Source organism: Athene noctua, chromosome Z (genome assembly GCF_965140245.1).
Source record: "Athene noctua chromosome Z, bAthNoc1.hap1.1, whole genome shotgun sequence".
Taxonomy (NCBI): Eukaryota; Metazoa; Chordata; class Aves; order Strigiformes; family Strigidae; genus Athene; species Athene noctua.
In genome coordinates this window covers 244854-363906 of record NC_134077.1, presented here as the reverse complement: position 1 = coordinate 363906, position 119053 = coordinate 244854, and the positions used below count along the sequence as shown (strand labels likewise).

Genomic DNA, 119053 nt, shown 5'->3' with positions numbered 1-119053 from the left:
TGTAAAGTAGCAACATGCTGTGGCAACACAGAATTTACATAACAACAAAGTGAAATACAACAAAAAGCCTTCCATTATCTGAATCCAAAGAAATATGGAACCATCTCTCTCTCCTTGTAAAAAAGAAACTGTTCCCTAAGCATTCCCAAATCTTAGGATGCTAGACACCTGAGATGTTTTTGTATACTACTAGAGGCACTCTGGTTCACTCTTCACCACAGGGTACCCACGCTGACCACAGCAGGACTCGCCCGCCAACCCGTCATCAGGGAAAGCAGTGTAACAGAACTGGGTATCAGGTAAATTTTATCTTGTGGAAGATGCCAGACTAAAAGCTCTGAAAAATAGTGACCTATTCTTATTCACAGAAGTGGTACGACATGAAGAACAGCAAGAAAAACTCCCTTGCAATCCTGCTACCATGATGAGGCAATTTAAAGACACCTCTATTCATTCGTCGTCATCTTCTCTCTGCTTCTCCCATCGTGACCTTTTTAGCCAATGTCTCTCTCCTGGCTGCAAGGACACCCACCAGCCCTAGCACCCCAGCACAGCAGCCCTTCCCAACGCCCTGTCACGCATTTTACAGCACTCCATCTGCTCTCTGCAGGGCCTCCAGCAGAGCAGCCACCGGACCTGTCAGCACCCAGCTTCCTGTCACAGTCCTCCACAGGCACTGATCAAAATCAGTGAGTAAGAAAATATGTGGGAGCTAGATTAGCGCTTACTGGCTAAATAGCAAGGGGCTTGTGTAGCTTGCTTAGAATCTGCCTCCCACATAAGAAGCACAAAGCAGCTAGGTGTATTTTCATTTCCTTCCGGCCAACCCTGCCCCAGGCACATTTGCCACAGAGCTACCTGGGAGACAACAAGCAGGAAGAGAAGATGGTTAACAGGAAGGACACTAGCAGAGACGTTAGGCGGCGCGACAAGCAGTTGGACTCCACGCACACAAGGGAGCGCGGATGAAGGACAGCAGATGGGGCAGCCAGACCAGCACCCACTCCCAGCATACAACACATATGTGTGCTGTGTACATGCGTGTACGTGCCTACTGAGCACACGTGCTCAGCCACACTGGTTGGACGTGTGGGCATGGAGCTGCAGCAGCCTTGCCATGAGGCTGCTGGCTCTGACACCTTCCCACAGGCAACCTGGGCAACACGGGTCGGCACTGGGCTGGGAGAGGAGAGGGGAGGCGGGACACAGAAGATGACAAAACAAGTAGTGCAAGCCAGCCTGCTTGCAGTGGCTTGGCTAGAGATGCTCTGCAGCATGAAGCGAAGCGGGGGAAGCATGCACTGCTGCATACAGTGTTGCTGACATACAGAAGCTTTCAAACTAGAAGAGGGTAGATTTAGACTGATATAAGGAAGACACTTTTTTACGATGTGGGTGGTGAAACACTGGCACAGGTTGCCCAGAGAGGTGGTAGATGCCCCCTCCCTGGAAACATTCAAGGTTGGGTTGGACAGGGCTCTGAGCAACCTGGTCTAGTTGAAAGTGTCCCTGCTCAAGGCAGGGGCTGGACTAGATGGCCTTTAAAGGTCCCTTCCCACCCAAACCATCCTGTGATTATCCATACCGGAGGTACAGGGCAGGAGGCTGCTGTGCAGGCTTCCTCAGACTACCACCTCTGAGCCCGAGAAGCAGTCTAGTTCAAAACCCATCACAATATAGGCTTCCCTGCTGAAGAGGACAAGAGAAGGACAATTACTGCCTATTATAGTGGTTTTAAATAATGCAGACACCTGTCGACTGGCCCTGGGCCAATACTCCACACTTGCTTCGTGCAGGACTTTGAACTACAATCCAGACCCTGCGTGCAGCAAGAGCCTGGAGAAAAAAGGCACTGGATCCCATTATCTTCAGCCTTTCAGATCTCTAATCACGTTTTGCTTTCCATTTCAACTCTAAGAAACATAAATATTTAACAGGAAAAAAAAAAACTAACAGTAGAGATTAATCTTTTCCTCATCCATTTTATTACAGTGCCATGGAATTACCCCCAGCATTCACCCATCTCCTCTTAAATATGTATTTGCCTAATGTTCCCTGTTGCATTCTTTCAAATCTGCTTTAATCTTTGCTTTTCAGAAGACCAGATGCCTCTTTCCTCTTTTTTGGAGGGTATAAGTTATTTTAAAAGCACGGTAATTTTCCCTGCTGAAAAGAGCCTTGGCAACATTTTTTTAATGCAGATTGAAATCATGAATACTCTTTACTAGAGCAATTGTACTACACAGTTATCATTATCTTAGTTCAGCTGCATTTTGACATCGAGGGGAAAAGAACTGTCAGATTTTTCAATATGAAAATTAGATTAGATTGCTGTGCATTCTGTCAGATCCAACAATGGAAATTAAAGCAAAATAATGTCCCATGAGGCAAACTGCAATAAATGCTGGTTTTCACCCCAGATAAAGAGACATTATTATTTTAAAATCTGGGGAGAAAATAGATGATATTAGATAAAACCATAATTTAACTTATTGAATTTAGATAGAAATTAAAAAGAAAACTGTTAGTATAACACCCTCTCAGCTCCTCAAGAAAACTTGTGACAGAAGATGCATAATGAAATTCACTGAGGAAAGATGAATGGGATCATGACAATTTACCATCAGTTGTTGACTAGTAACCTGAAAACAAGCTCAATTCGTAATAAACTGGGTTTTGAACATTTGCTGAAAAGACAACAAGAGAACATTTAAATGTATAAGGGTGTTCTGGCTGCTTGTCTCAAGTCTTGCTCTGGAAACCAACAATGTTCCTGGCTGAATCAGGTTCTAGCTAATAACAGGAGGACAGTGGAGCAGAGCCATGGAGGAGAAGTTAACATCAACAGGCTTTGGCAGGGAATGATAAGAAAGATGCCTAGTTTGGTTCTCTAAGGATCTGGAAAGGTTTTCCATCTCTTACTGATCAGAACCATAGCGATTATTGGGGAATTTTTATGGTAACCCTTCCTTGAGGCAAATTAAACACGTTTGTGCTTAAATAAAAAAAATTTAAAATGAATGAGCAATGCATTAGGCAGAGTCCTACTGCCACAAGCGGCTCTGCGAGAAGCCTGCAGAGATCGGGGCGAGCCCATTGCTGATGTACCCTGCACCCGCAGGGATCCCCCCAGCAGCTGTCTGGGCGCCTTCGCCTGGCCCTGGGTGCAGCCCCAGCCCCGCTCTGCTGCCCAGAGGTGGCCGTGGGCACGCACCGCGGGAGGGCTACAGGACAACCCTGCGGCTGTTGGTTATCTCAGCCCCCAGGGAAACTCCAACCCTTCCAGGGAGCAGCCTGGGCTCTGCCATGCCTGCTTCCACCCAGCTTCACCCCCTCGGCAGTAGGGCCTTCTTGCCCTCCACGCCAGGTCACTCCTCCATCACAAACGCCCACCGCTGAGCAGCTACAATTTGGATTCCCCCTTCGCTATCCCTGGACACACTGGCTCCCCCCTTCCCCTTCATCCACCTGCCTCCCAGGTCTGCCTCCACTCCCAGGAAGAAAACCACACCACACCCCAGGGTTGGATGCTGCCAACGCTCAGCGCCTCATGAACTAAGGATAAAGGAAACAAAGCTGGCAGCAGCACAGAGACAGCAACCTGAGAACTGTGGTTGGATGTGATTTAGGAGAAATATAGAATGTATGAAAACCTGGAGCAGTCAGATTAATAAGGCAGCAATAGCAGGAAAGACATTTTTAGATGCCTCACCAAAATCCTTTTATGGCAGGAAATAATCAAACTGTTCATGAAAAACAATGTTTCAAATAATATTATGCAAAAGAATGGCTGGAAAAAGCATCAAAATAGCTAAAACAATCACTCAACATTCCTCTAAGGAAAATATATAATGAATTCAAGTAAATTTTCAGGAGAAAAAAGCTTTTTTATTTAAAACTCATACTTTGTCATTCCATACTGGTTTTGAAAAGCTTATTCATAGTGAAAAACTTGGCTGAAATTCCAATTCTAAATAAAAATTTTGATTGTTCAAACTTACTTTTCATTAAAATGCCAACATAATGCCAACATCTTTCCCAATCTGAACCTTGTTTTTTAATATCAAAAATGTTCAATATTTGATCATTTATTCCAACTGAGATCAAGATACTTTTAAAAAATTACGCTTTCATGGAAGGAACAATGTTCAAGTGATGTTTAATTTTTAGTAATAGCCATTTTGCACGTCGTTTTGGACCCAAAGCCACTTCTAATGATTTCAGAAGGAACTGTAGACTTAATCCTAATGTCAGTAAAAAAAATTTTTAAACAAATTTAATTAAGCTTACAAAGCGACCTTTTGCTCTCTTGCCTCACATTTTTTTTCTACTTTATTTAGCTATAAACAAAATGGAAATCATCTTTTGTAAGCAATTTTACATTCACAGAAGTTATTTCTACAGAAAGATTATGCATTTTACAAGTCCAGGAGGGAATTTGTGTCTTTATGTGGGGTTCATTTCCTGTAGAGTCGGCAGAAAAAATTCCATTTCCTACCTCTCTGAAGCTTTTTTCTCTACTTACTACCCGTTTGTCACGTAATCTTGGTTCTCTGTACAGTCCTGCTCAGCCCACGCCCTTACTCACAGGATTTACTCCTATCTTTCGGGGGCACTTGCTCCTCCTGCCTCTCACGGGACCTGCCAGTCTATGCCCAGGCATTGTCTCTCCTTATCAGCACCACACAAGGCTTTGCGTCGGGGACCACCCTGCGTATTCACACGCTGCCTGGCACAATGGGCACCACATCTACTCCTAAACCTGGTGCAGTACTGCAGCACAATTAATGTATGGAAAAGGCTTTGACAACCAAAGCATTGTCTAGGTACATTGTTAAAAGCTCCACGCCAGCACAAAAACACCCCTGTATGGCTGTACACCTTCTGCAAACCACCCGCTTTACACCCACAGCCGTGCAGAGGAGTGGGAGAGAAGAACCTGCCTCAGCCCACAGAAAGGGTTATCTTAGCTGCACACACAGGAGGAATGAAACTGATAATCCCCGCGTTTCATATTAAGAAATACCCTTCCATCAACTGATATTCTGTCTCTTTAGACCAAGCTGACACTGGGTTTGGGATACCTGGAAACGCAAGAAAAATGGGTAGCTACATAACGTGTTTGTAATAGCCTTCAGACACACAGACCACGTCTTCAGTGACTTATCTGCCACTGTCCACACTTCGGGGGCTACACAAAACAGATCCCTTTTGCTTACCTGGTCAAGGATTAACTTTCATGGAACTTCTGTGCACAAATCTACATGGAAAAAGCACAATCCTTCTCCTTTGTACGTGTGTGTATGAGGAGGATGCGGCTGCATGCATAATGCAGTTTGCTCATCTATCCTTTTAACACTTCTCCATCAGACTGATCTCGTTCAGAAAGTCAGTGGAGTATTCGCTTCTGTGCTTCGCTGTTTATTTGGAGATACTTGGTCTGAGACAACAAAGTCCCCAAATGCCAGCAGAGTTTCCTACTATCGCTTCCACTCCATAGGCCAAACACTGGGATCTGGATTTCCCCTTTTGAAAAGCAATTCTTAACCCCTAGACTATCCTACTAAACTTTAGATTTATCAAGAGCTCCTTCTCCTCTCCACTTGCCTGTGCATACTGTATACATTTTCATCCATCCCTTTATAGAGATGCTATACTGACAGGTAGCTTAACCACAAAGAAAGCTGGTGGATATAATCAGACTTCATTTAAGACGAAAAATCTCCAAAACACTACTAACCACAAAACCTTTCTTTATGATGAACAGAAATGGTCATACACTGTGCAGATCCAACCAGAAAGCTGGCTGGTATGGACAGCAGGATGTTATAAATATTGTACTGACTGAAGGGAGAGAAAGCAGCAAAAGCAGAACAGAACCAACAAAAAAAAGCAGACACGAATCTGCACTAACCACATGATGCCAAGAAAAATCTAAAAGGGGCGGTGACAAAAGGTGGGACCAGGCAGAACTCGCCACGGCCTGGTGCGTGTCCATGCCCCAGCCTCACGGTGCCACCACGCTGGACTGACCACACTGCTCCTCCCTCGCTGCGTTGGGCACAGAGAGGAAACCCAGGGATGGGGGAGATCCCGCAGTCCTGCTGCAGCCTCGCTCTGCACCGTCAGATACCGAGGCTGTGCTGAGGAACACAAAGGTGATTTGGTCCAGACACAAAGGGAAAAGCTTGGGGTGAAGTGCTGGCCACAAGAAAGCCTGTGTAGGTGATTACTGACTTCTGCAGTGCTCAGGGAAACAGGCCTTTATATGCATTTCTGTCAATAAATATGACTGTACTGCTTACGATTAGGCATGAAAAGCCACATACCACAGACAGAAAGCCCCAGCAATTCCCAGCACACGTCTATGGAACTGAAAGAGTAACATTTACTGCAATGGCTTGCATAGCAAATAACTTGCAGCACCAAATGTAGCTTAAAATGAAATACTCCTGCTAAAAAAGCTTGTGTTTTTACGACTCTGACTTTGGGTTGGCAGAGATGCAAGGGCGTCATAGGCCTAATCACCCAAATAACCTCACAGATCCTTTCCAGAATGACCAGCTATGGCACCGTACATATAACGCGTGTCCTGCCACGCAGCCATGCCTGAAACCTCACGGTCCGGCTTAAATGCAGTTACATTCCAAGGTTAATGCTAATTCCCCTTCCATTCTCTCCAGAAACGTTTCTCAAATGTGTCTTCTCTTTCTTACAGAGTCTGCATACAGTCTGTATAGCTGCACTGCTCCTCTAAGAAATCAACACCCGCTCCCCTTCCCAGCCTGACACCTGGTTTGTGTTCGGGAATACACACATTTTTTCATTCACATGTACAGGCCATTTCTCAACAGAAATTTTTTCTTTTGTAGAAAATTCTGTAAGTTTAGCATTTTTCTTCTTTCAAAACAAAAAAAACCATAGGCTCTTCCTGTTATGCAATGACAGACATTACACAACAATTGATTTCTTAAATTGGGTATTATATCACTTGTATGGAAATACACACAATTTATATTTACGAATAGAAACACACAACAACTTTTCCAAAAAGGTTGCCATGTGTGTTTTGTCATATTTAAATGCTTATTTTTAAGTTCTTTTCTTACACTTTAACAGAAATCAAAGCTTTTAATAAAAATTTTCTTTTAAAAATTGTGTCAATATTGGAATGTTTCTGTGAATCTTTTTTCTTTCATGCAGTACTGACAGAATCAAACTCCACATGAAATTTCTGATCCACTTTCCTCTACTCTAGTCCATACAAGCTTTCCAAAATGATAGTGCCAGACAGCCATAAAAAATTTTGCAAAAGTGTTGTGATCATGCCTACATTCTCAAATGTTGTTTCCTTATAAAAGTTAAAATCTCCAAGACAACAGAAACTGGAATTCTAGGATTCAGTTATAACTTTGCAACTCTATTCACAACAGGGCTAGAGTATTTATACAGCCGTTTGCTCCCTACAGAGGCTCACATTTGATGGAGTAAGAGCAGTGAGAACCCATGCATGCAAGGATTTACAATGACTGAATTTCCCATTTGTTGCTGTATTTCTCAGCAGTTCTGCCTCAGTTCTGTAAGAAATCCCTAATGCTGGAACACACTATAACTGTACTATTCTTCTATAAACCCTTCAAGACACTGCAATCAAATCAAACATTTAAAGCAGCATTCTTGTCAAAGAGCGTGTAATGTCAGAAATCAAACTAGCAAGGTACTGTATTACCTAAACCAATTACCATATACCTATTGTATTAACAAGGTTTGGATAAGGAAAACATCAGTGAAGTTTTAGCTGTTCAAAAAGCAGCGGTCTGAAAAATATGTCCTTGCCAAATACACTGTGATATATTGTGTTTCTTCAGCTTCCAACACCCAAGGCTTTTTAACGACTTTTATATTAGCATACTACCCGTTGTAAACAGCACTGCAATCTAGAGAAAACACCACAGCTATAACTCACTGGCTAAATGCAAGAAGAATAAATGACTGGTTCTGTGTATCTCTAACAAAGACCTTAATATAGACTAATTAAAATAAGCAATCACAGGACAACTCTTCACACTGATACGTCTTAGTCTATTTTTAACATTTGTCAAGCATCTGACACAGCAATTCATGCAGCCTTGTAATCATCTGCATGCCACCAAGTGACCAGATTTTTTCTCAGGAACGGAGGAAATTTTTACCAAATGAGTATTAGGCCATGCAATATATATTTAGACGGACTAAAATGCGTATTTCGGGATACCTAGTATTACTTACATATTCTTTAGAGAAGGAAGCTTGCTTTCATACGATTTCTGCAGTTTTGGTTGTCTTGCTAAAACTCAGTGGAAATAGTACCAGAGTGTAACTTCAGAAACATTTAGCAGAGTTCTAAATTCAACATGTTTTAAAAAAAAAAAACAAAAAACTATGAAGATAAGCAAAAATTACTAACAGAAGCAAATAACAAATCATATCTCCTATTCAGTAACAGTATAAACCACTATATTCATGTAGTGCATTAAGAATAAAATAACTTGGCTCTTCTTTGTTTATTTAACTTTTATGATATGCATTCTATTTCCACATAGAAGTAGATAAGTAATTTTAAAAGTATAAACAATTTGACTTTCAAACCATAAATGCGCACTTACCTTGTGTGCTCTTTCTTCAAGTTCTAGAAGGGGGTCAGGCCTGTGCTTTGGCTCTGTGTTGCAAAACAAAGGACATTTAATTTGTGCATGTTGTTTCAAAGCTGAGAAGCTAGCTGAAAGCTTCAGTGTTGTTTTGCTAGTGTGACCTTAGTATAGCAAGTCTGATCACAGAACAGTTTGACTTTTAAGAGAGACTATTTCATTACATGCAGCAGATGGCTCTTCCTGGGAAAACCTCAGCCAGAGAGAGGCAGTTGGCAGTGGTGAGAGGGTACATCCTACTTCCATACAAGTCCACGGGAATTTCCTCAGGCCCTGAGAGAGAGGAAGCATTGGCCTTAGCTTTTCATAATAAAGCACTGGGTTATATTTTTAAGCACATGCTTAAGGCTGCTTAACTGCTTCACTAGGCACATTGGCAATTTCTTACTTGCTTAAAAGTCAAGCACAGAAAGTTCTGCTCCTCATAAGAAAATCTGCAATCCCTAACAAGTAGGCTGAGGAAACTAGCAGCGGACAGTGAGCTTTTAACAATCACTACATAAAAATTCACCTAAGGGTTCACATTCCTCAAAGGCAAACAAGTGAGTCCTCAAGTAAGAAAGTATTTCCGCTCCTGTTACCTAAGAAGCCAAGTCTTATGCTGGATAAACTTAAATAAATTGCACAAACTGCTACAGGCTCAAGGGATCTAGAAAAAGCTGAAAAGCAAGCTCTGGGCCAGGTTTTTTCTTAAGCATTCTGTAGAAAGCACAGCTAAAACTGGTTATGAGATACTACCATACTAAGTACTTCTTGCTGGCAGTTTTAACTAGGCTGAGATAGGAAACAGGTGTGTTCCACATAAATATAGCACCTACCTCCACCCACACTCAGGCACAGCGGCAGGGGGATACGTGTTTTATATAATAGCCAATAGTCAATCCCCAAAAAATGAGAGCCCAGGATTTAAAACCACATTCAACACAAGGTAATTTAACTGTTCAGCATTGTAGGCAGACAGCCAGCAAGCACAGGCCATAAAAGGCACCTGCCTGATTTTCCAGCAGCTCAGTCATACACAGCTGTGGATAACTAAGTCATCAGGAATTCAAATTCACTGCCTTACCTGTATCCATTTAGCCATGCAGATTGGTTTAGCACCTAAATTAGGAGAAATTAACTATTGGTTAATGACACAAGAAAAAGCCACTCCATGCAATTTCTTCAAGTCTAACTAAATGGCTTGTTTATCAGAGAGTCAGGACCTCGCAGAAGTCAGGAGAGATGCTACGCTGCCATCTGCTCTGCAGCAGGGTGTGAGGCCTGTTCTGACTCGTGCAGCTCAGCCCACAGACAGCAGATGCTACTGAACAGCAATGCTCGATGGTGTGGTCTCGGTGCTGTGTACTGCCATCGCCTGACTATCCAGCTTGCTCGCTGGGAAGGTAAGGCAAGCTTGCAGTCAAAAAGAGCTCAGAAATACAGGCATCCACATTTGAATGCTTGAACTCTGATTTAGGAAGTTAGCAAAGCTACTTTCTAAGGGAATTTCAGTCCGCTTTGAGCAAGCTGTACTTCTAGAGAGATGAGACTTTCTACGCTCACCTGTCCCTCAGCAGCAGTGGTGGAGGCGTCTCTCCTCGGGAGCCTCACCGAGCTTACCACCTCTCCCTCGCTAAGACATGTAAGGCATCTCGCCCTTAAGCTGGGCACGCACTTGTCTGGGAACCGGCAGCACACTGCGGGGTAAGTCTGCGTCAGAGGTGTCCTCGGCTATGGTTAGACAAAGCTGTTTCTCCTCAAAGCAAGAGCACTGCCTGCAGAGTCGCTCCGGGCTCCCTGGCCGTGTCGGGCTCGGCCGCGCCAGCTGCCCGCCCTGGCAGCAGCTCTCGCCCTCAGAGCCCGGCACCGAACTTCCCCGCGTCCGAGCGGGAGGAACAAACCCCTGAGCGGCTCCCTTGGGCCGTCAGCGGCGCTTGCTCCGGGCCGAGGGGGAAGGAGCAGCCTCCCCTCCTGAGGGCCACGGGCTCCGGGGCGCGGACAGGGCGAGAGGCGCCTCAGGGGAAGCGAAGGGCGGGAAGCGGCGCGAGGGTCCCCTCGGCGAAGGGCGGGAAGCGGCGCGAGGGTCCCCTCGGCGAAGGGCGGGAAGCGGCGCGAGGGTCCCCTCGGCGAAGGGCGGGAAGCGGCGCGAGGGTCCCCTCGGCGAAGGGCGGGAAGCGGCGCGAGGGTCCCCTCGGCGAAGGGCGGGAAGCGGCGCGAGGGTCCCCTCGGCGAAGGGCGGGAAGCGGCGCGAGGGTCCCCTCGGCGAAGGGCGGGAAGCGGCGCGAGGGTCCCCTCGGCGAAGGGCGGGAAGCGGCGCGAGGGTCCCCTCGGCGAAGGGCGGGAAGCGGCGCGAGGGTCCCCTCGGCGAAGGGCGGGAAGCGGCGCGAGGGTCCCCTCGGCGAAGGGCGGGAAGCGGCGCGAGGGTCCCCTCGGCGAAGGGCGGGAAGCGGCGCGAGGGTCCCCTCGGCGAAGGGCGGGAAGCGGCGCGAGGGTCCCCTCGGCGAAGGGCGGGAAGCGGCGCGAGGGTCCCCTCGGCGAAGGGCGGGAAGCGGCCCCGCCGCCCGGGCCCCGCCACACCGTGCGGCTGCGCCCGGCGCGTCCTTCCGGGCGGGAGCACCGCCCCGGTCGGGCCGCGGCTGGCAGCCGCCGGGCGGGCAGCGGAGGGGCGATGTCGGAGCCGGTGCGGAGCGCGGCGGGGGGGCTGCCCCTCAGCCGGCTGACCGAGCCGCTGCTCCGCAGGCTCAGCGAGCTGCTGGACCGGGCGGCGCCCGGCAAGGGCTGGCGGGACCTGGCGCAGCGGGCGGGGAGCCGCGGCAGGGTCCGGCTGAGGTGAGTGAGGGCGGCCGCGGGGCGAGCAATGGCCAAGGCCGCGGCGCCGCCGCGGGGTGGAGGGAGGGGGAACGGACGCGCCGGCCCCGGGGTCGCACCCGCTGCTGGAAGCCCCCGGCACGGTGAGGGACGCGCCGGCGAGGGGTGTCGGTCCCGCGGTCGGCGGCGGGGATGGAGCCGGCGCGGGTTCGCCTTGGGTGAGCAGCCCCTTCACGAGTTCGGGCGCAGGGCAGCGGCCGAGCGCTGCCGCTGTTCTGCTGCCGCTTCCGCCGGGCACCGGAGCTCTCCGCCGGCGCGGCCGGGCCGTCCCTCCCCGCGCACCCCCACCGCCTTGGTGCGGAGGGGGGAGCATCCCCCGGCCGCAGCCCCGCGCTGGGGTCACGCAGCCCGTCCCTCGGGGATCTTGGCTTAGCCCCACCGAGGGCTCCCAGCAGAAGCAGCAGGGTGCGGGTAGCGTGGGTGTTGCGGGCTGAGAGGGTGGGAGGCGGCCCCTTGCACCTCGGCGGGAGCGCAGCCCGCTGCTCGCCCGAGGCCGGGACCGCGGGCAGTGTTCGCTCGCCCTTCCCTGTAGCTCCTCTTGTCTATATTAGGGCGAACACATTCATTTTCTTCAACTCTTTCTGCCTAGGTCATGCTCTGTAGATCGCTTCCTGATCATTTTACTTCCTGTGGCTTTTCAAGATTTTGGTTGGAGGGTGGTATCTCAAAAAAATGAGGCCTTCCAGGTGCAGCACTTGCAATACCTTATGAAGCTGTGTCCTTCCTCTATTATGACTGTATTTATTAATACAGGGAAATAGAGCCTGAGGACTAGAACGTCGCATCTCCGTAGGGCCTGTTGCTAGGTTTGTTTCTCTGTATTATCCAGTAAAACACTATGAAAGTCTGTGTGACAAGTGAAAATACCTCACCTCCAGGTTGTATGGTAGTGTGATGAACAGTGATGAATCTTTTCAGTGGGAATACATGAACTTACATTCCCTTTCTGTAGCTATATTGATTTCCTTAAAATAACACAGATAATAATCTGTTGTGATTGAAAGTGCTTGAAGGCTTCACATCAGAACTTAAAACTCCACATGGTTATTCCTGGAGATGAATTTACTGGAGCAGTTAACTGCACTGTGGCAGTAGATGTGTGAATTGGTTAAGCTGCAGCAGTCACTTGTTTCAACAACTTCTCTGAAAATCAAAGTCTTCCTGGACTTTCAAGTTAGTCTGACTCACTGTTTACTGCTGCTGAGTTGGGCACATGAAATGAAAGGTGCTGGGCTTGTTTTTCTGATGAGACTTTAAAAAGTGAAAATGAGAAGATTTATTGATACATTTGGCCAGAATTGTTAGGTACAAGCATTTCTTGTTTCGTAGCGTGCGACTTGCTAATACCACTTTCTGCATGTGGAGGTGTTGCTGTGTAACCTCTGAAACCTGAAAGAAATACTGCAGATACGCCCAAATCCGATCTCCCTTTTTTTTTTTTAATCTGTTTGTCTACAAGTGATTTTTAACTCTGCTCCTTTCTGAGTACCCTCAAGCACTAAGAAGGTCTGTGCCATGTCTTTGTCATTATTTTGTAGCCCTCTGGACTTAGAACAGTGTTCCCTCAAAGTGCTGGAGCCAGAAGGAAGTCCCAGCTGGAGTCTCCTGAAGCTGCTGGGGGATCGTGGCTGCACTGTGGTGGAGCTCGTGGAGTTCTTGCAGGCCCTGGAGCACACAGAGGCTCTCCAGTGTCTCAGCCATTCAGGTCAGTTCTGGTTTGTGCCTTCACTGCAACTGTGTGTTTTACACTGGAAACACTGAAGTATTTGTGTTCTACAGTAAGTAAAAAACATCTTTAGTGTTTGCATTCTAGTAACTGGTATTCCTGTATTCTGAGATTAAATAAGGCAAGTAAACTGGCTGAACACAGCGTTGTTGTAACTTGGCTGCATGGATGTGGCAGGTGCTGTCACTCCTCTGCTGACTTGGGTTCTGTGTCAGCCTGTGCCTTTGGGAGATGCTTATAGAACTGAAATGGTTGAGTTAGAATGACAAGTAGTGTTGCCAGCCATCTGTTCGGGCTGCAGGTTTCATTAACTGCATTTCACAGTTTACCCTAATGGAAGGGGAAGGGTCCAATTAGTGCTGGTTCTGGTGCATATGGGATGCAGTCCAGCTTACTAATTGGACAGAAAAAAAGACTACCTTAAGATATAACTGGATTATTTTCTACTAACCCATTCAGCTTGCTTCTTCACAAAAAGCCTAGGAAGTAGAGCAACAAAAGGGAATGCACAGGTAAAACTATGTAGACCAAGTGCTTCTTGCTACAGTACAAAACCAGGGCTCTTTTTCATGTCCTTCTCCTGAAGGATGTGAAGTTCAGCCTACTAGGAAGTTACAAAAGCTTCTCCCACTTGCTACTCTTGGGCAATGAGGCTAGTGAGCCCCTTGCCATACTGACAGCTGTCCTGTTCTTTGGACAGTGTGAGGAAAGAAGCTGTGGGCTGAGAACAATTGTTAAGACAACCTTGGAATTTTTCAAGTAAATTATAGTAATGCTTTGCAGCTGTTTCACCTAGTTAAGGCTGCTGCTTCTTACTGTACTAGGAGGACTGCAGCGTGCTGAATGAGGTGTGATTGAGGTACATGATAGTTTAGTCTGGCTGAAGTATGGCACTGTAGGCTTGGTGGGGAGAGGGGTGTTGGTGTCACCTCAGTGTGAGTGTCTTGCACTCATGGGGCAAGAGTTGGGGTGGGGGCACAGGCAGTACTAGGCTTTCCTGCACTATTATTCCTTTTTATTATTCTCCGTATGGTGGTTGCTGAGGGAGTACTGAAAACAAGAGTGGTTCATGTTGGGTCTGCACTGAGCCAGAATGTTGCACTTGCTTGGTCTGTGATCATCTCGAGTATTACAACTGCTGGACTGAGGATTTTTATGTGGCTGTCAGTCAAGTTACATTCTGAAAATGTAACAAAGACTAAATCCTGGGTAAAACAGGCACTTGCTACATAGCAGAATTGTGAGATAGTGGTGTCCATTAGGGAACTGGATAGAGAGCTAAGATATCCTTGTGTTGAGAGGAGCAAGCCAATAAGGAGACTTTTGTCAAGACCCTTTGGAACTGCAGAGATGGTCTTGTTGTGAATGACTCTCTTGCAGAACACTATGACCTGTGATAGAATGGATTCAGCCTCCTCTAAGGAGGACTGGGTACCCTTGCAGAGACTGAGAAACCAAAACAAAGGGTATTTGAAGAACTTTTAGGTCAATAAGAATTTTAAACCATTTAGAAAAAAAGCAGTAGGCTTTGATATTTGCGGTGAGTTTATTTAAATGTTCAGACGTGGCTGATGTTTGAAGTTAGAAGTACAAACTTGTAACTGCCTGTTTTTTCTAATACACCAGAAAAGTCTTAAGTGTTGCACAAGTTCCTTTAGGAATGGGACTGTTTAATGTAGGACCTCTGTAGCTGTCTCACTGGTTTCTCCCAGCTTAGCTGATGCAGTTAAAAAGACACGAACCTTTGTGAGCCTGTGAGTGTACTGGTTAGCGAGCGTACAGTTTCCATGATGCTTCGTGGTCTGTTTTGACAGTGATACCACCTCAGTACCTTTACGGCAGAGATGTATTGTTACGAGGTGGGACATCGCTTTGTTTGCAGCGATACAAAGGATCCCTCTGAGAATTATAGACTTATCTGTTTCTAAGCTTAGAGACTTGCCTGTCATGTTGGATTAACTCCATAGATCTTCCTCCTACAAAGACACAAGTGGTAGTAATAACCACTTTAAAACATCTCCTTTTTGGTAGAGAGAAAGCCTAGGCATCTTGTTCCTTGGGTCACCTCTCTGTCTCTTCCCTTTTTTATCTTGTCATGTTGTGAACTTGCTGGATGTGAATGAAACACTAAGAGCTTTCTCCCAGGCTAAGAAGGAAACCAGGCTTAAGATGCAATCTGTGGTCTTACAGTCTAGTACTCACTGTGCAACCTCACTGAGTTGTGGTGATTGAAATGGGAGCAAAGAGGTGGTTTTCCTTGCAAGCAGGTCTTTTACTGCAGCAGTTTAGGCACTTCAGTCTGTGAGTAATTGAGGCCGAGTTTCCAGAAATTACTGAAAATGTTTGCCGGTGTGTAAGCTAAGAATGTAACAGTTGGATTATAGTTAATTTGCACTGCATGTTTCAAAGTCTGGTAACCCTAAGTGTTGGTTTGCCATCCTCAGTGGTAAAACTCAAGCTTTGTGTTTTCCAATGAAATTCAAAGAAGCATTTGTATATCTTTGTAATCATTCAGAAAACTGAGCCAGAAGATTTTCTTTTTGAACCATTAAATTCTGTGATGCTTGCAGGAAGTAGCTGTATAGTGCTGAATGAATTTCAGGGAAAAAAAATGAAACTGAAGAAATTATGAATCAGATTTCGTGTTTGTAATGCTTCCAAGGAGTGTAAAATAGTTATTTTTCAGAGAATTTGTTTTTCTCAACTACTTTCTTAAGAGATGTTAGTGATATGAATCAGGAGAGATTTAAAAAAAAAAAAGTGGAAGTCTTTGGAAAGAGCAAATCTTAATTTTTTTTGTTCTTTAAACTGAAATAATACAATTCCTGTTTGTCTTGGTTAATGTTAGGTGATTGTGATGCTTGAAAACTGTACTTAATACACTTCCTTTAACTACGAAAAACGGTGGAGGAAGTGTTAAATGAGGAACTGAGGTAGCTGATCTTCAGGGCTAGGGAACAGAGGGAAGTTATTTTAGAGGAAGGAAGGCAGGGAATTTTCAAGTCCTGTAGCTACTCTGGAGTAGTTGCCTGTGTGATCAACTATTTCAGAGTAAGACTGTGTGTGGAGGAAGTCAATATAGCCCACATCCCTGCTGGACAGATTAACGTGATTTCCAAATGTCATATAATCTCTGTTTCAGTCTGACCATGTGGGTTTCTGCTGAGGTTTCAGCCTGTTGATCAAATTGTTCTGGTTTCTTTCCTCGAACATTCTCTCTTGGGAAAATGTTCTGATGTGTGGCTAAACTTGTTAAACATGAGGGGAAAGAGACAAAAAGAAAACTCCTGGCAGAGTGTAATAAGAAGTCTTGGAGCAAATGATAATCTTGAGTCTTATACCAGGATATTTGCAATCTCTTTGCAGCTATTTTTTTACACAGCTTCTCATTTACTCTATACTATTCTGTAAGATTATTCCCCCAGCAATCTGGAATAGTGCTTCTGTACCAGACTGCACTTTCAGCTCCTGCAACATGTTTTCATTAAACTATAAAGGAGGAACTACTTTCTCCCGTAACAGTATGTATACTTATTTTGTATCTGATTGTTCATTTCTGAGAGTAACGAAATGGTGATGAAGTGCCTCTATACCTTTCACTATTTCTGTGCTTTTTCTGTAGTTAGTTGTACTGGGCCTAGCTAGGCTAGAATTAATTTCTTCATAGCAGCTCATATCATGCTGTCCTTTAGCTTTTGGGCCGAATCAGTGCTGGTAACACAGCAGTGTTCTAACTTTGCTGAGCAGTGTTTGCACAGCATCAAACCTTTCTCTGTTTCTTGCTCTGCCCCCACCCAGTGAATATTTTGGGGGTGTGCAGTAGGCTGGGAGGGGATGCAGTCGGGCAGATGACCTGAACTAACCGAAGAGATATCCCGTATAGCCTGATGTGCAGCAGTAAAAGGGAAAAGGGGCAGTTCTGGAGGGCCTCGCCATCTTTTGCTTAGGAACTGGCTGGGCATCAGTCCACCCATGGGAGTTGAGTGATTGCCTTTGTGTCACTTGTTTTGTTTTCCTCACTATTCTTTCACTCATCCTTTACCTGTTAATTATTATTAATTTTTGGTTCATTTTATCTTTACTTCCAAGTTTTCTTGTTTTTATTCTTCCATTCTCTTTTTCCATGTCCCACTGGGGGTGGGGGGACTGTGTGGTGCTTATCTGCCCACTAGAGTTAACCCACAACGCTCTACCAACTAGTCATTAACGTGTAGTATTGCTTGTGGTCCCACTGGGGCATTTCGCCATCCATAGTAAATAATGCTTCAAACAAATGATTTTTTTTATGGTTTATCAGGTCAGTGTTGCTGAACACCTTGGTCGTAGGTCTGTGTTTTTTGACAGCAGCGTGAGGTTAAACTTTCTGTTCTGCGGTTGGCTTCCCCCCACCCCCACCCCTCTTCTGATGACCTTGGTTATACCAGTGGATCTGGTTTTGGGGTCATGCTGTAACAAGATCTCTGGAATGGTCTAGGTTAAGAAAATAACTGGATCATACCAGACTCGTGTCAGAGTTTCACTCATGCTATTTTCTAGCAGTTAAAATTTGAAGTGGAAAATTTTACTTTGCATATTGGCAAAAGACAACCCCAGCCCTGTGTTCTACAGGAGTTGAAGGCATAAAGCTGAAACCAATGTTTCAGCAAATAAAGTTGCATGAGAAATAGTAGAAAAATGCACTATATTTTAGTTAAACAAACCCTTACTGTTTTGATCCATCCCTCAGGCTGTGCCTAATCTTAATCTGAAGATGAATAACTCAGCTAAACTGTTTGGAGTGAACAAACTCTTAAAACTCTCAATACTTTTCCCAAAAGGGATCTGTGATGCCATTGGAAGTATTTGCTTTAGTGAGTAGAGAGCAAGAGGGATTGAAGTATCCTAAAATAAATATACCTGAATTATCTCCTTTAAATCTTCAATGCTCTGTAGAGTACTGATCAGTCTGAGCATGGATTTTGTGTAATGGAAGACAATTTTAAATGTCTTGAAGTCATATAACTAATTGGAACTGCATGTATACACAGTACAAACAAATGAGTTTCAGGTATATATAATGACAAACTTTCTTTGCACAAAAGACAGTTTACGTTGTGGAATTGTATTTCTTAATAACTTTCCTATGTGTAAATTCCTTTTTAAAGGTATAAAGATTGTTGTACAGCCAGACTCTCAAGCAGTGCTCTCTGGTCAGGTCGTCAAGCTGTGTTGTTGGGCAACAGGACACCCATTTGTGCGTTACCAGTGGTTCAAGCAGGAAAAAGAGGTAATAGTTGATACAGAATATATGGTTTTTAAATGGTGAAAATAATAAATAGGTAATGATTTTGGATGATACTTTTTTTAAGACCATTACTCTTCTTTACAATGAGAGAAGATTACTGTATAATAAAACTAGAAGTTTAAGAAATGCTACATAATGACCCTATCAATGTGCTAAAACAGTGAGGGGGTTCCTTATATTCAGACCACTCTACCCCTGGAAGCTAATCTTGGAAGTAGGGAAATGGTAAGTTTAGTTGTGTCTCAGCCTCCCAAGAAGTTTTGATACAAGCCACTGAGAAACTGCCACACTGGGACAAATGCCAGTCACTTTTGGTCTCAGATGGCTAGAAACTGGTTTCCTAAGAATGCAGGGTTGGAGGCCCGAACTCGGTGGTGCCACAGATGTCTTCAGTAAAATACTGGAATGCATGTGAGCTGGTACCTCTGGAGTCTGAATGGCAGCACGTAGGCCCAGATTTCTGGTCCTGGTTATCTTTCTACAAGATTAATGCATTTTTTCTGAATATTATTTTATCCTAGGTATTATTTTTAAAAATGCGATAAGTTCATGGCATTTAAAATTGCTGTTGGGACTGAAATTTTTAACTGATTTCCTACACCTTTCTAAAAGTTTATCTAGATCATCCAAAACACAGCTTAAAAAATATTATTATAGTCATGTCCTGCTCATTACATTTAAAATATAGATGTGGTAAATAATGATTTTTCTGTGAAAGAATATTACAGTTTCCTGGTTGTAGTTGAATATATTTTAAGACTAGAGCTGAATGTGACACATGCTGGTTGGAGTAGTGCTTGAGAAATTTAGAGTTATTTGTGGAGAAAGGTAGAAATTATTAATTTCAAGAAGAGCTTTTCAACTGGCTTAAAAGCTCAGAACTGTCTTAAATAGAGGCATATGCGTTATTCTTGGAAGAAAGCCTGTCTCTGAGCTACTAAATATGTAGAACAAGACTTTCTCATCCAAAACTTTCAAGGAATTGAGGATGGTGTTACGGACATTGAAATAAGTATTCTAAATATTCTAATGTTTGGTGCTGGTTTAGATTAAATTAATGTAAATTTAAGTATTTCTTGGTTCACCTGCAATTTAGGTTCCCCATGGTAATTCTCCAGAGCTGATTTTGAATCCAGTGAGTGTAAACGATTCTGGCTTTTACATCTGTCGAGTGAACAGTGAATCCTCCTTCGTGTTCAGTCGGTGGGCACGGCTTGAAGTTTGCGATCTCCAGGGTACATCTCATGGTGAGTGGCAAAAGCATTGTCTTCTGAAAGTCTGCCTTCCCACTTGTGAGAGGAACGTGGGTCCCCATTGCCGTATTGCACAGCTGTGAAAGAGGGCTGATGGAAAATGCAGTTTCCAATTTCTGGGCTCTTGTGCTGGTCACAAAAGGAGAGGAGGAATGAAGTTCCACAGTGGTGGGTAAGAATAGACAGATGGAAAACATACACAGCGCCTTTTGATTCTTAAAGGATTCTTGGACCAGAAAAACAGTTATTTAACTCCCTTGTTTATCTATTTACCTCTTGTGGTAACTTGCTGGTGACTGGACACACACAGTCTGTTCTGAGTATCTGCGCCATGGGCTCTGGCCTCACAGGCAGGACTGTTTGTTTCCCCTCCATCTCTGTGCTGCCTGTCTGAGAAGAAAGGTATTTGGGTAGAGGAGAACCTGATGAGGTTCTCTGCCTTCCTAGAAAGAAGTCCTGCCTTACCCAGGAGGTCAAAACAGTAAACTACAAAAGAGTGCCTGCATGCTGGAGGCCTGGACACTTTAGAAAACATAGATACTGTGGAATGGAAAGAGGGTTCACTGCGCTCTGAAGAAATGGGACTGAGGACTGGAGTGAGGTTTGGCAGGTAGCAAAGTGATAGATCTCCCTGCCAGTCACTTTTTCAGATCACAGTAGGGTATCACAATCTTAAATTTGTACCTGTCAGGAAAGATAAACTGGTCAAAGCCCAGCACGTTCTTTCTTTGCCAGAACACCTGGGGAAGAGAAAGGGAGGCTAGAGCTCTGTGGATGTTCTGTGGCAGAACATATGTTTGCTAATGCAATCTTTTCAACTTCACATAGCCAACCCAAATAATAGCAAAGGCATGCCAACATTTAAAGAACTAAACCTATGAGAGGAAGAAACATGAGTTAAACTGAGTCGCTTTGGTGTGAATTGCATCTTCATGTGTTTTCAAAATGGTCAGTGAACAGTCGAGCGTGTTACCTGCATAAGACAAGGCATAGCCATTCTGCTGTGCCACTGTAGGGCCATAGGAGCTTGTGGCACTGTCTTGAAGATACCTCAGCTGCAGAGATGGGCTGATCTCCAGCTGCAGCATACGTGATGAAAGTGTGGGTGTGGAGGAAGCACGAGGAAAATGGAATAATAGCAAAGCAAATCAGAGTAAATAGCTGTTTGCTCAAGAGTGTCCAGCTGGGACTGGGATTTGTTAGTAGAATGTAAAGAAAATCTTGGAAATTTACTTCTTGGATCTAGTTTGCTAATTCTGTGCATTTATTTCCAGCTTCCTGAGGTTGCTGGAATGGTGTCTTTGTTTTCTGCTATAGGGGGTTTTGGTTGTTTTTTGTTGTGGTTTTTTTTCAGAATAGTCAGTTGCATCAAGTAGGCATTGACTTGTGCACTTAGAAAATTTAGAAAGGGCAGACTAATTAAATATCCTGGCCTTGCTTGCTATTGGCACAAAGATAAGTGAGATAGAAATCAACTGCACTGTCTTCAGAGACACTGTCTGCAGAGAGTAGTTATTTTGTCTTATGTCACGAGTCAAAGGTGTTTTCCACTTGCATCCCACGTAGAACAGTTATTCATGTCAGGAAAAGAGAAAACCAAACTTCCAGTAAAAGATCAAAAGCTATTGCAGTGTCATTTGAAGTGACCTTTTTGCATCTTAATCTCGATCATATTCAGTCCCTTATCTACGCAATGATTTCTTCTGCTTTTCCTTTGCTTCTGCTTCAGGTTCAATTCAGTTATAAATGTGAAATTTCAGATCTTGCTGGTTGCATCAGGAAGCTGAGATGAATAACCTTGTAATGACTAAAAAACAAAAGTCTGAGAAAAACCGGTGTATTGTTTCACATTTGTGGCAAAAGTTTTGGTGACTGAAGGGCAGCAGGTATCCACAGAATAGTGACTTCCTTTATGTTCCATGACTTGACCAACCAGGAACCATAACAGAAGTGCGTTTTAGTGTGTTTAGGTCTTGGTGAAGGGTGAAAGGATGAGGGGCAGGAGGAATTGCTCTTTCCTGTAACTCTCCCTCTTAGGGTCCTTACAAAGAAACCTAAAAGGAGGGTGTGGGGCTTGCACTGAATGAACACTCCACCTCCTTTAACATTTGGCCTGGTGGTTCAGTTGAACTAGATGACACTGACAGTACCATTTCTGCAAATGTTGTCTAGGTATGAAATCTTCCATTTCAACTGCTGTCTTTATTTGTTTTCCTTTACCTACTCTCGGTTGCTTTCTTCTTTCAGATATTTTCTGCTTTGTCTCCTTTCATTGCTTTCTGTTTGAGAGCTCAACCACCCTCCACTCCGTAAAAGCTGTCTTGTGAGCTTGTGGTCAGTGAGGCAGCCAGGCACCGTTTTGGAAGATACTGGTACAGGTACTCTGCTCAGTACGCAGAGGTCAGAAGCCTCGCCAGTGGAGCACTCGTGTCCGTGTATGTGCGTAGTAGATGTTTTAAAAATGAGCTCCAACGCTTTGTTTCAATATATTTTATCACATGTAGAAACTTAGAGCAGCTGGACAAGTCTTTACTGCGTTTGGGGTTTTCTGAATAGGTCTCTTTCCCAAAGACATTTCTATGTGTCAGTAGCTGAAGTTTCTTAAGCATTTTTAGCTTTGGGCTTCTTTTAGTATATTTACTGTAAGGTTTGATGCTCAGTTTAGAATAAGAGGAATGAGGATATGCTAAAACTAAGATTCTAAGTTTTAAATTCTTCCTGTGTACACACTTGCACACAAGTTGGATCTTTGGTCCATCCTCCAACAGCCACTCTTCTTTGTACTTGCTCATTTCTCTGGAGCCTTTCTAATCCTACAGGTAGGAATAAATAATGTAAAGAGGGCTTTTTTTTTACTTCTGGGGTATAGTTAATGTGCATTCCTTTTACTTTTCAACTGAAGAACTGGAAAGGTGTTGCTACTCATTTTTAGCATGGTCTTAAAGGACAAATAACTTCACTGCTTTTAAAACAGTCTGTTGTGGTTACAGGAAGATGTAGCCATATGTTGTCAATTCTTATTAATCTATAAGCAGTTAGATTGTCTCATCCTTCCTTTTCTTTTTTCTTCCCCCTTTTTTTTCTTAAGGGAGCTTCGCTGGTTTGCCTGAAAACAAGTTGTGCATTTGTATTCAGCCTCAGCCACAAAACCTGACAGTGGGGGATGCTTTGGTACTAGAATGTGGAGCTGTTGGAAACCCAATTCCTCATTACCAGTGGTTCAGAAATGGCTTTCCCTTGGCAAATGGGAGCAAAAATGTTTACATGGTAAGTTACTACAAAGTGCCAACCTTGGGGGACTAATGTGCAAGCACCTTTAATTTATCACATAAAGCTTCCTTGAGGAAAATAATTTCTTCACAGCCTTGATAAGCCTTATGGAAGTGCTCCCTCTAAGTTGTTATGTGGTGTAACTCACTTGCCCATACTGTTCTGAGTCTCCCGGGTGCATAATTTTAATCCTGAACATGTTTCAGGTGGTAGTCACGGGAAGTAAAGCTGTAGTATATTTTGGATTGTGTGACGTATTGACCTAAAGATTAAGTATCGGTAAAAATGATGGTTTCTCTATCTTGCACTGCAAAACTCTGATTTGTACAAGCTGTTGCATTCGCTGCTTAATGCACCTCAAGCCTGCGAGGTGGATTTGCATTCTTCAATTCTTGAAAGCATTTCTAGAACACAAGTGCTGTCCAGCTTACTGAAGAATGAGGGTATCGGCAGCTTTTCGGTTTGTTTAGACTTTGCTTTTAGTTTTTACTCTTTCTTGCATGTGGGTTTAAGTGAAACTGATAGAAGTATTGTGTTGGGGTCTGGGGGAATGACAGTGATGGTGCTTGTTTAGGTAACTTATGCGGATGTGGAACATCAGGGAACATATTGGTGTCACGTATTCAATGACTGGGAAGATCAAGACAGCAAGAAGATAGAAGTCATTATAGGTAAGGAGTTTTTCTGTTTGGTACAGGTCAGCTGATTTATCAGTTTCTTCTCTATCATTAGAATTTATTTTTGAAGCTTTCATTATTAGGCCAAGCACATGCCTTCTGTATTTTGAGTTTATCCATTTGTTAAAATAGTTGTGCTCGCTTGCAGCTAATGGAATTTTAGAGCTTTGTCAGTTATAAAGTGCTTTGGGTTTTTTTGGTAACCAGCATAGAAATGCTACCACTTTTTGGCATTGCTAACATATACATAACTTGTCAGCAGGTTGCAAGCTGATTTCTTTGGTTTTTGACAACTAAAAACCAGTTTAACCCATGTTGGTGATATGAACTGTGTTACGCTGAGTCCTTCAGCAATCAGGATAGGTGAGATTATTCATAGCAAGCAGAATAAATTAGTATAACAGTTTAGTGTGTGTGAATGTATTTGCAGTAGACTAAAGAGGAGAATATCTGTTTGTATAGCCTCCAGATCAATCTGGGAATACTGTTGTGTAATTCATATAAAAAGTTCTTTGCTATCCTAAGAAATATTATAGTTTAGTACTCCTGAGTTTTAGTAATAATTACTATACAGTGCTGTGGTCAGTGCTGATTTATACTGCTGTAAAATGAGCCAGGTTGCTGAGAAGCTTGGAAGTGACCTTTGTCTTCCACTTTGTGTGCTAACTCTCATAACTGAGAGCAATTGTCTTCCAATTTTTTTCCCCCCCTTAAAACACAAGGAAGGAAAGCTATGGCAGTGGAGTGCACAGAAGGTAAAGTAAATCTTTAGTTGTGAATCAATTTTTAAAACTTAATGATGGGCATGATGGATTCCTAAGTGTGTTTCTGAAAAGCATGTGTGGGTTAAGAGCTTCAGCCTTTTTAAACACACTGGTGTGTGGTGCAGTGTTCCTTCTGCATGTGTTTCTCTCTTCTTTGCCATAATACCATGATCTAGAGCACATGGGAGAAAAACTGAGCTGCTTTCTTCTGTGGTGTTCAAAGCTGTTTGGTTTTCACACTGTGTTTCTGTCCTGTGCTCACAGTTTCTGGTGAAATGTAAAGATCTTGAGATTTCTTTGGCTGGGCTGAGGAGGCAACATCCTTTCAAGAGGAGCTGCAGGTGTTTAGGAACCTGGGTGACCTTAGAGAGCTGGATAGAGCTGGTGCCGCTGTCAGCCCTGTGTCTGCAGGAGGTGTTTCCAGCAGCCTTATTAGGATGATTTCTGCTCTCCTTTGCAGTGTTGCAATGAGGAGGAAGTGTGTTGTGACCTTTAATGTTGATACTGTGCCTTGGTTATTGAGCATCTCAAAGTCTGTAATACATCATAGGGGATCCTATATAGAGATGTAAGGCTGCTCACAGCAGTGCCCCACCCCAGCTTACCTACCTACGGTGGAGAAAAAGAAAAAGCATTTGCCAGGTGCTCTACCCTGTTTTTTAATAGAATCATAGAATTTTCTTGGAATTAGAGTTCAACCAGAGCTGATGTTCCCCTTTAGCCCTTTTGTGAAAGGTTTGACAGTGGGGGGACCATGTGCTGTCACTCCCTGGAACATACAAGTGACACACGTTTTGGTGCCAGCTGCTTCCATGGCACAGCTGCTGAGACCGATCGGCTCTGGGCTGGGGGCGTCTGCATTGCCTGATGCAGTGCTCTGCAGAAACTGCCTACCTACCTGTAATCCAGCTGCCCTCTGGAGCAGGACGGGGTCTACCCCCAGCCCGCAGCTTGCTCTCCTGCAGCACTGTTCCTCTGCTGAGCCACAGAACACCCACAGCAGCGTCACCCTGGGGCTCTGCACTCTCCCACGTGGGCAGGTGACCCGCTTTTGTGGCTTCAGAGGCCTCCACTGCATGGAGCAGGCTGCTCTAGCAGGGGCTTCAGATTATTAATTTTCTTTTCCATAGTTTCCAGTGTTCTCAGAATAAATAGGTGAAACCTGCAGTAGCATAGAATGTTTGAAAATTGTATCTGAAGTCCTTCTGAATACCGGCAGCTTTACGTAGTGAGATCTCTTGCTCAGGATGTTGCTTTTTCAGCAGTCCTTCGAACATCTGTTTTTCAAATGGGTGGTTCTGATATCTGGGTTCTTACTCATTCAAGCTGCTTGCATGCCTGGGGGATTGAGGCGTAGTGTGATTTTCTCCCTTGCTATAATGCTGTCTAGCATAGCTTAGCATATTGATGTAGGATTTTCTCTTCTCTGCATGTGGAATGAACATACGAAAGGTTAGATTTACAGAAATGCAAAGCCAAAAGTATTTTAGAAAGGTCATTTGTTTTCTAATGTTCTACTTCTATTAGTAATGGTATGACATTTAATTATATATTAATAACAAATATTTTTGCTTCTTATTTAAACTATCATTTTATTGGTGTATTTCTTCACAGAAGATCTAAGTGATCTTCAAAAACCAGGTAAGTGATAAGTTTTGAAAAACTTTAATTTCACATCTTTTTGTGTTACAAATCACTGAAGTCCAGCTGGGTTGCAATAAATAGTTTACATTATTTGGATGTGTTTATAACTGGGGATTTAATAGGGGCAGATATGTTAAGAGCAGCACAGCTTTCTGGTTCCAATAAATTAACTTGAATATAGTAAGTCATAGGGTCGTTACTATCTTTGTAGTCCTGCAAAGCTGGTGTATTGTACCACATGTATACTTATATAAATATAGAAGGAATTATCTTCTGCTTTCTTGTTTGTGGCTTCTTTGGACTCTTAGTATGTTGCTGCTTTTTAGATGATTAAGGTGAAAAAGATGTAAGGTGTCTGGCTGTCACCCATGATATGTTGAATGGTACATTTCTTAAATTGATGTTGGAGTGAGCTGATGTGATTTGAGGCCTGATTGATGTCTGTTATAGAAACATAGATCTGGAGTAGTGCTCCATGAGGGATTATCCCTGATACAGTGTTCCCAAAATCTCAAATCACAAAGGTAATATTATTTCCTGGGTTAGACACCAAAGATATGTTTACTTTTGCCAAGACTTGGTGTTAGTCACTGAAGTGGTACTGTCATAAGATGTAATGTTACCCAGAGCATACTGCTGGTGTGTTGCTTACCCGTTCCTCTTGGCTCTACCATCCCTCAGTGAAGTACAAAATAAAAGAATTTTCACATGCAAATGGTCATTCCTGCAAGCATTTCCCATCTTGCATGTCTGCATTTCATTTGGAGAGGTTGAACTGTTCTGGATGTTACTGAAAATGCTGACGTGCAGTTTGTGAGATTCAAAATTATACTGTAAGCTTCTATTATTTCTTAACTTTTAGAACTAGTTATTCATATCCTATTAGGCTATGTTTGCTGGAAGAGGATGAAGGAGATCGTGTAAATGACAACAGAACACCCCAAAAGCCCACCAGAACCAAAAGAGAACACTTTTTTTTTGTCTTGAACTAGTACTATATTAGGCACAGCAGTACCGATAGACTATGGCTGTATGGGACACGCAGTTCATGTCCTGACACTGGCAGCTGTGGCTGAACTTACTGACAATCTGCTTTTTTCATCTTATTTCAAGCAGACCTACAAGAACAATCAAATCACAGACCTGTTGGTAAGTAGTTCCGTAGCTGTAATGAACATACGCATTTCATATCTAAGAAATAGATTTTGCTGCTTCTGAATATTGTTTCTTCCGCCACTGCTAGGGAAATAACTATACTGCATGCAAATCGCTGCAGGGAGGGAGACTTCTGTCTGGTTTTATAGTCCTTTATAATGCTTGCATGCCCTTTCAGTAAACTGTGGTGAGGGCACCAGTATTTTTAGTGACTCAGTGAAGCATCTACAACTTCTCATCTGGTTCAGTTTACTGTCTCAGATTCCTCTGGCCGCAGCCTTCGCCAGTGTGTTACTCCATCGCTTTGAATGACAGTCGGAGGTAGCGGTATTGCGATGATGCGATAAAAAGGATCGGTAGCCTGTCTGCTAAGGGTGTGCTGCCTCTGCGAGCTCAGCTCTTCCTGTGCACAGTCTGCAGATGCTTTGAGCCTGAGCTGAAGCTCACAGAGATAGATGGATGGCATATATGTGCTATGAAGAGTCATTGCTGGGGCTTTTTAGTCATGTTCTTAAATTTGCCTGGTAGACTTCGCTGTGGTCAGGCATGTTGTCTTGTCGATGCTGCTGGTCTCTATCAAAATTCTACCACTCTTTCAGGTTCATCAGTGTGAGAGGGAGTGTAAGTGCTCCTCAGTCCTGAAAAGCCACTGTCACTCAGTTTCTGTTGTTCAAAATAGTTTACACTGTTCAAGACTTTGGAGGTTTTCCAGCTGCAAAAATGTTGAAAACCTCTAGTTTGAAGGAGGTGAAATGTTAGACATTGAGGCTACAGACAGAGATTTTCTTCTGGGTCTAGCAGTGCAGGGTTACTGACTCTGAAGCAGGTTTGGGGTGTTCACATGACCTCGCTTGCCACCAGAGCTGTGGGACAATAATTTCTGTTGGAGAGAAGTATAACAAACCAGGGAGGAAATGCCTTGATTAGAGTAAGTGCCTTTCTGTGATTTAGTGTGCAATTTGGGGGTAAAAATCCAGCTAGTGGTCTCTAAAGTGTTTCAGTTAATGTGACTTTTTTCTGCTTTTGTTACTGCTTTGTTTTACTTAGGACAATTACTTTGGGCTTTATTAAAATCAAGATGAACATATCTCAAACTATAAGAATATCAGTAGACTTCTCTCTGAATTTTGTAAATTTGTCATATCTTTGTATAATTGTTTTTAACCAGAGCAACAGTAAAAAGAAACCTCAATGAACAGAAAAAAGACTTCTGACCCATAAAAGTTTCCCCCTAAATGTACTGTGTTTTTTTGAGAGATGGGACACAGGAGATGGAGATGTGAAAGTGGTCTTTTGTGTGTGGTAGAGTTTTGTTTGCTTTTTAAGAAGCATAAGAAAATTTGAGGTTTTTGGGGAAGTACACTGGCCGTAGCTTTGGCAACTTGCCATAAGAATTTTCATGTTTATTAAATTTCCTCTTGCATGGGGGAATTTCATAGTTGTCTGTGCTTTCTGAAAAGTGGAGGAAATGGGAGATGGTGTTAGTGACTCACTTCTTGACTGATTATCCAGTCTGAGATGTGTCAGAGCTCAGGTACATTGACTGTCAGACCCTGCTGAAATGGTTTTTTGGATGAGGAGAGAGTTGAGCTGTATTGTTGATGTAGGATGACTTAAAATCATATTAAATATTGTGCCTGAAGTGAGATTGGATGCTATTTTCACTTTGGAAGAAATTAAATTTAAAGGTATTGAACCTGTGAAATGTATGAACATGATGTTGTTTTTTTTTTCCTCTGCCTTTGCAGCAACAGACAAGGTGGCTCTGTTAATAGGAAATATGAGCTACTGGAATCACCCCCAGCTCAAGGCTCCAATGGTAGATGTCTATGAATTGACCAATTTGCTAAGACAGATGGATTTCAAAGTTGTTTCTTTGCTGGATCTTACTGAGTCTGAGATGCGAAATGCTGTGGATGAATTTTTACTTCTCCTGGACAAAGGAGTATATGGTAAGAACATGTGATATCCCTTCTGAAGTAGTTAAGTTTTGTGATGGATCAAGGACACAAACCTCTGGTATATACCTCTGCCAGCTCACTGTCTGTGACAGCAAAACAGACTTCATGGTAAATAGCATGTATGTAGAATGGGAAAAGTAAGTTAAAAACAGCCACCAACATATCCTTTGACTTTGGTTAAAATGTTATTGTTTCTTTATTCTTAGAACAGATAAAATGTTTGAACTTTTTTCTTTAACTGCACTGAAAACTGCAGTGCAGTTTTTTGTTCGATAGTACTGATGTGTTTCCTAAAAGCTGCTGCATCTGTACAGCACATTTGAGAACGTGCTCCACAGGAGATGCACGTTTGTACAAAGAAGTCATTAGCAGTAGTCTGTAAGTAGCCTTTTGAGAGAGCAAGAATAGTCTGTTGTGTTGCCTGTATTGGTGTATGATGGAAACGAGCTGGTAGCGGAGCAGTTGAAAACTGTAACTGCAGTATACAAGACTACATGGAGTCTTGGGCAGCAATCATTTTTTTTGCCTGTAATAGAATATTAATAATAATTTTAAGCTTTCCTCCACATGCTACACAGGAGGTGCCTTTTCCTGGGATAATGACTAACCAATGGGGTCTGGTTGGTATGCATTGCTACTGCTGATGGACATTGATTGTTAGATGGTTGCTCATGTACCAGGATTCCTTGTCTTGTATAAACTTGATTTTGAGGGACGAAGCACAAGGCAGAACTGGTGGCTCCACTAGCTGGGGGAGAGCATGGTGGAGTTGATGCACAGAGCAAAAACCTTCATGTCCTGCATGGAAAAGGCCTAGAATGACCTGGCTTGGAGTATAAGACAAGTTATTCTGTGGGCTTTGAGGAGTTTGTTGCTGATTGCCGCTATTTTTGTCATTTTTCTAAAAGCTAAGATTGCACGAATGACTCCAGAAATTATTTAGGACAAATAGTTGTCTCAACATCTGCCTGTTGTCCTGTTTAAATTGCAGAATTTCTATAGTGAAATCCACCTGAGAAAACATTATTTGATTCTCTTGGAACACAAGGTCAGATGATTTCTTAGCATGACTTTTTCTAATGGTGTGTTACCTGATGCTCTGTCTGTGCAGAACTGGCTGATCTGACATTTGGGCATTTGTCAGAGGCAAAACTTGCATGACATGAGGACTAATTATGGCAGTAAAGTTTAGCAGACTTTCTGATAGCAGTTTTCTTTTTTTGTTCCCTGGGAAGTAGACATGCTTATGCATTTGAGGGAGCTTTTAGATTCTTGTGCCTTCACAATTTTTTTTCTGTAATTTTTGACACGAATTTAGAAAATAAAGTACTCGGAGGCTTTAATGAGATTCTCACCAGCACATATGAAAGCTCTTAGAAAGCATATTTTTGCCGTTGTATTTTCTAAAAGGTAAGCAGAGCATTCTTTCAGTAGTGTTTGGCAATAACTATTTCAGTTTAAGCGGTCACTGTTCTTTCTGGATAGTGGCTATTAATGGCTTTAAGCATATAAAAGATGCTGTCAGTACACAAATAGATAATGATTTGTTGTATTTTTACTGGGCATAGCTCCAGATAGAAGAGGCACAGTGGCTACTTCTGTTTAGTCCTTGTTACACACATTGGTGATGCTTAATACAACATTGTGTAGTTCTTGCTCACTGCTAGGAAAGTGGCATTCAGATACTGTTCCTTAAGAGCAAAAAATGGACTATGATTGTCTCCTCTAATACCTTAGTTCATGTTGTTCTAAATGTGGGGTGGAGCTAACACTGTATTCCACAAAGGGTAAAAGCATAGACCCCTATGTTTTAAAGGCTAAAAGTGGTTAAGCTGCTTGCTTTTTTTAAAAAAAAGCGAGAGAGGCAGATACCACTTAAACGCTGACGTCTGTGAGGAACTTGAGCCTACTTAAAATTGTTGTGTCAAAGTGTCTAATGAGGCTCTCCAAACATGTTTACTCTGCTTACGCTGGGAAGGCAGAGATTTATTTCTGATCTTGAGCTCAACATATTAACTGTTTCAGGTACTCATCAAATAAGCATAGCACAGTCAACTGCCAAAGATATAAAAGAAATGTAGTTGGCATGTCTGAGATTTCTATTCATTGAGGAAATACTCTGATAAATTGTGCTTTACGTTAGAGGCTTGTTTCCTTTAGTCAGTCCAGTTACTTAGATCTAACATACACTCAGATATAAAATCTCAAATATACCCTTGATTTAGGTCCAGATCCAAACTCTGGAAATCGGTTTTACAAATTTCCTTTTAACTTAGGACTTGACATGGAGTCATGCACTTGGCGTTTAATTTTATGTCCCTTGAAACTACCTGGTCTCAAGCAACCATTGGAATCTTATAAATACCCCAGTAGTACCTTTACTTGTTTAGGTTTTTAATCATACCCTATAAATTCGGTACCCTTTATAGATCTAATTTAATAAAGCTGTTGCTGTTTTCCAACACTGGCAGATGAATTACCATCAGGCTCTGTTTAAGTGAAACCTTGCATCCTGGAGTTTACCTTGTATGCACTTGCTGGCTGCTTATCCAGGCTGTGTGTGTTTCCCATAAAAAGAAATTAAGCACTGTTGATTGAATGGAGCAGTTTGCAAGGTCTTGGCATAGTTGTTAATGACTTGAGAGCTTACAAGTAAAGTAGAACTGAAGGCTTCATTTGAAGGGCTACAGTTACATCTTGGTATTCTTCACAAAAAATGCAGGTCTGTGCGAGAGAAGTATTTCCATTTGTTGTAGCTATCCGTAATGAAAAGGTAAAAACATCTAGCATACATTCCTACACAAGCTGATTTCAGTATGTTAGGGTAAGGCTTACTTTGTCTCTTCTGAAAATTCAAGTTTTGTAGTGACATAAATTTCACAGGTACTTTTTAGTAAGACTACAACAGAAGACAGCATCTCCAGTTGGCATAAATTGTCATATTTCTGTTTGCTTTTATTCAGCTGCAGCACTACAGATAGTAGTTGAAGATGTGACCCATAGACTACTTTGTGTAGATAAATAAAAATTATTTTTAAAAGATGGAACTAGCTGTAGATAAGCAAAACCAGTGCTGGGAACAGACAATAGGAAAACTCCACTTAATCATAGAAGTTTCTGGTAACTGCATTTTCTGGCAGTGGAGGTTATTAGTGCTGAGATCATCCACTCTTACTACAAGTTGGTATGACTCCAATATTTGACATTTTTATTCATATAAGTAAAATCTAAGCCTTGGGTTGCAGTTCCTTTTTTTCAGGATTAAGAAAAGCTTTTTAAAATTCTGTTATGTGTTCTTTATACAAAACTATTGCGTGCTTTATTGAAGATTTTAAATCTTAATGTAGACTGTTATGTCTACACATGAGGGAGATGATTGTAGGATAATCTTTTGTGTCTAGGTAAGCATGCAAAGAATTTGTTTGTGTAGTAGACCCACAAGAGACATGAGCCCATAACTGTAAAGAGATGTAGATGCAATCAGCTACAAATGAGTTGTTGGTGGTTTGGTAATGGGAATGGCTCTGGCATTCTACCAAACATGATCACAGAATAATCTTTTTTTTCCCCTCAAACTGTAAAAATATTTATTATCCTTCCCTATAAAAATGACAAATGGAGAAACTGACTGTACAGAAGAAACAGCAAAACTAAAAGCTTGCAAAATGCTCTCATAGTGCAAGTGAGGTTTTTCTCTATATTTTTTGTAGTTAAAGTACTTCTAAAATTGCCAATGATTAATGATAAGTTAAAAACCCAAGAATTGAAGGAGAATAATTTCAAGGATGACATCATCTCTCATTTAAAAAACCCAAAAGATCCATCCAACTGTTCAGCGTTGTGTTTTTATCTGTAAAATCTGCACTGACTCACTGCTACTCAAAGCTTTGTAATTGCACGGGTGGAGAAGATGTTTTGCAGCTGGCACATTTCCTTGTTCATGTCAGTGAGTCTTATATCATACATAACGGATTATTTCTGTTAGAGGTCTAAACTCAGAACATTTTAAGAGTATTTAACTTGTGTGTTTGATGCAAATATCTAATTGTATTGCATGGGTGTTTTGGGTTTTTTTGAATTTGTTGTGCCTGTGTGTTGGGAAGTTGATGTTAATGTGGTTGCCCTCGGCCTGCCCTTCCTTCCTGTATTAACAGAGGTGTATTGATATTAAAAAACCTGCTTGGAGTAGCATGAATGATCTTAATCTCCCACAGACATGTAGTGTGGACATAGTGCATGAAGTTTTTGACCATGCTAAAGTTTGTAGAAATGTTCCACTGTACTTTTGAACTGTGTTTTCAGTCACGTGTATTTTGAACTCTCAGGTTTGTTGTACTATGCTGGCCATGGCTACGAAAACTATGGAAACAGTTTCATGGTTCCTATTGATGCTCCAAATCCCTACCGGTCCGCAAACTGTCTGTGTGTGCAGAACATCCTCAAATTAATGCAGGAAAAAGAGACAGGACTTAATGTATTCCTGCTGGATATGTGTCGGAAAAGGTATAATTTCATCATTCCTGAATAGTGAGGTCTGACATTAGAAGTTGGAGGGATGTTTTTGCTTCACCATAAAGGGAAAGGGTATAATTACTGTAGTTTTGGGAACCAACTGTGAAGTTCAGTCTATTCACTACAGCAACAGATTAAAACTGAGCCTGTTTTTAAAAATTGAACAAATAGAACTGAACAGCCACTTTGAGAGAATAGCAAGGGATCTTGAGAGAAAGCCAGACTTCATGCTGAGGAGAAATCTTTAGTCTAGGCTGAGAATTCACTGTACTGAAAGTTCATAGTTCTGAGAATTTACAGCCTGCACCCGAATGCTTTTAAGGTCAATAGGATTCATTCATAGACTTACTTTGCCTTCGGCCTTGGGTGGAAATGTGAAGCCAGTGATTAGACTTTCTGTTTCCATGGGTAGATACTTGCCTCTTGATTTCAGTGACATTTATTTATTTGTTTTGGTGGTTGTTTAAAAGTTAAAGCATCAGTCTTACTAGATAAAAGTGAAATTATGCATCTTAAGAAAAATTACCCTTTCCCCTTGCATCATTAACCATCTTCATCATTATGGGGAGGAAACAGAATCTGTATGATCAAAGGCATGTTAATTTGACTGAAGGGCTCACTTTAGAACTCTTCAGAAGCATGGATTTTGTGGACTGCTTTTATGCTGGGGATGTTGTATCTTTCTTTAGAGCTTAAAAATCAACTGGTTTATTAGTACTTTGTTTAGAAAAATCCATTTTATTTCCATAAGATGCTACTATGCCCAATTGAACTTGCACTTGAAGTCAGCTCTTCAGTCAGCACTTCTGAAAATTGGTCTCTGAGGAATGTTTCATAATAGGAAACTGCCGGTGCTTTAGTGTTTGTAGAGCCTCTGAACTTCACTGTTAATGAAATGCCAATGACCCAATTCAGCTTCACAATCTGCTGTCCAAATAGAAAGTACGGCTGCATGAGCCTCATGTTAACTATGCAGAGACCATGTTTTGGAAGAAAAAAACCAAAACCCATATCATTTTTGTTATAACCTGAAATGACTAGTTATCAGAAATTATTTTTGAAGAGATTGTAGCCAGACTCTATATTGGTTAATCCATCTGGGTAATGTGTGGTATCTGACTGTGTCTTTACAGTGTCCTCATGAAGACTGTTGGTGATGCTCATCTTTGTCTTTGAGCAGTCAGGGTTCATTCCAGAATTATAGGAGAGGGAAAAATTACTGTTTCTGAACTATTCTGTTCTGGTGTTTTGAACAGCTGTACAGTTTGTTACCATTATTAGTCCTCAAGTTATTGTTTTACTTTTTTTGTGTTTCCGTTTATTGCAGAAATGAATATGATGACACAATTCTTATCTTGGATGCTCTGAAGGTTACGGCCAACATTGTTTTTGGATATGCAACGTAAGGAAATCTTTCTCCTGCTGTGCCACAGAGGTTTTGAAGCCAGAAGTGACCACTGAGATTGTATAGCTAATCTTTTACAGAAAAATACTAACTGTGGTGTTAAAAGACCAGCAATTTATATCCATACCTGTGTCCTCAAACTATCTTTTTTACTTTGCTATTTGAATCATTCCACAGTCTGACTGACTGTGGTTGTGCATATGTGGTGATTCCCAGTATTTAATGTTCACAGTCAGGTACAGGGTAACAGCAGTGAGGGGACTGCATTCAGCAAACCAGAAACCTGCTGGACAGTGTTCCTGATCTCTTTCCAGTGGTTACTTGTAGGAGTGCTCTACTCATCGAAGTATTATTTGAGATGAAAAAAAAAAAAAAATGAAAAGAGCAGATTTTGCCCTCAGACCCATAATGTTCTTTTTCTTTGTGCTGATGGGGAAAGGGGAGTTATGTCCTGTGTGTTCCTAACTACTTACTGCACTGTGAGCTTGTGCAGAAGGTCATGTGCTGTGGAGCAGTTGATGAACTGTAACTTATGTGCTGCACTCTCTTCAGTCATGTCTCCTCTGGTAATGCAAGTTAAGTTTCTAGAAAAAAATGCACTAGAAATATAAATGAATGAATTGTTGGAGGAGTAACATGTAGATTGGCCCCTGTGTTTCTTATTCTAGCTGTAAAGAATAAAGTTACCACTGCAGTTGAAACTGTTTGAAGAGGTTACTTAAGCAGAAAGCTAAATAACCTCTTTCTGTCAGTTTTCAAGTCAAGCTGTTGAATAGAAGTACTCAAGAGCTTTAATGACATCTTCTGTGAGAAATTTAAGCTGCTCATATAAGCAGTTTGACATGAGCCCTGGTCTGTGGCTTGATTGTAAGTGAAATCTTGCCAGTTTGAGTTGCTTGCAAATGAACATGAAGAGCAGCTTGGCCTTAGACACAACCTGGTTTTCAGATTGTAGGGTTTCTTTCCCCCATTCCCAGCATAACTCTACTTCTTTTGTCCTCATGTTGATCTTAATCATGCAGATGTTTTGGTGTTTTTCCTTGCCTGATTTTGGTGATCTCATAGGTGCCAAGGAGCAGAAGCTTTTGAGATTCAGCAGTCAGGGTTGGCCAATGGAATCTTCATGAAGTTCTTGAAGGACCGTTTGTTAGAAGACAAGAAGATTACTGTTCTGCTTGATGAGGTTGCAGAAGGTGAACTCCAGCTTACTGCACTAGCAGTCTTCTCAGCCTGCATTGCTAAAAACTTATTTGCTTAAACATCGTTCTTCTGGTGAATGTGTTACACTACTTTAAGCTCTTTCTTGTTGCATTTTGTTGAAATAGCAGCTTTCATCAAGAGTCAGGTGCTACTGGGCAGCATATTAACAAAGGACATGATATTCTTAAGGATTTTGAGCTTCTTTAATAATGATCAATTTAATACTCTCCTTTTTAGTGAACCTTATTCATTCTGAGTGTATTCCTGCATAGAGCTTTGAGTTGTCCATCCACAAAAATTACTCTTCTGTCTTGTCAGCTGCTAGTGGTAGTCCAATCATTTCCATGTTAATTTAAACAATTAACTGAGTTCTACCTACCTCAGAGTACTGTAGTGATGATAATTATTTGCTCTCTATCAAAGGGTGTAAGTGCCCTATAAAGGGCAATCCACTGTAGCAATATGCCTGATATTGTTATGTCTTTTATAAGAAGTGCTAAAATGAAAATTATTGAGGGAAAATTTATTGCTTCTGTGCAAGCATTTGCTCAAAATACAGAATAGATACAGACATTAGCAAAGAGCTGTCTGTGTAAGGCTGCTTTTTGTAGGTAAAGTAAGTAATCAGCCAAGTTCTGCTGTGGTTTCCAGTGTACTTGGTGCAACTGCAGGTCTCAATTTTGCTCAGTCTGTCTTTTGACAGGAATCCAAAAAACAGAAAAAAAAAAAATCCAAGAGCATCCTAAATGCACAGTAAAGTTCTGCTACCAACAGGATTCTCTGCAGGCCTCTGGCGTGCTGTTTTAGCCTTAAGTGAATGAATAGCTGAGCAATGAATACTTTTCAAACTACAAGATTTACGGATATGCTGACACCTGACGTGACCATAGCAACCACACAGCATTGCAGTGATGTACTTAATTTAGTTAGAATTTCAGCAGCATTGATTTTTGAAAGAAACTGTATGCATCTTATTTTTAGATATGGGCAAGTGTCACCTTACCAAAGGCAAGCAAGCTTTGGAGATCCGCAGCAGTTTGTCTGAGAAAAGGGCATTAACTGATCCCGTTCAACAAACCACATCTTCTGCAGAGTCTCTGGCACGGAACCTGCAGTGGGCCAAAGCTCACGGTACAGTACAGACTACGTTTAGATGATCCTGCTGGCGCGATGGCAAAAATCAGAGGATGCACTTCCTTAATAATGTCTAATCTGTGGGTTGTGACATGGAATGGAAATGGAAGAATTCAAGTTCATGTCTGTGTTTTCATTAGTATGTTCAAATGTTAGTGTTGGGGTTTACCTCTACGTGAGGTTGTAATGAACAAGGTGACGTGTAGAACTCGGGATGAGTAGGTATGTTTAAGACCACTCAAACACTGTAGGGGAGACTTAGGTGATACCTGTCTCCTGGGAAAATCTCCAGTAGTCTGTGTCTAACAATGACACTTTTAAGACATCATTAATGTCAGTCATCGCCTGAGGTGGCCGGGTGAACCGTGTGGTAGAAGTGCACGATGAAGAGGAGTTTTCAATGTATGCAACTAAGAAAACTAAGGGTGAGGTCATGCCAGGCTTTCTAGACTTATTTTAAGAAGGGCAGTGAGGTTTAAGACCTTTTAATCTTTTTCACCTAAACATGTTGGAGTACATTTTAAAATTTTTTTGTCAGATTGGGCAGAGTCAGGGGTGGCATTTTTAAGACAACTAGTCATGTAGGCAGACTCTTTTCACAGATGAAGATTTTTATTTGTGAAATGAAGCCCTTAATCCTTGTTTGTTAAATGATTGAAATGCAAAACAAAAATGATTAAGACATAATGTTATTTTATGGTTTATTTGTTTTAAGCTGTGCATAGAAGAGAATGTGTTTGGAATTTGGGGAGAGAATAACCTTTATATTTGTATAAAGGTATGTCTATGGTAAATGCTAAATAATCCACTTCCAGTGGGAGTAGAAAAATCAATACAAAGTGTACAGGCACAGAATGATGTCACTGACCCTTGAGCACTTTCAGGTATATTCCTATGGACTGAGAAAGAACCAAAAGAACCAAAACCAGAAGAAAAATCCTATGTGCTGGGCTTTGTGAATGTGAAAGGAAAACAATGAACCTGAAGCTTGTTCTGCTGTCTCGTTCAGAGGTTCTTACAATGCTACAGCTGTGTGTCTGTATTGGATATTGACTGTATTAAACTTACTGGTTTGATTACAGATATGTAAAGGTATTCTTGGGTCAGTAAGCTATATCCTAGTTACAATAAACATTGCCTTTGCACAGAGTGGAAGGAAACCTGCGAAGCAGAAGTAGAGTCAGCTCTCTGTCAGTGTCTGCCAGTTACCGTGTGATACTAGTAGTGTTGCTGCCTGGTTAGCTTCTAACCTGGTTTGCTTCACTGTAAATCTGTACGTGATAGATAGGAGGAGGGTAGGAGGAAGAGGCCTGTATCTTTTAAAACTTTTAAATTTAAAAACATAGAAAATACATATGTTAAGTTTTATTTAGAATGTAATGATGTATTTTTTTATTTGCAGAGCTTCCAGAAAGTATGTATCTTGAATTCAGATGTGGTGTTCAGATTCAGTTGGGGTTTGCAGCTGAGTTTTCCAACGTCATGATAATCTACACACGAATAGTAAAGAAGCCACCTGAAATAGTAGTTTGCAGAGCCTACGTTACAGACTTCGCACTCGTAAGTGCTTCCCATTGGTGTCTTGGTGATTCCCCTCCACTGAAGTTGAATATTGTCTCTTCTGTCCATGTCAGACTGCATCATTTGTAATAAAATGGGTCTCATCTGTTGAAACCAGGTGCTCAATTTTTTTAATGCATAATTTTAATATATATTAAAAAACCAGTAAAATTAATCTCAGGTCATCTTTTTCAAAGTCTCCTTTGTTTTTCATTGTCTAATATCAAGTATTTTATTTAATTAAAGTTAAACGTCAGTAGGTCCTATGTGAGCTGAGGACACCTCACACAGGACATACACCTTGCAGGACAAGATTTCTTTAGGTTTTAGTTATACAGTCCTTTGCACCTGGGTGATCCTGTCCAGTTTCATTGATGTTTCTCAGCTGATCACAGTAAAGTAAAGGATAAAAGTAAAACAGAAAGCCCCTTGGGGCGAAAACACCTTCTTTTTTGATGTCTGTGAAAGAGGACATGGGAGAGAACCTTTGTAGACAGAAAGAACAGGACACTTCTGATGCTTTATAAATAAAATATTTGCGTTAATGTGCATAATAAACAGGTGTATTTTTAGCCCACAGAATTAGTGTTATAGTGCTGTACTTAAAAATTAGGTTAAAAGAAAGCAACCCTGAAGCAAGCAGAGCAAGTTTGACAGGAACTGTCAGCAGAAGAGGGTAACCTGCTCAAATGTGTAACCCCTTCTGCCTGTGACTAACAGTGGTTTCAGCAGCTTTTGCAAGTAGTTCAGGATTGGTGTTTTCTTTCCTTTTAAGAAGAAAATGCTGACTTGATGAAAAGAAACACTGCTAACTATTTTATGATCTACAAATTCTGTACCTTTGATTAAGTTCTCATTTCTTTCTCGCAACAGGACCTGGATGTGGATCCTAAAGAGGCCAATAAAGGAACTCCTGAGGAAACCGGAAGCTATTTAGTATCGAAGGACCTTCCCAAACACTGCCTCTACACCAGGCTCAGCTCACTGCAAAAACTAAGGGTTAATATAATTATTCCTCACAAGTTTGTTTGGATAATTTAGATTAATTAGGTTGCTTTGCAGTTCTGTTGAGGTAGCTGTGTATTGTCTGCATAATAAGTAACACATTCTTTGGAGGGAAAAAATAGCTAGTAGCACAATTCGGTGACTTTAGGTTTTTAGCTGAAAAATAAAGGCCGGGAAATCAATGCATATGCAATCCTGATACCGTCATGCAAGGCACTTCATATTTTCTAGAACACTACTGAACTTTGACAAGGTAATTATTTTTGTGAAGGTCATTTTATTGCACAGTGTGGGGATGTTCCTGTGCTCTAGTACAAGAAGATTAAACCCGAAGCACAGCTGCATCTTGCAAAGTCATTAGCAGGAGGTGAAAATGTGGTGTACCATCTCTTTCCATTCCAACCTGTGCTCTTGGGCATGCAGTTTTTGAGAGGTTCTCACTTCACCATACTGTGGCACTGTTAGTTCATCTGTCTTTGTCGTGAACATCTGTGCTGGACATCATTTTGTGTCTCTTCTTCAGTGCTTTGTTAGCTGGTGTCAAACAAGTGCTTCTAGAAGTAAAGGCTGTTAGGTGAGCAAGTGTTAACCAGAGAGGTCCAGTAAACAAGTCTTGCCTGATATGTCTTTAGCTCCTGAAAAGGTTAGTCTCCTTCTCCAGTAGACTGTACCTCTTTTGTTTCATGTATTGTTTATTTGGGGAGGAAGTGTAACTTTTCTTCTTCCCCCCTCTCTTGCAGGAACACTTGATCTTCACTGTTTGCTTGCACTATGAGTATCCAGGAATAGAAGATACAATGGATGAAAGGAAGGAAGTTAATGTTGGGAAGCCCCTTATTGCTAAATTAGGCCTTCATCATGGATTCAGAAATAACAGCTGTCTCCAGACCTGTTGCATGACTGATAATTCTTTTCATAATCAAATAGAATCAAGTCCAGTGGCAACTAAATACTACATCCCTAGTCATTGCCCACCAAATTCCTGTCCAGACATTTACCATCCAAACCACATTTGCTCAAACAGCATCAGACAACCAGAGGTGTGTTCCTGCAATGGGATATTGACTTCACGACGTGAAGTACGGAGTTACTCATTCCCTGTGGAAAAGAGTAATGTACCAGTGGAGACCACTGATGATACCGTTGAACTGGAATTCCTTCTCTCTGACCACCTCAGATTCTCTGAGCAGCAGTAGCTGTGACTTATTCAGAACAGAGGAGAGTACCATCTCTGGTGGAGGGGACCTCCCACACTGCTTTTCCGTCTTCAGGAGTTTGGAGCCTTCAGGACAAAGGGATTTGGAGAGTCTAGAGATGGTACTGGGTATAAGGTTATGATGAAAATTTTTCAGATCCAAAGAGTTGAAACTGAACTGATAGAATTAAGAATGAAAAAGGCATGATTTTATTTTTTTTTCTCCTACCATTTGACATTTGATACAGGGAAAAACCTAAAATCCTCAGTTTCTTGTTCCATTCTCTGGCAGTCAAGCAGCCAACAAACAGAGGCAATCCTGTGTTTCTGGGAGGAAGCTGCCAGTCTCTGTTAGGGGATGAGTGCGTAAAAACCTGGCTCTGGTGTCAAAATTTCTCTTGAGGCAGCAAAGCCTTGGATCTTCCCAGCTGCTTCTCCAATACCTACTGGAGTTAACAGATTTACTGTAAATGTATTTTTCATAAATCTTCTGTTTTCAGAAAGGAAACCAGGATAAACATGTATAGCTGTCAGAGGGAAAAATGTTGACAGAATTAAGCAGAAAAATGAAGTTCCATGTCTTCTATGATTTAACATGATATTTAAAAATCCATTAGCCCCAAAGTGATGAATACACCTTTCTGTCTTCCATCTTTCAGTTTCAGTTGTTCAATATCCAGGGATTTCTTCTTGCATACTGCATTAAAATAAGGTTTTATGTGTTTGTATATGTTGTAACAGCCTCCTGTAAGATGACACATAACGTAAATGAACTGAGTAAAGAAGGAGCTTTTACAGAAGTGAAGATACTGTGTTAATATTCCTGTGTTAAGAATGTCTCCTTCAAGCCTCAGGTTTTTTTCCTTCCCCACGTATGTATTGGGCTCAGTCACTAACATTCCGGTCCCTTGGATGTAGCTTACAGCCAGTTTTGACCACATTCTCCTCATGATCAGATGTCCAGTGTCTGGCAGCAACTGACAGATGGATGAAGAGCTGTGCAAGGAAAACAAAACCTGAACCGAGCTAGTAGACAATATTATTGCTTTTTTATTCTTTATTGGGTTTTTTTGAGAGCTGCAAATCATCAAAGGGTGCAGAGTCACAGATTGTGACTCAGTGGTGGACTGTTCCTAAGAAAGTCTTTCTCTTCTGTAACACACTTAGGATTTTTGCTGGAAAGATGGTCTTTTCATGTTCTGGAAGAACACTAAATGGAAACATGAGGAAAAAGTTCCTGTTCATAGCAAGCAAAGTATTGCATAGGTAGTCGTGCAGTAAGACCTGCAGAAGACTGAAAACGAATGGGCAAGATGAGTGAAAACTTTGGGGTTCTTCAGGATGAAGTATGAGGATGGTGCTTCTGGACACCAGCCATTGCTAAAAACAAAACAAACCCTACTCAGTTGTTTTCCAGGCCAAATACTTATTAAAAAAAAATTTCTAAAAGTCTACCCTAAAACTGTGAAAATCCAAGATAAAGCTTCCAGCACCCACAAACTTATAAAAGATAAAGCAACTTTAAACTCACCTGCTGAAGGTGAGGGACACTGGCTTCCTGACACTTGCTGTCCAGCCCGGCGCGTGTGCGTTTGCTCGGGTTCAGCCATGGAGCTCACCTGGCTGCCAACGAGACACCAGAAGCAGGGGAGTCCTGAGGGCCTTCAGCCTCCGAACCCCAGAACCTCACGGACAGAGAGAGGCACCGGCACCTTCAGAAGACACATTGATCCCCTGCTGAAAGGCACACAAGCTACGTTCAGCTGGTGCTTTATTGCTTCCTTGGACAAAGAGAACAGATAGACCCAGCTTGGGCTAGCTGCCAGGATTTTTACACGATGCAAAATGTATTGATCTGTGTTCAGGAAAGGGCGGTTTTGCTCACCAAACTGTTTTGCGTATTCAGGTTGAATAGTTTGGTCCAAAAAAAGAACTTTTTTTTTAATGTTTGGTTTTGTTCCAAAATACTAAAGAATCTGTGACTTGCCTGAGTGTATCTGCAGACTAGTGTGAGAACACTGATGTTTTATTAGCTCTCTAAAAGTATTGCTGCTTGGAAAGCATGAAAATATTGGGGTGTGAGGTAACTAAAAGGAGTTTTCAGATACAGGTAGTAGCCTCTCCTGCCCTAGTAATACTTAAAATCAGTATTGCTTTAATAAAGATCCCTATCATGAAATTTTTTACTTTAGAGAAATTATTGTAATGCTTTTAACTGAGTAGGTAGCAAAAAATAAAGTAACTGGATCTCACTGATGTAGTGGGCAAACCAGTTTAAATCTTCAGTTGAGAATGCTGCCTTCTGGTGGGATGTGGTAGTCTTACAAGATGTTGGCTGGATGCTGAGGGAAGTGCTGTACGTGGCCATAACAAGTTTCAGATGGGAATGTTAATGCATCATTAACTAGATCTGTTGATCTTCAACTTCATCTGTGCTGAAAGGTGGATGTATGTACATGGATATTAATGTAGTTATTTCCAGAATGACAGCCATGCTTGAAGTAATCTGCAAATGAGCTCGAGTTTCTGATTTTCTCCCTTCTCCTGGAGGGTATTAAATAATGAAATATTTATTGATGAATGAGATGTACCCGTGCATTAACTATCCTGTGCAATTGACTTACGAATCAAAAATTATAGCTTGAGACATGGTCTGGTACTGTAATACTTAGCTAATACTTTGTTACAGTTTCTTTAATTTGTATAAAAGCTTTTTTCTGTTTCTTACTGTGTAATAAATTGTTCTCCACAAAACATCCTATCTATGCATATGTGATTGCTATATTGTTCTGCTCCTCACAGTTCAGAAAGCCCAAAACTTTATTTTAAAAAAGCATATAATTAAAAAAAAAATCCAACAAAAAAGAAGGGGAGATCTAAATCATGAGCTCAAGTTAAACATATCTGCATCCTGGGCCTGTACAGGTTTGTCAAACTATGGACTTCAAAGATATTTTTTTTTTAATAAGTTTGTATGCCTTCTACCTTCTGATATCCTGGTAATACTGCTGGCTAAACCGAAGTGTTCTTCACCATCGCTTTGCAAAGATACCCAAACAAGTGTCAGTGGTAGGTTGTCAGTTACCCTGGGAAATGTGGATAGAGAAAGAACCCAATTAGTAAACCGTAGAAGTTGTCCAGAGACAGGCAGGGGCCTCACTGACTGTTTGCTTGTCTGTTTGCAGGTGCACTCCTCCGTGGCACAGGAAGGGCTGGTGTGAGAGTAGCTGTTTCCTGGCGTGATTTATAACTAACGGTGTGCAGCCTGCTGGTGCCTTGCAGTGGAATATCGGGTCAGCGCTCCCTGGATTTTCTGCTGCTAGAGAGCTCCAAGGCATGCATGAGTTCCAAGTTTAGTACATGGCCCGATGGTACGCAGACTTTGTCAGCCTAGGTAGGAACTGATGAACCTTTGAGAACCTATACCCAAGATGCTTGAAATGTAACTTTACATGAACATGGTAGAGAACATTGCAGAACTGTAGGGATTGGAGAAGGACCTGTGCACATCATCTGACAGAACTCTACCTGTGGCAGTAGGGTCTGTGGAGGAAAACTTTATCATTCGAGCCCTCCTTAGAAAGGGAATGGTGATGGAGAGGCATTTTCTTACTGCATCGCCGCCTTTAGGAGCTGTTTTAACTTTCAGTTATTGGGCTTAAGGGTGAAATATTCTGGTTCTTAAGGGCAAGCTGCAAGAGGCGTCCATTTTCTATGGCCCATATCCAGTAAAGCACTTTAAAAGTTCAGCATGCATGAATTAAGCCAACACTTAAATCCCAGTGAAATCACTGGGATTAAAATACGTGACTAAACCTAGGCGTTTGTTAAAGCTCTCTTTGGCTTGTGATGCCCTTTTTGAACTGAAGCCTTGGGTTGTTTTTTTCCTGAAGTGCAATTGTTTGGGGATAATATTTATTTTTTGCTTGAAGTATCTGGTAGGCTAAGTTACGTTGCTGTTCTGCTTTATAGCTGTAGGTTTTTGCATAATTTACGTGTGTGTTAGTTGGTTTTGGATGTTGAATAGGTTAGGAAGAAAGGTTTTAAGGTAACTCAAGTAAGGTCAGGCTTCTCTGGCAAAGGAAGAGTTCACATGCTTCAGAAAGGCCAATACACTTCCATTTTCCTTCCCACACTGCAGTAAGGTGGGGCAACTGAAATACAAGAAACTATTGCTAATGCAGCATTAAACTTCTGAGAGTGATCTTATTTCTAGCAAGCGACAGGAATTGAGGAGCATGAGAGGCTTATAATGAAAGAGCCCTCCAAAACTGATGGTTTGGGATTAATTTGGTCTCTTGGTTTGGCATTTTGAGTTTCATGACCTTGGCCTTTGACTATGCTGGCTGTGCTCTCCTATCTGGGACTTAACATGGCACCAACTGCCACAGGCTTTGGTGAGCATCCTTGTGTGTTTCTGTGCTGTGGCAAACCACCAAGGGACATCCACACCGTTACAAGCAGTAAGACATTCGTGTTGTCCTGTATGAACATCTTTCTCTGCCAGTCCTCATTGTTTTCTGTCTTCTCCACTTTGTAGAAGTTCCATAGGGCAGACGACTTCTCCCTTGAGGTGTTTCTTGAATAGCACTCAAATCCTGATGCTGTCAGTAGGTTTAGGAGGAGGGATTTCGCAGTTCTGTGTGAGTCTGTCCGGGTGCACTGTTAACCACTTGTCACACCCTGGGGAACGTCAGAACAGCTGTTCCATCGTGAAGGCATCGAGAGCCAGAATATCATTTTAGAACTCAGGTTCACCCTGAGTAAGAAGCGTTAACTGACGTCATTCTCTGACCTGATTTTTGGCACAGCTGAGATCTGAAACCTTCTTGTAGCAGAGGTGGTATTGCTGGGTTGCACTATTTAACACCAGAGGTTACAGAAACCAGTGAACTTTGTACCTAATGTTGAGATTGTAGGAAGAGGATAGCCAGATACTCATGGGTAGAATTTTAATGCTCAGTCTAGTTCATCTAGTGCATTGACCTGATGGAGTTTTTCATGTTTTCTGTGCCCAGGATGAGACACTGTTATTTCTCTCAAAATGCAGCTGTTTGAATGGCGCTGGCTTTTGACTTGCTTGAGCCATTTCCTCTTGCAGTCCGGTCACTGTTCATTCTGGACTGGAGAAGAATCTTCCACAGAAATGGCAGGAGTGAACGTAGCTTGCGTATTACATAAAGCTCTGCAGCTACCTCCTCAGTAAAACAGCCTGTGATCTTGAGAGTCCTTACATGGTCTCTTTGGCTGCAGAAGACCGTCTGCGCTCTGTAAGTTTTCACTAAGAGATTTCAAGGCTGGTTTAGCTGTCTCTGTAGTCAATACTTTTGTTCATGCATCAACTACTCTTCGTCTTTCTGTCAGCTAATTAATAGCTTTGGCAGCTCTCACATACATTAAGCTTCAGGGGTATGTTTACTTTGGTGTATATTCCTGATTACGGTAAGCGCAATGCGTTTCAGTATTACTCCTTGCACAGAATTTTAATTCGGGCAGAGTAAGATCTCCTCACTTTTTGGAGCGTGGCATTTTGAGGTCCAAGGTGTTTGCTATGAATTGGAGATAGGTTTAGGCTGTCAGGTGTGGGAGGAAGGGCTGGGAATTTTGGGGGTTTGGTTTGTTGTGGTTTTTTTAAAGTTTGACCATCCTTTTAGTTTAGTAATTGCAGTAGTCTAGGAATAGAGTAAGAGCAGCTCCATGTTGTGGAAATTAAGCAGTTAAACTTGATTTCTGAGGTATCATTACTGCAATTTAGTCATACCAGGCTTATTTTAATAGCTAATAGAAAAAAATGCTGTCTCCCATCCTTGTTGCCACGCAGAGCGAGCATGAGGCCAGGATCTGTGGGGGAGTGTGTTACCACAGCGACCAGCCTCCGCACCTGCATCTGCAGCGGATGCAGGAGGAGGTAACTAGGACTTCCCCATCCGTTCTTTACATAGAACCATTTCAGTCATGTGCAAGCACCCTGCTTTCATTTTTCAAAGTCAACTGAAATTAGTATGAAAAGACTTCAACCTGTTAGGCAAATTATTTCCCTGCACATAAGATCAAACAGCTCTCAGATGTTTCCTGAGCTCTTGTATGACTTAATGTGGTGGTTAGGATTAATTTCACCTTTCTCCAGGTGGAGCAGCTCTGCTTTCTGACACCCTGTGAGAGGCTGTCTGCTGGGCACTCATGGTAGGACAGCACAGCTTACCCTGTGGAGGTGGGCACCTCCCGCTGTTCGGCTGCCCCTCTGCGGCAGAGCTGGCACTGGTCAGGTTCGTTCCCCTCAGAAGGGGCTGGTTTTCAGTGCTGTGCTTATTGAAAGTGCTCCCAGGACTTTTCTCTGTTCATGTCCTGTCTCTTCATGCCTGTCAGCTTTCTCCTTTCTTTTCCCTTCTGCTGAATGCCAGTAGTACCCATGATACCTGCCTCACAGGACCAGCTGAGGATTGGGCCAGAAATAGTTAAGAACTGCTTTGAGATTGTCAATGTACTACACTGGATATTTTTTTGGTCTGTAAGTCTTTGAAGGAAGTACAGACTAGCTATGAGAATCAGCTTTGTAGGTTTTGCTTTATGCCTGTCTTAGTGATATGCAGCAAACTGCTGCAGACTCTGTTTCAGTGTTGCAGCTGCCAAGAAAATATTTTGTTTGAAACACCCATTAGATTATCAGCTCTGCTTTTAGTGGAAATAATGGGTTTGTTTTAATCAGAAAATAGCAGAGTTCACGCCAAGCCATTTACCTGTCCTGGCAGGTGGAGAAGTGCTGCTGTTTGCACATGACATTGTAACCACAGAAGTGATTTGCTGGTGAAAGGTGGAGTGGGTTTTACAGCACATAAATTGGAGGTAGGACTTGTTACACATTACAGTGGGAAACTCCCTGCTTATTTCTGTCATGCTGCCTTCACTGGCATAATCATGCAGCCCCCTCATGTTAAAACACCCTCTCCTCTGGTAGGATATATGGAAGCAAACCGTTTGCTAGCTGTGTGTAATATGTTTTGTTTGGCTCTTCTGAGGAGTGTTCCTTGTTCCTGTGAGGTCAGATGAGACAACTGTGGGCCCAACAGAAGTAGTTTATAAATGTCAGTGAAACCCATGTTGAACTATTTTGTGCTGTATGAAGTATGGAAAAGGCAGTGAAAACTCTGTGTTTGTGTAGCCCTTTAGAAACAGTGGCAACACCCAGCTGGCCTAAAGCTGACGACGAACTTGGACCTGCCCCAGCAGCTGCTCCTTGACCTCTCTGCTCCTGCCTCTCCTCTGGAAGCTGCTCTGGCCTTAGGCTGAGATCAGCAAGTCCCAGCCAGCCCCCCATGCCCCTCCTGGGCTTTTCCAGAGGCGGCTTTCGAAGTGGTGGAGAAACAGGTACTTAATACTTTCCCACTGTAAATACTGTCAGGTGATAAAGGACTTCAGAGGCACAAAAATTGCAAGTGCTAGAACTCGCCCCCTTGCAGGCAGCTAGCTTTTGTCAAACACAACGGGAGAAAAATGCCTGCAGAATTGCACGATTAACAGAGGAACATCAGTGAAATAGATACTTGTTTGAGTGCACAGAGCTAATTAAGCCATGAATTCTTTTACCTGATGAGCCAAAGTGATAAATTAAATCTCCTAGTGCACCTAAAGCCATAAATTCTAAGGATGCTTCCTGAAGAACTCTATCAATAAGTTTGATTTTTTTAAAACTAAGGAATTTTTTTTATTATAACTTAGTTACTGCATACCATGCTTATTTAAAAATCTGAAGTTTATGTGCACATACATACGTATGGGAGAGGTATATATGTGCACATATATAAATGATTTTTCATTGTTTTAAATGGGCCTTAACACAGTGCAATATTTTCCCTTAATAAAAGCATGGAAGATGTAATATGAGTTGTAGAGTATCAGAAGCGTATTGCAAACAAATATGGAACTCATATCCTCCTTTCCATCGTGGACTGGTTCTCAATTGATACCCTTTCCCCGTCCACATCCGTGCACCTACGTTGGTTACTGCTGCCTGAGCGTTCATCCATTTAGCAAGCACCGGCACCATTTCTTTCGAGAAGCCCCAGGACACCTTTAGGTGATCTGTTTATCCACCAAGTTTCCAAGTTCTTTTGGACATTCTTTCTCCAGCCATAACTCTGAGTCCAGCACACAGGGCTCACGTTGCAGGGGCTGTGTCCACATACCTGCTTGAGAGTCTGTAGGTCGTCTTCTGCTTCTGGTGGACGGGTGGAAATTTGGCGGTGCTGCCCCTTCTATGGTGACCTGGAGACAGTTTTATCTACACTGCTCTGCAGTTAATGGGTAGTTACAAAGCTTCCTACTCTGGTGTTAAGTTATCATTAAACTCTGCCATTCAGTTTCACAGTAAATGGCACTTAGAACGCTCCTCTTTCCACCAGACTTGCTTGTATAAGCTTTGGCTGAAGGAGTTGGTTGCTTATGGTCTTCCTTGACTGAAGTAGGTATATTCACTAAACTTTGGCTCATGGATAGATGGATGGATGAGGTTGCAGCTCATCTGCACCTTCTACTTTGGCATCTTCTCTCAACTGTAGTGCTTACATAAAGATAATAGATAATCAGATGTCTCTTGCTTTTCATTTGGGCATATTCAGCTCAGATCTTCAGCACTAGATAATCTACATTAAATTAAGGTCTGAAATTTCTGTGAATCAGTAAGTTTCTGTTCAGTGGTGGCCCTCCAAACTTGGCTTCTAGCTTTGGACTGGTGTTTCTAAGCTGAATTTCTTGGGGTTTTGGCTTCCGTTCAACTTTACAACTGTTTGTGAGCTCATTCATGTTCAAAAAGATATTTCTAGAGTGCAGATTCTACTTGGCATGCACCAGTTTTCAGGTCTCATGTGAGAAAGTTATTACTATTAAAACATTCCCTGAAGCAATACCCATAAATCAGTCAGATTAAGAACTTATTACTGAGGTTGAGACTGGTTACTTTGCTGGTTCTGAAGTTACTTATGATGAAGACAAGAGCTAGTATAAAAAAAAACATTTAGCAAGAACCTTTTCTATCAAAAAGATGTTTCTGCCTACAGCTGTGTTCTGCCAGAAAAAACATACAGCTTGTGATGAAAAATAGTCATGAATATTTTCAACCCAAAAGCAAATTTCTGGGGAGGGAGAGAATAGTTCAAGTTGGACAAAAAGTCTGATTCCAGTTCTCTGCGAAGACCTCCTGCTTGCAAGAAGGCTCGTGCAGCTGGGGCCTGAGGAGCTGCCCACCGAGGCTGTACCCGGCAGTGGGTTGCTGTGCTGGGTTTAGCCTGGGATACCCGGGCTGTGGAAGGGACAGGAATAGGCCTTTGACTTGCTTACTGCTGTGTTAAGTAACAATACAGTGTGCTGCAGTATCCTCCTCTCTGTCTGCAGATGTAAAGTAAGGAGATGCTTTTGTTCCCTTCTTAACATTTTGAAACTGCAGCACTTTACAAAAGCAAGCTTTTGGACTGTGGTTTGCAGCTCTGCTCTCTCCTATAGTTTTCATGGCAGAGGCCAGGAAACGGTCTTTGGAGAGCTGCTTGCTTCTGCATTGCCACTTCACAGTGCTCTTAGTCATTTGAAGTGACTGTTAATCTTAACTGACCTGTTCCTACAGCACGGAGTCCGCAAGCAGTGTTCCGGCAGACAGGACTGAATACAGAACAGCATCAAAAAGCATCTGCCCCTGCTCCCTCAGCCCTGTGGGTCAGAGACCAGAAACACTGGAAGTGACCCATGCATGGCAAGTAATGCCACAGAGAAATCAACCCAAATGCTTTTCCTTTTGCCCTACACACTTCTTTTAAATAAGCTTTTAAAGAGACTTGTTTTATACTCTGTCTGTGATTTAATAACCCATCATTCTTAGGAGTATTTGACATTGAAATGTGTCTACAAAACAAATACAGACAGGTAGAGGTATACAAAGCAAATGCTGCTATGTGTTAGCTTAAAACACATTCTCAGTTTCACTGTACTGCAAAACTAAACCTCCAGATCTTGATGCCCAAAATTGAGTCACGTAATAAAATTTGCCTCGTAGAGCCCATTGTGACAGGATTCTGGTGGTGTACATGTACATCAAAAGCAAGACTTTTCCGTCCAGGTTTGCTGGTGTAAGTGCCGTTGAGCAGAGGTCTGTGTTCAGCCACTGTCTGTAAGAATGTCAGCGAGGTCCTGGCGGCACAGCCCTGGGCTGGCAGTCAGGGTCCCTGCATCCCCTCTAGACAGCGCCAGGTGTCCCCGGTGGTCGTGGTGTCCTCCAAAACAAGAGGCGCTTTGGGGTGCGAGGTTGTAACAGTCCCTTTCTTTTCCCAGGACGTACGGTGTTGTGTGTCTCTGGAAAAATACCATCTTTCATTCGGCTGAATTCGTTGCCGTGTTGGTTTTGTGCAGTCACACGCTCTCTAGTGGGTGAACAGAAGTGTACAGCTGCTGATCGGGGCTGCAGTCCTGCGAGGGCTTTCCCTTCGCTGGCTGTGATGCTAAATACACGTGTTTCAGCACCCATTGCCCTCAGCAGGCTGCAGGGGGACTCGGTGCACCCCAAAACTGGCCGTTCTCTGCAGGATGCATTCATGAGCCAGGCTGGACTCGCTGACCCTGCCTGCAGCTCAGTGGGGAATGGGGCCAAGGGCACGAAAGGGAGACGATGGAGTGGGATGGGAACAGAAAAGGTGAAAATAGAAAAAAGCTAAAAGGAAATGCTGGGCCTAACATGGCTGGTAGGCATGCCACTCGGAATGCAGGAGATGCCCGTTGGCGAGGAGTGAGGGGAGGCAGGGCAGCAGCTGAAGCGTGCTTGAGAGAAACCACTGAGCTGGGAAAGTCTGAAGAGCGAGGACTTGGCCATCTCTCTTCATACTGGCCGGTGCAGCTTGACAGCAGAGACTGATCTGACAACTTCTGAGGGGTCTAAGGGCTGCCTCTGATTTTCATATATATGAAAATACTCATATTCTTTGGGGAAGTTGAGGCTGCACAGGCTGTTTAAGTGCACCTGCTTCTTTGTGGCTGGCAGAGTGGTGGCTGCCTGGGACATAAATTTATCTTTGCTTTGGTTGTAAAGCAGCGACAGTCTTCTGGAACTTTGCTGGAACGAGGAAACAAGATCAAATCCCTGAGATGGGGAGACCAGTGCATGTACTGGGTGTGCACTGGGTGAGGGGAAGGAAAGGTGGTTTAAAGCTAATTCATGATCTGGCTGCCAGGCCAAAATCAGGGTTTGACTGGTGACTTGGTTGTGTGTATATTAACTACAGAACTCAAATCATGCAAGCCTGTCTGGTCTGTGGAGTCGTCTTCTCTTGTTTAGTGGCTGTGAAGACTGAGGGGTTTTGACCCTCCACTCAGTTGTTGTCATCTCATCAGCTTCTTCGCTCAGCAGGCCTCTGGTGCCCCGTGTGCTGGGACACCTTTATACCTCGTGGTCTCCCATCATCGTGTTTTATAAAACAAGTAACTGTAGCTCTTCATCTCTGCTGCTGGCAATCCAATAATCACTTCTTCATCAACTCTTGATAAACAAAAGCCTTTTCTTGTGTGTGTGTGTGTGTGTCTGTGAAGACTCTTAAGTTTCCCCAACTGGAAAAGCTCTGATGTCAAGCACAAACATTTCCCTTTCTTAACAGAATATGATAGAAAAGCAGGATAAAAACCAGTTCTGTTACCTAAAGGTTCCCAAGAGAAATAACTGCCCTTTCTCAACTAATGCTATTTATTTTCATTTTAGACTCATTAGTTACAATATTTTCTTATTGCTGTCATCTTGGTGCCAGTCAATATTACAATATATTAAATTCATTATAACTAACTCTCTTGAAATTATATTAGTAATATTTTTACATAATACAAGTGATACTGAGTCATCGGTGACAGCAGCTTCTCAAATTAGCAGATGGTGGCTCTATAAGAAAACATGTTTTCTTGCCTTACCCCTCCATTTATTCCCAGACTGAGCAAAGATAACTAGGTAGTAGCATCTGTTGATGTAATATTTCCTGTTAAACTCCGTCTGCCTGCCAGATTTGAACATGTTCAAACTATGGTGTATATATAAGGTACAAAAGGTATAATTAGAATTTTGATGTATCACACACTGGACTTGGTTTTAATTATGTAAGATGAACATTTTTGGACAGCTCTGAGAAGAAGTAATTAAAAAATGGAGTGAGCAGAGAGATGATGCTCAGCAGTTGACTTTGCTACCTAGATTATTTGTGTGCATGCAGTGTAAAATGTAAATTTTTGCCTTACCTGAAGCCAAGCCATTTCCTGCACGTTGGGTTTGTGTAGTTGTTTGTATTGTTCCTGCAGAGGGGAGTTGAAGAGTTTTCAGAATGGGCCAGTCCAGGTTCTCTGCCTGCAAAAATTGTGTCATGGCATTTGAGCCTGGCTTGTAGGTGTGGCAGACTAAGCAGGGGTTAGGTCAAGCTTTGCTGTTTACCATTCTGTTGTTATCACAAGTCCATAACCCACTCACTGAATAATTTTTACCCATCTTTAGTGGACATGATGCTAAAAATAAGACTATGAGGTTATTATCTTCCAAAATTGTACAGGGCTCTGAAGCGGACCCTGCTGCCAGCCCCGGCTCGGCCTGGCAGGGTCAGTGGTGGGACTGTGCCTGTGGGTGAGGGCACTGCCCACGCTGGGGCCCCTGCAGCTCCCCGCTGGCTCAGACCCCTGGTGTGGCCAGCCCCAACCCTGCTGCACCCTGACAGCTACCTTTACACACTCCTGAGTTTTAGAAAACTTTGCTTTACTGTGAGAGTAAACACTGAACGCCTAACAGTTGAACCTTTAGGGTGGGAATTCAGTAGGCTACCTCATGCTGTGTGCTTTCATATCACACATTTTTATTCAGCTATTGAATTTTCAGTATGATTTCAACAGGGGTTTTTTTGGCTTCACACTTCCTTCAGCATATTCGCCAGGCTCACAGCGACTGCCGCGTGCCACCAGCTGCGAGCGGGACCTGCAGTGAGGGCTGTGCCGGAGGAAGCTCCATCCTCTGCTGTGGATTCCACTGCCATGCTCTGGAGAGGTTGCTGTAGCCTGATGCCACTTCTCCCTGAAGGAGAAGGTAATATTTTTAGTAGTTAGTTACTCAGTCCTAGAGCAGGCTTTTTAGGACTGACCTCCAACTTGCATGAATGTTTGGGAGCACATTGTGCCTGTTGAGGCTGGGGACAGCTCCGTCAGGATTCGGTAACAGATACTCCGGTTCTGGTGTTCCTCTAAGCACATACACACACATACAGGATAACACATGGTTAACACCAGTAGAGCTGTAATTCTTTCTCCAGTTGCTCAGTTCCACCACTGGAATTGCTCTGATGTGGAGGGCTGGGAGCGGGACAAGGGGCTCATCCCCCGTTCCTGGCAGGAATCGGGGTAGTGGCACAAATTTCCAGTACTGGGCTAGTAAGGTTATGCTGTGTAAGGGCTGGTTTTGGGAACTTCAGTTCCACTAAAATACTGTGAAAATGAGGTCTTCCTGTGCAGCCAGAACCTCTGAGAGTTTCCTCAGGGTTGCTGCCCCAAGGGTGGCAGCATCCCCTGCCTGCCCCCACCACCTCAGGACGTGCTCGGAGGGGGAAGGAGGCAACGCGGAGGCTGGTGGCCGCGTGGCAAGGTCCAGGGTGGGACAGAGCCACAGGCGCTGAGCCCCTGGTGTAGGCAGGCGGCGGGTGGTGGGAGAGCAGCGGGTGTGTGGGAGCATGGTTTCTGAGACAAGAGGTTTCTGAGAGGTGATGGCACAAAGCAGCGAGATACCCCAGGTCTGAAATGGTGGATTAGCCCCGCAGACAATGTGTGCGGATGCTGGAGGAGCCAGTGCCCACGATCTGCGTGTAATCTCCGCCAGCAGCCTGCCATTAAACACAATCTAATCGGGGCCACAGCAGGTGCAGCCAGCCCCCGCATTGTCACCGGTGACAGCAACGGATGTCCTCCCGGTGGGTCGCCGTTAGCCATCGCGCCGCGTGGCAGGAACACGCTCATCTTGTGGGGACGTGGCCAGGCCCCAGCAGCTGGGGGCGGAGGCGTGCTGCCGGCCTGGGCAGGGAGGGATGCTCTGTCACTGGGAGACCCTCCAGCGAGATAACCAGCCTGTGTTCTTTTATGTGACACAAACTGAAGGAGCCTCACCTGTTGTATGAAAGAGGGAAAAGCCACCAGAGACTGGCACTCTGTCTCAGAGAAGGCTTATAAAACTGTGAGCGTGGGCTGCTGTGAACATGGAGACTCTCGGGGTGGGCTTGTGCTTGGGCTGGATGCTCCCCACGTTCTTCCCTCCTGCTTCTGTCACCCTTGATCCTCGTGCAGCTCCTGCTGCCTGTTGTCACAGGGCAGCGGGGTGTTTCCCGTGCTGGGCACATCTGATGAGCACTGTGGCATGCTGCAGGGCGATGCGTTGTACGAGCAGAAGTGTTTCCTAACCCAGATGTGGTTTAAAGCAGTTTTGGTGTTTTAGGCTGTTGAGTATTTTTAAGACTTTTGTAGGGCAGTAGAGGATTCACCAGGCAGGGAGCAGGTGCTTCCAGTGCAGAAGAGCTTCCCTCCGTCTCACCATGCTAATCCATGCAGTTATCTAGGATAGAGTGTGCATGTGCGGGTAATGCCAAAGCCCAGTAACGGTTAAAGTTAACTGGTAAGGGCGGGAGATGCAGCCTGAGCTAGAGGACTGTTTGCAGTAGACCTGGGGTTCCAACTGGTGCTGGAAGAACACAAACCAACAAGCTATTAGTGCTATTGGTTCCTGTTGTTTACCTCTGCAAACCTGCAACTTTCCTTGAAGCGCCTCTGGGTGATGGCTACAGACATTTCGCTTTCCTCAGAATTTTTGAGAAAAAGAAACTTGCCTTGTTCTATTCGTAATCGCCCACTGAACTCTGACTCTAAAGCACTCGGCAGGACCGTGTGTGGGGACGGGCTGATCCCTGGCCCGTCTTGAGGTGAGGCTGGGGCAGGGCAGAGGGGGTGGGTGCTCTGGCTCCCTGCTGCTGGCGTTCGAGGCGGGGGACACCCCCTGGCCCCCCCTTGGAGCCGGCCTGGCTGCTCAGTGACTCCAACAGAACCACTAAACAGTGTGTAACACCGGCACCTGTGAATTATTTTCAATAGTGAGTTCGCTCTGACATAACTGGCAACTGTGTAGGGACACTCTTGGTTTTTCATTGTAATCTGCTGTCAGTAATTCTCAGGACAAAAGCAGATGTTGCTAAAACTCTCTGGCTTACATTTGTTCTTGACTTATTTCCTGGACAACTCTTATCACAGGAGCCAGCTCAGTTGTTATTAAATGCTGTTCAGTGGGAGAATCAGCGTAGGGGCAGGAGTATTTGCAATTTGAAAAAGATGGAAATGGTTATAATAGCACCTGTGCCACAGGTGGTGAATTAAGTGGAGCTCTCAACACTCAGTACAGCATTTTGAGGAATTTAGATGTCTCCTAGCCATTTGTAAAATCACTTTTTTTTAGAAGGATCACTAGGAAAAATGATGTCTACAAGAGCAAAGCTTGTAAGGGGCTTGGGGGATTATTTTTTATTATTATTAGCTGTTTAACATAAATATGAATTTGCTAACATTTTAAATATTCTGGATTTAATCCAGGGTTTTAAATCAATATACACAGAGTTTAATACTGAAATGCAAACTGTACATGCATTTCTCCCATATCCTATAAAAAGTTTTGATCAAAGTTATTTCTGCTTTTGATTCGACTCATCACAGGGTTTGGGTGTCTGTCAGTGCTCTCGGGAGGTTTTCCACATGACCTGATACACTTCTCTGCCAAGGAGCTTTCCACAGCCCTGCGGCTCTCTCGCAGCTGAGACCCCACAAATACTGAAAAACAGGTCGCACAAGCAACCAGCCCCAGTTTGGGTGACGGTTTGCTGATTGATGCATATGTGGGGTTTTGTTTGGGAGGGATCTTTATGGCAGCAGAAAAGGAAGTTTTTGGTATAGAAAGCAGTGTTGTTGCACAAACTAAATGGAATTTTTATAATCCTGACTCATCTTCTGTAGCCTTTGGTGGTGATGAATCAGATGTCCTTCCTCCAGCAGGAGATAACGAGTAACAGCACTGGAAGTTAGAGATTGCTTGAAAGACTCCCAGGCTGTGCTGGCTGCAAATCAGCAAGCTGCCTTTATTTTTATTTTTGCTTCAATTGTAGGAAAGAACATCACAGGCAGCTTGAAATCAGCAACCACAGGCAGGCTAAACTGCTGCAGACATCCTCATCCGTAAGCGTTTCCTGAGGTAAACGGAAGAAAAGTAGCAGAAAAATTGCTGTTGCTGGAAACAATGCTGCACCTAATTGAGCTTCTTCCAGCTGCACAGCTTTCTTAATTGGCTGCTAGCAGCTTACGTTTAGTTCTTCTGATGACTTGCTCCAGTCCAGCTCTGGATGTTTTGGATTCCCCTTTATCCTTGTTTTATGACGTGTTTATTCCGTTTTACCTGGTGGGCTGTGGAAAGGCAGAGGTAGAAGCAGTCCGGTGCCTGGCTGAACTCTCCTGGAGGGGCAGGCTCTCCTCGCTGCCGGTGACTGGGGTGGCTGCACGCCACAAGGAATCATCCCCTGGGGCCCCGTTCCCCGGCGCTTCATGCCAGGCTGCCTGGCCAGCCCCAAGAACGCCGGCAGGGGCCTGCCGAGCAGGCGTGTGTGGGCACTCTCTGTTCTGGGTTGAATTTCCCAGGCTCGTTGGGGCGGTGAGCTGTGAAGTGTTCCCCAGCTCAATAGATAAAGTCTTCAACATCTGTCCAAGACGTTCCCAAAGCAACGATGCGCTGTGCCCGTTACGCCTCTTCTGAGCCCCCTGCCTGGGTTATCTAGTGCTGTGTCTTCTTTCACTTCTTTCTCCTGAAGTTAGAAACTATCTGGAGCGCCCAGACGGTGTCTGTGTGCTCACACGGGTGAGCCATAGCTCTGAGATGGCAGCAGAGACCAAACCTCACAGGACGCGTTGGTGTAGAAAGACAGTGTGTACAAAAATGATCATAACTGCTAACAATTTATCTACTTCACTGATTGGAGTTGATATAATGGCTAGTTTGGTAGGATATACACTCAGCTACACAAAGATTTTTCTATTCCGAGGAAACTGTATTAGATACTGCCTAAAAATTTAAGTGTTGGAAAAATACTTCCTCTCCTTGTCTGGGTTGTAGGATTCCAGCCTTGAGAGAAGAGGCGTCCTGCATGAGTTTCCCTGTGGAAACTCCACGAGGGGCTGCTCCTTCCTAACGAGGCTGTCCCGCGGACTCCGACAGTGGGTGAGCCAGGGAGTGTTGTACCTGACATGAGGCTTAACGGATGTTAGAGTAAAAAAATCATCTCCCAGCCTGTGTTTAGGTTCAGCTCTACCCTTGTGCACTCAGGGCTGTGTAAATTCAGGTGAATGTACAGCATTCAAATAGCTGTTGATAGCACCATCTGCTAAAGGCTAATGGCTCATTCATTAAGCAGTGGGAGCCAGCACAGCCACAGACTAATCAGATATTGTATGATGAATAATTCAGAAATAATCCTCGTATACTTGAATAAATATCAGGAGAAGGAAGGAACAAACCCCATGCATATGGCACGTTAAGGGAACAAACCAGACATTTTTCAATGTCCTAGGCTGATGAGCTGTGTTATACTGGATGTTAATCACGCAGGTGGCTAATGCTTGCAGAGAAAGCTGACGGAGGGGTTTCTGGCCCAGCGTTCGGAAGGTGTTCGTAAGCGGAACAGACCGTAGTGCTCATGGGAAAACCCATTAGCCTTACATTTTGCAGCGTGCACGTGGTGCTGTTGTGTAACTTGCTGGCGGCGCAGGTGGAGGGTTGAGTTTGTGCCGTGATGGCTGGGAAAGCCCAGGTCCAGGTCTGGCTGCCTGCAGTGCTCCTCCGTGCTGCTGGGCAGATGCTCTGCTCTGGTGTGCTGTCCCTCATGCAGCTCCTGCCCGCGCACCCACACGCCTTACGCTGCTCCTTTTGCTGCAGTACGTGGTGTGGTGCATTCCCATGTATACCAAATAATAGTCCGGTGAGGCCTCTGTGTGGCTAGTATAGATGCTATAAACAGTTTCCTTTGTTTGAAAGTATCTGAGTGCAGAACAAAACAAGACTGGCGCCGTGTGCTTGCAGCCCAGAAAGCCCACCGTGTGCTGGGCTGCACCAGCAGCAGCGTGGGCAGCAGCCCCAGGGAGGGGATTCTCCCCCCCTGCTCCGCTCTCGTGTGTCCAGCTCTGGGGTCCCCAGTGCAAGCAGACGTGGGTCCAGAGCAGAGTCACAAAAATGGTCTGAGAGGTGGAACAGCTCTGCTGTGAGAAAGGGTGAGGGAGATGGGGGGTTCAGCTGAGGAGAGAGGGCTCCGGGGGAAACTTCTTGTGGCCTTTCAGTATTTCAAGGGGGCTTATAAGAAAGATTTAGAGATTTATTTTTTTTTTTCCAGGGCCTGTGGAGACAAGGACAAGGGTCAATGGTTTTAAACTGAAGGAGGGCAGGTTTAGGTTAGATCCAAGGCAGAAATTGTTCCCTGTGAGGGGGGTGAGGCCCTGGCACAGGCTGCCCAGAGAAGCTGTGGCTGCCCCCTCCCTGGCAGGGTTCAAGGCCAGGCTGGACGGGGCTTTGGGCAACCTGGGCTGGTGGAAGGTGGCCCTGCCCGGGGCAGGGGGAGGCACTAGTGATCTTTAAAGGTCCCTTCCAACCCAAACCGTCCTGTGATTCTGTGGTTCTAAGACTAGGCTGGGGGCGTGCCCAAAGCAGGGATAGTGCAAGGCAGCGTGCCAGCCAAGTCACCTCTGCCATGAATACCAGTTCCAGCTCTTGGTAGCTTGGGGACAACCAGCCAGCGAGTGTCACACAGCCCGTGTACCCGCTCGGGGATATGTGCAGCAGCTGCGGCCCAGAGCTGCAGCTCCCTGCGGCGGGGACAGAGCCGCTCCCGCTGGCTCGGCCGCCACGGCCCCTGGCCCAGCCGAGGCCTCGGAGCGGGGCTGGCGCCGTCCCGGCCGGCTGCGGCGCTGGGAGGTGTAAGTGCCTCTGCGTGGGGCGGGCAGCCCTGCCCCGCTGCCCGGGATGTGCCATGGGAGCCACGGCTCTGGCACGGCGTGACGCTTACACCTCTCGGTGTGTCTGGAGGAGCTGAGGTACTCAGAACCTTTTTAAGCCCATGATCCTCTCTAACTAACCGTGATTTCTTTGGATAATGGTTAGTTTGCTCTGGCTTGTTAACAGACAGAAAAAAAGAATTATTAAGCCTTGTCAAATCCTCCTAGCTTTGTATTATATCTGAACTCAGCATCTCTTCTACAGATGATTAAGTCTCAGTCTCTTGTTGTTCAAGACATTAACTGTATTCTGTTCTTTCCAGCATTTAACATCCTGAGAGTTATTAGGGTTTCTGACTTCTTGTGCTATTTGGACATTGCAGATGTTCACTTCGTAGTTAGAGATTCTCTTCTGCAAATGGCTAACAAGAGTTAGCAACTTCTCTGGGTGGCCCTCAGCCTTTGTCCAGTACGTTAAATCTGGGGGAGGTTGCCTGTGGTGGAGATACTGTTCGGTAGCTGTGGGCAGCGTTGGCTGGGGGCACAAGCACTGGTCCTGCAGCTGGTGTTACCCGAGTGCTGCCTGCCCTGTGGACACTGCCCTAACGTTATATGCTTACATCTTCCTGCCCTGAGACTACAGCCACTTATCTTGGGTTGTAGCTACTTCTTAGATGCTTTTCTCTTCCTCCTCTTCCTCTTGTTTCTCTGAAATTTGGATGGTCTTCAGAGCCAGTTATAACAGGGAGAAAAAGCCAAGGAAGACAGCTCAACTTTGAAGAGAAAATCTACAGTTAAGAATGGATTTCAACAGATTTCTCACTTTCTGACCATAAATCTAATTCAGCATCATTTTCAAATATGTCTACGCTATACATGAGCAAATATAAATGTATCTGTATATATTTATGGGTTGTACTTGCCCTTCATGGCGCAGCAAACCTTTCCTTGCAGCAGCAGGGTCACTCACTCCTTACACCTGGTCTGGATTAACTGGTTTCACCTGGACTAACTGGTTTCACCCACGGGGTCTCGTGCGCTTGGCAGGAGGGACCCCATCTGGCACCTCGCTCGCGCTGCTGGTGCCGGGGTCTGGTGTCTTTCTCTCCTTGCTCTGTTCCCCACAGGATCCCATGCACAGAAGCAAAGCACCATCTACCAGAGTACCCCTCCAGCCGAGTATGTCGTAGGAGGTAGGAAATGAAGGTGTGGAGGTTGCAGAGGAGCAAACCTGACTCCCCGAATGCCCGGGAATAATGTAACCACAGAGCAATGGGGAGAAGGTCTCTCCAACACTGCTGTCGCCCCAGCCACGGGCCAGTGCCACTGTGCAGGCACCAGGCGGGGCATAACGCAGCCCCCAAGGGCGAGCTGGTGGGTGTGTGGAGTCTGGTGAGCTGCAGATTAGATCCAGGCACCCAGTGTGAGATAGGAGGTGAATTTTAATGCTCCTGACTGCCTGTGGGTCGAGTCTTGGCTATAAATCAGAGCTCTGGAGTCTACCAGATGGCCAGGTGCTACAGCGCTCTGATAAACAGTCGCGTGATGAATGCAGGGTTCAGTGTGCTGCTGGGCCAGAAGCTATCTTAACAGAGAAATCTGTAACTCAGAGTCTGCGGGTGTGGATGCAGGTTTGTGTGTGTCTGACATGTTTGTCCGTTTACTACAATGAGAGGCATTTTCCATTCAAAATCATCTTAGATTTTAATTTTCCTTGACCTCAGTAGTAGTTAATGTGTATTTTGAGTCTGGTTACAGATTTTTCCCTAAGAGAATATAAGATCTCATATGAGATATGATGAAGTCCTTCATCTTATCTTGTATGAGATCCCTTTCCTTTAATAAATCTCATCTTTCTAAAAGCAATCCTAGAGCTTTTAGTCCAAAATATAGTAGGAGACTTATTTAAATAACCAGGAAAGGAAATTGATTTTTTTTTCTGCCAAGAAAATATCCAGCAAATAGTAATAGGAGAATCACAAAAAGGGGAAGTTTAGTTGTAAGCTGGGTTTTTTTCAATACTGAATGTTTAAATATAGTGGTTAAAGAAAAGTACCGTTGCATTGTAGAGAGTGATAAAAAAAAATACACAATTATTCTAAAACAAGAAATGCAGGCTTCTGCTCTGCTCTTGTGGATAATATGATACAGGAAATTTTAAGGTGAAAACCTAAAAAAGCAACTGAAGTAACAGATAGTTTTTTGTCAGAAGTTGTAAAGCTTTTAGTCTAAACAAGAAATATAGGATTGAAAATACGGAATCTGTGGTTTACCCTTCTTGCTTAAGCTACCTTCCCTACCCAGGAAGGAAATGTTCTGTTATTCAGTAAAAAGCAACAAACAAAACTGGGAAAGGACAAAAAGGGCATCGTTTATTCTGACATTGAAAAAATAATTGTAAATGGACCCTATTTTTTTATTGTGTCAATCCACCTGCAAAATCATTTTTGGCCCCAGCACACTTTTAATGTGCAAAAGCTGTGTTTGTAGCTATTTATATTTCATACAGTTAAAAGTGATTGCTGTACAGCAAGTGTGGGATGGATACACCACATTTCAGAGTTCAAGAGCCTTAAAATACTTCAGAAGTTAAATAATTAAGTTGTTATTGCACACGAGTTCAGCTTTCACTGCAGCATCAAAGGGAAAATGTTTTGACTTGGCAGCGCTCCTTGCTGACTGCTGAGGATGTACTGGAGGCCTTTCGTCAGGGAAAAGGAGAGGTGGGGTTAAGACTCGGTTCCTGGAGAAGGGAAGCGGTAGTGTGTGAGCTTTGCTGCTCTGTCAGCGCAGGTGGCCGGAGAGCCCAGGACATCCCGACTCGGCACTGTTCTGGGGTCAAAGCGGAAGGAATCTGCTGGGGGTTCCGTTTGTCCTGACTGAGACTCTGCACCGCGAGGGCAGCGTCAGGGGCTTTGGTCCCAGCCACTGCGAAGCAGCGGAGAAAACAGAATCTTCTTACAAGAGTAATTTCTCCGGGCCCTGGTTCTGAGGAGTGCATGGCAGCGTCTGGGGGGAGCCAGCGGGACCTGCTTGGGTCACTCGCAGCCCTGGTGTGATCCGGGCTGTGGGTGCGGGCCGAGCCCCCTGCTGCCGGCAGCACAGCCCCTCCAGCCCGCGCCCCGCCGCGCCTGCCCTCGGGCTCTCCTGCCCCGCACAGCCAGGGGCCACACGTGGTGCTTCTGGCTGGCTGCAACGCAGTAAGGAAGTCTTCAGATGGAAACTCTGAGGGTGAAGATTCAGCAGCTGTTGGGAACCAAAACTCTCCTAATTCATGTTACGTCCTGACACAGCCCCAGCTGCTGTGACATGATACAGTGAGGGATGCCAGTTCCCACCTCTGGAAAGGCTGGAGCAGCTTCAAACCACCCCTTGCCTCCACAGCAGCTCACCGAAACAGCTTTACCGGCAGAGTCATGACGCTCCTGGGGTGACTTGAGGCCTAAATCTGGGATCTAAGGTGTAAGGTCAGCATGCTGAAACACCCACCGAAGCCTCAGAGCAGAAGCAACGCTGCAGGGACACTTGCATTGAATTGCCTCTTTCTGACCTAAAAAGCCATTGCAGAAGAGCTCTCAGCCTGGCACCACTTGTAAACGATACTTAAAATTCTCTTCATTTTATTGTCTGAAAGTCAAATACTTGGGGTGACAGACTTTTTCTGCCATGGGGATGTCAAGGACACCTGGCTGGAAGGAAAACAAGTAAATCTGTCTGAAAGACAGCATGCACCAGGACCTTTACGCCATGTATAAACTGTGAAATCAATTAACATTTCAGATATTAATACAAAAGCCATAGTAGCAGCTGCCATCTTCTTGATACTATTACGCAAGCCGACCACAGAAATGCAGTGTAAGAAAACAGACTGTAGTTTTTACTTTACCAAATCAGTTTAGTAGTTAATGGGAAAGAAACAGGGTGTTATAAATATTACAGCCTCGTTCTACAAGCCACTTGGAGGATGCACCCTAGGCTGGTGCCAGCTGAATTCCACGGCCCTTCTTGAACGTTAAAACTAGCGCAGAACACAAATCCATTTATTTTTCTTATAAATTACCAAATCAATATATTCAAATGCCCTAGACTTGTCAGACTCACACTTCCCGCGGTGGCCGCGGAGCAGCTGGCGCTGTCTCGGTGGACCGGAACACGGCTGAAGTCCCGCGCCCCATCGCCCCGTGAGCGCAGCCTCCCCTCAGGAGCGTCTCACACACACACTACGCACGCAGGCGGCCCTGGGGGCTTCACTCCCTACCGACAGAGACGTCGATAAAACACCACGATTTCAAACGGAACGTGTAGCTGTCTTCTATATAGTCTGCAAAAACCAAGATTGCAAGCGTAAACTTGAGATGGGTGTTACATGTTTAAAGCCATTAATATGATCCAGTAAAGTGATTCACATGTGAAAGTTTAAATTCTAGAAAGCGTGCTGGATGCTTGTACAATATGATGTTCCATGACAGAAAGGGAGGAAATTCCATATTAAAATGTGTAACAATGGCATTAACACCAGGTTGCTTTGCAGCAAACAAAGGCCTATTACCAAATGCGGCTTGTCATAAGAGGTGATAGCCAAAACCTCCACTCCATCTCCAGGAAGGACCTAATAATTTCACATTAACCTTTTTCTGTGAGGTACGAGAGCATCAGTACAGGACAGAGTTCTTGGCTGTGACTTTTTTAAGTGTTGCCACGTGCTGAGATGGCTCAGGTCCCTGAAGCATGTGGCCAGGGAGGCGGCAGCCAATGTGGCCCTGATGAGGACCAGGCCGCGGAGCGGCGTGCCGCGTCCCTCGCCGTGGAGGTGTGCCGTGGCCCCACCATCACACCTGCACCGGTGCCCGGAGCGGCGGCCTGGCCCAGCATGGCGAGGAGCCGTGCTGCGGGGCCACGCTGGGGAAGGGAATAACCTGTCGGGGCCGGTAAGCGGTCATCGCTCCCGCGCTTTGTTGACTCAGAACCGAAGGGCGGGTGACGAGCGCGGCGGGAGGCGCACACCCACCGACCCGCCTTGGCCGCCCCCGAGGCGCTGCCCCCGGGGCACTGCGCGGCCCGGGGCGCCGGGAGGGACGGGAGAAGAGAAGGGAGAGCCCTGCCTCGCCCGGGGGGAATCGGCCCGGCCCGGCGACCCCCGCACAGGGCACCGCGGCCCCGGGCCGGCCCCGCACCCTTCGGCGGGGCCGCGGCGCAGCGCGGGGTCGGGGATCGGAACGGCCCCGCTCCGGGCCGGGCCTCCCCGGGCGGCAGCGCCGGGAGCCATCACCCCCCCCCCCGCGCACACACACACACGCACCCCCGGGCTGCGGGAGGCCGCGACCTGCCCGGCCCCGGCGCCTGCCCGCGCCGCGCCGTGAGGCAGCGGCAGCCCCGCAGCCCTCCCCGCCCCCGGCACACTCCAGGGAGCCGTTTCACACGGAATCACACGGGAGCGTCTCCCCCATCTGTGCAAGCCGAGGCACCCCCACCCCCGCCTTCTCCTCAGTCCCGGCTGAGCCTCCCGCCATTATGTTCCACCATCTCCCGGCCAGGCCGCGCCGCCCTTAGCCCGCCGCCCGGGGCCGCCGCCGCGGCCGTGCCGCCCGCAGCAGGTGTGTTTGCGTGGGGGCGCCGACTCGGCGTGCGGTGGGGGGTCGCCGTGCTCCCGGCCCGGCTCCCGCCTCGCTGCGCGCAGGCCCCGCCACAGCCGCGGCCTGCGGGGCCTGCTCGGCGCGGCGCGGCGCGGGCCGCTGCCCGGAGCCCCGCGGGCGGCTCGGCCGGGTGTGTGAGGCGGCGAGTGTGTGCGGGCAGCGGGGGGTCGCTCGGGCGCGGCCGTCCCGCCGCCTCCTCCCCGCCGCGGCCTCCCCTCCGCGGGCGGCCCCCGCCGGGCCGCGTTCGGCCGGGCCCGCTCGGGTAGGGCCGACCCCGGGGCCGGGGCGGCGGCGGCGGCGGGGGGGGGCGCGGAGGGGAGGGGAGGGGGCCGCGGCCCGTCAGCGGGATGCCCGCGGCCGCGGCGGCCCGGCGAGGCGGGAGCAGCCCGGGCTGAGGGGCCGCGGGAGCGCCGGTGCGGCCGGCGGCGGCAGAAGATGGTGGTTCTCCCCCGGCACGGGGTGGGGGCGAGGGCTGTGGAGAAAGTGCCAGAGCCGCGCTCTCTCCGCAGGGGAAGGGGGGGCGAAGGGTTGTGCCCGAGACCTCTGCTAACAGTTACAGGTGCAGCCCGGAGAGCCGCGGGGCCTCGCCCGGGGCACAGCCCGCCCGGGGAGCCCCCGTCTCACGGCAGACCCCGGCGGGGACGGGGCTCGGCGCGGAGGCGACTGTCGGTGGCCCCAGTGCGAGGGTGAGTAGCCACGACAGCAGCGGGGCAAGCCCCGGCGGGGCGCGCGGCGCGCGTCGGCCCCGCAGGCCCCGGGCGGCCGAGGAGAGCGGGGCGGCGGGGTGCGGGCCCTCCCGCGGAGGGGCTGCGGCCCCGCGGGGAGCCGCGACCTTGGCGAGGAGCCGCCCCGGCGGGAGCCGCGGGGCCGAGCAGGCGGCGGCGCCCAGCAGCCATCTTCGCAGGCTGCGCCCCGGCCTCCCCGCAGCCCGGGGCGTGGGGGGCGGCCAGGCGTGGGGCTGCGCCTTCGCTTCTCTCCGTGCCTCCAGGAGAGCTGAGCAGCTAAAAAAAAAAAAAAAAAAAAAAATCGGCTCAGCAGCCAAGTCGGGTGTTGCGAGGAGGGGGCAAAGGAACTATTTTGCAGGCATCTCGCTGCTGCGGAAATGGATTTCTTGAGGGGAGGGAGGTGCGTGCGTGGGGATCTTTGTAGCAGCGCTGTGCAGGGGAGAGAAAATGCCGCTCGCGCGGCCCCAGATGCGGCGGGGAGCGGGGAGGGCGGGCGGGAGGGGACCCGCAGCGGCCGCCCCAGGGCCGCGGGCATGAGGGGGCCGCGGTGACGCCGATCCGCGGCCGCCGTGGGGAGCGGAGGGGGGAGCGCCCCGGGTCAGCAGCCTGGCTCCCCGCCTGTGGCCGAGCCTGCCTGGTGCTGCAAGAGAGATCCTGTGAGGATTTTATTGCGGTCTCTTTGTTAGCTACAGACAGGCACGCACACACTCACAGCTCAGCCAGGTTGTGGGAGGTAAGTGGGGGAGGAGAGGAAGGGAGCGCGTGGGGCGGCTCCGGGGAGCACGGGGGTGCGCGGCCGGGCCCGAGGGGAGCCGGGGGGCAGCGCTGCCGCCGGCCCCGCCGCCCCAGCAGAAACGGCCCCTGCGATTTTCAGGGACTTGTTGGCAACTCAGCGAGGGTTGCCATAGCTTTTTATGTAGGGTGACCAGAACCGGCTGGAACTGGTTTGAGGCAGATCAGCTCCTGAACACAATGCAGTCACTGAGCTACTACAGTGGGATAGCTTCCTCCCTTCATGGCAGCCAAAAGCAGAGGAGCTTGCAGAAAGATACCATCCCAAAACAGTATGTGAATGCACACTTTAGACACACAGCACTGGTATGTGGCTAATATAGTCATAAAGGATTCTGTATGTAAATGTACATATTTGCAGTAACTGAGATTACTTTGGCTTTTCGTGCCTTTTTATGCTTAAGGAATGGGCAAGAGCTGAGATTTATGACCCTTATTAAAATATTTTTGCTTTGCAAGGGTGGGACACTGGTTATGCAGCCTATTTTAAAACTAAACTAAATAAAATTGATTGAATGATTTGTAATTGTAGTTATGCTTGCGACTGAAGAATGCTGCTTTGCATGCTGTTTTATTTACAGGGTGCTGTCTTGTGGTTTTCTTCTTTAGGAGATGTTGGGGGGGGGGGGGCTGTGCCTTTCTGTAAGGCCAAAAGAAAACAATGTTGTTGTAGAATTGTGCATAAAAGCATTGCAAAGATGCTGTAAGGCATACTCGTTTTCCTTTTTTTTTTTTTTTTCTTCTCCTTGTAGGCCTATTGATTGGGGCTGCCTTTAACCCTTTCATATTTGCAGAGGTAATGCATCTGTGGCAGTAACTGAGCATTGGCTAAAAAAATCTTTCAAAGGTCAAGGTTCACAAGGTGAGATGTGGTGTTTGGGGTATGAATATAACAATAGCATGAAGGTACGTGTATGTGAAAAGTAAATCTGGCTCCTGACTGCACACTTGGCACGTTAGTAAGGAGGCAATTGTTTAAGTGTTACTGAAGAAATGCTATTAACGTCCTCCAGTTTTAATAGGATTAAAGCTATTACTTGCAAAGACTTACTGATACCTTGGCTCAATACAGTATTTTCATTAAAATATCTTATATCCAGATATACATTTTTTCACAATGTAGTGATACGGAATAGGCCTCTGAGTGACAATCGTAAATTGTGGACCACATGGCAGTGAACTGTTCTGTGTTGTATTACAGCATTACACATTCAGAATTTGCTGCCTAATTATTTAAAGGTTGCTTGTTTGGCCATATACGAGTAACCGGATACTTGCTTCTGAATTAAGGTCTTCAGTGTTAACATGTAGTTAATGTAGCCTACACAGGAAAAAAAACAAAAAAAACCAAAAACACATAGAATAAAGAGTATGGCTGGTGTTTCTTAAACTGTTGTAACCCAGGGAGGATTTTGCAGCAGCCAAGTGGAAAAATGTATTTTAGAGGTTTGATGGAGCTCCAGTGGGTTATTAGTGGCATGAATTATAATATTGTGCAGTAATGAAATAAGAATAGGAAACCGGATGGGCAGTGCATCAGCTCCTGAGGGATGACTACTTTTAACTCAAAGCAAGAGATAATGGATAGGTTGGGGGGTTTTTTCCCCCTCTCATCTAAAAAACAAATGTGTACGTAGATTTGAGCTGGCATTTGGTTCTTACGGTGGAAGCCGAAGGATTCAGAGAGCTGGAGAGGGGGAGAGATAAGAAAGCAGTAATGAATATAGCAAAGGGAAGAACAAAGGCTGTTAGAGCTTACACATTGGAACACTAAACATTTTGCCTTGGGGATTCTTTTGCTAGAACTGTTACTTCCTATAACAGGAAATCAGCAACTTTAGCATCTTAACCAGTATGATTTAAAAAAAAAAAAATCTGGCCAGTCCTGGCTGCGTTACCTGGTTTGGTAGTCTACAGTCAAGATAAATATGGAGGCAAAACATTGAAAATATTCTGTTCTGGTGTGAAATTAGGGTCTTTTCCTCTGTGCTCAGCAGAATAGACAATCTTAAAAACCTTGAGAGGTTGTGGATATTGGGTAAGTTGTATGGTGGCTGATGATAGGCAGGGTGCCTGCATCAGAGAGTGACAATACAAGGGAACCTCTGTTTCTGACTGCAGTAGATTACGTAAGGTATTTAGATATTAATTGTAGAAAAGTGAAAATACCATGCTAATGTTTAGCCTGAAATGACGGGTCTGTGGGTTTTAATGCAGCTACAATGTGTGGTTTCTCAGATTTGATAGGGCAGTAAATAGCTTGTTTGGTGGAGCAAAATGCCTGACGGATCACTGTGCTGATTTCTGTTCCTGTTTTTCATAAGTTGGATGCAGAGGTTCTATATTTGACTATAGACATCTGTAGCAAAATTATGCTTGCAAACATGAATTCTTGTTGCATGATAGGAATAGGAGCTATTGCTGATGCTGATGCCTGTGCTTTTCCAAGTGTCAGCTAAAATTCATGTTAAAAGAGAGCACCTTTTAGATTTTTCCTTCGATCAGAATAGTAAGCAGTTTTAAAATTGTAAGTTCTTGAATTGTCACAAAATCTGATATATCTGTTTTGTTTGGATTTTTGAACACGATCTATACTACGAATTTTTTTTTTTTTAGCAAAGGAGGTTTCAAATTTGCAGGGATTTTTGTAGGCTGTAAGATGAGAAACCTGGATAGATGCTGGAGTCTGCAGTGTTCTTGGTGAGTTTTATTTCTGTTAGTCTCATAATATTTGTAAATGCTCTTCAGCAGGAGATTCTGATTTTGCATGTAGGCCGGCTTTCCAGCAGAAAAGGCTGCTTAGTGCTGGAGGGCTGGTCCTCTGTATCGGCAGTCGTGATCTCATTTTGCATTGAGGCTTGTCTCAGGTATTTGATCTTGAGAATAGGGGTAACGATTTATCAAGTTCCAAGCCTCTTTTGAAGGAATTAAATAACTTTGGTTTTCTTAGAGGTGTCAATGTGTGTTAAAATATAAATATGCATACAGATCGCTGGGAATGTATGTTTTAAAAAACCCCAAGACTTGACCCTGATGTTTCAGGGCCTGTTTGTTGCTGGTGTTGCGCAGGCGGGCCCTGCCCAACTTGGAATGCTCTCACCGAGACTGGCAGCAGCTGCTTCATGCCGTTTCTGAGCAAGAATTGCTATCCACTTTAAAAAAAGCACATTAAAGGACATAGGCAGAAAGCGAGTGTCATTTAGAATGTGATTCAAATTCACATTAAACTGGCAATCTCAGAATTTTATTTGTGCTTAATTCCGATGTACAACAATCACGTTACTGTCCCAGCCCATTTGACGTGTAGAAGTATAAAATCAGGCCATTTTTGTAATTCAATTTTAAGGAGAGTGCAAAAAGAATGGTATGGAGGTTTACCTGCTTTTCGTGAATTCATCTCCGGTTTAGGAAGAATTTGGGAAGTTGCTAGGCCCAAAACCTGAACCGAATCTCTTGATGAATAAGGTAGTTTTCATTTGGCCAGCTGTAGCTAGAGATGGTCCATTCAGCTCCATATGGTGTGGGAGAGGAGATACCTTGCTCGTGTGCTGAAATACCCCTCTTCTTTTTGCCAGCCAAAGGGTGATAGCGGTGAGCTTTGAGGTAGTTCAGTGGTAGTGTGAGATGAGGAAATGGGCAGACTTCAGAAGATAACCGCTCCCTTCCCAGAGAACCTGAGGTACCCTTTTTGCAAAAAAATAAGAAAGTTCAAAAACAGAGGAATCAGATACAAGATGAGGCTTTTGAGGAGTCGTGAACTACAAGTAAGTCTGTCTTGGCTGTTAAAAAACCCCTGTGGAAATCTGCTAGAGAGGACAAGCAGAACTGTTTTTACTTAATTATACCTATTGCAGGGGAAAAGGGCTCATCTTTTAACAGGTCAGGTGAGAAGGACCTATAATCAGATGCAGGATATAGTAGGAAAGAGGACAAAGGCAATTGCCTGCTCTTTTACAATCAGCTGCAGGGTTGGATATGTTTTGAAAACAACAGTAACATGCTTACAGTTGTAAACCAACTCGGGCTCCTTTTGGGGCTATCTTGTGGGTTTGAGATGGATTGGTAATCCGTAATTGCAAAACTCAGCTGAGCTGTAAGCACAGATAGCGTTTTGTCATGCCTTTGCATTAAAGGCTGAGTAAGAGACTCCTCTGCTGGGATCTTGCATTCCTAAGGCTCTAAACCTGGATCCATTGGAAAAAGTTGTGCCTATATGAATTAACAGCAAACAAGGCAACAAAAGTTCTTAAGCTTTAATCTGGCTGCAACCGCATCTGCCTTCTGTGCGTGGAGATAAGGATCATCCTCGTGGCCTCCGGGACCCCCAGATGATTTTGTTTACCAGGAGACAGTGTGCGTGCACACACAGTGGGTCTGTAGCTGTGCCAGGTTATGGCCGCGCCCCACCAACGTGGTCCAGGTGCCGTTCAGGATCCCTGTGATCTCTTCCATGACTTCCATCGTCTGCCATCCTAAATGTGATTCGCTACCATTGCTCTCATTCCTGGTGGATGTGATTTTGGATCTCCAACATTGATGTGGAAGACACTCCGGAGTTGAAAAGTTAAAACATTGTAAACAATTACAAACAAGCTGCACTTTTATTCAGATCAACATAATACACTTGGTAATTCATTGACTTTGGTAGTTTTGTTGCTTGTTTGTTTTCAGCATTTGCTAGTTTAAAACAACGCCTGCAGCCAGTGTGTGGATTAACAGGCTTCTGTGGTATTCTAGAACTAGATGAATGTAAGACTGAGTGGAGGAATGGGTCCGTTAAATAATTTTTTTACTGTTTGGTAAATAGCAATTCTTCTAAAATAATACTGGTTTTTGTGTATGATACTGAACAATTAATAGTTTAGAAAGGTTGGCATTCAAGTTTTTTTCCCCCCCTTACAGCATCCAGATTTGTTTATAGCATCTTAACTGCACAGCTCACGTGAAAGTAGATCCAAGTCAGATGTCAGGCAGTATCGTCCGCTGTGGAAGGAGGCCGCAGGCACAGCCTTAGAAATCAGAGCCACTAGCAGAGCTTTGTGTAGCTTCAGTCCCTGCCCCGATCCCGGAGCGCTCCACCCGGCCACGGCGTGAGCGGGGCTGGTGCTCTGGATCAGCAGCCTGTGGGCAGGGATCTGTCCGATGATGCTCTCTAGCCGCCTTCTGGTTAGTGGTGTGCTCTGAAAATGCTTTTAGATACTGTCCTACGTGGGTGGCAAGGCAAGTGAGTGTGAGTAGGTCTGGATGCTGGTTAGTGATTTAAATCTGTTTTACTGTGAGGGTGGTGAAATGCTGGAACCTGCTGCCTTGAGAGGTTTTGGGATCTCCATCTCTGGAAGTACTCAAAGCCTGGCTGGATGGGGTCCTGAGGGTCTTGCTGTAGCTGACCTTGCTTTGGGCAGAGGAGTTGGAGTTCCCGAGGTCCCTTTCAGCCTCGCCTATTCTGAGATTCTGTGAAATGCCTGTTGAAAACTTTTTTTGGCTAGTAAAGAATAAATCTTGGAATTTTTCTGAAACTGTCAACAGCAAGGTTACTGCATTGAGTAAAAAAAAAAAAAAAAAATCTAAAAATTTTAATACTTGAAATACTGGGCTAATACTTACCCTCCAAAGCTTTTTTGAGGGGTAGGAGGGAGGAGGAAAATTGGTAGAATATGCTCTTAGAAAACCAGAAGTGCAAATTCAGATTTCTCTTACTCTTTGAGGCTCATGCATGGAGACAAATCAGATTTTCCTTTTTTTAAAAAAAAGAAAAGCAGATACAGTGTATAATGTTGAAATATCAGATTGCTTGGTATAAATTTTAACTGTAAAACACCCCATACTTCACAAAGATGTTCACATAAGGACTGGCATGACCCTATGGAGAGTATGGATGATAAATGAGACCATTATTCTAAGAAATCAAAATGGTGCCTGTTATGGAAGTTGTATTTCTAGAAGCAGGAATCTGTGAGTTTTGCAACAGTAACAAGCCATGGGACCTTGATAAGGAAAAAGGAACCTGTATTTTATGTGAATGTGATAGACATTGCTGGTTGTGGTTAAAGTGGCCTCTTGCGCATCCTGCTTGCTTGCGGAGTGTTTCCAACCACACCGAGTTGTGATTTGAGATGTGGTTCTCGTTTCCTGAAGAAGGTTTGGTGGTTGTATTAGCATATTGCTTTTGTCTGTCTTTCAGATACTCAGCTTTCAAAGTAAATAATCAGGACTGTTCGTCATAATTACTGATACATGTTGAATAACTAATGAACTGTGTGTTAGGCTGATGTTTGCCTAATGTTAGGATATATATTCCTGTAATTCTGATTGAATCACTTAAATCTTCTCTACCTGATGAAATTTCTTGGCATAACAATACAGAAACTTTTTTTTAAAAAAAAAAAAAAAGCTTTTATGCTGGTTAGGCTTGTCTTACTCCCTATTCAGGCATTTTGCTCCAGAATGATCATGATGTTATTTAGGCATCATTACCTGTGTTTGAAGTGGAGTAATTATACCAGTTTATCGGCATTTTGTTCTGGAATAATGTGTCTAACTGGGGATTTATACCAGTCTAACAGTAACAGAATAATTGTTATATATGGTTATACCAGAAGTATTCTTCCAGAATCAAGACATTAGCACGTGCTAGACACTGAAAAGTGTTGACTCAACATTCTTGTTTTCACAGTACTGAAAAGAGTGCTGATTGTCTTTGAAGAACATACAGAAGAAAAGGTCTCTGCCCTAAAGAGTGAACAGCCCACAACTGTACATAGTGCGAGTGGAGGTAAAAACTGTAGGAAGGGTTTAGGGAAGGTAAAGGAATGCAGTCACAAGAACTTGAATTCCTTAAGTAGATGAAAACTAAAGTCGAGCTTTTTCCTGTTTCCTTAAATAATAAATTGACTTGCTGCTGAGGGAAGCTTGAACTGAGTAGTTGTTTGAACAAAAACATGGAGTTACATTTCGTAAGTGTCGACAGTTATGTGGGATTTGAAGGCAAAGAGTAGGAATTTACTACGGTGGAAAAGAGGGGGTTGGTACAGACCGTTACAGCAGTTGCACGGAGTCACTAGACCTGTGGCTGAGCGGTGAAGATTTGCATGAGCGAGCAGGAGGGTGAATATCAAGGAGGAAAAGTTGGTCAGTTCTTTAAAGGTTAATGATGAAATAAAAGAACAAAAATTGATCATTTAAGACTGTGCCTGTGGTCCAGAAAGGATAGTTAGAAGCTTTCATGCATTATTATGCATGAAAGAGATTATTAACTGGATAACTTTTGGAAAGGGAGGAGGATTATTTGTCATTGCTAGGCCTGGAAAGCTTGAGTTGCTCTTGTACATGGCAGACAGAAATCAGAGTTTTGAGTGGTTTGGAGATACGACCTGTCTGAGAGCTGTCAGGTGATTCTGTTTTCTTATTAGGCTGTTGAACTTCCCCAAAATGAGTCTGGTTTGAGTGTTTACAGTTGCTTGGCTTTACACCAAAAAGTACCTTTTAATTTCAGCAGCAGATTATAGGCAGCTTGGCCTTTCTTGTAGGGAATACTGTGCCCCATCTGCAGCTGTCCTAGAGCCCAAACTACAAGATAAATCATGTTTAGAAAGTGAGAAAAAATGTTTTCTGCTGTGTGTTTCTCTGCTCCACCCTGATCTCGGCAGAGTACATGAAAGAGTAGCTTGGTTTGGTTTTCCTCACAGGGCTAGAGTCCCTCCACCTGGCACGGGTGTGGATACAGGGCTTGAGGAGGAGTGACAAAAATTCCATGTCATAAAACAAAACCACCTTTATTAATCCATCAGAAGCAGCTATTTCCTTCTAAGCCCTGGTATTTCTTTGGTTGCTGTTTCTGTCGCTGCATACCTGAGCCTTCCTCACATCAACACGAGTAGTGGCTGTGAGAAAGCAGTTCTTCAGGGTGGTCTCGGGAGTCCCTGATAACAGGGCAGAAGCTCCTGGCACTGCATCTTGCAGATATTTTCCCCTTTTTCTGGGGATCAGCCTTATAAAATCTTTGAATACATCCTTGGACTTTCCATCTTAACAGCCAGGATTTGAAGGCCCAAAAAAACATTTATAAGAATTTAACTGTTTCTCCTGGGTGTAGCATCAAATTCTTGTCCTGCTTGCTTCTTCCACTGTCAGTAGAGTTCGGACTGGTTCTTGTTTTGACATAATTAACCAAGTGAGTGCTTCACTGTAATGTGTTACCAGATGAACTGGAGTGAAATGGCTGACTGGGAAAAGTGAGACAGTGGAACAGTCAAGGGTAACTTCCTTTGGGTAAAACCTGTGCTGTTTTCTCCATGCTGTTCATAGAGAGCGCTTCAGGAGGTGAGTTTCCAAAGGAAGAGGAGTGTAGGAAGTCATGCACACAAAGCATGAACACAAACAGTCTTGGTTTATCCTCCAGAGCTCAATTCACACCTTGCATTTCAGTAAGGTACTGATGTACACGTAAGGGTGGATGTTGTCACTGAAGAGATTAATGAAAATCATGAATATATTCATACTCAGAGCCTGCTGTCTTCAGTTTTTAAGACCCATGGTATCTTCCCAGAAGCCCTATTGCCCACCATCAAAAAAGCAGAACCCAGAAGCATTGCACCTCACAGCTCTGTGGCTCTCTGGCTGTGTGATTCACATTGGCCGTATCCTGAATTCTTCCCTTTTTACTTTCGTCACTGAATAACAGGTCAGCAAAGTAACACTTGAATTTTTAAAGAAACAGACTTTCTTGAATAATCTGTCTCAAGCAATTCAAGCACCCTGAAGGTTGCCCATCTCTTCCTGGCGTGCTCCTGGTAAGGGTCAGCAGACAGCCAGGTGGAGAGACGGAAATGGAACTAGTCCATGGGGAGGAAAAGCAGTGTTTCAAAGGGAGACTGTCAGCTGAAAGTGAAGTAGTACTTTGGACGGAGTGAGTAAATCTAGGAACTGACTCTTTATACGAGTATCCACATAGTTAGGGGTGTTTAATTTATCCATTGTTCATAATGTGTACTTCAAGTTAGCATTTCCCTGTTTTGAGGTGAATTTTGTTTCTGCTGTTTAGAAACTAAATTTTTTTTTTAATTTCTGCTTTGGACAAAGATGTTTGAGGAGGTAAGGGTCTTGCAGGTTGTTTCTTTAAATACGGGTTTTGTTTTGTCTGAGGAGTGTATCCTTGGTCACACACCTTGTGGACACAGCTCAGTTCCGAAGATCATCTTAATGGCAGCCCTCTGATGCTGGGCTTTTACACGTTTGTGTCTCTCTTCGGAGACACTGAGCTTTCCTCTCAGCACTTTAAAAGCAGTTCTCAAAGAAATTCTAGTTCTTGGAAAATGGCGATTTCCTAGGGAACCAGGAACTTCCTTCATGTCCTGTTCTGAAGTATTTGCAGGCATCATGTTGGCCCAGAGAAGGAATATACTAACAGCCTGTCTGGCAGCCAGGGTGTGAGTTGATTTTAATCTTGGATAAAGGGCAGAGTTCTGTCCTTAAGGGAAGGAGTTACTGAAACGTTTTTGGAGGAAAAAAAGGGAAGAGTGTGTCTTCAGAGTCCTGGCAGTTGTGGCAGAAGCATAGGTTTTTATATATGGAATCTTAAGAAGGTGTAGTAGGATAGTGAGGAAGAGATTAATAAGATGCCCAGATTCCAGCTTTGCTTACTTGTTTATCAAGACTGGTGATGTGTTCTGTCCCTTTCTGTGTAACTTAGATCGCTTTAACGGTCTGAAGAGTGGGGGAGATTCCTCGTAAGGGCAGCAGTAATTCTGGGTCCCCCACGTAGAAGGAACCGTTCGGTTCTCGTGCTCCGGTAGGGTGTGGGAGCTGTTCCTTCTGTATGCGTGTGGAAGACAGTTGCAACTTCACGCAGTGTGCTGTCTGTGGATAAATCTATGGTCTCAGCTCTCCAGACCTCTGGATTCTGTTGAGATATTTTCCCATTTTGGAGTTAGCCTAACTAACTGAGTTTGTCAGGAATGACAAATGTATCTCCTCTGCCATGCGGTTTTGCTCTTAAACATACTTGGATGAAATACTGAATAAGTGGGTCTTTACTTAATTCGTTGCTATTTGTGCCGGTTTTGGCTGGTTGTAGAGTTAATTTTCTTCATAGTAGCTAGTATGGGGAGCGCTTGCACAGTGTCAGGGCCTTTTCTGGTCCTCACCCACCCACCAGCGGGGGGGCTGGGGGGGACACGGCCGGGACAACTGACCCCGACCGACCCAGGGCACGTCCCGGACCGTGTGGCGTCGTGCTCAGCATAGAGACCTGGGGGAAGGAGGAGGAAGGGGGATGCTCGGAGCGATGGCCTTTGTCTTTCCGAGTCACCCTCCACGTGACGGAGCCCGGCTGTCCCAGAGGTGGCTGAGCTGCCTGCCTGGGAAGAGGGGACTGAATTCCTTGTTAGGATCTGCTTGTGTGCAGCTGGTGCTTTACCTGTTAAACTGTCTTCATCTCAACCCGTGAGCTTTTTCACTTCTACTCTTCCAGTTTCCTCCCCCATCCCACCAAGGCGGGAGCGAGCAAGCGGCTGTTGGTGCTTAGTCGCTGCCTGGTGTTAAACCACGACACTATTGCTAAATCTTAATTAAAATCCAGCGTATGTAATTAGAGGAAGTTTTAGACAAGGAAGACTTTCTAGTTCTTACTGAGTGCATGTAACAACTGTAAAAAGACACCTACGGACAGATGTACAATCAGAGTACAAATAATTAGTATCTCGATTAATGAAAAAACATGTCAAGGCTCTATTTGTGTGGTTTTACTTGGATTCAGTATGCTTTGGTCTCTGGAACCTTTTCCATTTAAATCTTACAGGAACTTTCTTTGTAGTTTTGGTATTATGTGTGTATGTATTGTTGCATTTATTAAATGCCTTTGCCATTGGGGCCCTTTCACAGGATCTTGAGAGCCCTGAGGCAGAGGGGTGGACTGAGGGCCAGGTCTGCAGCACTGCCTGAGTGTGGCAGTCCTCTCCCTTTGGTACAGGCAGGAGAGCTGAGCTGTACTGATGGCTTGTCTAGTCTTTCTTAAATCTTTGTGTTCATTTGATCCCAATTACTGGTTTTAAGTGCATGAGGGCTAAAAGCTTGCTTTTGAATAAAGGTATTTTAAAATTTTATAATTAAACAGAACACAGTAAAACCAGTATTACCAGCATTATGAAACAATTTTATGTCTGATAAATATAGATTATAACCGTATGCTTTACAAGACCAGTGAAGTCTTGATGATGAGCATTTACCATGATAGGCTATTATGTAGTCTCCATTAAGTAAAGGAATTATGAGTTAATTAAGAGAGTAGATTCATCAGTTGCAGTGGTATATTCATATTTCATAGAGAATGACATGCTGGGCTCAGCTCTGCAGAAGGACTCGGTACAATGAAAGTTCATAAATTAGACAGAGCCACAAACCCATGAAGCGGACAATTTTCAAAACCATTATATATTTGTTTGAAAATACATGAAATGTCTGTGTGTATTCCATTATCCTTGATAATGGACATTTTCCTTAGTTGCCTTTCTTAGAGTCCATAATAACTTCAGGTAGCCAGTGTTCATGAATACATAAGTCTTGCAGATTTTTGTCAGGCAAAGGGATTACGCCATTTTAATAAACTGCATCTTTCTGAGGAACAGTTAGTGCTGCGTGTGTTGATAATGATATGCATAAATATATATATTTAGACATGTATGCACTTTGATTAGTTTTTCTTAGCATTATTACAGCTGAATTCAACAGTCAGAAAGTAGTTTCCCTCCCAGAGCTCAAGATAATGAGCTAAGAGGAGGAGGAAGTGAGCTCCTGCAGTTGTCGGATGTGTCTCCGTTGGCAGGGGGCTTCCAGCAGACCACCTGCCCTGCAGCGCGCAGCTTCCCGCTCGCCTGAGCTGGCAGGAGGAGCTCGGAGAGCTCTGCTGTGGTCGCGCTCACTGTGGTGCTCTGGTGGCCGCTGTTAGCGGAGACTGGAGACAGAACGTTGAGTGGTAAAATAAGAATCTTTTCCAGTCCTTTAAGTGCCGATACAAAGGCAGAAGAGCAGACAGGACGCTTCCTAAATAGGCACTTTCTGGCAGTAGCACTTACCTTTTCACACTAACTTGGGCCTGATGGTTACGTTAAAAACAGCTCTGTCACAGTAATACAAACCATACCTGATTTGTGCATGGTTATGAAAGACAGTGGAAATATGTCTGCATGTGCTTTCTGTAACTGATTTCTGTAGATCTCTACAAGCGATTCCCCTGCTCACCTCTGCATATTATTGAAACCTCTGTGGAAAAAGGCAAATGTCATAGTGGGATTTAAATCTAAAAGCACACCCAAAGTTAGTTTTTCCACAGTATTTGTAAAGTTTCGGTTTTGAGTTACCTGTTATGTTGGGGAATTGGAAGAAGAAAACCCAACAGCAGGCGAACAAAAAGAGCAGTATCTGGAAAATGTTACCTGTTAGTCAAAAGAAAATCCTAAAGATCTGGTGTTGGTTAGCCTCAAAAGGGAAAGTTTGAAGGGAGATGATGGTCTCAGAGTAAAGTGCTGTTGCAGAGAGGAGAGCTGAAGAGAACCACATGCAGTTCGTTCAGATTGCATCAAGAAAGATCCAGGTTATGCGGTAGGAAGCGTGTAAGAGTGGAAACTGTGAATGACTAGAATAAATTACATTGGAGGCTGTAGAATCTCTGTTAAGGAAAGTCTTTAAAGTAGGTGAGGCACCTGTCAGGATTAGTGTAGATACAGCAGATCCTTCTCTACAGTTGCTGAAAAATAGCATTGTGAACATTGGGAGACACCCCATAATTCCTAGAAAGCAGTTTAATTTATAGAAAACAGTGCAACGGTCTCAAACTGTTGGTAGAAACACATTTGTTACCATCTTCAAGAAGGCTCGTTGGATTCATAATGCAAACATCAAGGAAAATCTAGAGTTAGGAGGAATTGCAAGGACCTCACGTTTTTATGGAAGTCTTAAGTCTTGCTGTAATCACAGTGTATGTGGGAGGGGGTAGGAGGGAGTGTAGGAGAGGGGGCAGGAAGAAAGTCACTGAAGAGAAATTTGTGTGTAAAATGAAATCTCTAGGTTACAGTCTGTGAAGGTGATTTCTGTAGCTCCTGGTGTCATGGTTTGACTGTGCTCTTGCACTGGAATGCTGCTCTGTAATGTATAGTATCTGGAAGTGTTACTTCAGAAGTGAAAGAACACCTTTCTGCATGGCATATATGAACATACACTTATGTTGTGTAAGTCTGTGCTGTTGGAGCTTAAAATTCTGAGAGGATGACTCTGTTTATTTTACAGATTTGCTTGCAATCAAATAGATGACCATGGGGGATATGAAGACCCCAGATTTTGATGACCTTCTTGCAGCCTTTGACATACCAGACATGGTTGATCCAAAAGCAGCTATTGAGTCTGGACATGATGACCACGAAAGCCACATCAAACAAAATGCCCATGCAGATGAAGACTCTCACGCCCCATCATCATCTGATGTTGGTGTGAGTGTCATTGTGAAAAATGTGCGTACTATTGATTCTTCTGAAGGAGTAGACAAGGATGGCCACCATTCCACAGGCAATGGCTTGCATAATGGCTTTCTAACGTCATCAGCTCTGGATAGCTACAGTAAAGATGAAGGGAAGTCACTTAAAGATGATGGTTCAGCTTCTGAGACGACACTGAAGGATTCAGCTTTCAACCAGTTTAGCCCAATATCAAGTGCTGAAGAATTTGATGATGACGAAAAAATTGAGGTGGATGACCCCCCGGACAAAGAGGAGATGCGTGCAAATTTCAGAGCAAATGTCTTGGCAGGATCTGTATCTCAGCAGGAATATGATAAACTAAAGGCACTTGGAGGGGAGAGCTTAATTAAATCTGGAATCCCAGTTTCAAGTAGTATAGATAAAAATAAAGTTGCTAAACGAGAGACAGAGACAAACTCCATGAATTTAAGTGTCTACGAGCCTTTTAAAGCTCGAAAAACAGAGGACAAATTGCTAAAAGACAATTCTGAGAAGCTTCTTGAGAACAGGGTACTTGATGGAAAACTGAGTACTGAAAAAAGCGAAACAAATCTTGCCAGCATTACACAGTCCAAAGCAAAGTCATCAGCAAAGCTCTCTTCATGCATTGCGGCAATTGCAGCCCTGAGTGCTAAAAAGGCAGCTACGGATACCAGTAAAGATCTACAGTCTAATTCGGGAGAGTCTTCTCCATTACCGAAAGACATGAGTGAAAGTCCCCGGGCTGTTGAAAAATCACCTGAATCTCAGAGTCTCATTGATGGTGCTAAGAAGCCATCTGTCAAACCACCTGATAGTCCCAGGAGCGTATCGAGCGAAAACAGTAGCAAAGGGTCTCCCTCTTCTCCTGCAGGGTCAACACCAGCAATTCCTAAAGTTCGCATAAAAACCATCAAGACTTCTTCCGGAGAGATCAAGAGAACTGTTACTAGAGTGTTGCCAGAAGTCGACCTGGACTCTGGTAAGAAGCCGGAGCAGACTGCTTCCATGGTGACTTCCATGACATCTCTCCTGTCCTCACCCACTTCTGCTGCTGTCCTTTCCTCTCCTCCCAGAGCTCCTCTCCAGTCCACCGTCGTCACCAATGCCGTTGGATCTGCAGAACTTGCGCCAAAACAGGTCACTATCAAACCTGTGGCTACTGCCTTTCTCCCTGTTTCAGCAGTTAAAACAGCAGGTTCACAGGTTATTAATTTGAAGCTCGCTAACAATACTACAGTGAAAGCCACTGTAATATCTGCTGCTTCAGTGCAGAGTGCCAGCAGCGCCATCATCAAAGCTGCCAATGCCATACAACAGCAGACTGTTGTGGTGCCAGCATCGAGCCTTGCCAGTGCTAAACTTGTGCCAAAGACAGTCCATCTTGCCAACCTTAATCTTCTGCCTCAAGGTGCTCAAACCACCTCTGAACTTCGCCAAGTGCTAACAAAACCTCAGCAACAAATAAAGCAGGCAATAATTTCTGCAGCAGCCTCGCAGCCTTCGAAAAAAGTGTCTCGAGTCCAGGTGGTGTCGTCTCTACAAAGTTCTGTAGTGGAAGCATTCAATAAGGTGCTGAGCAGCGTCAATCCCGTACCAGTTTACATCCCAAACCTCAGTCCCCCTGCCAATGCTGGGATAACGTTGCCAACACGAGGTTACAAGTGTCTGGAGTGTGGCGACTCGTTTGCTCTCGAGAAGAGCCTGACCCAGCATTACGACAGGAGGAGTGTGCGAATTGAAGTGACGTGTAATCATTGCACAAAGAATTTAGTTTTCTACAATAAATGCAGCCTTCTTTCCCACGCTCGCGGACACAAGGAGAAGGGAGTTGTAATGCAGTGTTCGCACCTGATTTTAAAACCAGTCCCAGCAGATCAAATGATAGCATCTCCTTCAAGCAATACTGCTGCGCCGGTGCTCCAGAGCCCCGCGGGAGCAGGCACGCACGGGACGAAGGTCCAGTCTGGGCTGACTGGGACAGTGATATCGGCCCCGGCCAGCACGCCCGTCATCCCGGCTATGCCGCTGGACGAAGACCCGTCGAAACTCTGTAGGCATAGTCTAAAGTGTCTGGAGTGTAATGAAGTTTTCCAAGATGAGACATCTCTTGCAACTCATTTCCAGCAGGCTGCAGACACAAGTGGACAAGTAGAGTATCATATGTTTAAATTCCCATGTTTCACCTATAAGCCTAGGAGACTTTGGATATGCATTTACTTTCATTTAGCTGTTAATTACCTGAACCTCCGTGATTAAAAGCATAAACAAAAAACAGAAAAATCTTGCATGCACTTACATAGTGAATGTCAACATTTTTTAAATAAGATTTTTCTTAGAATTTTTTTAGGCCTGGAAGTCTGAAATTTACACTGTATATTTTTGCTAAAATTTAGCGCCAGCTTTTTTTACAGCCAAACATTATGATACTGAAATTAATAACAGTCTTTACTAAGAATTTTTAATGACTCTCTCTGTGCTTTGGAATTTGAATAGCCTATGGAATCCACTTAATTGGCACCCTCATTAACAGCCCGCCTATTCAATCTGAATGATGGTTTTAAGTGATTCATTCTTGATTTGTCTTCAGTTTTTATTAATTTCCTGTAGCACCATAAGTAAGCTAGGTGTTCTTCTGACCTGCAGGGACTCTAGGCAGTGAATAAATGGCACACTGATCCTGCTGGAAGGAGATGCATGCTGTTCCCTTCACATCTCTTAAACAAGCGCAGAGTGGTGCTCACTAGCATGCATTTCTGTGTGACCATTTGTTTGTTTGTGTTGGTTTTCCTTTCCTCTTAGGATTGCTAATGAGTTAAACTTACAAACCATTTTGAAATTCTTCACTAATGTATGTGGCCTAATCTGAAAGAAACACATCATTCAATAAAAGTTAATATTAATCAGTGTGCGATGTATTTTATAATCCTGTAAGAGTCAAGATAGTTCATTAAATGATACAGCTAGATTTCTGTTGGGGCGTGCCAATTAAAAGGGATTCTGGTGTGTTTCAAAGCATTCAGTTGAGCTTGGTGTTCCAGCTTCTTGCTATGTGGGAAGCTGAAAAACCTGCAATATTCAAAAGCTGAATATTCATGGGAGTCGCACAGCAGTGTACAGGATAAAGGTTTTTAAGGCCTGCAAGTTAGGAAAAGCCCACTAATCATAGAAGTGCAGACAGGTTCGTGTCAGAATCTGCAAAACTTAAGACCTTTTTCTGTGGCCATGAAGCAGCTGCGCTGTGCCCACCACTACAGATAGTAACATAGATTGGAATGTGGAGATAATCCTGGCGATCAGGGTCACGTGGCTCTGCCTCAGATCCTACTTCCCTAACTGGTTAGCAGACCTAGGCTGAAATCGCCTGGATTCACAGTGAAATACCATGTGAGTGAATCTGTTTGTAAGATACTACAGATGTGTCTGCCTAAAGTGAGTTCAAGGTTTTTGTCAGAAGTTAGCAGAACATGTTCCATCCTTAGGTCTTGCTGCAGTTTTGAAAGGTGTCTAATGGCTGACCATGAGTATATTCTGCACCAGCCCGTGAGTTACTTGGTAATTGGTTTTTAGCTAACTGCTTTGCCAGTGCTTATTGGTGTTAGATTTATCTTTTTTTCTGTAATAGGTCCGTTAGGTGTCATTTGGTATGCTAAGATCCAGTAGCCCTTGTGAAAACCCTGTTGTTCTTGGTACTATAAAATCAAGCAATTAAGAAGGCACCAAGATAAAGCAAGTGGATGAGACAGATGTACTGAGAATAGGTTGGGAGGATGAGGTAAGGATAAAATGAGAAAAGTGGAGAAGAACAAAGATAAGAAAGTGATGTGCTCGCTTTCTTTGGGGGCCCTTTTAAACTGAACAGATTTGTAGAAACCCCTTTTGCCCCTTGCTGCTACCTCTGGAGCTTCTGCCCTGTTGCTGCCGAGTTTGGTCTCCCTGCATGTCCCGTTAGATACTGGTTACACTGGTGATTTACTATGGGGAAGCAACAGAGATACTCCTGGGATGTCAATATGTAACTGCAGTTAGGTGGAAGGGTGAGTGTGGGTATGCAGGTGCTGCTCCGCGGGGAGGAGAGCTGATGAGGAAAGTGCAGGGAGCAGCTGGCCTTGCCTGCTGCCAGTCGGGGTGTTTGTGTCTCTTGGTGGAAACTTGCTCTCTTTTAAGAGTTGATGCATGAACAAGGCCTTAACACCTGCTTTATTAGGCCATGGATTTCCAGGGTTTAAAAAAACCCGAAACAAAACCAAAAAACAAAAGTCTTTTTGCTGCAAAGCACTGGAGGAAAAGAAACTGTTTCCATGTTCATTTAAAAAAAAAAAAAAAAAAAACAAAACCAAACAGTCTTAATAAGCATACTTTTAAATCTTTGTTGAAATATCCTCTTAAAAGATAATTAAATATTTTTCTTAGTCCTTTTCAAATATCAAGCAGCAGTTCTCAACGCTGCTGTTTTTTTCACATTGCACTTCATTGCACGCTGCAGCGTTGCAGCTTTTCTGAAATGCCCAGCATAGAAACTGTTTAACTGAGTAGTTGCTTTAGTGAGAGCAATACATCCTGCTTTCTTGAAAAGCTACCTTTTTTGTCCGTTTTTTTTGTCCCAAGCATTGTTACAAGGGTGGTGTTTACTGAAGAAAGACTCTGTATAGGCATTTGTTAATAAACATTTTGGTACTTTTTCGTTATATGTTACCCCTTGAAAAGCTTGGACAAGAAATACTCTGACTTCTGTTTTCCTTTTTAGTGGTCAGCACTGGCTTTTTGTCGCAAAACCTATTTTTATGGGAGGAAGAAGACAGGAAAGTTAGATGAAATTGATACTTTAACTTTGGAAGGAAGGAAAAAAATAAAAATAAACATCTGTTTTTTGCAAACAGTAGGAAAAAAGTTACTATTTGCAGCTTACTATTCTTTCTAGTGCCCACCTAATTGCTCTTGAAATGGAAATTGTGTACTGTTCTGTGTTCTCAATGAGTCTAAGCAGTAACTAGCTGTTACTTCTTGTTCTTCTTAAACTCCTGTTATGAAGTTAGAATGTTTCTTATAAAATAAAGAACAGTAAAACAGCCCTAGCAATTAAAGATGTTCCCTATAAAGTTGTTAACCTTTCTGTAATATTTTACAATCATTAATACTCCTGTTAAAGGGAAAGGGACCACTCACTGACAAGTTTCCTGGCTGAACGAAACCTTCATCTGCTTACTGGGGGGGTGGGGTGGGGAAGTAGAAAACCTGTGCTCATTTATGTTAATGTTTGTCTTATTTACAGATGTAAGTGTATAGCTCCCATGGAAACTACACAGCTCATTTCCCTTCATACTCATAGTTCTTGTGTATCTTTATTTTCCACCTCCACCATTTTTTCTTCTAACCCTTTTTTTTCTGAAACTTTGACTTTAAATGCAGGCAGGTGATGATTTTCACAAACTGTGTTTTATTTTGGTATGGGTTGGAATGAGAGAACTGGAAGTTAATGCCACCTTAAGCCCAAAATAAAATGGTAAGCAAACATGCTGAATTTCAGAATTTCACAGTAGATTCTTCTTGTTCTACTGTAATCAGTTACAATTAAACATTTTACAGTACTCATCAAAACAGCAAAGCAGTGGCCTTAGCAAACAGCATCACTGGCGTTTTGAGGCAGCCTGGCATTACAGATGAGCCTGGCAGGCTGCTTGTGGCAAGCTGGGGGATGCACTTAGCTGGGGTTGGCATGTTGGAGGGCTCTTCCGTGGCACAGCACCCCCGGTTGCCTTTGTAAGGCTGCAGACGGAGGGCTTTGGAAGGACTGTGAGAACTCCCTGTGTTTCTGTTACTGGAATAAGAAGTTCTGTTGCTGTTTTATTATGTAATCAAATAGTACTCCAGAATCTCCAGTTTTATATGGCTGCTCATTAATACATAAGTGGCAAAAGACAGATTTTAGGAATGGTACTGAAGCCAAGTAAATGTGGCAAGCACGTTTTAAGTGGAGTTACAGTTAGTCAGGATTTTGCCTTTAAGCCTGAGCCAAAGACAAAGTTAACATCCCAGACCAGTTCTGTGCAGTTTGGAGGCCCAGCCGTAGCTGTGTGGTCAACTGAGGACAAATATTTGGCATTTCAAAGTGAATATTTGTATGTGTCTGAACACAGTTTCAGTCTTGCAGTGTCACAAAGGCTGCAGTCAGGGTGGTAGTTCAGCATCTCTGCAGACAGTTAACCCCAGGAAGCCTACCACGAGGGTCCGTGCTATCTACTGATCTTCTAGGCTGGCAGTAGTGCTAGTACTGAACCTAAATTTGAGTAACAGTAGGTTTTCTTTGCTTAACTTCCTTTATTTTAATGTTTTGCATTTTGTCATCTTGATGTTGTCAGGACATTTGAGAGCTGTGTTTGGATGGAGACTGTGTTCAAACATACCAGGCCACCTTGTTCACAAAGTAAACATTAAAAGTGAACCATATGAAATTACACCTCTTGCTTCTGTGTGTGTGACCACGAGATGTTTCATGTTAACATTTCTACCTAAAATTACTGTTCTGAATAAAAGAAACAGAGTATTTGCATGCACCCTCAAAAAAGCATTTAGATTAAGCTAGTTTGGAAAAAGAATGAAAATGAAATGTACGACTACAAAAACACACTTGTTCTTAGAATATCAGTACTACTGTAAAAATGCTAAGGCAGTTAAGAAGTTGCTTTAGACCTTGCTACTAAACAGTGTTCTATTAGAAAAAGAAACTGCTGTGACTGTGAAGGCTTTTTCCTTCTGTCTTTGGAGTTAGTGTCTGTCTCCTGTTGATTAAATGGGAACAGGTTATTTTTTTACGGGCATAGTTGCTTATACTAGTAAGTCAGACTCCTGTGAAGGTTATTCGTAACACTGTACTATTTCTTCTTCAATGGTAGCTTTAATTCTGCTATTACATGATCTGGATCTTCCTGGTTTTTAAAATGAGAGTCACCTAAATTGGAAGAAGGGGTGACTTTTTGTGATGCACTTGGTTTTTAGTAAGAGACTGTACCGTGAGGAAAGGGATTATTTCTTAATTATTTATTTCATTTCATTGTATATAGGTTAGTAAATAATTCGTAGTGCAGTTCTGGAGATCTTGTTTTGTTCTATATTCTTGCAAAATGTACGCATACTACATTTGCAAGGGATAACATTTTTTAAAATATGCAAATCTCATGTTAAAAAACTACCCGTGTCATGAAGGAGTCTTGGTTTTGGTTTTGAATCTCCGTAAGTCACTGCTGAGATTCATAGGTCCCAAGTAATAAGAAATAAAAATTTGAAAAGGCTTACAAAGCAAAGTCTTAGGAAGTTGAGTTACTCACATTCTGCAAAGACTTGTATTTGTGCTTGACTTCGGGCCCATGAGCCTTTCTGTTGAAGTCGGTGGAGCAGCTCCCATGGTGAAGGTTGAGCACGCAGAGCTCCGTACAGGAGCGTCTGCTCGGAGGTTTTTAGAGATGTATGGCTGTAAATGCTTTTGCAGGTTTGGCTCTTTGTGCCCTCCAGTGTTGGAAAGCAACTGTGAGCAAAAGTGAAGCCTGTTTACAGCTGGGTTGTATCATCTCAAATATGGCACAGAGCACCCAAAGAATGTCAGTGTTTCTGATTTGGCATATAGTTTAGTAAGTTACTCCTGCATGTGGAAAGATTGCCCTGCAAAGAAAAGCTCTGTCAGTATTTTACATATCCCTAGTTTTTACTCAGGTGCACAGTATGTTGATACAATGCAGGTGTTCTGTTCTAGCCTCAGAAAGATACTGAAATTATCCCTGCCCTTTCTGCCTGATAAGATTCCGTTTTATTGCTATTATGGATATTACCACAGGAATTCATCAGGAGCAAGGATCAGAGAAAGTGAGGATAGTGTATTTGGTGGGTTTGCGTTTTCTACTTTATGTGGTGCACTGAATTAAAGCCATAAGGTTTGACTCTCGAGGTGTACTTAGGCCTCTTGCTCTATCAAAGTAATCTTGTGAGGCACCTAAGTAAAATTTATATAAACCAATGTGCATCTTCCGTGGTCAGTGATACACGGAAGAGCTTTGTTATGTCAGAATGGCCCAGAACACCAGTATGTCTGGTGGCCAGTATCTGCCAGCTCTGTCCTACAAGATTTGTCAGCAGGGCCTGCATTTAGTACTTGCCTGCTCCTTTTGGTTCACATCACAGTCATAACATTTAACCTTTTATTTGATATATTACAGTGTTTGACACAAGACGTTTTGTATAGCTGAACCAAACCTTTTGTTTCATCTATTTTGGTTTATCGTTTAGAAGACATGCAATATCTGCCAGATGCTGCTTCCTAACCAGTGCAGTTTTGCATCACACCAGAGAATTCATCAGCATAAATCTCCATACACGTGTCCTGAATGTGGAGCAATCTGCAGATCTGTCCACTTCCAGACTCATGTCACTAAGAACTGCCTGCATTATACCCGAAGAGTTGGTTTTCGGTCAGTATAATGATTACTTTTGTTGTCAATTTATGTATAATTTATGCTTTTAAAAGTAATTTTCCATTTTCATAAGCATTGTTTGTAGAATACAGCTTCAGGGGTTTAAGGTTGTCATGGCAACAATGCTATTAGTACTACAAATTTTGGAATAAATACCACATTAGGATTCTGCTTTGTTTTGGGCATCCACTTTTGTATGTTATTAAATCAGAATATTACCTAGTCTCATCCAGCCATAAAATGTCAGACTCAGGACTTCACAGTTTATAAGGTCTAAAAAAACCGTCTGAGTTCTGTCTGGTAGAACAGTCGTTTCCAGTATTTACTGTCAGAATTCCCTGTTGAGATGCTGGGAGGCTTACTGCGCCTTTCTGGTTGCTCTCTCTTCTGTGGGACGTCAAGATTCCTCGGCTTTACATCACTTGAAAAGTACCTTTCCCATTCAAACAGCCTGGTCTTTTGGTTCTTCTTTGTTACTCTTCAGCTTCCCTTTTATTCTTATGTTTCCCTGTAATGGCAACTTACTGAGAAAGTGGGGATCAGAGGTATTTTATGGAAATGTTAAGTTTTGAAAGGCTTGAAAATTGTTTTGTCTTAGAATTCTACTCACACTGGATGGCAGGCAGCACAGCAAGAGACCAGAAGAGCAACCCATACAGCTGAGCTTTGCTCAGCACTCCTCTAAAACATTTCTGCTTCAGCCTGTCTGACCAGAGAAGGGTGACTTAAACTCTCACTAGTAGGCAGCTTCTTCCCCCTTAGGTGCCACGAGTTCATTGTGAGGATGGCTGTGAGATCTTCCACTAAGGGAAGGAAACATTTGTCCTGCATCAAGCCAGCTGCTCTGGCAGTCTGTTTTCAGCTTGAATCCACAGCCTGACACAATTCCCAGCTCTTTTTGTTTCTTTAGGTTCTTTTTCATCCTTTTCTCCCAAGCAGTAGTCTGTCTCGTCCTGCATTTCTTCCATCTGCTACCTCCACTCCACTCCCCTCTAGTCTGTGTCACTTGGGTTTGGACACAGCATCATCTTCAGGGATCCGTGGCCTGCACCAGTAACACCAGAAGACTCATAAATCCTTCACTCTGAATGTAAACTAAAGTTACTAAACTTTTCAAGATGTATCATAAACATGTCGCACTAAGTCAGAATTTCTGTATATGGTGAGACTAAACCAAAAATAACCTGGGCAAAGAAAAGCAGTGTCTGGGAAAGTGAATCTCTTCCTTCTTAGGCCCCTCGGCATCTCCTTCTCCCCGTGGTGTGTTGGCTGGAGGAACAGCATAACCTGTCTTGCCTTTCCACAGGACCTCTGTGAGGGAGGTCAGTTTGATTTCAGCAGTTCAGGCGATCTGTCTGAACTAAATCAGCTGAAAATTCCAACCTTAAGTTTAACTGCATCCTCCCAAGTTGGAAACAGGAAAACTGAAGAGCAGTCTGAGAAAGGAAGGCTTGCTCCTGAAGAACTGTTTTAATATACATCGGTGGATGCTGAGGATTATTTAGTTTGTCACATCACTGGGGAACAGAGTCCAGCCAGGATGGGATGGCGAGGGGAGAAAAGTGTCCCAGCTCCCTTGAGGTGACACCATCGGAGTAGATCTGATACCCAGGGGATTGTGCTTTGCACAGCTGTGAAGAAGTGTTGATCTCTGCATGAGCGGAGAAGATCATAACAGACCCAGAAAAGACAAGGACCATGTATTTTAGAAAATGCTTTGCTAAGCAGAGACTAGACAGATACAAACTTGATTAACAGGATTAAGAATGTAAATAAAGTTCTCAGAATAGAAAGGATGACACTTCATAAAATTCAAAGGTGATAAATTTCAGAAGGAAAATAGGGTTCTTGAGAGTTAGGTAATTTTCTGCTTTATTGCTACCATCAGGGCATTAAAACAGTATCAAAAACGATTTGACATTTATATGACAACAATCATGCTCCCATGAAAGAAGCAAAAATTAACATTTTTGGAAAGGTGGAGGCCTTCTGTGTTTAAATTGTAAAACTTACTGCAAAATACTGGTCAATAAGAAATGTGTTCATCTGACAGGCTGTTTTGTAATTGCTTATTGCAGTATGTTCTTGGGCTGACTCGGTAGCATTTAGTACTGAAGATTTATGGCACTAAAAGGGACCATTGTGTCTAGAAATTCTTATGTACTAATATTAATTCAATTTTTTAATCATTTCATTTTAGAATAGATGCGGAAAGGTCACAAATTTTCGACACAGCAGAAGTATGTTTTTGAAAAATCTTTTCAGAATTCCAATCTGATAAATTGATCTGATTGTAGAGATTTGGTTTAGTTGTCCTGAGTTTAAATTACTCTTTCCTTTTTTTTTTTTTTTTAATCCAAGTGCTGATTTGATTACATGTACAAAAAAATCTTTACCAGTATGTCTTCATTAAATCTAAACATGGGAAATGGTGAAAATGTTTTCCTTACTGGTTTTCCGTTTTGGTGGTACTTTCTAAATTGCTGTGGCATACCTTATACAATCCCCTGCATGTGATAAAAATGCATTTTGTAAAATCTCTTTACAAAGTTGCAGAGGACTTAAGCATTCTTTTTACAATCAGTGGAACATTCCTCTGTTGACCCTCCTATCTGTTTTGTTGTAATACCATAAAAACATGTTCTGACTTCATATCTCTTAGATTTTCAAATTAAATTGGGGAAATTTCTTTTTTCTTACTTTCTGATGCGCAAATCTCTGTTTATGTTGATTCTTACTGGGTTGTTTAAATTGACAGAATAACGTAGTTTTATTCCGTTGTATATATGTGTTTATCTCTTTCACTTGCTTGAAAATCAGTGTTGATTCCATTTCGTTCAGTACTGCTTTGGGCTAGGCTGAACTGACTCTTTTCCGCTCTTTTTGCAGCTGCGTGCATTGCAATGTTGTATACTCTGATGTGGCGGCACTCAAGTCTCATATTCAAGGTTGTCACTGTGAAGTCTTTTACAAGTGTCCTATCTGTCCCATGGCATTTAAATCTGCTCCCAGCACACACTCCCATGCCTATACACAACACCCGGGTATCAAGATAGGCGAACCAAAGTAAGCAAAATACTCTTCTACTGCACTTGCCTGCGTTTGAATAACTTGTGAAATTGCATTCTGTCCTCTGCTTGTAACCTGAAAAGTCACGTGCTGTGCCACCAGCAGTTCCTCGTCCTGTGGGTGACTGTGGAGTTCCTGCGATGTTTCCATGAGTTCAGCTGGCAGTTTATTTGGCAAAGGTTAAATTTCCATGAACACAGCAATAGCAGTTCTTTAAACACTGCGTGCTACAGGAGAGCAATACAGTAATTACAGGAGTGATTGGGACAGGCAGCTAGTTCGGTTTTGATCTGCTTAGCTCATCTGCATTTTTACTGTGAATTAAGATAATGTGATTCCAAAAAGAACTGCAAAGACTCAGTAGGGCTTATGCAGTGATTTTCATAACATCTGGTTGAAAAGGTGGGAAAATGTGATTTTTTTTTCTTTTTTTTTTTTTTTTTTTTTCTGCTACATGCTCACAGATGGTCACCTGGGTGAATATGGGAAGTTGGTTCTTTGGGTGTCACCAGCTGGCAGGGGTCAGGGTGTGTTCTTGTGAGAGCTGGTTTTACAAGTGGCAGTTGTCTCTGGGCTGACCTTGGGCCACTGCTGCGGGCTACAGCTGCCTGTGGTACCCTGCTCCTCTGGCCAGGCGGCTGCTTGCTCGTCAGGTGCTGTTCTTCCTGCTGATCTGTGCTCCTCTTTCTGTCTGCTAGGTTTTCTTCACGAAAGCCACAGGGTTTGGGAGTGGTGAGTTAGGTTTTTGCTTCCCTAAGCCGGTTGTGTCTCAAGCAGAGCAATTCCAGTGTGCTATTGTGTGAGACGTGCCAGCCTTGCCTCTCCAAATCAAAATAGATGCATCATAGAGCTGTTTATAAGCTTTTTTCCAATACGTAATCTCTTCCTTCTGGATTAATGCAGAACTGATTCCGTTCTGTGGCTGGGGAAGTTGGGCATAAACACAGGGTGCAATTAGGCCCTTGGCTTCGAGGCTGAACGTTCCAGGCCTGCGCCGAAGCCAGTGAGAGCTGCAGGTGCCTGATGCCTTCTCCTGACAGACCTTTTTCTTGTGCCTCCTTCCTCCTCTGCTGGTAGGGGTGCAGAACTGAGAGTAAATACTCAAGTATTAACTCCGCGTTGTTTCTCTGGAGTGCACAGAGAACATTAGTGCTTTTTAACAATTTGCAGACTCAAGAAAATAGAAGGTAGATGAGAGAAACACAATAACCATGTAATGTAATAACCAGATTTCAGACAAATTTGGTTTATCACTCTTTCTTCTAATTTACTAACAGGAGATTTATTCGTTAGGGTGTTTAAACCTACATTAAAGCAAAATGGCAACAAACTTACTGTGTCTGATACCAAATTAAGACATTTTCACCCAGTGACAAATGATACCTTGTTTTAATTCAGGATGGTATCTTCAGTGAGAGGCTTTGAAATACCAACATTTAATCTAAAACGTGTTTCAGATTCCGATAATTTTCATTAGAGAAAACCAAAAGATTAAGATCAACATTTGTGTAAGATACTTCACATATGAAAAGTGCAGAAGATTTCTTGAATTGTGCTTGGATCTGCTGAACTGTTTCTGATCAACTTTGTGAATTAAGTATTTTGCATTTGTTTTCTTTCCATATAGATATGCTAATAATTGTAGTCTTTTACTAATTTATTTTGATTAGAAGAAGACTAAAATAATATTTTATGAAGTACTGTTGTAATACATCACAGAAACGATAGTTCAGTGCTCCTCTTAAGGAGTGGTGTTTTCTTTAAATTTGCCAGTTTCAATCAAGATGCTGTCTTAGATGCATGCAGAGCGACTAGTAGTCCCAGGCTTCGCAGTGTTTGGACTTCTTTGCTTCCGTTTCCCAAGCATCTGCAGGTAGAACGGTGTTGCCACCAACACTCGAGATGCTCACATTGTCTGCTGTTTCACCCTTTAATAAGGTCTGTTTCAAGCTATCATTACCTGTCGGTTTTGTCAGAATTAGCTACGTGTATTTCTGCTACTCAGCAGCAATTTGAAAAGGAAATGTTTTTGTTGTTTAAGTTAGTTGGTTTCTGAGGATGTTTCTCACCTAACTTGGTCAGGTTGACATCAGATATTTGTGACATTACTCAAATTCTGTTTTTTCTGTGTTAAAAATCACAGCCCAGTCCAGGTTGGAAGGGACCCCTAAAGATCATCAGGTCCAGCCTTCCATGGAAAGGGGGCTGAGATGAGATTATCTCACACCCTGTCCAACGGCATCTTGAAAGCCCCCAGCAATGGGGACTCACCATGTCCCTGGGCAGGTTGTTCCAGTGATTGGTTGTTCTCAATGTAAAAAATTTCCTTCTTGTATCAAGATGAAACCTCTCCTGGTACAACTTGTACCTGTTGCCTCTTGTCTCCAGTGCGTGGCTCCTCGTGAGGAGAGACCCTCCGTGCCCGTTGTAGCCGCCCTGGGAGCACCGGAGCGCTGGGATGAGCTCCCCGAGCCCTCTCCAGGGAGAAGAGACCCAACTCCTTCAGCCTTTCCTGTAGGACAGGTTCTCCAGCCCCCTGATCACCTCTGTGGCCTCCTTTGGGCCCTCTCCAGTCTGTCCATGGCTTCAGCTGCGGGGCGCGGAACCCCACAGAGTGGTCCAGGAGTGGCCTGCCTGGCGCTGGGTGCAGCTGGCAAGTGCTGTTGGGTGTGAGGAAATACATTTGCATTTGACCTATTTACTGCTGCTGGTTTATCTGTATTGTTTTACCTGGCATCTCTGTTGTGTGTGAGTGGAGTAGGTTGGGAAAGCTTAACAAGTTCATGACCAAAAAGAAGGAATGTAATATAGTCGCATAACCCTATAGAGAAGGCTACACTCGCTCAGTTACATTTTTATTCTTCTGAAGTAAAAATTTAAAACATATGAAAAGAAGGGTCCGGTAGCCTTCTGTGTTCAGAAATATGAAGCCTTGGAGTTTTCCTTGACTCTTCCTCAAGTGTCTTGACCCTTGAACATGAGTTTGAGACCTCCCCGGGAGGCCGACGATGTTGAGCTCTGTGTGGCGGTGGAGCTGCCTTTGGGGTCCCTCTGGGCATGGCGGAGGGGCCCAGTGGGGGTGTCAGGGGAGGGCTTATCGCTGTCCTGTCCGGCTGAGGCCAGTCTGGTCCTGAGGGACCCCTTACTGGTTACAAGAACTGGGCTCGCTGAGTGCCCTGGGCGTTTACTGGAACCGTGCGCTGTACAGTTAGATTACAAATGGCTGTTTCAGAACAGACACAGTAAACTGTTTGGTGTATGAAAAATGAAGTCTGTGTGCAGTGATTCTCAGTGGGATGAAACTGGATTATTTTAATACAGGGAAATGATGGCTGTCTTGTCTTTAGGCTTTGTGAAGCTCTCTCCTGGAGCATACCTAGGATGCTACATGGGTTTTGTGGGAAACCACAGCTTATATGTGTTTTCTCTCTTTTCAGGAAACAGTGTAACTTCATAGGAGTGACACTAAGACTTTTTTTCATGGCTGATCTCTTTTTGCATATTGGAGAAATTCTTGTTTATCAAGACAGATTATGGATATATACTGTAATATTGGTACAAAGTATATTATCCCACAAATTCCATTTTTTAAGAGAAAAAAATTGCACGAAGGAGAAATACCATATCAGGTGCAGAAGCTTTCAAAACGCTAAACATCTTTTATGTGATATGAAGGTATTTTCCTGTGAGATAATCTGTATTTATTTTAAGATAATAGGTGAATTTGTTAATTGGGTTTTTGAAAAGTGAAGAAGTGTGTGCACCGTGCCCGGTGTGTGCCAGGGGGCAGGCGCAGTCACCGGCAGCCTGACTGCGGTGGAGCTGCCTCCCTCATACAAGTGTCTCCTTGAACTGAGGTGGTTGTAAACACATCCTGACTAAGCCTGGCTGCCTGTAAGCTTGGGACAGGGTTCTGAGCTGTTACATGTTAAATACAGACTACTTCTGTTATCAGACAAACCATGCTTACCTGCATGTGTTGAGGATTGAATATCATGCTTTTGATGTGACTGAAATAAATCCTCCCAGGGTGTAAGTCACAGCTCCTACTGTTAGGTATGTTGGTATGAATTGAACCAAGTACAGTCTTTTCCCGGAGACCTGCCTGAAGTTTGGGTCTCTACCAGATAGTTCTTGTGCTTCTGTGAAAACAGTAAAGTCTTTTAGCTTACATAGAAAATACATATATTCAGCTCTTAGTGTTTTTAGAGAAATATCATTTTTGTATGTGATAAATTCAGACGGACATCAGGTATTTTTGTAGCAGATTCAGTTTCTCCTGTCAGTGCTCACGAGTGCTGCGGTACCCGGGAACGTGGTCATTAGGGCTGGGGAAGGACAAGTCCAGCAAAGGGACCCTGAGATGAGAAGGGGACTGGAGCGTCTCTCTTGTGAAGAGAGGCTGAGGGAGCTGGGACTGTTCTCCTGGAGATTGCTCAGGGGGACCTTGTCGATGTGTATAAATACCAGGTGGGAAGGCACAAAGGAGAGGCAGCTGGGCTGTGCTCAGTGGTGCCCAGAGACCGGACAAGAGGCAAAGGGCACACACTGAAACATGTGAAATTCCACCTGAACACAAGGAGTCACTTTTTTCCTGCGAGGGTGGCCAGACACTGGAGCAGGCTGCCCAGAGGCTGCGGAGTCGTTCAGAACCCAACTGGAGATGGCCCTGGGCAGCCTGCTGGGGTGACTCTGCCTGAGCAGGGGCTGGACCAGGTGACCTCAAGAGCTCCCTTCCAGCCCCAGCAGTTCTGTGGCCTCTGTCCCTTACTTTAGATACAGTAAGAATCTGAAGCATGTAGTAGATCATAGTTCATTTGATTACATTATGTAATCCTGTTGATAATGATAAATTTATATAGTACTCATTCCAGCGGAGATCGCTGTCTAGTCCCACCAGAGACAATAAAGCAGGTTTTCTAATTTCTCATGTCTAACCTTATTTGCAAGATACAGTTCTAACAGACATATACATCATGAAATAATCAGAGAATTATTTTTAATTCTGCCAGTCTTTGTTGACATCTTGCTAACCTGGAATGATGTGACTTTACTCACATCCCTAGCACCTGGCTATCAGGGCAGCTGCTCAGCAACAGGCACCAAAATGTGGGATTCTGGGTGCGGCCGTGGTCTGTGAGCAGTGCCCAGAGGGGTGAGGCTCACCCTGGCAGGGACCCGGCTGCTCTAGGCCTGTGCCTCGGCTTGTTTGCCTGCTTAGTTAGTCATCAGGCTTGATGCTTCCTGGCCGCTGGGCAGAGCTGCTGCTGGCGGTGGAAGGCAGTGAGTGTTCTAAGGGACAGAAGGGAATATTTGCTGCCCCAGGATCAGGGAGTGTGTGTGGGTAACACCCACTACACAACTGCAGCAAGTACTTTTCTGAGGAAATTGTTTTTTTCCTTGGGTGGGGTGGAGGGGGCTGACAGTGAATCGCTGCTGTACGTTGTCTGGCTGCTGAGACGGGACCCAGACTGGAGCACACATAGGGGCTCAGCAGCCCTGCGTGCTGTGCCCAGGGGAAATCGTCCCCTGCACCGGGAATCCTTTGGCTCTTCCATCCCTCCCGGCTGCAGCAGCTCACCCCGCAGAGCGTGTGCCTGCAGAGGGTCTCTTCCCTTGTTTGTCCGTGCTCAGTTCAGCTGACCTGCGCGGGGGTCGGCCACGCACTTGTCTCACGTTAAAACTGCGAGTAAGATCCATGGGGTTGTGTTGATGTGAGGTACCTGAGGCAAAGCTGCATTTTAGGAACCTGGGGGTTCTTTCTTACCTATTATTATTGAGCATTTTCTGTTTCTGGCATCTCTTGAACACCTTTTCTATGGGAATTACCCAAGAAGTTAGGATTCTGAAGGAGTATGGGTCAGTAATAACGTGACGAACTAAGATACTCGTTTTGAATGTTTAAGAAGCTTTTGTGGGGAGGGGGCATGTCAGGACGGGGAGGGCTTCCCTTTCCCCATACTCCATCTTCACCAGGTGAAGCCCTCAGGTGTGCCGCTGCAGAGGGTTCACCACAGAAAGCAGGACAGCAGTACATAGGTCTTCAGGATGCTGTGTAAATAATAAATTCTCTTATATGTAAGAAACTGGGACTACCTGATATACCACAAAAATATTTTTCCAAGTTAGCATGCTAATTGACTGTCCTGTTTTTCATTATTTCAAATATTTGGACTGACTGAATGGCTTGGACATTAAGCAGTGTCCGTGTCCTTGTCATCACAAAACGCAGCACAGAGTGATCTTTACTGATATTGAACAATGTGCTGTTGCTGAAAGGACTTGGAACTTTTAGGTGAATAATGAGAAAATTCAGCACTCTAGCAAGCAGGGTTTGTTGGTTTGGGCTTTTTTAATGGAAAGCCTTTCTTTAGGACAGAGAACAACCCCTAATTGATGGGATTAGGAAGGCTGCTTTCGCAGAGGAAGCACCTGTGGTTGGGTTTCATTTATTTTAGTTGAACTTTGTCTGAAGTGCCACCACTGCCGATGGCTGATGGATTAGAGTTCTCTCTCATCTAGTGATCTACGGTGAATTTATTTGTTACTTTTATTTCATGTGTCATTTCCTTTCATTCATTTTCCAAATTGAAGAAAAGTGTGATGTTTCTGAAAGAAGTAGTTGCTGTTTACAAACAGGTACATTAGAGGCTGCAGTCTGAATGGCTGATCTTGTTACTCACCTTTAGTTGCCAGGGAAATCAATACAATCGAACATACAGATAAGCAAAAACAAGCAGCAAAGTATCAAGTAAGTAGTTACCTGGAATGCAATTTAAACTATAGTTTTCATTATAAAATCACCAGCAAAATGAAACCAGCTTCAAACTGTTGTCACGTAGTAGTTGTTGCAGCATTTAGACCAGAGGATTATGTTTCTGGTTTCCCTCTGGTTTTTGTCTGTTGGACAGACAGCTGACAAGGATCTGCTAAAAATATAACTATTTTCAGATTGTTTAATAATGTTCTTAGGATTTTGTGATCCGCGATTTTAACTTCATACTCATTTTCAGGGACTGTGGTTTTAGTGTCCAGTACTTATGTCGTTCTTTGTTAATTAGTATATCTATTTCTAAAGCACTCTTGAAGCTACACGAATAGATGCATTGCTTCACCAGTCACACAGCTACTAAACCATAATGGTACAATTCTGTCAGAATATGGCCTGTCAGAAGGGGAGATGTAGGTGGCTAATCTCAAGTCACGGATGCTCCGAGGGAGGAGGTTGAGGAAGTTCTGGTGCTGTCTCTGTTACTTCCATAGATAGATTATTAACGGCTTGTAATTGCAAAACTGGGAAATGCCATCCTGTGAAGTTTCGGCTTCAGAGCATTAACAAAAACAGAGCTTCAAAGCCATACACATTGCCAAAAATAAATTCATCTTGAAGTATATTACCAATTATGATGGAATCGGTCACTCCCTTAAACCGTACTGCGTTCACAGCCTGGACCAGGTATATCGTCCTTTAGTTATGGTGTGGGTTCAGAAACCAAAGTTATTTAACTTTCAGAGTATCCTAAGCAGACGTTGGTGTTATGTATGTAACTGGCATATGCTGTTGTTCTCTGGCTTCTTGCTTGCACTTTTTAATGAATTTTTTTTTTCTGTTTTTTCTACTGCTCCCATATTTTGAACTTGGAGGGTGTTTTGAATTAATTTTAACTTTTTTCAGGCAGTGTGAAATGATTGCTTAAACATGTCAGATCTTATCTCTGCTGAGAAAAAAAGTTAACATCATGATTCTTGCAAACAGATCATCAACATGACTGACATTGTTTATTGTACTTCTGTTTTTAGAATAATATATAAATGCTCTATGTGTGACACTGTGTTTACTCTACAACCTTTGCTCTATCGCCACTTTGATCAGCACATTGAAAACCAGAAGGTGTCTGTTTTCAAGTGTCCAGACTGTTCTCTTCTATATGCACAGAAACAGCTTATGATGGATCATATCAAGGTGTGTAGGCATCTTCTCTTGTTTCGTTCATAGATACCATTTGTCATGCAATATATGCTGTGAGAAAATACTGTAAAAAGGCACAGAATAACAAGAAGACTGCTGAAAAGGAGAGATGTTAATAATTTCCAGACAGTAATCTGTGAATAATGTTCTCAAATGTTAAAATGTTACATTTCTTATGGTCTTCAGCGTATCTGTGGTGTAATCACTAACTCAGTTTTTCTATATGAATGTTGATTTGGGTATGCTAGGAATATCTCAGTGCACTGCATTCAACAGGTCATTTTATCAGAATAATAATGGGTATTGTGAAGTAAGTTAGTCCGATCCTAGTAAGTACTGAGCCTTATTACCAGCATTCTAAGTATTATTCCATTTGTTGGGTCTGAGAATGCTGAGTACATTATAAAATCAAACCTTTGATGTTCAGAATTCACCTGGAGGAACCAGTATGTTTCTTGAATAGATGTAGAGGTTATTTGTGTATGTGTTTACATACAAACACGAACACGTGCATGCTTTGAAAAAAAAACCTTGAAGTTTTATAATTGAAAATTATTTACTGTCATCCTTGCAAATCATGTTTTTAAGAATCATCAGTCCCCTGGCTATAATTTGTTAGCTGTGTATTTTAAATATACCGTGTTACCTTGTTTTATATGTACCAAATCTGTTAGCAGTGCTGGATTTCTTATGCCTTGTTAACATCTGGTAACAGTTGAAGTTATTTACAATCCAGAATGGTAGCACTTAATTCAGTGGGTTTCTCTTGCAGTGACACATAAGACTTAGTCAAATTTGTATACACAATAGTGGAAAACCAGACATCTTTCTTGTCTGCTAAAACCAGTGTTTTGCATTTTAGTCTGAACTACAGCACTTGTAACCTCAGAAGTTGTAACCTCTGAAGTTGTGTTGAAAACAAGGTCACAAGTCTTGAAAAACAGTTGGTCTTAAAGCCAGTCTCTGAGGAGCAGATAGGGGAGGGCTGACCTAAGACATCCAGAAATACAAGGACTGGATATTTTCTTTGTTTCTGAACTGGTTCGTGTTTACTGTAAGAACTGTCTTACATTTATGTAAGAGATGGTAAATGGTCTTCTCACACAGCAATGCAAAGTCCTATTTTCTATATCCTTTGATCTGCACGTATTGCTTCTTTTTTTAAAACTAAATAGGCAAATTCCATATATTGCAGTGTATGTCTTATGTAATTAGTTTTTCTTGTACTCAGGTATTATTGTAAAAGTATTGTTACATCTGGATGTAACTTTTTCTTTAAGGCCTGAAGACAACTATTTTAGGAGCTTGGTCTGACTGTAGCTAGAGCCAGAAGCTATTCTTACATAAATTAGGGTTGCTCAGCATCTCTCATTATAAAGTTATTCCCAGTTATTTATGATTTGGGCACTGTTTTAACTCTTTCAGCTTTATAGTGTTCCGTGCCAGTATTTATGCTTTTAACCAGTGGTTTTTACAGCATGTTTCACTCTAAATGATTCAGAAATTTTTGAGAATAAAATTAGAGGATTAGAACATACATGTGCAGTAACAGTATTACTGCTTTTATTCAGAACTGCTAGTGCTTTTACATTTAGGATGTGTGTATAGTAGTAGGGACAGCAGCAGAAAAGTATAAATTGGGCTTCATTTAAGGGAGAATGAAAAAAACAGTAACAGGGTATAGATAAAAACAGAAAAGGACTCGGGGAGAGGGCGAGAGAGCTCAGCCCAGCTGCACAGAACGTAATTGTTTGGTATGGCTAGACATAAACCGTCAGGGCAGAGAACACCTGGATGAAAACAGAACAGAAAGGGATAGAAGGGAGCTCAGGAGGAGGTTATTCAAAGGTACAAAAAATAACCTGGAGTAATTCCTGCAGATGTGAATGTTTCTTGTTGGCAAAGGCGTGTCTCGTTTTCCTGTGACAGCTCGCTACAGGAGAATTTCTAACAGGGGTGGAGGCCTGGACTGGAGGTGCAACACTCCCAGTTCTGCTGGTGATACATGCTGTGGTCACTGGGACTCCATGTTATGCTTCAGTGCTTTGTTTTTATTTTTAAATAAGAAATTAAATTTGAAGTACTGTATTTAAAGGAGATTTAGACAGCTGAGAACTAACATTTTACATACTGACAAGTTAAGCCAGGATAGAATTTCCAGGTCAGTCTTCAGTTGCCTGAAAGTGTAGGAGCCTCCTTCCCCCTACCCCGTGCTGCTTTCGCCTTGTCCTGCTGCACTAAAGGGATACTAAAGGCAGCCACCTCCTTTACTACACAACTTCAGTTCATTCTTAGAGACAGAGAGTTGGTCCTGTGTGCTTTGCTATTTAATAACATTTTAGGGTTTTTTATAATTGGCTCTTCTTTTGAAGAACGTGTTCTACTGCTCAGGTTGATACTTACTGCAAAGCCAGCAGGTCCCAAGAGCCACATGATTTACAAAAGAACTTGATACTGAAGTCTTACACTGGAGTATCAGATTTGTATTCTTCAATTCTCAGAATCAAGAACGTATTGAATATTTTTTTTGTTTCTGAGGCTACCTGTAGGAAAATAATAGCAATTGGGATGGACATATTATTCAGGAGAGTTATAATACAGGTCAGTAGATGAGATGATTAGGACACGTCATTGTAAAGGGCAAGTCTTAGACGTGAAAGAGATCTCGACAGTGGATCCATGTGCAGTGGTACGTTCAGTCTGGGCTGCAGTCACCTGTGTGGGCCCAGAACACGGCCGACTCCTTCCTGCTGTGTCCATGTTCACGTGTGAAACTTAGCCATGCAGTTGATGCCCAGGTCTTCTGGAACTGGTGGTCATCTTGGAAGGCTCAAGTCTTGCACCAGCCTACGACACTGGCTCCAGAAAATGGGGAAGGAGGAGGTGGAAGAGTTCTTCCCTTCCTACTGATTGTTTACTTAAAGTCTAGAAATAAATGTGAGGAAGGATCGCTGCCTGGGAGCTCCAGGGTGCTTGAGAACAGCTTGTTAGACAGCTCAGCTGCCCCTGCTCTCAGGGACCCATCAGCCTGCACACCTTGGATTCTGAGGACTGCTGACAACGCACCCCTAGGTTAGGTGCTCATGACCTGAGCCTGGAGCAAGACAGGGCTCAGCATAAATAGTAACATATCCTAAACTATATAGTTGCCTGATCCTTCCAGAGTTGCCTTTTCTTGTCTTGTTTACCAATGTGCCAAGTCAAAATTTGTCAGTAAAAACCTTTCCTTCTGGGACGTGTTTAGTCATGTAGTTTGAAATGAGGATCCTTGACTGATATGTTAGGTAAGTAAAGTGAGAAATTACACTTAATGTAATGTACTTCTTGAGTGCTTTTTCCCTCTCTGTTAAACGGCAATTTAAACGTAACCTACAGTCTCTGGGTTTTCTTTTTCTTTTTTTTTTTTTTGTGAAATTATCTAGATACTGAAGAAAACTTTACCTACGGATGGTATCCGTTAGTGTTGTTGGCCAGTTTCTTTTTATGCTAGGCCTTGCCTTTACTTAATCATGTTTCTTTAAGAATGTGATCTGATAATAGTATGACAAAGAAGTAAATGGAGACTTGGTTCAGAAGGTCTTTGCATTTTGTCGATACAGCTGTATATGTCTGTGTGAGTTTTGTACCTTTTTTTTTTCTCTTTTATTGTAGTCTATGCATGGAACTTTGAAAAGTGTTGAGGGGCCACCAAACCTGGGGATAAATCTGCCTCTCAGTACTAAACCCACAACTCAGAACTCAGCCGGTCACAACAAAGAGGACGCCAAGTCTGTCAACGGAACAGAAAAGTTGGAGAAGAAATCTCCTTCTCCCATAAAGAAAGCGGAGCCTAAGAAAGTCGCTAATCCTGGCTGGACGTGTTGGGAGTGTGATAGGCTCTTCACTCAGAGAGACGTTTACATCTCTCACATGAGGAAAGAACATGGAAAGGTAAATGAATAATATTCAATTACAAAAAAGTAACTTAAACCTAAAATATGAAGCAATTTTTTTCCAAATTCAGTTGTGTTTTTGCAAATAACTCCTTTAAGTTCCATTGTTATTCTCCTCTGTTCTTATATTTCATCTTTCTCTTTGGCTGCTTAGTTTTTGTCATTTTCTACATAGTTCTGCTGAGAAAATCCACACACTCTTACTTAATTGTAGGCTTGTTTATCCAGTACCACAACTTCTTCAAGATGGAAAGAGTGAAAGATGTTGCAGTATTTCATCCAAGTCATCTAATGTGATCCAGGTTCTTGGTTCCTCCTGTGTGCCTTCCCAGTTCCCTCCCTCTCGCGAGTTCATTAACTGTTAGACTCGGGGTTAGTCTCGTTCTGTTGGTGCAGCGAGTGCCAAGGGGCATCGCGTGGCCGAGGCAGAGGCGCCGTGAGGCCGAGCGTCGCTCCGCAGCGAAGCTGATGCTCAGAGGGACCCCTCGGAGCTGGGTTTGAGACGAGGTGCCCCCAGCTCCAGCAGCACTCGCCCGCTCTCAGGCCCCACCCTGCCCCTGTGCTCCCGAAAACCGCCTGGTGCTTCCCGCAGCTGGGAGGCAGGGGGGAATTAAACCAGCCACTGCGCTGCCCGCAGGGAGCGCCGGCTGCAAGGGGTAACGGGCGTACTCTGTCTGAGTGGAGAGGAATCATCTTGAGTGAAAATCTGTAGTTTTCAGGATGCCAATACACTGTAATAAATGATAGCACATTTCCAGAGGTTTCTGTGTCCTTCCATAGAATCAGAATTCTATGTGTGAGAATCCAGTTTGCAGTGCTTCTCTCTAAAGCTGTTGTGCAAATTATTTTATTCTGTTTATAAACATTTTATGGAAAAGCTGAAAATGCCAGACTGCTGAGTTTCATCTCTAATTTTCTTGTGACAGCTTCAAGCAAATAGCAGCCGAGCCTGGCTGACAGGAGACTATTTCCATGTTTCTCCTTGCCTTCCGTAACTCCCAGTCGGTCCTTACAGCCTCCCTGCTGTACAGTCCTGTAGCTGCATTGCCAGTCCCCCTTGGAATGAAACACCCCCCACCAAAGGATTATGATTCACAGAACTACATTTTCATTTACCTGGCTCTCCTTTTACAGCTTGAGGGCATGAAAAGGAGACAAGCAGCTGAAATCCCACTGTCTCCATTTGATTTCTCCAGTTTCTTTAAAAGCCCCTTTTTGCATTTCTGTCCATCAAAGTCCCCAAGGAACTGTTAACTGCTTCAGCTTCAAGCCTAGCAGGTGTATTCCTGACACTTCTGCTAGGCAGTGTGTGTAAAGTAACTCCATAATTGTGTTACTGTGGCAAGCCTGTGCACTGAGTGCTTGTTTCTGATCCTGTGGCACTCACACAATCATAGCTTAATTTTCTCTCAAAATCGGTCTCTTCAGCAGCGTGTAAACTGCTGGTGCGCTCCATTTTGACTGTTAGTCCAAATACTAACTCATCAGTGCTTTACCAGCAAGCAGAAATAAATTTAAGACCAGATGCATTTTACACTGATGCAATTCTTAAAAGCAAAACAACGCAACCTCCCTGTGAAACTGTCGCTTCAGAGTGAGCTGGAGATGGTACCGTCTGATCCCACCCGCAGCAGGGGCAGCAGGCGTCTCAAATAAGGTTCATCACACTGATAATGCTTTCTCAATATTAGCTTTAAATATATATCTTGATCTGACTTTAGTAAGAATGTGCAGTGTTACCTCAAGAGCAGCCCTTATTATGAAATATTAGATAATTGTTGCACTCAAATACTGGCCTAACCACCTGTTCGTTGCTTACATTTACGTGCTGGTTTTTATCCCTATCCAGGTGGTTCCTGGAATAACACAGGAGGCACACAGATATATACTTAAATGAATAGAGATACAAGTCCATGTCTTTCAGAAATGGGTGATAAAGACCACTTGCTACGTTCCTTCCAGATCTCTCAAAAATTTCAGTAATTATTAGCATGAAAATTACTATACTCAAAACCAAAACTTTTATGGGTACATCTTATTGTAGAGACACTAGAAATGAGCATTAAATAATCAAGCATGTGACCTGGGTCTAATAGATAATGGAGTTAATTTACAGCCTGTGTTTCTTAAGAATGATAGGTGTGGGTTAAATGCTCTAAAATGTTCTATGCAGAATGTTTGTTAAAAACTTTAATGAAGCAATTCATGAGCTGTTCCCAAAGCCCATTGTTGTGTAAGGTATTTGAAGATAATTAGTTTCAGACTTCTCATTGCTGCTTTTGCAGAATGAGAGTGAAAGTCTGGAGCTGTAATGCTTCTTAGCTGATCTCAGCTGGATTATTCAGAGGTATTCATAGGAGAGGTACTGTCATGTGTATCCTCTTGGGACAGATTTTGGAGTTCCCAGACCTTACTGGGCAGTGTCTACACAGACAGATTCACATTTTCTGTATCCTCTTCCTGAGCTGGTTGAAGGTAAGCCAGCTGTAGGGTACGAAAATTTGTAGCCACCTTGGTGTGACACTGTGTGATCTTAAAAGTGCTGTTTAAAAAAAAAAAAAAAAAAAAAAAGTTACTAGCCCAAAGGGTGGTTCTAACAAGTCTGTACAACTGCTGGCTGGAAACTGGATCCCGTATGTCTGCACTCAGTCAGGCAGACATGCACTGAGCTTCCTAGGACTCCGGTGTCTTTCTGTGAAAGGACAGATGTTTCCTAAGCAGGAACTGCTTTACCAATTCCGACGTGCTGTGCATTTAATTGAACATCCTCTTTCTCCCCGTAAAGACAAGATGCTGTATAGCAGGTCCTGCTGCACCTAATTACAGAACTAATGGTTTAGTTCTGTTGGGTTTGGCTGCCATTACAGAAACTAATGCATCCAAAATCCTCCTGGGGTCTCTATCCAGAATCTTCCCAAGGAATGTAGAGCGGGTGTGGTGTCAGGAGTGATCGGGAGGGACAGGGCCCTGCTGAGCAGTGGCCTCAGCAACGACATGTGGGCTGCCCTGGCTGAGCCTCTGTGGTGGTGCAGCACGGGGCAGGGCTGTGTCTTCACAGAAGCCCTAACACAACTTGCATTTTGTTTATTTTATAAATGCTTCCCAGAGCATTGCAGTCATGAGCATACTGCAAAACCACACTGCAGAATGTATTGATTAGTGTATTAGCATTAATGAGCACGCACTGTGTGTACACAGCATCAGGTTTTCACCTTTAACAATTTAAGAGCAAAATATGTTGATTTCCTTTTATTTTAATTGGCCTTTAAACATGAAAAGGAAGTGTAGGTTGAAGAGTACTGCACCTCTAACAGCATTATGTTGACTAGTCCAAATAAAATAACCATATCATGTTTCCTAATGGGCTGCTTCACATTTGCATGAATGACCTTTCAAAACTGCTTTTCTTTCCTTCCCCCACACTCCATGTGATTTTGGTCTCGATAGCAAAAGGTCGCATCTCACTGTAACAGCTCTTACTCCTTTAGCGGCTCAGAGATCACTTTTTCCTGTGTACAAACCTTCCACCATTCACTTCAAACTTTGCAGTAAATTATAATTTTCAGTAATGAAATCACCTCTGCAGATCCCCACTGGCTTGTCTGTAGCTTTTCCTGAACACTGTAGCCATTAGGGAGAATGTAACATAGAGGTCAGCGTAGACATAAGAAGGATGTTTTGCAGTTCCTTAAGCATTTCTGTATGGCTTGAGCTTCTTAGTATTTAGGAATGAGAATTCTTTTTATTATTATTGTTGATTAATGTTAGGCACCAGAGAATGACTTACGTCATGTTAACATGTCCATGTGGATTATTTTGCATCCATTCTGGAGATGTTATTTCTTCAGACACTGCAGCTCCTGCGGCCGTGTTCAGCTGGAGTGACATAGATGGAGACCAGTCCATCCTTCTCAGCTTCCTTCCTTTTCTTTCTCCATCCACTTAAACTGTAATATAAACCTCACAGGATTCCCCAAACAGATGTCACTCAGGTTAGCATCAGGCCACACCTCTCATTTCTTCATCTCTTTTCTGACCCCGTTAGGTGTCAGTGTCCGTGACTTTGGCCCTGGGCAGGTGCCCTTCGCCCCTCCTGGCAGGTGACTGATCAGCACCTGCAGAGTCAGTGTGGTGAGGGGAGAGGTTCCTTTACAGAGGAAGTGAATCTCTCGCCATACTGCCTTTACTGATCCAGAAATAATTCACTGATCTTCCTTGCTTCTCTGGAGGAAGAAATTCTCTTCACCCACAGTCTGACACCAGTTTACAGCTGGTGGTAGATGTGTGTGTAACTCATGCTGGCCACACTGTTGTGAAAGAGGCCCGGGTCCTCTGACTTCTACAGCGTTGCTGTGGGAGTGGTGTGTACTTGAAGGAAGAGTACCAGAGATGGTAAGTGATATTTCTTTCCTGTTACCAAAAGGTTTGACACATGCATTATTTTTTAATTAATGTCTTTTTCTTCTTTTTTTAAAGCAAATGAAGAAACATCCGTGTCGACAGTGTGACAAATCTTTCAGTTCATCCCATAGTTTATGTCGTCACAATCGTATCAAGCACAAAGGCATTAGGAAGGTTTATACATGCTCGTAAGTTCTACTTTTATTTATTTAGAAACAGAGTATAAACCAACAAAAAACATTGTTAGTTGAATTTATCTTCTTGACTGTATAAAAGCCAACGTCCCCTTCATTCAGATGAATCAGTTATTTAGATACGTAGACAGGCTAAACTGTTTAGGCTGTCCTGCATGCCCGAAACCAGCACGTACATAAAGTCTGCTGGCTTTCAGGGCTTTGGGAAGCAAATCTGGAACTGAGCTGAGCTGAGGGTTGGCGTGGCTGATAGTTTTACAGAGGGGAACCTGGTTTTACATAGTCTCATGTACACAACCCCCTGTCCCAATCTACAAAAGTCAGTATTTGTAGTAGTATTTTTTCTCATACAGAAAACAGTGTGTAATGTCTAAAAATCCTTCGTGATAAGTGGCTGCAGAGACGATACATCATTTAACAGAATCAGCCACGTCCTTCAGAGAGGATCCATAACACCCCCTTTCTGTGGCATCTCTTCACTGAAGATGTGTGTGTAGTGCTGTGGAACCGAGGCGGCAGTACTGAGGAGGCAGCTGCCGGCAGCAGCCGTTCTCTGGCTGAGATCCCGCCGGGCCCCGCCCTGCCCCGCCCCAGGTGGTCTCTGCTCGCTTACAGAAAGCACAAGGGCCCCGCTGTGGGAACGCGAGAGGGCCGTGCACAGCACAGCGTTCCAACGAGTGCTTTACAGCCTCCCTGCGCCCTGGTTGCCTGGCACAACCCACACATCAGAATGTTCCTCGTGTACCCTTGATATGTACTTCAGCCTAGGTGAGCTGGTGAGCCTGGACGCTATTTCTCTGGGTATATGACAAGTAGCAAGTGCCAGGTTTCTTTCTGTACACCCTTTGAGCAGAAGGCTTACCATAGTTCTCTATTTTCATTTCAGAATGCCTGAATGCCTACAGTACTGTCTTCTTTCCTTTTTTTTAAATAAAGTTAAATGAAACAGCATTTTAAAAATTAAAACCTCCGGAGAAAAACTCAGTATTCCAGTTGAACACCTCCCCTGCAGTTCTTGTTCGGCCATCCCTCCCCAGACACCTGTACAGTACGTTACAGCGTCAGAGCTCAGGGGAATACACTTCCCACAAGCACAGGAGAGGTTCAGCAGTGCTGCAGCTGGTTCTGTCGGGAGAACAGAGCACAGACTGTGAAGGACAAGGTGGTGCTGCTGGTTAGGTTGAAGTTTGGAAAGAGAGCTGACAAGGGATTACTAGTTCAAGGAGATAAAGTATTTGGATTTGAATGCAGAATTAAGCGTTGTTTGGAGCTAGCATTCATCCTGCATGGAAGGTGATTGCTTCCCCTGTGAAATTTAAGTTAAGTAGAACTTGGGAATGTGTCTAATAGAATGTACGGTTTGGTGATGTTAGCAGAGCTCCAAGAAACAAAATTCAGATGCTCCCAGGTTTTATTCTGACTCACACTTTGTACCATTTTGGTTATTATCTTCAGAGAGTTTCTTGTTTTCTCTGAACATAAGTTGCTCAAACACTTCTAGTTTTATTTTGTAATTATGCTCATTTTCTTCTAATGCTTGGAAAAACATTGTTGCTATCATCAATAGGTTGTATTCTAGTCTGGATTTATTTACTAGTCCTGCTTGTATTCTTCAGAGTACTACTTTTGATAAGCATGGCATGTGAACCTGCGCGTGTCTGCTTTGTGTTTACGTAGGCACTGCCCAGACTCAAGACGTACTTTTACCAAGCGGTTGATGTTGGAAAAACATATTCAGTTGATGCATGGCATTAAAGACCCTGACGTGAAAGAAATGACTGAATCAACCAATATGGAAGAAAGGGAAGTGAAAGAAGACACAAAGGTAATCACTTAGAAGATTCATTCAGTCACTCAGAATGAATTATTTCTGGGTATACATTTAGGATCTTTAAATAGATGCAGGTATTTTTGATCCCATAAAAGTCTGATCTTCTGTGAAGTAGAGCCCAAAAAATGTCTTAAAGTTTCCTGCAACAAATTCGGTCATGCTTGATCTAGAACATGTTTTTGGAAAGACTCTGTTTGGTTTGATCACCGAATGATGGAGAATGTAACTTACTCCTTAGTGATTTGCTTTAAAAGCACCTTTCAAATCCTCTGCAACCAAGTCTTCTCAGAGCTGTAGAAAAGCTACAGGTTATGTAGAAGCAGTGTGACCTTCTTTCAACTACCCAGCCTTGAGCTTATTTGATACAAATTTTACAGTGAAACTGCTTTCAATCTGATGATTAAAATGTAGGAGGATCTTACACTGTGTTCAGTGTTTGTGTGGCCTCACCTGGAGCACTGTGTGCAGTTCTGGGCCCCGCAATTTTAAAAAGGATGTGAAGGTCCCAGAGTGTGTCCAGAGGAGGGAACCAGTCTGGTGAGGGGCTGGAGGGCAGGTGCTGTGGGGAGCGCTGAGGGCTCCGGGAGGTCTGTCTGGGAGAAGGGGCTGAGGCCGAGCTCAGGGCTCTGCAGCTCCCTGGGGAGGGGACGGGGAGAGGGGGGTGCTGAGCTCTGCTCCCCGGGATCCAGGGACAAGACGCCTGGGAAGGGCTCAGAGCTGCGCTGGGGAGGTTCAGACTGGACGTGAGGAAGCATTTCTTCCCCCAGAGGTGGTCAAACCCTGGAACAGGCTTCCTGGAGAGGGGGTCGCTGCCCCAGGCCTGTCCGTGTTTGGACAATGCCCTTAACAACAGGCTTTAACTTTTGGTCAGCCCCGGAGGGCTCAGGAGTTGGACGAGATGATTGTTGTAGGTCCCTTCCAGCTGAACTACACCACTTTTCTATTGCTGATGAGTATTAGAAGGAAAGCAAAAGTAAGATGACAGCTCTGTCCAAAGACTTGTTACATGCAGATATTAACAGCATTTTTTAAATGTTTGGGGCTCTATGTGATAAAGAATTCCACTGGTGACAGCAGGTCCAGAGCTGACAGCAGACACACAGACATCTGTTTTTTAAAGTGTACTGTTATCCTTTATATGTTTGTCTTATTTAAGTGTTGAAAATATATCAGCTGTGTACGCTGTCTCATAAACACCATGGAGCATATATGAGCCACACAGGATGCAGAGGATTCTTGAGGAATATTCATGTCAGAAGAATAACAAGGAGAATATAAACAATGATCAGTTTAATTAGCTTAAAAGATTGTGCAATAGGTTAGTTTGGTTACTAGTGTCAGGAGATAATCTGTTAAGTCAAATTTCAGGCATGAAATAATATTAAGTAATTAAAATGGAGTTCCAGAAGCTAGTACTTGAAAAGTTCCTAGACTGATACTCTACATTCTGTACACAACTGAGGTCTCATTGGTGTGTGTACTCAGATGCAGTTACGCTGGCAAATGTTCATTCAAGTTTATACGGTGTATTAGATACTGTAGCTCTATCAGATCTGACATTTTGTGTGCAGTTTGTAATAAAGAAAACTCCTGGGTTTCCAACATATACAATATACATTTGCTAGTATTATTTCAGATACTGTATTTATCGAAGTTGTACTGTAATCTACCAAGGGAAGGTTTTTGAAGTTTGCAAGTCACCAACAGTTACGTAAAGAACCATGTATTCACACTTACATGATATACCATTTCTGGCTTTTTTTAGGTTCCTAGTCCAAAGCGTAAATTGGAAGAACCTGTACTGGAGTTCCGGCCTCCACGAGGTGCAATCACGCAGCCACTGAAGAAGCTAAAGATAAATGTTTTTAAAGTTCACAAGTGTGCTGTTTGTGGCTTCACAACAGAAAATCTTCTGCAGTTTCACGAACATATTCCTCAGCATAAATCTGATGGCTCTTCGTACCAGTGCAGGGAATGTGGACTCTGCTACACATCTCACGTGTCCCTCTCCAGACACCTCTTCATTGTACATAAGCTGAAGGAGCCTCAGCCAGTATCAAAACAAAATGGGTCTGGGGAGGATAACCAGCAAGAAAATAAACCCAATCATGAGGATGAATCTTCTGACAGTATGGCATCGGACAGAAGATGCAAAGTGTGTGCAAAGACTTTTGAAACTGAAGCGGCCTTAAACACTCACATGAGAACACATGGCATGGCCTTCATTAAGTCAAAAAGAATGAGTTCAGCTGAAAAGTGATCAGATTATTCGGGATGCAGAAATCTCTCTCCACATTGGAATACTAATGACATTTTTGCTACAGAAAGTTCAAGGTATAATAGTGTTAACAGTACTGTTCAGGCTGTTGCAATATATTCTGCATAAATGTGTGCCCTTCACCTCATTGTCTATACCCTCAAAACCATTGAAACAGTATTTGAGTTGAAAAGAATTTGTATATATTTAAACTAATAACTTTTGTACTCTTTGTTATGTGTTTGTATCAGTATCTAGTGGAAAATTTGGGTTTTTCCGTTTTGTTCTGTTTTTTTTCTAGTAAGTTGCTTTAAAACAGAGTTCTGGATGCTGGGGCAGTTCCTTTCAGTTCTCTTAAACTGTTTCTTATTTGAATGCTTCTGAAGGAAAGTTTAGTGGATGGAAGTGCATCAGAAGGCAGTGCTTGGAGGGGAGTAGGGAGAGGAAGCAAGCTTAAGAGGAGATTTTAAATTCTAAGAACTTGTGCTTCTAAATGTCTAAGGAAGCTTTTAAACTTTCTCTTTATAAATATATACAAAATAAAAAAAGTTTAAAAAAAAATAATAAGTACCACTGCATATGTAAAATGCAGTGCTGGTTTTTAGGTGGCAACACCAGAACAGGTGCAGACCCCCTAGAATGATAAAGTACTTTTGAAAAGTATAATTGCACAACTCTATGTATCATGAAGTGATTTTTTTAGGCCATCAGGTGCTTGTGATCAAAGCTCATATTGTCACAAAAGGGCTGGGCTGCTCTGGATTTAACAAATAAGATGTAATTAGAGGAATAGGTTTATAATGATGATGTTTTTTGTCATGTAATTTATTAAACATTATATAGAAGCGAGTACACAGCATTATGTATTTTCCTTAATTTCTGGTTATTGAAAGAAAATAGTTAACCCTTGCTACAGGGGTTGGTATTTCCCAGCTCTGTATGCTAATGCCAAATGTACTTGGTGCTCAGTGTTACATCCAGCTGTCGAGGAGCTAACACACCAGCCTATGTACGTATAACAGGGGCTTTCAGCTTTAGCACAGACCGTATGAAGCTAGTTCAGCCATTTCAAACATGTATCTAATATCACTAGTTACGCTTTCACAAAGTACAAAAAGGTACCATACTGTCCCTTTCATATATAGTTCTCTGTGAGAGTTATATTTTTGGTTTGGTTTTGCATTTTATACCTTGTATGTATCCCTTAAAAAAAAATTTTGTACTTTTTTTTAAAACAAATTGTGTATATATAGATAGCTGCATGATACACAGTAGTAATTGTTTGGTTCCTTAAAAGTCTTGCTGCTGTCAGATGTTACTATACACTATGTCCATTACAACTGTATTAAACACATTTCATATGTAAATAAATGTGGAGCATTTTGCCCCTAAAGATTTGTGAGATTCTGTTATTTATCATTAAATTTTAAAAGTTTGAAAAATTGAAGTGTTTGAAAAAATAGGGATCCTTCTCAGCCACCTCTGTAAAACTTCTTAATCACTCTGGAAATTGTGTATCAGATACATCCGTTCGGCTTTCTCTCTCCATCCTCATTCTTAATTTGGTTCATTGGTAAATGCTTGTTATCCCATTTATATTACTCACATACTGAGTGGTTATGAGGTACTTCTCCATCCTAAAACATGCAGCTGGCGTCGCAGGATCTTAGTGCGTAATGTACACTGGCCATCACTGCCCTTCATTAAGTGTATACCTCTTGAACACTTGTTTGTTGATGTGCACTGTCAACTGTACAACAAATGAGTTATCACTATGCAGAATGGTGTTTTGTATACAGTGAACAGATAATAAAAGTTAAATTTTCACAGCCATTATTAATACTTTTGTTTATTTTCCCCCTTCACTCTCTTGCACCTGCAAGGGATGCTGCGAAGCAGTAACTCAGGTCACTGTTGGTGCTGTCAAGAGGCAAAACACTACTGACAAGTCATCGGAAAGCTGTTGGGCACGGTGTGAAATCCTCGGTGCCCCAGCCCACTGCCCAGGTCTGACGAGTGCAGTGCACGCTCACGCTGCCGTCACCCCAGGACTCCACACGAGTCCCTTTTGCTGGAGCACAGCACAGCTCCTTGGCTGTAGGCTCTATTCAGTTTTGATTGGGAAACTCTCTTGAGAGGTTTAAGGGATAGCGGGTCTTGAACTGCCTCATGATCTCGAGACACATTTCCGTGTTGGCGTTTATACAGCTTGGGTACGGCAGGAATGAGTAACTTCTCCAGGTAAATGGTTTCCTTTTAGCAGACTGAACCACTGGGCTGGGTGAAGGGAGCTCTGCTGAGGACCGTGGCTTTTTCCAAGTACCAGATTTGGGGTGGAAGCAAAAAAGATATTTAGTGGGACAATTAATGCTACGATGTCTCTCACATAGTATTTCTTGCCTAGTCCTCCAGCTCCTTCAGATACTGGGATTTTTCCTTCTGTATTTTCTGAGTAATTCAAGATTCCTAGGTACTAGTAATAAAAAAGGCCTGCAGGGTACTTTTCTCTCTTTCCAGGGGAGCTTTCCAGTGTCCAAGCATTATGCCAGGAGTGATGCTTCTGCCAGTTCCCTTTCGAGATTCTTCCTCATGGAAGCTGGTCCCCTCCAAGCAGAGATTACCCGGTAATGACCAACCTGTTTGCTTATTGCTATTTTACTTGATTTGGGGCAAAGACAGTTTCACATTTTATTCGGGTGACCCTTTCAGAAATCATGGCTCCTTTGCTGCTCAACGCCTCGGTGTAAGTTTGTCGTGGTCCTAAGTGTGCTGGCCTCATCACCCTGTAAACCCAGCTCTCGGGGGACACACGCCCTTATCAGACAGAAAAGCAAAAGCAAGTAGTGGCCCCAAATGCAACGCAGGCATGTTGGAAGCGTAGTGCCTTATTAACAAACTAATTTTTTACTGATTCAGGGGCTGGCCAGTCACCCGTTCTCTCTGCAGCCAGCAGGGTCAGTGAAGGTTTTGGTTTGCTGGAGGAGAGGCTGAGCAGGGAGTAATGCCAGCAGGCATGTGTTTCAAGCAGAAGGGATTTTAAGAGACAGCATAGTGTAATATAGCCAACGAGCACAGCACAGAGAAGGGAAAGCTTAAAAGAAGTTTCCTGTGCATTTGCATACCAAGGAAGCAGCAGCAAGCAGCTGGGCATGGTTTCAGCACACTGGGAACCCAAGGAGCACTGCTGGAGAGCCACGGTAAAGGGAATGAAAAGAAATGAAGCTGCAGCCTCTCCTCCTCTTCCATCCCACTGTTTGGCTGTGCAGGCTGAAAAGGGAGTAGCTATATCCTGAAAAGCTCCCAAGGCTTCTGCTGGGGCACAGCCTCAGCCATGACATTCACAGCTGCTGTTCAAATTAAAGCAAGTTCAGCTCAGTGTGTGTTTGCTGTTGAGTTCAGGGTGTTCCTGTCAGGAGCAGGAAGCAAGCCCTGACTTAGGAATTCTCTGAAGAGGCTCCCAAAACAGGATGGGAGGAAGGACAGGAGGGATAGGAAGGCAACTCCCCTTCAGAGCATGCAGCAGGACCCCCATCAAGGGCACCTTGCTATACCTGGTCCCCTGCAGCAAACCAACCCCCAGCCCCAGCTGCTGCCGGGCTCTGCCACGGAAACCAGTCAGGCCCGAGCAGCAAAGAGGGCTGGGCCAGCCGGGAGGCCATCGCTGATGCAGCGGCCACCCGCTGCCGGAGCCTCCCCGTCCCAAGCACACTCGAGGCACTGAGCCTCCTTTCTCCTTTACCAGTGCAAACAACCCCGGGGACCCCTGGAAGACAGGGCACCCCCCCAATCCACGCTCTGTGTGTGGAGCTGCAAGTCTGTCAGGGCCTCCTAACAGGAATCCGGTTTCCTGGAGACCAGGAAGTGAACAGCACGTTGTAAAGCAACGTGAGTCGCCAGTGAAAAGGCAAAAGTCTCAGTTAGCATGACTAGGGGAATTATCTCCTCTTGTAAACCATAAAGAAAATATTTAAACATATTTTTACCTGAGATCTGACATTTGAATTGTTTGCTTTTAATTAACGTTGTGACACTGATGGTCAATTACAACGATGACATTAATAACCCCTCTTTTCTACACCTTCCTTCCTTGGAGGATTTAACAGTAATGGATTAAACCTCATAAAACCTCTCTGTGAGGTAGGAAACGGATCATTTACCCTCCACTCTTTTGCAGCCACTCTTTTGGTTGAACACAGAGGTACTTAACTTTGCACATCAGATGAGAACAGATTAGGGCTTCAGGGAGCATTTAGGCAGGCAGAACATAGCATAGTGTTAGGTCTGGGGTTAATGTGCAGCATTAACTTCATTAATTATTAATTATTAACTTCATTAATTATTAACTTCATTAATTATCTTCAGCAGGGCAGGGAGCTCACTGAGACCTCTTCCCAAGTCTGCAGCTACAGAGAAACTGCCTGACCAGGACTGCAACCGCCCATTGGGAAGAGTGACTGTGACCGGAGCTGCGCTCCTCAGCGGCACAGCCGGTCCCACCTCTCCTGGTCAGATGCAGCTGCCCAGAGCGTGGACACCCAGTGCAGCCCCAGAGGAACAGCCATCAGCACAGACCCTGCACCACAAGGCTCGGACCCACCCGCCAGCACAGCCTAAATAAAACTAATTTTTCATCAACTCTTAACAGTTAACACCAGCAGTGCTAACGTCAAAGACGTTCCCCCCCAGACCCCTTTAGCTGACTGAAGAGTTATCTAGTGTTTAAAAACAAAGCTTTTGGGTGTGGGTGAGCTCTCCTCAGCTGTTGCACTTCACGGCATTTTGCCGTGGTGGGGGGCTGGCTGTGGCACGGTGGGGGCCAGGTGCCATGCCGGGGCAGCTGCGCGGTTGGGCCAGAGCGGCAGGGCAGGCAGGCAGTGCCTGGCCACCACGACTGTCAGCAGGGCTCTGTAGACGTGGGGTCTCTGGGAAACCGCATGGAAACAAGGCAGTGAGGCTGTAGCACATGTGGAAAACAAAACCACAAACCACTTACGAAAGTTTTGAATGCGTCTTCCTGCAGACACGCGCTCGCTTATCAGTGGGAAAGTAACAGAAAATGACAGCATGGAGCCAGCCCTCCACATTGTGCACGGGGCCATACTGAGACACTGTCCAAAACGTCCAATTTACCAGCAACAAAAATGCGCTTGAGAAAGGCTGTGAGAACAGTGGGAAGGAACAATGAGCAAGGGGAAGTGGGACACCGGGTCAGCCAGAGCCACCTCATTCCCTACAATCAACCCCACAGGAAGCAAAACGCTAAAACACTCTGCTGTGGGGACAGCAAGCCGGTGCGGCGGCCATGGGGCTCGGCAGCTGTGGGGCTCAGGGGCCGTGGGGCTCGGCAGCTGTGGGGCTCAGCGGCCATGGGGCTCAGGGGCCGTGGGGCTCGGGAGCTGTGGGGCTCAGCGGCCGTGGGGCTCAGGGGCCGTGGGGCTCGGGAGCTGTGGGGCTCAGCGGCCGTGGGGCTCAGGGGCCGTGGGGCTCGGGAGCTGTGGGGCTCAGCGGCCGTGGGGCTCAGGGGCCGTGGGGCTCGGGAGCTGTGGGGCTCAGCGGCCGTGGGGCTCAGGGGCCGTGGGGCTCGGCAGCTGTGGGGCTCAGCGGCCGTGGGGCTCAGGGGCCGTGGGGCTCGGCAGCTGTGGGGCTCAGCGGCCGTGGGGCTCGGCAGAGGGGCGAGCGTGGCGCAGCTCTCCTGCCAGGCCCGACGCTGGGCATTCAGACCGCGGGAGTGGGGCACAGCAACGACTGTCCGCTGCCAAGAGGAGCACTCTGATACTTTAATGCAACTAGTCTAAGGTCAGAGGCCTTTGGCTTCCATGCAGGTGGAAACCTGCTTTTCACCCTCACACGTACAGTGTCACAAAGTATAATTTAGCTACAGGGTCTCAAAGAAGGTTTGGTTGGGCTGTTGACACTGCTTTGTCATTCAACTGAAATAGGGATTGATTTAGCCGTAAGAATACAAGAAGAGAGCC

General features: G+C 43.9%; 2 protein-coding genes across 15 annotated transcripts; both read left to right on the top strand.

The window, feature by feature from the left end:
- Positions 1-11301: 11301 nt before the first annotated feature.
- On the top strand, positions 11302-44031 carry MALT1 (MALT1 paracaspase). 5 transcript variants are annotated; one of them, XM_074932164.1, is made up of 17 exons: positions 11302-11498; positions 13076-13242; positions 18408-18529; positions 19644-19794; positions 22889-23067; positions 23645-23741; positions 24470-24502; positions 26126-26152; positions 27272-27304; positions 29059-29262; positions 33597-33774; positions 35111-35185; positions 36254-36381; positions 37370-37519; positions 38925-39082; positions 39956-40081; positions 40828-44031. In XM_074932164.1, the coding sequence occupies exons 1-17, from the start codon at positions 11338-11340 to the stop codon at positions 41281-41283; spliced, it is 2445 nt and encodes an 814-aa protein (XP_074788265.1). In that variant the 5' UTR covers positions 11302-11337; the 3' UTR covers positions 41284-44031. The 5 variants fall into 5 exon arrangements, with proteins under 5 accessions (XP_074788265.1, XP_074788264.1, XP_074788267.1 ...); XM_074932163.1 differs by having other exon boundaries at positions 27269-27304; XM_074932166.1 differs by lacking the exon at positions 24470-24502.
- Positions 44032-54291: 10260 nt separating this feature from the next.
- ZNF532 (zinc finger protein 532) lies at positions 54292-114905 on the top strand. Of its 10 annotated transcripts, XM_074933070.1 has the most exons (11): positions 66295-66648; positions 67596-67785; positions 68232-68341; positions 80758-83114; positions 89241-89422; positions 92315-92491; positions 100295-100457; positions 104115-104393; positions 108872-108984; positions 110668-110815; positions 112587-114905. In XM_074933070.1, exons 4-11 carry the CDS (start codon positions 80778-80780, stop codon positions 113079-113081), a joined length of 3894 nt encoding a protein of 1297 aa, XP_074789171.1. In that variant the 5' UTR covers positions 66295-66648; positions 67596-67785; positions 68232-68341; positions 80758-80777; the 3' UTR covers positions 113082-114905. The 10 variants fall into 10 exon arrangements, with proteins under 10 accessions (XP_074789178.1, XP_074789173.1, XP_074789176.1 ...); XM_074933072.1 differs by lacking the exons at positions 67596-67785; positions 68232-68341 and adding an exon at positions 65670-65923 and having other exon boundaries at positions 66516-66648; XM_074933069.1 differs by lacking the exon at positions 67596-67785.
- The last annotated feature ends 4148 nt before the right edge of the window (positions 114906-119053 follow it).

What these genes read in the sequence shown, in the direction of transcription:
- MALT1 (XM_074932163.1), top strand. Translation starts at nt 11,338, where the DNA reads ATGTCGGAGCCGGTGCGGAGCGCGGCGGGGGGGCTGCCCCTCAGCCGG. An exon ending in ATTGTTTTTGGATATGCAAC is followed by an intron (nt 35,186 to 36,253) that starts GTAAGGAAATCT and finishes GTGATCTCATAG; the next exon opens with GTGCCAAGGAGCAGAAGCTT. An exon ending in GCAGTGGGCCAAAGCTCACG is followed by an intron (nt 37,520 to 38,924) that starts GTACAGTACAGA and finishes TTTTATTTGCAG; the next exon opens with AGCTTCCAGAAAGTATGTAT.
- ZNF532 (XM_074933077.1), top strand. Translation starts at nt 80,778, where the DNA reads ATGACCATGGGGGATATGAAGACCCCAGATTTTGATGACCTTCTTGCA. An exon ending in CTGCAGACACAAGTGGACAA is followed by an intron (nt 83,115 to 89,240) that starts GTAGAGTATCAT and finishes TTTATCGTTTAG; the next exon opens with AAGACATGCAATATCTGCCA. An exon ending in TTATGATGGATCATATCAAG is followed by an intron (nt 100,458 to 104,114) that starts GTGTGTAGGCAT and finishes CTTTTATTGTAG; the next exon opens with TCTATGCATGGAACTTTGAA.